Raw genomic sequence first — 144179 nt, forward strand, 5'->3', positions numbered from 1 at the left:
CAGTGCACCACTAATTAACAGCTCTGGACAGTTTGTAAATATTTACTTAAAGAAATTACCATACTAACATTTTGAAACAATGCTTACCTTCTACAGGTTCTTTATTGTGTGGGAACAAAGTGGAAAAGTCAGTGTCTTTAGGCTTAAACAAGATTTACATGATGTTAATTCAAGTTTGTTTGAACAGTGTAACTTACATTAGCAAACTTAAGAATTTTTTTACAAAATTTGTATTTCATGTGCACAAGTTTTGTCAGACAATTTACAATGCTTAACTTAACTTTTGAAGAAAAAAAAGAAGAAAAGAAAAAAACCATTAGGATTTGAACCTGAATGTCTGATAACAGAAAAAAATTGAGAGGCCATCACTGTAACCACTAGGCTACAGATTCTACTGTTACTATTTGTCACTTTAAGCTTATATATTACACTTTGCAACAATGTGTCACTTGACGTCTGCTTGCATTTCATAATCTGCTAGACCTTGATACAATGTTCTTATTCTAACAATATTAAATGTAGCCTGATATATCCTAGAAAACATCAAGGTACATTATTTTTGTTAAAATGTGTATGTTTATACACAGTTACATCCAGTGGAATGCCAGTGTTATTTGACAGTGACAGGTGACACAGAGGGGTTTGCTAAACAGATGATAGAACAAATATGATAAAATTCTAGCATAATTACAAAGATTCTCACCTTTAGAATGCTGCCTGATCATATTTTGAAAAATCTTCTGATGTCTTCTTATTTTTTCAGCAGTGATCAACAGGGTCTCCAAAAAACTACCTTTGTTTACCTCAAAGTAATCAGCCTTGAGAGTCCCTTACGATATTGAAATTTTTAATAAACATGTTTGATAAGTTCATTTTAGTGCTCTAAAACATTCAAAATAGTAATGAATCATGGTATAGTTGTGTAAATGTGACGGATAGTTTTCAGAGATATTACATTACGCCAATGTTTATTTTGAGATGTTGTATGGGGCAATTTCATACAACAGAAAAATGTACTTTTTAAACATTTTGATATGAGCAAAAGCGTGACCCACCACAATATTTTAGGAGTGCATTCTAATTTACTCTCTTCATGTGTGGTGAAAAAATTGGAATGGGTCAAGCTTTTGCTCACACTTTTTTATCACTCTGAAAATATGAAAATGCAGGTTTTTCGAAGATATTGTAAAATAGGTTAACTTTGAGGTCTTCAAAGAGGAGAAAAACAGCACTAAAACATATAAAAACCATATGGAGGTAATTTCAACAATTTATTTAGCATTTTTATGCTAAAATTATCATGTTGTAGAACTTTGAATATCATGAAATTTTGTGGGCCAATAAGGGCCTTTATCATACCTTGTCCCTGTACATGTTCTCTTACAGAATTGCCGTATCAGTAAAACACACGGTCTTTACTCCGCGGAGTGTAACGCGGATCAGAGCAAGGTGAGTCGTTTTCCTACACGTGACCTTAGAACACAACAGGAGGTTGGGTTTGATGTTTTAGTTAGTAGTATTCCATCAACATCCGTTCGTTTCCTATTTCACACTGCAACCAGATCTGCGTGCATTGAGGTGTCCCATCGGAGTAAATATCTGCTTGCAATAAATCGGAATGGCCCGTGAAGATACTGGTTAGAATTGATCTTAAGTAACCCATGCTTGTCGTAAGAGGCGACTAACGCGATTGGGTGGTCAGGCTCGTTGACATGATTGACACAAGTCATCGTATCCCAGTTACGTAGATCGATGCTCATGCTGTTGATCACTGGATTGTCTGGTCCAGACTCGGTTATTTACAGACCGCCGCCATATAACTGGGCCTAGATTTTCGAAGCTCTCTTAGCTCTAAGAATGTATGGCACTTACGACTATCTTAGCACTAAGAGAGCTTCGAAAATCTAGGCCCTGGAGTATTGCTGAGTGCGGCGTAAAACAAAACTTACTCACTCGAGATCGGAATAATTAGTCAAATGATAATACCGTCGATGCATGCTATGTGACAAGCATCCGCTTAATGTCCCTTACAGTGTAGTGCCGGTAGCCCGGTGACCGACTGTCCGGATAACAGCACCCAGCCGTGTCAGTCCTGCTGCCTCACTGGAGACTGTGTCATTCAGTCGTTATGTAAGTAGTATACCGTAACACACAGTCGTTAGGAAGGTAGTATACCGTAACACAGTCGTAGGGTGGACAAGGTGTCCGACTGCAGATCAGAAGGTCCGTGGATGGCGGGACATTAAAATGCGGTGGCCACTACCTTGCAATTGGCGCCCAATGAAGGACTGACCGTGTTCATATCAAGTTTGAGCACAAACGGTCTGAGTACCCTTCTATGTTCCTGCTGTTGACGGGGAAGAATCTGGCAGGGAATTCAGGTTCAACATGATTTTGTTCCTAGATATATACTACCCATCAAAAGCTTAGACTCACTTAAAGCACTCACTATATGTTATGTATATATATGTGGTTACATCGAATATGAATTTCTCCACTAACTTGGGGGAACCAACCGTAAACCTTATGCAGATGAATTGCACCAGAATCATGCATCAAACTGCTGAAAAGCATGTGCAAATATCGTCCATGTAAAAAGCTGTGTTTTGGTGTAAAGTTTTGTTAAGAATTCGCCAATTTTCATTGAGTTTCATCATTTATTGAACTCATGACAATAGGCTTTTCAAGGTTACGAATTTCTTTTACCATACATCAGTTCATGTGTAAACAATACCTTTAAATAGTACGGGATATTTTGCAAAATCTAGTTGAGAACAGTTGACTAAAGTAAGTGGCTACATTTACACTAGTGAGTCTAAAGTTTTGATGGGTAGTATATTATTCTCCGGTGTGGTTGACATACGAGACTGAAGGCCTAGTTACCAGTTTTCCAGTAATTATAAACTGCGTTATGACTGAAATATTTTCCAAGTCGCGAAGGTGCGTCATATATTATTTAATGGTATCATTTATAGCCAAGCCGCCGACAACAGCCCCACCCATGACAGTCGGGACGGACTGCCGAGATGACCCCAGCTTCCCGTGTGCCCAGTCAGCTGGGTCAATCTGTAGTGACCCTGACTTTTCGCTCCAGACCTGCCCCAAAACGTGCGGACACTGCGGGGGATCCACCGTGGACTTCACGACAGGTGCGTATCCCCAGGGCGGTAGGTGTTCGTGACACCTAGGTTGCATTTACAAACCATCTCTTGATTCATCAAATATTACTTGAAAGGGAGTGACAGAGTCCAAATAGTCAGCACGCATCTAGTCGACCTCAAATACATATCGCACGTGCAACACGAAGAGCGAGTGAGTGAGTTTGGTTTTACGCCGCTTTTAGCAATGTTCCAGTAACATCACGACGGGGCACACCAGAAATGGGCTTCACACATCGTACGCATGTGGGGAATCGAACTGCAGCACAAAGAGTTTTATAAGTATTCGCAGCAGCTGCGATAGTCAACATTGCAAATACCAATGCTTCACAAGGATCTTTCATGATGAGGTCTAGTTTTTACCTACGTTGTCTGATGTGTTACGTGAATGGGGATTAGATTAGAACTGTTCATTTCGCCGATATCGTGTGCTGGGCTTATACAACAGTATCTGTAGTGGTAAAGTTCCAATGTGTCAAAAAGGCTGACGTAAGAGGTTTCATGGAACATGTTTTCCTTTCTAACAGGTGTACAGAGTCAGCCGTTTACCCAGTGTAAATGAAAACTGTACAAGCACGTGATACAAAGTTCATTTTGGGTCAAAGATGTCTCCGAAATTCGGCACTCCTCACTCGCTTGTTTATTGTAGGAAATCGTCAACTTGAGTGAGTGAGTGAGTATAGTCTTACGCCACTTTTAGCATTATTCCAGCAAAATCACGGCGGGGGACACCAGAAATGGGCTTCACACATAGTACCCATGTGGGGAATCGAACTCGGAACTTAGGCGTGACGAGCGAACGCCTTAACCACTAGGCTACCCCACCGCCCTTCGTCAACTTGAGTGAGTGAGTGAGAGAGAGATGGGTGAACGCTGATGTGAATGCTATTCAGTTACATCACTGGATGTCAGGTTACTGTTGTAAGAAAGCCCGACTGATGCAGGTGTCCGACGTTCACCACAGTCGAGAGACACACGAGCACGGGTGTGGTGCTCACAGACCCAGGGTGGTGGTTCACGCTCTGTGTCGCCGAAACACTAGGGGTCCTTACATTTTAGCGGAAACATTTCAGACCATTGAAAGTTAATTGTCGGTCACGAAAAGTAAACTGGACTACAAAATATCAGCTAGATGTCTGGTTCGGGCAGTTTAAAAAATCTCGGGTCTCCATACAAATTCCGAAGGTTGTGTGACCAGCGTTCAAAACAGCCACTGGCCCGCTCGCCAAATGCTAGCTGATTGTGAATGGAGTCAGCAATATATTGTATCCCGAGTGGTTAGCTGAAGACCTCAGATAAATTTGTTTAATGCACATAAATACATGTATGATGAAGTCAATTATTGAGGTGTTAAAGGTCCATTTATTATCTCTTGTCACACGAATATCGCTACATAAAAATGTTAATAGCGTTGCGCAAAAGAGACTAGTCAGACAATAACTTGCCATCTTCAGTTACCAAACATCACACCAATTCTGACCGATGTTCATTTTGATATTGATATTTTGCAGGGCCAGAGAAGTATGTTCTGGGCTGGCAACATTTATACTTAACTTGCCATCCTGGCCAGTGACTTTTCTCAATTAATTCATACACTGGGTGTGGCCCTAAGTTGAATATGTGTTACAGATATAGACATGACCACCCCCGATTACTCTACGACCCCGCCCCTCACGATCAAGGTCGACTGCCAAGACGACCCCACGTTCCCCTGCACCACCCCTCACATCTGCGACGATACGGACTTCGCCACACAGACCTGCCCCAAGACATGTGGACATTGCTAAACAAGGATTGGTGTCAACTTGGATAAAATAAAAGTGTATTAAATGCAACATAATTTTGTACACGCCGCTTTTTGTCCTATGTATCATTAATTCAGATTCACCGGGTCTTCAGCTCCAATAGCTTGTACCGCCTCCGTGGTGTAGTGGTTAGAGTCCGCCTGGAGAGCGGAAGATCGCGGGTTCGATTCCCGGCCGCGTCATACCAAAAGACCTTAAAATATGGTACTTGTTGGTCCCTGCCTGGCGCTCGGCATTAATGGGTACAACAGGGACTGGTCGGCTCGGAGTCAGTATAATGTGTCTGAGTGGGGTATCCATGCTTCACTGCTGCATGGTATCTCAGTGGGCTGGCACTATAAAACCAGCTTCAGTCTGGGCTAGTACAAGCAGCCGCACATACGCATACACACGCATGCACGTCGTCATATGAGCGAAATATTCTCAAGCACGACGTTAAACCCAATTTCACCTCACCTCCAATAGCTTGTCTACGAACTGATAGACGTGGGTGCCAACAACGTGTGACCTGATAAAGTGTGTGTCATTGTAGCCTGACCAACTGTCCATGCTGTGGTTACAACAGGTGTGCCCTATCTTGTGATTATTCAATTCAATTCAATTTGTTTATTCAGCATGTGTGACCTCCGGCCCATATACAGATGATACAACCAGCTGCTTGGAACTTGCATGTTACAAACTTTGACTGACTGACTGACTGCCTGAGTTTAGTTTTACGCCGCTTTTAGCAATATTCCAGCAATATCACGGCGGGGGACACCAGAAATGAGCTTCACACATTGTGCCCATGTGGGGATTCGAACCCGGGTCTTCGGCGTGACGAGCCAACGCTTTAACCACTAGACTACCCAACCGCCCTACAAACTTTGACGTCTCAGACGTTATGCATAGTGAACATAAAGTTGTAGCTTAATAATAACGTTTGTATCATTAGATGCCATTAGGTTGATGAACCTAGTTTTATATTATGGGAGGTACAGACAAACGGTAGGTATTTAGATCTTAAGCTTTCATAAGCTCGACATATCATAACAAAATGAAATTCGTCTTCAATCATGTCTAACTTACACACTTTACACAGTCGCAGTTTCTTATTACATTATGATTTCGCCCAAGTTCAACTTGTAATCTGGCAATGCCAGTACCCAGTTTCGTCAAGTCACGACGATATAAGGAACAGTCCCCGTGAGTTAAATACAATTCCGGTTGTAAATTCAATTTGAATGAAGAATAAGAGTGATATCTGCCACTACATTGCATGCTCTATAATTATCTGGATAATCACGAGATCCACCTTTGTGCAACGGGCAATAATACCTTCTGACCACTGCGAAGGGAAAACACCTGAATCATTAATAGTGTTGAACAGCTTAACCATATAATCAATGAGAAATGGATTGCCATACAAAAAACATTTCCGCCAAAAGTTTATCAATACCTGCTGATTTACCCAACTTCAATCGCCTCAATGACTGAATGACCTCGTCCTTAACTACCACCTCTGTCTTATTGAATGTCTGCTTTTCACCTCTAACAGTTGACTTATACTTAATATACAAAACCTGTTTATACTGACGTGCTTTACATTTCCTATGACGTGTAAGCAGCCTTCTACTATCCAATTTTCAATCATAACATTCTTTATCATACCATACATTTTAACACCTTGAGATGTACAATGGGATGGTTTGACAAATCATTTAGATGCATCGTGTAGGATAATATTAAACACAGAAATAGACACATCAACATCAGCATGAAGAATATCAGTGGCATTGCTTATAGCTAACTTAGTTTCCTCACAGGACAGATTGTTCACATATACATCCACCTTTGACTCATCCCAAACATATTTATCAGTCCCTGTACAACTTTCAGTGACAAGCAAATCGGTTCCTGTTGAAAAGGTCTCTGGCAGATGTTTAGATTCAGATCTATTTCCAAGTTCAAAGTCCGTTATATAGGAACACAGTTCAGAGGATGCAGTACAATAATCTATTGAACTTGCACCATCATCACAGAAGAAAGTAAAGTTACCAGTTGAAGTAGACACCCGACTGTTGAGGATGGATATATTTAGAGATTGGCACAGCTCCAAAAGAGAACTACCAAACTGATTGCCATTATTGTCCTCCTCAGTTCTCGGTGTTGATAGTCCATCATAGAAAATATCATCTTCATCCACATCTCTGTTTGGTTCAATATAATCAGGTAGTTGACCACTCCTTGAGTTGAAGTCACCTCATAATATAATTAAGGGGCCTGATTTAAGCTGTTGTAAAATATCCAAACGAGTATTTTCCAAAACAATTATGCCGTTATTATTAGCATTGTCATCGTAAACGGATGCATACCTTGGTGGGATTATTCACTAACCACCATTTAAAGTGATTTACTATTAATTTCCTATTTACTAAGAGCAATAGTTGAAAAAATATTTTAAAATGCATAAGTATTAATATCTAAAACCCAATCAAACGTCAGCTTTCTAAAACGATCCGGTCTCATTTCGTTACCACCTCCATACTGAAATTATGATCTCTACAAAGAAAACCTCCACAGAAAATCAAATATACCCTCGATAATATTAAAATACGACTTTATTTCTTTGCATTCGGAACCCACCTGTTATAGTCGTTATCAAGGTACAGGATTGTCTCAGTATTCCGAACATTTGTACCATGCATATTACTGGCCAGTTATTCATTACTCACTCATTCGATAGAAGATATTAACATTCTCACTCTTAAATATCTGTTCACAGCACTTATTATAGTTCTTAAAACTTTAAAGATTAAGTCAGTACCGCTCAATCATTTCGTGCAGGATGGGTAGAGTTAGCTCCCTTGCGTCTCATCATCGATTCAGGTAAGGAGTTTGATTTAATATTTACCTGGAGTAAAAATATATCAAATATACTATTTTCATGTACTGTATTTATTTAAACTTTCGAGTCTGGATCAATTTTAACGTGGGGCAAAAGTGAACTTCATTTACTTTCCTTTCTATGTGTGTTATGTTTACACATATACCCCGTGTAAGTCTCACTGATAGAAGCGTCGTACAATCCACAACAACCTCTCACATCTGGTATTTATAAGAGACCACATTATGATTGCGTCACGAAGTGACCAAATATGGTAAGGGGCCGTCATGTTCATTTCAGGTAATGACACGTGTCATTTTCATCACGCACCTTATAAAAACCTTCATATCCTGCCTGATATGCAAATTAAAGAGATTGTGCAGTTTGCGCACACGAACTTGCGTATACATGTACTACATATAAAAGAGGTAGAGAATTACACTCTGTCTGCACCTGTTTGTGTGAAGCGTTCTTATTATGTCGGAAGAAATGATATGTTTTTAATGAGATCCTTTATCATTAAATCTTAATGTTTGGTAATGAACGCTGTACATGTACGCACTCAATTTATTGCTGCGTTACTAGGCAACAGTAGTATTACTGTGAAAGAGGAATATTGACAGCAACTTGAAATTACTCCTTAAGCTTAGGCATGACATTAGAACGAACAGTAACGGAAATATCCGAAACAGACCGAAGTAATAAATAAGCAGACACAGTCTGACGTGTCATAAATATGACACATTGTGACCCAATATGTCCACAGAAAGAACAATGTACGTATTTTGTTTCCCACTCAAGTTCACAGGAATCCATTCAGATGCAAATACAGCATAAACGCATAGGAGGCCTTGAGATCCACAGAATATATTGCATCTGTCACAGTTAGCCAGTAAGGGGATTGTACACGGACTGGTATACCGTGTCTGTGCTGGTAGTTATGTCAAACTTCGACATGACATAACAATGGGCTAGCACTGTACAACTCTCTCTCCCCTCTCTCTCTCTCTCTCTCTCTCTCTCTCTCTCTCTCTCTCTCTCTCTCTCTCTCTCTCTCTCTCTCTCTCTCTCTCTCTCTCTCTCTCTCTCTCTCTCTCTCTCTCTCTCTCTCTCTCTCTCTCTCTCTCTCTCTCTCTCTCTCTCTCTCTCGTTAAATGTTTAATTTCTAAACACCGGTGATTTTGATATGGAATAAAAACGCAAATTCCTTTCAATCAAATTCTTTTAACTTGGCGATAATGAATTAAATGACGTTTCCGGTGGTTTTCCGGAGCATATCTCATAAAATATTCAGTATGTCTTGATGAAACCTATACAAGCACGTGCAGGTTATATAACCCTGTTGAGATTTACCGCTACAATATCACCCCATGTGCCTGGTAGCGCACTGAATGGGTCCGGTGGTCTTGCCTTCTTAGTGTGGACCTTATATGGCAGAAAATGCAGTGTTTTTTTTAGAGATTTGAAAATATTGTATGCATGGCACATCGCTATCAAAGTTCACAGTGTCACACAAACCCCATTATAAAGCGATTGTATCCTCAATACATGGTGCATATTAGCAGGCATTATCAGCAGTAACGAGAGATATGTCAGCGGTGTTCTCATGTCGTTAATAAAGCTTTATACACTTGTAACAAAACCTGTCGATACGTTTATATCCAACAGGCTGTCAGTGTGTTACAACTGCCGGAGATAATGGTGTGGTTTGCTGTGTTGCCGACAGACAAGCGAGGCTGGTAACAATGGCTGAATTATCACGCATGTCGCCCATGCAGTAACGTCCCGGACTAATAGACTGTCGCTGTCGACGCCGTTCAGGTGAAACGCTTGTTGAATCTGATCATGCGAAATATTTAAATCCGATGGTCTTTTGTACATCTGCGTTATTAGACTGGGTAGTTTGGCAATATTCATTTTATTGAACGCTAAACGTGTTTTAGACAGACGAAAGAAAATTTAGAAAATCCGTGTACAGTGTATAGTCCGTTTGGCTCACCGATGAATTGCAATCTAACTCAAAAAATTAAAAAACATATAATACTCAATGAAACGCTGATCATAATTAAAACGTCAGACCAACTCTGTGAGGTTTTTGCAGAATTTATATCCTAAATATAAAAAAGTTGTTTAACAAACTATCATTAAAATTTTGACACAGTTCACTATTTCTTACGAGGGAGGAGTGCAGAGAAAGGGACAGCCAGGTGTAGGAGACGGATGGAGACGGCACAGCACAGGTTAATGAATCTCTAACACCTGGTTGTCCCTTTCTCTGCACTCCTCCCTCGTAACAAATAGTGAACTGTGTCAAACTTGTAATGATAGTTTGTTAAATATCTTTTTTAATTTTAGGACATAAATTCTGGAAACAAATCACAGAGTTGGTCTGATGTTTTGATTATGATCAGCGTTTCATTGAGTATTATATGTTTATTAGTTTTCGAGTTACATTGCAATTCATCGGTCCGCTTTTGATCCAAACGGACTATAGTATTATTCAAGAGTATGAATGCCAAGTAATGTTTATCGGGTACGCAGATGCCAATATTTCAGTGTTGAAATCTATTTTCGCCTTTTTGTTTATGTGTTCGCATGATCTTGCTTTCCATATGAATAGTTACTTGTGCTACTGCATGTCTCATGCATTTATAGATGTGTACATATTACTGACAAGTTTTTTAAACTGGATACCAAGATACATTAAGTGGCATTCCGGATTGCAGCCCTCATGTAGTGAGCAGTGCAGTGCTACTTATTGTCCAGAGCCGTGATATATATTGTCTAGAGTCGTGTTATATAGTCCAGAGCCGTGATATATATTGTCCAGAGCCGTATTATATATTGTCCAGACCCGTGTTATATATTGTCTAGAGACGTGATACATATTGTCCAGGGCCGTGTTATATATTGTCCAGACCCGTGTTATATATTGTCCAGAGACGTGATATATATTGTCCAGGGCCGTGTTATATATTGTCCAGAGCCGTGAAATATATGTATATTGTCCAGAGTCGTGTTATATTGTCCAGAGCCGTGATATATATTGTTCAGAGCCATGTTATATATTGTCCAGAGACGTGATATATATTGTCCAGGGCCGTGTTATATATTGTCCAGAGCCGTGATAAATATTGTCCAGTTGCCGTCACATTAAGTGAACCGTCCCGTGCCGTCCATCAAACTCACTTTCTTACGTGTATCACTCCTATATCAAAGACCAGGTCTTGGTTAGGCACCCTCCTAAAACTTCTTCATCTCCAAACGGCTACGGAAAGTTCCGAGAGGAAAATGATATTACCTATTTTGATAACTGATAATTTGGAATTGCCCGGGCGAGGATTAGGAGATGGGTGGAAAAATTATTAGGAATCTAAAAAGCTACATCAAGTAGTAAAACATGATGCAGACGTTTGTGAAAACACGAATTGCTTTTTCAAAGTAATTTGTTTATGTAAGTACAAGTTTGTTGTTTATATGAAGATTAGTTAGTAGTTGACTGGGTTAGGTGGCTGACTTTGTGTGCTGGTGATTAGGTGCCTGACTCTGATGATGTGGGTTCGAATTCGGATTGGTCTCAACCCAACAAAAGTACTAGAATCTGTACTTTACTGAAAACGTGTAATCCCAAATATAACATATGTTACATTTGATCACTTTCAAAATAGCATGGTGTATTTTCATAGTTAAATGATATAAGTTCTTTTATGCCACAATGAGAATACCACGAATGTGGTTGTAACTAAATTGTTCGTGAAAGTAAGAAAGTGGTTGATAAAATATTAGTTTAAATGGTATTTCTCAATTACATATGCGAAAACTCAACTCGAAGTTCTAGATACTGTTGGGGCGATGGGGTAGCCTAGTAGTTAAGGCGGTTGCTCGTCACGACGATGACCCGGGTTCGATTCCCCACATGGGTACAATGTGCGAAGCCCATTTCTGGTGTCCCCCGCCGTGATATTGCTGGAATATTTCTAAAAGCGGCGTAAGCCCAACTCACTCACTCACTGACTAGATACTGTTGGTGACCTGTTAAAGCTTAGATGAACAATTTAGTACAAGATATGTGACACTGTTTATGTTGTCACTGTGCTGTTAATGTGTGTTGTGTTATTACATGTGCTACCAGTCATCGCAATATCATGTGCTGTCAGACGTAATAATGCAATGACTTAAGTGTGCTGTCAAGCATAATAGAATTGTATCATATTTGACCCAAAATAAATTAAAAATTCTGGCCTGGGATATCCCATTCCTAATTTATGATGTGCTGTTGCATGTTTGGGAGAAGTACTTCAGGTTTAGTTGGGTTGTTCCGTGAGGGATGAGGCAGCAGATTAGGTGTGCACTGGACCGTATACTTTGTTGTTTTAGTCTGTAGAAGTTTTGGCATGTAGAAGTTGTGGGAGGACACCCTTGGTTATCGATCAGACTGTATACACCGGCGCCCGCATTTCGTGAGAATCAAATGATTGTAAAATGATATGTGGATTTGATTTTGGCCGGTCGGAAGGACTTAGAAGGGATATAAATCGTGTAGCCAATGGTGGCATGTAGAAGTTACATCTTAGTTCACCACAGGAACACTCCGTTTAGTGTATTGGCAATATTTACCTTGTCAACATTCCGAAACTACGTATGTTAATAAACCCCGGAGATTGTCCAGCTGTCTACCACAGACTGGAATGCTGTGTAGAAACTGTGTTCAACCTGTCTTGGCAGGTTGTGCTGGAAACGTTTCTTTCAATTATTACTCACAGCAAAGGAAACAAACGTGTCAGGTTTTTTTATCATCGTCCCGAGTTGCTCCTGTGAAGAGGTAAAGGTAAAACATCCTGAAACCATGATAGAAAGCCACTCTGAAAACCTTAGGCATTCATAACAAGTTCACCGTTCACAATGGCGGCTATTATTGCGATAGCGTCGATTCTGTAGTAGCGTGTTGATAAGGATATACAGAATACTTAAATCAGGTGAGATACAGCAGACATAAGTCATGAGATAATTGAATAAATCTCATTAAGGGAATCCTACACGTGGAATTAGCTGTAAATACTTCTCATCACGAGACATTAGCGTGTTACTGGGATCACGATAGACACGTGACATATTGTGTGTCGGCCACTCCATAGTGGGCCTGCAAGGTCCAAACAGCTGTGTCTTCACTCATGGACTAGGGTTTAGTAAAATTACTGAGAGTGCCAGGCCTTGTGTTGATCCCTATTTGTGAGCGTACCGCTACAGTGATGAGTATGTAGGTAAGAAGGAGTAATAGTCCTCGGACCCCTCAATCCTGGGCTCAGACAAACCCTAACCACCATGGGGGTTCCAGAGTAATGCCCTAAAGAGGTCAAGGCAACACGAAATGGCAGTATGTTTATATAATTAGGTAACGGTAACTGTAGGCGCCCTGAACCAGTTACACCATAGAAGTGACATTATCGGAAACACAGTTATGACAGTAAGTGAATATATACCAGAAATGGGTTTCACACGTTCTCATGTTGGGAATCGAACCCGTGTCTTCAACGGACTCTTTAAGCATTAGGCTACCACCACCCCAGGGTGCATGGTGTTCGAAGTGTCCCAGTAATGATCAGTGAGAACTGGGCCTCCTTTCACAAAGCACTAAGATGATCGTAAGTCACTAAGTTAACTTTAGTTCAATGTTAAAGAATGGGAGTTATGGTTAACCTTAGTAAAGGTTGCTTCGTGAAAGGAGCGCCTGGCTCGCAGATACAAGACATGCGCGATAGCCAGCATGACCACTACGAATACCAGTGCTCCGTCCCTCAGTGCAGCTCTAATCTGTGGTGACAACCCAGATGATCCCACAGCTGGGGTTCAAGTCTGCTGAGCGAGTCACCGTGGCACAATAGACACGTTGCCCGCAGCCAAGACATCATGGGCGTCCCTCGTGGAGTACGACCGAGCGTTATACTGGCGTTCTCTGTGTGCTGTTGGCGAAGGAATGGTAACACCACGGATTGAAGAACGTCGTAACTGTACATCTGGCCGTTGAGGTTGCCACGGATGATGTTCAAATCACTGGTTGGCACAATCTCCTCCTAAAACATCATCTCTCTGTTGTAGCATTCTGTTGTCTGACATTGTTGGGATTAGAGACAGACAAGACAGAGCTACAGGATCCCCGTTGTCATATAGACTTAGGCAATGACGTATTTGTGACGGCCAAGATGTGGAATGGAGAAATAGGAATTCATGTAAGGAAGTACGATGTATATCCTAGTGGGAGAAGTTATCCTACCAAACGTGGTATTGTCCTGAGTTTGAAACATTGGCTGGAACTTAGTGGAGTCCATTTCAAGCTTCATGAGGCCATCAATCAAGGAAGGACCCATGATTATGCTCATGTTGGAGCCAATATGTATGCTACTTTGGATCCATATGGTGGTGTGGATCTACGACAGTGGGAGAATGACCAGAAAAGTGGTAGAGTGATACTTACCAACAAATGTATTCTGTTGTCCATAGATCAGTGGGAAAAGCTGGTAGATTGTGTAAGAGTCATGTTTGACTTTGTGCCAGAACTGAAAGATATGGTTCCCTGTCTCCTTCAGGAAGATCATCAAAACCAGATGGGAGCTTTAATGTGTTCCCTCTGTAACCCTAGTGACTACAGTCACTGGGTGTAAAGCCATTCTTGGTTTAGACACTGTACTGTGCGGACGTGTTACCACTGCTCTGGGATATCATGGATGTGTGTGGACATTACCCACTCGACAAGACACTCGATTGCTGTGCAATCAGTACTGAATGGACTTCATTCCAGAAAATACTCGATTCGTTTAAGGACTGCCCAGTGCAGATGAAACAGAGTCCTAGTCGCATGGCCCAGGCAGGATATGTGTACTTAATCAGAGGGGATACTTGCAAGTGTTTTCAATGTGGTCTCGTTCTCAAGAACTGGGAAATAGATGACGATCCCTGGGTCGAACATGAAAAATGCTCTCCAGACTGTCCGTATTTGGCCCTGGTGGGAGTACCTCAGAAAAATATGGCCGCTGGGGTAGTCACGTGGATTTGCAACCAAGAGTGTGATGTAAAATGTGTGAATATTCGAAATAAATCAATGTTAAGAGTACATCTGCATTAGTTGTCTATGTATAGTCTTTTGTCGATGTATAAATAGAGGTTTACTCAAATACTAATCTCATTGAGATCTCAACCATGATAAGAGCTTGTTTGCTAGAATTATATGGCTAGGTACGTGTTGAAACATTATGAATTTTTAAGGTTCATGTTAATGTTTCAAGACATTGAGGAGATTCGACAAGACATCTTAGAAATGAACAGAGAACAGATTCTTGCCGTCAATGGTATTATCAATAGGTTATTAAAGGGAAGATTACCAGTGACTCGATATGAAAGGCGTTGTTTCCTGTATGTGGAAGAGTCTTTTTGCCAGTTACATACCTATCGTCGCATTTGTTTTGAAACCACAGTTTGTCAATGCACTTAGAGATGAGGCCATTCAAAATGCCTGGTTGTTTGATAGAGCATTGGCTTAGTACATCTGGTACACCCGTCTTAGGTTTAGTTTGTCAATCCGGGGAAAGAGCATGTATGACCATTCTGGCAGTGATGTTGAAATCTACACCAAGCCATGAAAGGTCAATTCAAACCGTGGATATCTATATATAACAGGCCACGAGGGCTATCTAGCTTCATTTAGCCGTGGACCAGTGACAATGACACATTACCACAAGTCTCTCCCGTTTTCATCATGAATAATCCACAATACTAACTCTTCGTACCCGATGCCGATAAATGGACACGGTTTTACATGCTAAGGGCTGAAGGGAAAGGAGATCCTTATCATTCTATAATGCGTGGAGGAGAAAACTCTGTCCTGATGTCTGTTGATCGATATTTGGAACTGTATGACCCAGAGTGGAAGAAACAAAAAGAACCAGAGCAACCTAAGATTAATTTTGTTACCCCTACTCAACAAGTGGTCGAACAGGCCAAGGCTCTCATTCAGATACAGAATAAAGGGGGATCTAAAACTGGATGTCCCTCCCAGATTCCCATGAAGAAACGGAAGACGACTTTTTAGATAAAAGCAGCCTGTATACATGGTTCCCTACCATTTAGACTCGGACCACCATGCAGTCAACAACGTGTCCCGTGTGCAATCAGACTTTTTCCAGAAGGGATGCCATGCTTAGACATCTCAGGAATCAACACAGACGATCAACGCAGCCACCACCACCACCACAGGCACCACCACCACCACCACCACCGCCACCATAACTTACAAAGACATTTACACGATAAACAATGTCCTGAAATGGAAAATGAGTATGATGATGATGCTGTATCGTTAAGCGATGTCACACACGGCAACAGGAAAAATAAGATAGCTGATCTTGAAGAGCAAGGTATAAGACAAATGTATTCACGTACGCGTGAGCTGAATAAAGACTTTTGGATGAGAAACGACAGCTGTACATGAAAAGAGGGTTATACGAAGACATGATACAAGCCAACTGAAGAAATTCGTCTGGAGCACGTTTCAAGAGACATATGCCCGATTTATTACTTATCTGTATCATATGCAGTTGGGTCCAAAGACACAAGGAATACTGAAACGAGTACAAGACACGAATAATCTGTATCATGACGTGTTTTTCAAACTGTACCAATATAAATCTTGGGCAGAGGACTTAATTGATGATGATAATGAAGACATGACATCTGATGTAGAGAGTGAAGGACAGGACGATGAGGAAGGGCAACAAGACAATTAGCACAACATGTAAAGTAGACATTTGGGAGAGCTCCTATCCTAAAGCCTACTCATTTGAAACGGAGCTAATAAACAATGAAATCTGTATATCTTGTTTGTTTCTTAATGTGTTGTACCCGTGAAGGTCCGGGTTAGAATGAACCTTCAGTAACCCATGCTTGTCGTAAGAGGCGACTAACGGGATCGGGTGGTGAGGCTCGCTGGCATGGTTGACACATCTCATCATCATATCCCAATTGGGTAGATCAATGCTCATGCTGTTGATCACTGGATTGTCTGGTCCAGACTCGATTATTTACAGACCATATAGCTGTGATATTACTGAGTGCAAGATAAAACTAAACTCACTCACTCGCTTAATGCATTGCTGGAGGATTGACATGAGACAACTGTTCGTTGTACAAATCTTTGTTTTACAACTGATAAATAATCCTCCCTATGTCACTGAATACATTTAACCTACAATACAATTCTTAACACCAGGAGGTCCTAACCTCTTCATACCCCACACAATACAGTCACAAGTTACACCAGTATTCCATTGTACTGTCTGTGGAATAAGAGCGGCTAACGGCATGTGAGTAACCTATGTGTCACATGATGTCAAATAAGTGTCATATATAGTATTCATGGACATAAGATGGTTTTTTTATGTTTGCAGTTTGAGAGTAAAGTTCAGCTTTAAAATGTTAAGTAAAAGCACTGGAAAGTTTTACAGGAGAACACATGTAGGTTTGTTTTTATTCAGTAATATATATGACAAATGCTAAATCATTTCATCACTGTACAACCACTTGACACCCTACTTGAGATATTCAGTGACCATCATTCGTCAACTGCTTACTATTATTTCCTGTCTTTAATTCCGGTCAGACACTTCTCTCCCTACATAACGGAAGCTGACCACTTGTGACTGTACATTCATTGTAGGCTGTGCGCCATCATGCTGAACATTTTCAACAACCATTCCATGTACACATGATTACAGTCTGACCTTTAAATTACAATAAAACAATTTCTGGTCAACTTGAACCAGCTAACTTTGCGAGCACAGGAAGCCACACACAGGAAGCTAAACACATCAACCCCCTCAGGTCCGCACCTACTTGAACATATCTGTACACGCATAAGCATAAGTGATACAAATGACAGCATTAAATACTTAAAATGGTGGTGAGTTTTAATAACTGGAGGGAAGTGCTTTTAACAAACATAACACCTTACACTATTTCATTCAATCACAGCTGTCACATGTCTCTTCAGTTACGGCTCAGCGAGCAAGCGATTCTGCTGTTAGTGCATAGACAGCGCCCCATTCACGCATATCATATACAGGGGCCCACATGGCGCATGAATTTTAACAGCTACAATCGTTTATTGTTGACAGATATGGAAACATTCAGAGTTTTTCGTTGTGTACCAAATGACAGCGTATTTTAAACTGGCTAGAGATACCTTTGATATAACAAAATGCGCTCTGATCTAACTTTTGACCTAATAAATAGCAGCTGAATTCCCCCTCATAGTGTGATATTAATTCTACGTTGAACACGTTTGCTGTGTGAACACTCGAGTCGGCAAACTCATACCGCTCATAAAATAATTAAATAATAATCACAGACCACTAAGGTGAACCTGAAGGTCACACACACCTGGGCTGGAAAAGGGGACTCCCAAAGGAGGGTGGGGATTAAGGGTTCAACAGTCGATTAGGTCACACAAAGGTCACACCTATGTGACGTCATAAAACAATGGCGGATATTCTGCTCATCCCCCCTGTATACAACAGGTCGCAAAACATTGTCTTGTCCAGATTAATCAGTGGTTGATCTGTCTGTATTTTGAATGGGAACTCGTTAACTATGTAGGATGTACATCTATGGGGCAGTGGTACCAGTCACGGCCTTGGCCGACTGGGCTGTACAGTGTCCTGTCAAAAGGTAACCCAGGTGACGTATGGCGACTCAGTGAGGACGGAAACCTTGCGTTGTGCATGAGGAGGACAAACGCTTGCTTGATAAACAGCTACTGTGTTTCGGTCGGGTGCAGCGGGACTTTTTTCTAAAAGTTTAGATTATGTAACTTCACTGTCATTCATACGCTTACGTAAGTCAAGGTCACAGAGTGTGTGGCGGTGACAAGGAGGTAGGCTATGAAGGGGCATACAAGATGTGTGGCGTCCAAGAACAGGGATTATAATGGTATGCAGCGTCCAAGGAAGGGGGGAGGGTGCTGTCAAGGGTTATGCGGTGTCTTGGGAAGCGAGGGTGTCAAGGGGTATGTGGCGTGGGGTTGGTATGTGTGTGTATTATGGGGGGGAGGGGCTGTGTACATAGAGTTAATGGAAATGGAAAAACAAATTAATGATGTCATCCTGGTGATGTTTGAAAACTTTGATTAGCTTGATCCCTCCACACGCCACCCGTTTACTCACTCACTCACCCTTCTTTCAGCAGGGGGCGGTGGGGTAGCCTAAGGGTTAAAGCGTTGGCTCGTCACGCCGAGGACCCGTGTTCGAATCCTCACATGGGTACAATGTGTGAAGCCCATTTCTGGTGTCCCCTGCCGTGATGTTGTTGGAATATTGCTAAAAGCGGCGTAAAACCAAACTCAGTCAGTCAGTCTTTCAGCAATGTGAAGCACGTACACATACATACATACATACATACACATACACACAAACACACACGCATACACGCACAAGCGCGTACAACGCACACACTGATACGCGCACACTCGGGCGCACAACACACACACACACACACATAAAGGAGGGGAGAGGGGTGAGTATACTGTTGGTCTAACCGCCCTATTGCCTGCAGGATGAGATCAGTACGAGTGGCAGGATGCAGTATATATTTAGAACTGTCATCTATTCATACGCACTCAGGGCTAATGTTCAGGTGAATGTGAGGCCTTCTGTCTGAGAGTGTCAGGTGACATATGGGGACATTACGTATTTATCAAGGTCAGAACGTCGGATATGTAGCTGGAATTAGGTTAAATGCAACAGAATATCTACAATAAAGTGAGGCCAGTGCTGGCCAGGGGTACTTGCAAGGTTGATGTTAGCGCGTACGCGCAAGGACGCACACACACGCACACAGACGCACGCACGCACGCACGCACGCACGCACACACACACACACACACACACAAGACCGCACGTCATTATGATCCGCGCAGTTTGAGAACAATAACATTCAATCAACGAGCCTGCCCACCATGCGGATCCATGTAGCTGGAGACCTATATTCTAACCTTGCACGGGATTTATGTTTGTATGTGTTCATATGTTTGGGTAATCCGGACATATGTTGTTCTGTTCACGGTCTCGTCATGTCACTCACTCCCACGATGGACGCAACCCTCCCCGGCGCCCGACATGCAGCGGAGGAAACAAGGTCCCGATCGTCCTGGGTTCAGTATGCTGTATCTGCCTATGAAAACCTGTGTTATGGTGTCTCAGTGGGCAAAACTGTAACACTGGCATTTGTCCTGATCGGTATTTACCAGGACACACACACGCGTACACACATGCAAGCACACGCACGTGCACACACAGATAAATGGGTTTTACTGATTTTAGCCATTAGAGGAATCGACTGTAGGTTGGTTGGTTGGTTTGTTGTTTTACGCCGCACTCAGCAATATTCCAGCTATATGGCGGCGGTCTGGAAATAATCGAGCCCGGACCAGACAATCCAGTGATCAACAGCATGAGCATCGATCTACGCAACTGGGATATGATGACATGTGTCAACCAGATCCCGTTAGTCGCCTCTTACGACAAGCATGGGTTACTGAAGATCTTCACGGGTCTGACCCTGGCACTTGACCAGCGAACACTCTTACCACACGGCCAAAAATGAATCGGTTGTTGAGGTTCGGTGCCTTTGGTCTGCATGCCACCACACCCCCACAGTGTGCTCATTATGCCAGTCGGGGCGGTGGGGTAGCCTCGTGGGTGAAGAGCCGCTCGTCACGCCGAAGACCCGGGTTCGATTCCCCACATGGGTACAATGTGTGAAGCCCATTTCTGGTGTCCCCCGTCTTGATATTGCTGGAATATTGCTAAAAGCGGCGTTAAACAAAACTCACTCACTCATTAGGCAAGTCACTCGTTTGTCGGATCCGGACTCGAATATTTACAGTCCTCGTGATAAAGCAAAAATAGTATTGTGCGTGACGTAAAACAGCCATCACTTAAATATTTTTTACATTGTATACAAAACACCACATTTATTTGCGAAACTATTAACACAAACCGGATAGTTTCTGATTCATGTATCATAAGACTCAGCCAGCATGTAGACGTCACGAACATCCAATTAACCTGGGATTGACACTCATTATGGGCCCATATTACGGTGACGTCGCTTAGCCTTCACGCCACAGTGACTCGCGCTGTTTATATAAGGCGACATGACACCGAGTGGGCCGGTGAGAATGGGTAGACGTCTCAGTGTACTTTACATGCTTTATTGTTTTGTTGTTTTACACACAGATCAGTTCACTATGCTACCTGACTGTACAGTCCGTTTGTCTTCACATGAGAACACAGAATTGAAAAATATATATGTTAAAAATGTGAATACGGTTCATTGAATACATTGCACCAAACAATATCTGCTTTGTTATTTAAACCCATATTTATAAACCCATCTCTTTCTAAACAGTTGTTAAGAAACTATCATGTTGTTATGGTGACGTGTTTACCGGAGGGGCGCACAGCGATAGGAGGAACAGCGTAAAATGCACGAACTACCCAGCGATACAGGGAAGGAAGGCTTGTCTCATGATAAAATTAATCGCAATCACTCGCTTATGCCACATCAATCGTTGGAATGGCTTGTTTCCTTCCTGATGATTACAACCACTGGGGTTCGAATCACTGTTTGGCCAATAATTTTTTTTTAAATAAAAATCTAAATTTGTGCAACCGTATATAGTTTTTATATGTTATGAGTAACTTATATTTCAAATTTGAACGAAATCGGTGAAGAAATGGATTTTTAAAGAAAATTCTCCCGCTACATTCATTACATTAATAAAAATTCTCCCGCTACATTCATTACATAAAATATTTTATGTAATGAATGTAGCGGGAGAATGTTCCTAAAAATCCATTTCTTCACCGATTTCGTTATTTTATGTAATGAGTGATTCGAACCCCTGTGATTACAACTATACCTGGGGCTGTTGATGCTGAGGTTCTCCAAGTGACCAGTGTCTGGACGACATTGGTAACACAACGCTGCCATGTGTCCAAATGGATTCATTTACATCCGGCTATTTGTACGTTGTGTTCAATGTAAGCTCACTTTAAGCTTCAAGACGACGATTTCGGAGACAAACGTTTTCAGATCGTTCAGTTAAGACAGCCCTATTCTTACCACTCATGGTGTTGTTCTATCTTTATCCAGTTGCAGGGAAAGTTGCCATAATTTGTATTTTGTAAGATATAAATCATTTTCAAGGTATTTCTTCAAGTCTTAGTGACATGTACTTACTTTCTGAATGCACTTTAACAATTGCACGCCGATGTGATTTTTCTGAAAATGTTATTAATCAACCCTTCTTGGTTTTGATATGTTCCCCACCTGTTTGGCATGGTTGTTGGAGACCCGTCGATGGTCAACTTTTTTCGGCTAAGGTACTTTAGAAGCTCGTTTCAAGTATTCATTGAAGGCATAAAATAGTCTTCCTCTTTCTGCTTCACATTGATAGAAATCAAACGTGTCAGAAATCAACTGTTTCTCAACAGTTAAGTCTGGCATCTTGTCAGTCAACGGCATTTGGCACGTGCAAGACATGTTTACGATGTTCCTCTAAGGTTGTCCCCCCTCCGTGATGTCCACTTGTTAGCACGTAACTACATGGTAGTTTCATAAACAACTTTTCCAGTGATGGGTCTGAAAATAACAAACAGCAGATGTTTTTGGGTACAGGGCATTCATTGCCGAGTAATGTACTGACATCCCAATATTGAGTTATTTTGCAATTCATCCTTCTCGTTTGGAGACACACGGACTACAACGCTCATGTCAGGCCACTATCCCACCACTACCAACCAACACACACAGGTCACTGACTATCAGCGGACAGCGGAACACCTCCAAATCTATCGAGTTGTGAGTATGTTTATCAAACATGACCGCTGTACTGGATAAGGTGTACATAGGTTTTGTCACGGGTAGAGGAGTGATCTATCATACAGTCAAAGAACTATTATATTTTCCGTTACGCCCTGACCGGACTATTATGCTATGAAGAGATATCCCCAGATCCTCCCATCTCACCGGGCACCTGTCAATATGTACTCATCAGCAGCAATGAAGCACCCCCTACTTTATACTGAACCGCAAAAGAAACGCCACACCGATAGAGGTTTCTTGAACCACACACTTTAATTCGCTCTCATTAACAGTCAAAACGGAGGATTGCGTTCAAACGTGACAATTATGGTTAACACATTTTCGGAAATCACATTTAGAGTTCACACAAACAAATTCACAAAAAAATGGTACCACTAAGATACCCCAAAGCCAGTGTCGTGTGTGGCGTCGTCTATACATGGAATGAATTAGCCGGTTGATGAAGGCGATAGGTACTTGGGCCCATACTCTTCGAAATGCCTGATCGAGTCCAGTCGCGGTTTTCGGCCTTGGTTGAAGGTCATTCAGTCTTCTTTGAATCTCGTCCCAAAGGTGTTCTATTGGACGTAAATCCAGACTGAGTGCAGGTCATTGTAGGGTTTGGATGCCATGTTGTCTTAGGAAGTCCAGTGTTGCTCTGGCAGTGTGGGCACTGGGTGTTGTCTTGCTGGAATATGTAATTTCTGTACGTCCAAAATGTGGTACAAAGTAGTGTCTTATTATTTGGTCAATATAGCGAGCACCTGTTACGTCATGTCCTCATCCTGTACCAACATTCTGGAATACCACGGTGCCAACTATCTGGTTCAGACCGATTGCACCGATTGGTTAATATATGCTTTTTCATCAGAAAACACACTGATGTTGATAATAACTGTCAATTTGGATGACAAAACATGTTAACAAAACGGTGCAACCATAATAGAAACACCACATTGTAAGAACAAAATTTTGAATTTGATTTTGAAAAGTCGCGTTTCTTTTTGCGGTTCAGTATATATGATAAGTACGAAAACACTACTTGTTGTTGTACAAGCTTTGAGAAACCAACTTCCGCGTATTTTAAAACATTAACTGTAGCATATTTTACTCTGATTAAAGCAAAAACAAAACTGAAACTGAAATGTGGTAACAAGTAAATAAGGAATACACAAAAACGTGATTATCAACAATGGCGGAAAGCATGGCCGCCACAGGTACCCTATCAATCTGATTGTCACACAGTTCTCTTATAATGACTGTTGTGATTGCATGAACCACCACTGGCGACCACACCAGTACCTGGTCTCGCCTCCCCACGCATGGATAACATCTGGTCAGTCTCACCAGTAACACTCATACCAGCAATCCAGCGTCGAATTCTCAGCATCGGAATCCTCTGCCTCACGGAGTGATTGAGTCAATTCCTGCAGAGTTTGAACGGGAGGATCTGTAGCACGAACTTGGCGTCCGCGATAGTCCCAAAGATGTTGGACTGGGTTCATACCCGGGCTCCCTGCGGGCCATAGTTATGTTTCGATGGCGTTGTTCTACACATTGGACACAACCAAAGGGTTCAGGTGCATGGATCATGGCCTGGTGATATGCCTATAGCGAACCTTATCTGACCAATGAATGTTTCCTACATCAGGTCTTCACGTTGCGGTCTTCTCGGGGCGAGCGCAGCACCAGACATTCCTGGCAGCGTCTATCTGTGAGGAAATCATGTCTCATCCAACGACGTTCTCTCAGACCAGACGCCCGCAGCCTCCTTCTGATGGTTCTGGTGGAGCGTCGAACTTACACTTCCGCTGCAAATAGTAACATCAAACTGCATGATCACACATCTCCTCTCCACACTCTGAGGATTATGTACAAATATTATAACACAACATTCATGCTGGCACAAGTGTTATTCTCTGCTGACACAGGGGCGGTGGGGTAGCCTAGTGGTTAAAGCGTTCGTTCGTCATTCCGAAAATCCGGGTTCGATTCCCCACATGGCTACAATGAGTGAAGCCTATTTCTGGTGTCCCCCGCCGTGATATTGCTGGAATATTGCTAAAATCGGCGTAAAAACAAACTGACTCACTCACTCTTCTGACACAGCTCAGTGTACCCAGACACAGGGGCACAGGAGAGTCGGACCGCCACTAGGGGTGACTATTGAGGGGGAAACAACTATTGCGATAGTGATAGTCTATTGCAACATCCTATTGCTATAGCAATAGTCTATTGCGACCAACTATTGCAATACTGTTACAATAGTTTTTTTCTCTCCTTGAATTGTCTCATTTGAAGTCATTTCCCAAATTAATGTATAGTTTATATGAAATAAAAACAAGTTGAAGTAGTTTCAGTCTCTTTTAATAACTGACAAGAAACTTGAAAACCAGATCAAGAAAACAGTTAAAACATAAACTCAATGAAGCTGCAAGTCTGCACCCAAACATCCTGTATTTTGCGCTGCGCATTTATCAACGGAAGTCAATTACTAAACTATCGATAGTCACACATACTATCCATTCATCGATAGTTTTTCGTTTCTACCATCGATTAATTGCTATCGGAGACCCAACAATTGCAATCCATCGATAGTTCGATGCATCGTTAATGCTTATGAGTATAGATGTAGAATGTAGTACTTAGCTTACTTCAAGCAAACCTAAATATTTCTCAGACGGCGTTAGTCAAGTGAGTAATAGCTAGAGCTTATTTAAACAGAAATAAATGTGTTCGGATGATACTGGAGATTGGAGGGCTTTGACTCGGATTTTACCGAACATATATTCAGCACATGGCTCTGGCCATAAGGGCTTGAACAAATTTATAGTTGCCCCACTAACGTTGTTTTTATTCTGGAAAGATAGAAGATGTATGTTTTTTTTATGAAACAGCGATATGAAAATATATGTTATGTCTCTATTAACAAGTCTATGTCTGTAGCTTTCTTGTAATTTTTAAGAATTCTGGTCAGGGTAACATTTGTTGGTGGTATTGATAACAGTGATCAACATACATGATTATAAGCCCCGTGGATCGTCATACTGATATCGACAGAGGCGACTAACGGGATACTGTGGTAAAGCGAGCTTGATCCGGATAGGGGGCGGTGGGGTAGCCTAGTGGCTAAAGCATTCGCTCATCAAGCCGAAAACCCGTGAAAATAAGGAATAAAGGCAAGAAAACTTGTATGTGGTTCGATAGGCTTCATTCATCTCTTGGGTATCAGAATATACGGTTCAAAGACAGGCATCAAAACACATGCCTCGTGCCTTCACTATTCCCTACCGGCCAAGGGGGATAACTCCCATACTCTTTTCTACACATCCAACCGCAAAAACCAAAAATTACTTCTCAACAACCTTGGTTCGATTCCCCACATTTGTGCAATATGTGAAGCTCCTTTCCGGTGTCCCCCGTCGTGATATTGCTGGAATTTTGCTAAAAGCAGCGTGAAACTAAACTCGCTCATTCACTATTATGATGCACTATTTGTGTTTCCCTGCTGCGTAAAACTAAAGTTATTTACTCACTGATCCGGACAAGTATGGATCTACACGGGTACGTCTAACCTGTATTACACCACTCAACAGTATACTGCCGAGCAGTCCTTGGTGTATCCCCTTGTTGACCATGTAGTCTAACAACAAGTACCGCCTTGTAACTTCCTGGTATGACATATTGGTATGACATATTGGTATGACATTTTGGTATGAAATACTGGTATGACATTTGGTATGAAATATTGGTATGACATATTGGTATGACATTTTGGTATGAAATATTGGTATGACATTTGGTATGACATTTTGGTATGAAATATTGGTATGACATTTGGTATGAAATACTGGTATGACATATTGGTATGACATTTTGGTATGACATATAAGTATGACATATTTGGTATGACATTTTGGTATGACATATTGGTATGACATTTCGCACTCTCCGAGTAGACAATATGTGAGGAGTGAACTGCATCCCTGCATGCCGTTTGTGTGTTGTTTAACGCCGCACTCGGCAATATTCCATCTATTGCGGCGGTCTGGACTAGACAATCCAGTGATCAACAGCATGAGCATCGATTTACGTAATTGAGATATGATGACATGTGTCAACCAAGTCAGCGAGTCAGACCACCTGTTCCCGATGGTCGCCTCTTATCAATTCTAACCCGGATCTTCACGTGTGCTCAACACATTGATCTTGTATTGTACAGCCTTGTTCGTCACAGATGCCCCAGGCATGTCCGGAATAACAGGGTCTCGACTGACGAAGTTTAGCCTGCTGACACGAATTCTCAGACAAAATACATTTATGGATGTAAACGTGTTTCATATTATTCCAAGTCATACCGACCTTCCCACTGGCTTCATAAAGGTAGTCTGTACCTGTAGATGTCGGCATGACGGTTGGAGATACTGGCATCCATGCACAGGTCAGCCCTGTCTCTATTGATACTACAGATGTTTAACACGGTTTTGAGACGTCAGAACAGTATGCAAAACGTAGGACATGGGAAATATAATGTTTCTGGAGTCATTAGGGAAGATCTAAGTTAAAAGGCCGGAGTGTAATTTTCAGTCTCCGACTGGCTACTCCTCAGCAGTGTAGAATTTATCTGCCCATGATCAGTGACAGGACTGTAACGCAATGCCTGGCGATGTCAAAGGTTAAGCTTGGAATTTACTACTAGAATAAACATGTGCCTCATAGTAAATGTCCAACAACCCTTTCTCTACATATTTTGAAAACAAAGACAGACTTATCGATAAGCACATGTGACATTTCAAATTTTACTTATTCAAGAATGTATATATATTTTCTGAAAAAATATTTATAATGATAGGTAATTTACGAAACAAAATATCACCCCCTCTGAGAGTGGGGAGGGGGTAATTTTCACTGCCTGCCTGGGGAAAAAGTGGAACATAAAACCCTGAATGAAACTTTGGCTCCACTAGCAGACTTGGTGCCATGGAATGCATCTCCTCTGGCCATCAGACTGATACAGTGGGGCGTTATAAAGAGACATTTTCAAAATGTGTGTTTTGTAGACTGTCCGCATCCATACATTTTGCCGTGAGTCTTCATAACATTATATTATTATATATATACTTCTTTATACCATGGCTTAATATCATCCTGAACCGGTTAGTCAGTTTTGTGATACTTCATGGAATGTACTTGAATGTTGCTTTGCTTTGCATCGAAAGTAAGCTTTGACAGGACAACGTGGCCACACCCTATTTGTGTATCTAGGTTTGAATCTCGGCCTTTACGTATACAGGCCAGAAGCAAGGTAAGATAGATTTGTCACTGTTGTTGTTGTTATTATTGTTGTTATTGTTATTGTTTGTTGTTTGTTGTTGCTCTCTACAAATTTCCAGCCATATCACGGCGGCCGTTATATGACTGCGTAAATCAATGGCTTGGTTATTCACTGGCATCGATCTGTACAAATGAGAACGGAAGACATGCATTAACTATGTCGGCGAGCCTGACAACCGGATCCCGTTAATGGCATCTTACGAAAACACGGGCTGCTGATGAACAATAATTCTAACCCGGATCCCCACATGTGGATTTATTAATCGTTAACTGTCAATCTAGGCCACTGGTATACATGGACACAGAGACTGAATCACCCATCCGTGAAGTCGTCTCAGGCCGGAGTAAGCATGGGGTGTAGTGTTTTATGTGAGGGGTTAAAAACTGGGCGTGGTGCGACGGGTGCAAGACACGGGTATGTGGAATGATATGACTGGCCAATATATAGGTGGTGGAGTGATATAACTGGCCAAGACACAGGTATATGGTCCAAGGGTGGCGTGACTCACATACCTTCCCTCACACCCGGTCTGTATGTCATGGTTATAGTGACAGGTACGAGGGGGATTGCGAAACATATCGTTTACAGCAGGGCACGTGTAGTTACGAATCGATAGTCAGAACAATGCAAAGTCCTTCAGATAAGTTTATAGGTAGAGCATAAGAGCCCATGTCATACACACTCTTAAATGTTGAGAAAAGTGGCGGATCTCCTCTGCACTCAAATTCAGCTCTCATTTACTCAACTCGACCTCGTTTATCCACTAACAACATATATACACACGCACACACACACAACACACACACACACACACACACACACACACACACACACACACACACACACACACACACGGAGGTGCATCACGGTATACTAGTGTCTCTGCCGAAGTGACAGCACTGAATAAACGGATATCTAGTGCTGTGACCCCGGGTGTGAAGTATTTCAAGATATGAACATGAAATCATCCTCTCCGACAAAATAGTCTTTGTAAATATTTGCTTAGCAGCAATACATTAATTGTATATAACGTTTATAACTGCAATACTTCAATATGAATTCATTGAAATTATGCACTCAAGATGTAACGATTGTTACGTCATGATAATGTATATGTTTACGTTTTCTGACGGAATTATTATTATGAAAAATGAAACAACATTTTTTATAGCAATCTGGTCCCTTTTCATATGATTTTATTTGCAGAGAGAAATGTCAAACTTTTTGCCTACTTTCGATATCCATAAATAGCTCGCTTGTTTACAATATATTTGTGAAGGTGTCGACTCGTGTGTGGAGTGAGCCCCGCCCACTGACACCTCGCCCGCTGATTGGCTGATCCGACTCCGATAACTGCCTCTGTGAACACCGTCTTGACAGTCACTCGTGTGTCGACAAACAGGACGATGGCGGACCACACAGTACTACACGGAGGGTACCATCACCCCATACTGAGGAGCTGGAACTCAGCGAATACTACCATTACACCGGAGAACTTGATATATCCCCTGTTCATCGTGTGAGTACAGCTAGTATGTCATATATCTCAACTCCACACGTGTAGCGCTGACAGAGATTTGGACTTTGATTTTGATGGTCACGATCAGCAATTTTTGTGTAAAGTTCCTTTACAGCCTAGTTGTCTGATGACGTGTCTGATACTGTATTACACTCATACGAATGTCGAAAGGCAAATGTTCAGCAGATCTAGATTCAGGGGTCTTGCAGTTGTCGTGCCGAACAGACATTCTTTACCGGTGTCGACGCAGATTGTAGCCTGTGAGATCTTGTCTACACGTCCGCGTTTCTGAACCTTGATTGCAAAGTTTAGTAAACTCCATGTTCAGCATATGTTACAGTTTTACAGGTCAACTTCAATTTAATCTAACTATGCCTTACAATAACAATATACTATAAAATGAGCTTAAACCTGCATGGATCTGCATTAAGTTGCCATTATGTTATGTAATATATAGTTTGTACCTGTATATACCTGGTACTTACATTAGCATGACGCAATAAGGGACCGTTCATAACATAACAACATATAGTATGGATTTGCTGACCCCACCTAGTACATGTGTACAACCGAAATGAATGTAAAATATGCAGAATAATTTGTATAGCACCACTTAACAGAAGTCCAGCTACATGACAGCATGTTTAATATTGCCCCTGGATTCTCACCTAGTCTGTATTGGCCTTTCTGTAGAGGGAAGGCCATAAATGAAGCAAGTGTAGATTTTCCCATTTCACTGTGGCTCAAACAGGCGGCTCACATAGGATGAACCAGAGTTTGGGTGGGGGTGGGGGTGGCATGCCTTTTGACCTGAAAGTTTATTACATGACCATGGAAACTCTCGTGAAAATGAAGTGTGCCCCACCCCTTTCAGCCTAAATGTTATGCCAGTCTTAACCTGACATCCCACTTGGGACCAGAGTTAGTGAGTGACTGTTGCCAGCACTATTCCTGCTGTATCACAGTAATCTATCAATAATCAACATCAAAACCTGGGGTTGATATCATGATTCACACCATCAAGCTATTAATAGTATTATGATGCGGGGCACTGGGGTAGCCTAGTGGTTAAAGCGTTCACTCATCTTGCCGAAGACACGGGTTTGAGTCCCCACATGCGTACAATGTGTGAAACCAAGTTCTGGTGTCCCCTGCTATGATATTGCTGGAATATTGCTAAAAGTGGTGTAAAACTAAACTCACTCACTCACTATTATGATGCACTATTCGTGTTTCCTTTTGTCCCACACATAAACCAAGGTACAGTAGCTCACTTACTGAGGTATATACTTCACTTCATGTAATCAGAGTCAGCATGCATGTGAGCTGAGTTAAATAAATCATCGTCCTTATTTTCGTTGCTATAGTGTATGGATCTGTCCAGGCCATGAGGTTTTGAAACTGTCAATATGATTTCATGCTCAACTGAGAACTCAGACTCAGTAAACAGAGGTTATTAGAAATCCACACAGTGTTCCTCGTGTTACTGCATTTGTAAACCTGAGATAGGCCACAGAGTTAGAAGGGGTTGTAATGCTGGGAATGCTTTGATGATCAGGACCCAGGACTTTCAAGGATATTTTCCAACTCTAGTTTAACATTGCTCGACAATATTTCATTGTGGAAGTTGCAGTGGCTGAGCGGGTTAGGCGGCTGACTTGTTGTGCTGGCAGTTAGGTGCCTGACTCTGAAGGGGTGGGTTTGAATCCCCGATGGGACTCAACCCAACAAAAGTACTAGAATCTGTACTTCACTTGGAAAGTGTAATCCCAAATATAACATTATGTTAAATATTTCACAAGACAGAAGTTTTCATTTGATGTATTATTAACAGTTACTAATCATGTTTGTTCCACAGAAACTGTTATGTAAAATTCTTCTCTTTAGTTTTTATCATTTCTAAATCTTCACTCCCTGTTCTGGCTATCACTCACAACATGCTGATTGATAATCAGAGCACAGTAATCGGTCAAAAAAGAGATTGTAATCGTAAAGCCCGCTACAAAGTCATGTAGGCAATCAGGGTTTTACATAGACTAAGGCTTAGTGTCTGAATATATATACTTTTGATAGTAACAAACAAGCCCATTTATATTGAAAAGGAGCCCTAGGGAGACCAGAGATTCAGAACCTGAGGAAATCTAGACTTGCTTTATTTAGGGCTTTAGCACTGCAGAGAAGGCTTGGCAGTAGGGAAAATAATGTGCTTCAGGGACTGTGAGACAGACTAGGTTTTACATAGCTCTTCGAAACTGGGAGTCCTGGGGACTCAGGACATATGTATTCTGAGAGTCCATTTCCAAAATTGGGAGTCCATCAATTTGCATGAGATCAATGATCATGGATGCTTCCAATTTGATAATGATTATGTTATAATATGCGTTACTTTAAGTGTCATTAGAACTGGTGTTCCCCCGCTGTGATATTGCTGGAATATTGCTAAAAGTGGCGTAAAACCATACTCACTCGCTGATCACTCACTCAATGTCATTAGAATAATGACTGACTGACTGAGTTTGGTTTTACGCCGCTTTTAGCAATATTCCAGCAACATCATGGCGGGGTACACCAGAAATGGGCTTCACACATTGTACCCATGTGGGGATTCGAACCCGGGTCTTCGGCGTGACGAGCGAACGCTTTAACCACTAGGCTACCCCATCGGCCCCATTAGAATAACGATTGTAGACAGAATGTTTATATCTTAATATGGGACATCATTACAAACTCAGATAGTACGTTCCCTGAAAACAATTATATTGCGTCCACAAGGACGTACAGGATTTTAGTTTGGGGTATTTGATCAATTTTCTGCGACCAATACACATGAATCACACGTCCCGTAAAACCCTGGGCAATAAGGAGACACAATCATAACATTGTGCAAACGAAACAGGCACCGTAATACTACGATCAAGATGAGGGATGATACTATTTGTTGAGACACGCATGCGAGTATGTTGTTCATATTTTAGTTTTACAAGTCAGGAAAATGCATCAGTTGTTTTTGTCTTGATTTAGCAAACATAACAGAAAGAAACATTATTTTAATGTTTCATTTGTTTATGGATATAGATTAGTTTCCCTAGGCCATCAGTAATGGCTGATGCAACTGATCGATTGATTTACTGATTAATCAATCAATGATTTATTCAGTCTATGTGACCTGATTGATAGCTTGTCCTTGTATCCAAATGGAGTGGGTCAATGCTCATGATATTGATCACTGGATTGTCAACTCCAGAGTCCATTATTTATAGGCATCAGGGGCAGATACAGCTTTTGAAAAGGGGTGCACACTCTTGAGAAAGGAGGGGTGCACACTTCATTTTCACAAGAGTTTTAATGGTCATTTAGGACCAAAAGGGTGGGTGCACACCCCCCCCCCCGCCCCCCCTGATCCGCCTATGGGCATCATATCTCTGTAATAATGTTAGAGCGGTGAACAAACAAACAAATAATCTTTATTGTTATTAACGTTTCCAGCGATGAAGAAGATGCACTCCAGGAGATTACCAGCATGCCTGGCCAGTTTCGGTATGGGATCCATCGACTGAAGGAGGCACTTGAACCCCTGGTGGAGAAAGGGTTAAAGACAGTGTTATTGTTTGGTGTGCCAGGGAAGATATACAAGGTAGGTGGCCATGATTCAGTTTCATGTTGCTCATCAGAACTGAAAATATAATGGTAGTCAGAGGCCCAGATAAGCTGCGTATCCGGTTAAAATATGCATAGAAAATTTCCAATTACGCATTGAAAAATAATTGTCGTGTACCAATCACGCATTTAAAATGTTAGATACGCAAAAAGTTTAAAACAAATGGGTACGGAATTTATAAAAATCGCTTGCGTAGTGAAAAAGACATCGATTGCTATCAAGTTGTACTGTATATAGTATAGGACTAGTGTGGTAATGTCAGTATAGGAGGAGTGATTTTTTATGAAATCATTTCCATTATATTTAAGTTGGTTTTGATTAGGTATGACATAAGGCAGAACATACCTGCTTAGTAAACTTACTCAATGACATAATACTTAGGTGAGTAATATGACTGAAATACGCACATATTTGAAAGCAGTGGGTAACGGAAAATGAAATACCCACTCAACATTCATAATACCCACTCCAAAAAAATACAGTGGGTACAGTACCCACATTAGCTAAATCTTATCTGGAGCTCTGGTAGTCAATATCTTGCACCAAAATCAGTATTCTGGTAAGTAAAGATGTATTAAAATGTCACATGTGAGTTAGCTCCTGCTTTGCTGATAAAGCAACTTTCACTCACTCACTCTCGCCTTGTCTTGCATCACTACCTGTGATGTTCCAACGTTGTCACCATGTATCTTCTGATGAAGAAACATCACTGCATGTGTTTCCTTGTTTCTTTACTCCATGAAGTACACTTACCAAAAATCCTTGCTTCATGTGGGGCGGTGGGGTAGCCTAGTGGTTAAAGCATTCGCTTGTCACGCCGAAGACCCGGGTTCGATTCTCCACATGAGTACAATGTGTGAAGCATATTTGAGGTGTCCCCCACCATGATATTGCTGGAATATTGCTAAAAGCGGCGTAAAACTATACTCACTGACTTACTCCATGCTTCATGTGAATCACACCAGTCAGAGTTTATGCATACAGATATATGTCATGACATTTTATGAAGTAAGATAAAATGATCTCATCGGACCAGTTAAATTTTGTTATAATGGTGTGTGGTCCTGTGCACAGAGCTCAGGTCACGAATCATTTGAAGTTAAGCAACGTCGAGCTCGGAGAGTCCTTGGATGGGTGACCATGTTTGGCAGCTTGACTCCTGAGAGTTTCTAGGACTTCAGTCCTGCCCCACAACGAAGCACATGTGATACATGTGGTCTCACCTTAGGCAAGTGAGTTTGTTCCAAATTGCCTCTGTCCACCCAGCACAATATGGGTACCCGGTTGGATAAAGTCATGTGACTTTAACCTTCTAGCGCCTAACTGGCAGCTTGGGTTATCCAGGGTAATAAGAATCAGATTCTGATTTAGCGCCACGAATAATCACTTGGTGTTTGGAGACTGTGTGCTATAGAAGATGACTTAGTATTATCATCATTCTCAATCATCAGTACCAAAACTCATGTGTTATATATATTAATATATTGAACGACAGGTGCAACCTGTTTTTGTTTGTGCAATAAGGTTATTACCTGAGGTTGCACTGGGTGCAAACAGGTTTCATATCTGTAAATGAAGCCTAAATATAATAATACAGTGGACTCTGTCAATACCGGCCTCTCTTAACACCGGCACTCTGTCTACATCGGCACAAAGTTTCAGTCCCGGCAGAAATGCACGTTATTATCATTTAGAAACTTCTGTAAACATCGGCATCTGTCTATTCAGGATATCGGCATTGTTTTTCAGTCCCAACGAACAAGTTGTTATGAAAACGAATCTGTAAAAACCGGCACATGAAAGACGGCGTAACCCTTTGATGCAATTAGGTCCAAATGATGTAACAACACAATTCGCTGTGACTCCCGAGATTATTCAGAAACAGAAACTGTTAATCAGTATCTTGTTAATCAGTGAGTGGTACGTAACACTTACCTAGAGTAATTAATACATGTAGTGGGGCATTCAGTCACTGCCTTGTTTCTTATTCAAACATTTTGTTAATGCTAAAGTGACAGTACGACAGCGAACTTCCGTGTGCGCAGGCGTCATAAGCGAACCTAGCTAAACCGGCACTCTGTCAAAACCGGCATTTTTACTTGGTCCCGACTGATGCCGGTATTGACAGAGTACACTGTAATTTCATATCATCAAAGAGTGGAGGATTGATGCCACAATTATAATGTCTACAGTTGGGAAAACGAACAATCATTCACTTGGATAACTCTGATTGTATATTGGGCGCCTCAATCAAATCCAGGTGTATATATCGTGATATATGTTCAGCAGTTGTTGTACCCTTGTCCATCAGTAGTCTCACAGTTATGTATGGTGTGCACGGTTTTTGCTCGGTCAATCTGAAATTGTGTGGGGGGTGTTACGATTGTCTGGATTGAATTTTCTGTGAATGGATAATGTGAATTGATGTGGTTTGTAGTTACAATCAGTGTTTTTCTGTACACAATTTTGTGCCTTTGTGGCAAGTAGATTTCTGATTGGTTAAAATACAGTTTTGTTTTTTTGAAATAACAGTTAGTTCTGTGCCGTTGAGGTTTGTATTTCCACACTCAGGTGCAAGGTACCCATAAATACATAGCTGGGGTTGTTTCTGTAATTATAGTTGAGATAGTGTATGTTGTGTACATAAGGCCAAATAAAAGAAATGTGGTTCCGATTACAACTCTTTAAAATTTAGGGTAGGTAGGTAGGAAGGGATTTCTTTTTACATTTTATTAAAGTACGAACTGTAAAGTACGAACTAATAACACATTTATCAATGTGTAATTGTTTATTCAATCAAGCTTGCAGCCATCATGTTGTCTTTCTTATCAGAATGTGTGGGTGCCTAATGGTTATTCGGTGAAGACCGGGTTCGATTCCAAATGGGTACAAGCCTGGTGTCCCCCCGTGATATTGCTGGAATATTGCTAAAAGCGGCGTAAAACCATGCTCACTCACTCACTCTGTCAGAATGACTGATGTCCGTTGGTGCTTGGGAAAAACAATGGTATCTGAAAGCTTATTTTATTCATACCTCATAAAAAACTAGGGTTGGCACCAGAAATCAAGGGTCGGTCGGGTAATCGGAACTACAGCATTTTTTTTTAGGCCTAAAGAAGTTGTGTATTTAAATGTCCATTTCTGTACAACTTATCATGCATATTCTTGATACTAGTACACACTAAGAATACTGTATGTAATGGAAATGTACAGAAACCACCTGGAGATTATGAGGGTTTGTATTAAATTCATTCAGAACGGTTTATAAACATAATTGAAATGAAACCACATTTGTTCCAGTCAGAACTAGTTCCTTCTATGTATCCAAGAGACTGTAACCATGGTAATTTCTGAATATGTTTTCAATTTAATGTGTCAACTGAATTTCAGATTACAAATGTGTACATATATTTAGAGAATTCACCCAATGTGTGCTGATCAGTTATTTAATTCATACTTAACTAAATCCAGAAATATGTGAAGTCACAATTTTCATATCAATAATCATTCATCATTTTTCTCATCGACAATATTTACAGTTTTTATTGACCCTTTTAGCCAGTCCTGAGTTGTCAGGATTCCAGTAGTGGGCGTAGTGGTCTAGTCCTATATGAAGTAATAAGTCTCTTTATCCTTATTTTTGGTGTTGGTTACAGCGTCTGGGTAGCCTAATGGTTTCCCGACAGCCATACCAAAAGTTATGGCTCGTCATACCGCCCAGACCGGGTTCGATTCCCCACATGGGCACAATCTGTGAAGCCCATTTCTGGTGTCCCCCGTCATGATATTGCTGGAATATTGCTAAAAGCAACGTAAAACCCAACTCACTCACTCACTCACTTATTTTGGGGTTGTTCAGTGTGACTTGCACCTAGAAGCCAACTAATCACAGGAAGTGTTGCTGTACCATGTTTACTTCCTGATGATGCCGACCATCTGGGGTCGAACCGACCGAACTGAAAATAGTCCCAGTCATTAACATCCCTGACAGAAACTGTGTAATTATTTACAGGTATACTAAACAAACCCTTCTCAACAGAGCACAGACCATGAATCAGCTGCACTCTATACATACAGGGTCTGATGCAATCATGCCCGCTCTACTGTCGGGTATATGTCAACAGTTTCTGTAATGTAAACATCGGACACGCAGTACAGGTAGATGGGTTACCTGTAGTATGTCAGGTGACATGCCTTTGTGAATTATTTAATTAACCCTTACATAATGCTATGACATGCCATTAAAGAGTACCATTCCTTATGGTAATTTCAATGGCATTTGATGAACTTGCATAAATCACAGTCCGGGTGATCTACTGTTTGAACCACGTGGCGACACATCAAAATGAGGCCACAGTCAGTGAATTGACAGATTCCCCTCCATAGGTTTACTCCCCTGCTTGTAATTCTGGAGAGCTTACTGTCACTCTGTCTCTCATGGGTATGAACTGAATCCCACATAATATTTCTTAATAAAACATGACACAGAAATCATTTGAAATTGCTCACAAAAAGTTTATTTGATTCCCGACATTATTGACCAAGACAAGAGGATCAGGCAAATTTGTGCTGAAATATTGGATATCTTCTAACAGTGAGTGATACATGTGCCTAAGTTGTATGAGAATCAAGAATAAAGTGAGTCAGTTTAGTTTTATACTGCTGTTAGCAATATTCAAGCAATTTCACGGCGAGAAACACCAGAAATGGGCTTCACACATTTTACCCATGTTGGGAATCAAACCCAGGTATTCAGCGTGATGAGCGAACACTTTAACCACTAGGCTACCCCACCGCCCTCTTTCTGGAATATTGCTTAGATGATGAAGGCTGGCATAACAATGAAAGTACATCTCCTTTATCAAGCATTCCAAACAGAAGTGATTAGAAATATGTATACACATGCTTGCACGTACGCACACACACACACACACACTGGTAAGATGGACAGATGTGAGACACTGTTTTCCATCCACAGTGTGGTTGCTGAAAACTCACCCCATGATGAATATGGCAAAACTCAGGAGCAGTGTTTGTGAAAGAGATGAGTTTTCAGCTTAGACTTGAACACATAGGGTTAGAGTCCCACTGTAAAGGATCACAGTATGCTACAGATGTTCCAGCGGTCCAGAGATGGACACAGACATGTTAAGTTGTCCATTAGGGCTGCGCAATATAACCGGTTTACCGGTATTTACCGGTTCAGACATGAAAACGATAGGTATTGCGATACGCTGATCGAATATATTACCCATATGGTGAAACATAACCAGTGTCATAAATATCATATGTGCACATGCACATATCACATATTTGCCTAGCAACCATTGTTTCTGTATTTTGTCGTCTGTGACATCATTAAACAGTTGAACGTGACGTCAATGAACATGCTTAACCTGTATAATAAAGAAATTATTACACTCGCAAGTGTGCCACACAAATTTATACCAAGCTCATGCAAAATGCTTTATGTGCAGCTACTTGATGTTTCAGGACAACGAGGGTTCAGGGGCGGACCTGCCGACAACACCGGTGCTGCTTGCTATCGGACTGCTGCGGAAGTGGTTCCCCCATCTCTTGATAGCCTGCGATGTCTGTCTGTGCCCCTACACATGCCACGGCCATTGTGGTGAGTAGGACCAAGACACACCAGAGGTTCAAAATTCCTAGCAGATTAGTGCTGATGACTGAGTTAAACGTGAATCAGCACAAGTAAAATCTGTCCCTAGTGCCTGGGGCTGTCTTACACATCACATCTACTCACACAACTCTGTGACAAAGTTTATGATGAAAATGGATTTATTTTGAAAAATATCCGAAAAAAGTAATCTTGTACAACCAGGCTATTTGACCCAAGCTGGGTCTATACACAAATTTATATTTTCGTCTATTCAGGTGTATTTTGACATGTCATAATGACTGAGTTTGTTTCATACGACATATAGCATGCTTGGCTGGTCAGACCTATCTATCAACAATGTAGTGTATACAACACACAGTGTATTGATGACAGCCAGCTGTTGTCTGGCGGTAGAACCACCAGCTGCTGCCTACACTGTCACGCTTAACTCGAGGAATTAGCTGTTGATGAGATAAAGCACAATTTATGTAGACATTCTTCCAGCGTGTGGCAGATGTTTCCAGTTTATGATCATGTGATGCTGTCCACTAACTGTTTCTGTGATTTCCTACAAGCAGAACATTTGATTTGGTACACACATCTCCCATTACAATCCAGTAAACACAAGCAATGATTTTTTGGGTCTGTTTTTTATGTAAAGGATCAAAAATGACTCTGACGTTTTGTTCGAAAAAGTAAGCCTGCGGCAGAGGGGAATTGGGGAGGGCCTCGGATTCGGTTTTGATCCAACTTATGAACCGACCGCAGGTATACTTATATAGATATAAGTTCAACATTTGATATTTACTGTTGAAATCAACTGGGATGCCATTGGCAGCTGACACCTTGCCATACACACGCAATGCACGTGCTCTGCACGCACTACCCGTGTCATGCACGTGCACTGCCCACACTACCCGTCTTGTGAGGAACACATGGTTCATACTGACAATCTCATTCTTCATAGCGATCCTTTGTAGTCTAGTGGTTAGAGCATCTGCCGGGGAGACCGGAAGGTCACGGGTTCAATCCCCGACAACGTCATACCAAAAGACGTTAAAATATGGTACTTGTTGGTCCCTGCCTGGCGCTCGGCATTAATGGCTACAACAAGGACTGGTCGGCTCGGAGTCAGTATAATGTGTCTGAGTGGGGTATTCATGCTTCACTGCGGCATGGTATCTCAGTGAGCTAGCATTATAAAACCAGCTTCAGTCTGGGCTAGTACAAGCAGCCGCACATACACACGCAAGCACATCGTCATATGAACGAAATATACTTAAGCACGACGTTAAACCCAATTTCACCTCACCTCACCTCACCTCGTAGCCTAGTGGATAAAACCGCCAAGGTAGTAAGCGAAGGGGTGCAGGTTCGAAACCAGGTATCAGCACTATATATTGGAAGGTTTCAATAATGTGATATTTTACAATCGTATGTCAGTGATAGCAAGGCGAAGTTGTATCAATCTTCAAAACAAGTAATAATTCAAAGTCATGGGCTCTTCCTCAGAAAATCCCTGGGATGCGGGCAATTCTGTCAAAAATACCCGGGATGCAGGAAATTCTGTAGAAAATTCCCAGGATGCGGGCAATTCTGTAGAAAATCCACAGGATTTCATGGAGAATGCCCGCAAATCTGCCTGTAGAGGTTTACTCTGATAAGCCCCCGTTCACATGCACCTGTTTGCACACATATGTATAATACACACATGAGCAACTTTAGATGCATGTGTTAATGTGTCATGTGAACGCATTTACACACATATGTAAATATACACTAGGAGCAAATTTACATGTGGTCGACCAGGTGCAAAAGTATATTTACACATGTGCAAATTTGCACTGGGAGTAAATAGTGTCATGTCATCTTCATTTAGGGGAAAAGTTACATATTCCGGAAGCAAAACATCACATATGGTCTGACAAACTTCATGAATGCATTTACAAACGGTGAACTTCCCTACACCAAACAAATTCCCCACAGTTCTATATTCTGAAGTTGAAGCCATCAAGTATATTGCAATTGCAACTTTCATTCGTACATACCAAGTTTGGCGAACAGCTTGGTCGCTAGCTTTTAAGTAATCCTGCAGTTGTGTGCAGATAAGATCGAAAACCCCTTTGTTCATCCGAAAATTATCGTACCAGTCTTTGTCGTCACTAGTTATATTCACGTAGTTCCAGCAAACAGACGGTCTTTCTTGTGACAGACTTATTGCAAGAGCAGTACATATCTAATACTGTTTGTCTGATAAAGCGAAGTGATAAGAGAACATCTTTCTCTGTTGAAGTTAGAGAAAAAATAAGACATTTTAAGGCATTTATTATTTACACTTTCAAGTTTACTGACTCTACATAAATTCCATGTGAATGCAAAGTAAATTTACTATTACACACATATGTATATTTACACATGTGCAAATTTACTTACATGAGTAAATTTTGTGCATATGAATGGGGCTTAAGAGAAGAACCTGGCGAGACAATAGTGACGTCACTATAGTTGTTTTTCAGTTAGTATACCCCTGCTACGAAGTAACAGGGTTATACAGTGTCATTATGTCCGTCCGTCCGTCCGTCCCGAATCTTTGTCCGGAGCATATCTCTTAAAGTTTACATGCTAGGTTCACCAAACTTCACACACATGTTAATCATTACCCATTGATGTGCCTTTTGCTATTTTAAAGTTTTTTCAGAATTTTGTTTTTTTGCTGTTTCCATGGAAACACGACTTAGTGCCAAATGTGTTTGATGGTTTTGTCTGGAGCATATCTCTTAAAGTTTACATGCTAGGTTCACCAAACTTCACACACATGTTAATCATTACCCATTGATGTGCCTTTTGCTATTTTAATATTTTTCAGAAAGCTGTTTCATGGAAACACGACTTAGTGCCAAATGTGTTTGATGGTTTTGTCCGGAGCATATCTCTTAAAGTTTACATGCTAGGTTCACCAAACTTCACACACATGTTAATCATTACCCATTGATGTGCCTTTTGCTATTTTAAAGTTTTTTCAGAATTTGTCTTGTTGTTGTTTCCATGGAAACATGACTTGGTGCAAAATGTGTTTGATGGTTACCTGGCCACAGCATATCATCGAAACTATACATGCTAGGTTCACCCAACTTAATACACAAGTTAATCATGACCCACAGATATGCCATGTGCTAAAAAATAACAATCTTCATCTACGTCATCTTCATTGTGTGCAACATGAGACAGTCAAGTTCAATTGTATATCAGGTTTCCACGGAAAACACAAAAAAATATTGTTTCCATAAATTATCACTGTAATCAGACCATGGCAAAACTATTATCTAACATGTATATAAAGTTTAGTAGAGTCAAGGAGAAAGTCTTGTGAGCTGCTGATCCTTGTCACATTATATATATCAATATCTGTCATTTCCATGTCCCGAATTGGGAAGCGGGGGTATGTGAGCTGTTTTCATCATTTGTAGCTCAACTAACTTCAAGTCAAGTTATCTGCCATTATTTTTTGTTCTATATTTGTGGGAATTTTTTACATTTCTGAAACATTACCCGGCTCATCCCATGCAATGTTTCCATGGCAACCGTGATGAAATTGTCACTTACCAGTTTCTGTATCACTTCCGCTTGTATGGTTACAGAAATATGTTGCATACAAAATAACATGTAATATGCTTTGGAGTATTATTTTATATAAGGGCCGCCAGCAAGACACTATCAGGTGATTATGATATATTGTACGAATATATAGTAATGAATATGAATATTTATTCATGAATACTTTCTGGACATTATTGAGTATGTGATGGGCAGAAATTTGAACATTAAGAAATTGTTGTCAAATGAAAATTTCAGGGTATCTGTACTGTGTGCAACTGTATGTCTCCAGTTCGCATTTAAGCCCACTTCCAATAGCACCAATTAAACACTCAAGACACGAGGCGGGTTGTTTGCTGCTTCTCCACATCACGAGTAGACCTTTTTATTTTCAAAACAGTTTCAGCGTACAGACTGCGAATGTCCAGTTGTATGCAAATTGGGTGAACACAAAACCATATAACCCAAAACGGAATCCGATTGATCATTACAAACACTACAGTATCAATTAACCAAAAACACTGAATAATACTGAATATTTAATAGCACTCAGTGACACAGAATACTCAGTAGTAAGAAGACATTTGAAGCATGGACAGATAGTTGAAGCAGACAGCTTAAATGCGACTTGCTTCACGGAAGCACAATGACTTTGTGTGTATGACTTTTCGTGTGCTGTCCGATCACATACAATAGATATCGATTTTCCCTGTACATGTTTCAAAGAGATTCACTTTTAATCCCCATTTTTATAACCTGAATTACTTTATCAGTTTACTGAGAGGTACACGTATACTTCCCATTTAGTTAATTCATTTTCTTATCCTCTGCATAACACTCAGTGACACCAAATGCAAAAATAATGATTAAAAAATAATGAGATTAAAAAAATAATGATTAAAAAATAATGATGAAAAAAATAATGATGAAAAAAATAATGATGAAAAAATAATGATTAAAAAATAATGATTAAAAAATAATGAGATTAAAAAATAATGATGAAAAAAATAATGATTAAAAAATAATGATTAAAAAAATAATGATTAAAAAATAATGATTAAAAAATAATGAGATTAAAAAATAATGATTAAAAAAATAATGATTAAAAAATAATGATTAAAAAAATAATGATTAAAAAATAATGGTTAAAAAATAATGAATAATCAATGAAACAGAAAACTCAATGACTGAATACTGAATGCACATCAATACTGGGAACCTCAGTTACACCTACTGGCAAACAAGGATAAGTTGACCACCGACCTGACAATTGACCCGTATTAGCATGTATGAGTGCCGCCCACTGGCACTTGCCATTGTCAGCAAAGGGGCCCCAGGTTGTCCGCGATCAAGTGTAGTGCGACTTGCTACACCGACTTGAGAGTCTTATGAGCAAGGCATGTGCAGCTACTCGTGGAATCAATGTCATCGTCATGCAATGCACGTGCAGTAGCCTACATCTGTTCTACCGTTCATCATGCAGGTATTCTGAGGGAGGATGGTAGTCTGGATAACACCGCCAGTATTGCCCGCCTGGCCGCCATTGCTGTCAACTATGCCAAAGCAGGTATGTTGAAATTGGTTGGTCTTTAGAAGTTTTTGGTTTTGTTTGATGTTTTATGACGCAGTTAGTAATTTTCCAGCTATGCGGCAGCGGTCTGTAAATAACTGAGTCTGGACCAGACAATCCATTGATCAACTTTATAAGTTGAGGTGTAATCAGGGATCAAACAACTTGTGTGTTGCAATTGTTCATGACACAGGAGATGTCAATGAGGCTTCAAGATATACGTGATGAAGGGACGAGAAGCAGCCAAGAAATGTTGTTCCATAGTTAAAGAAGTTGTTTCCTGTAAGAAAGAAGGCAATGGTTAACATCAGTGTCATACTTCACCTTCACCGACCACAACCTTGTAGGGGTAGAAATGGTCCCCAGTAACTTATTCAATAATTTCAAGAGCTGACCGAGTGAATCAGGAAATGTATTTACATTTCAATAGCATAATTCTGACTGTGACATTAATTTTATCTCACATACGTGTGGATTTTCATTCAGAATTGATTCATAATAACAGCATATGTCAGACCAGAGTGAGTGAATGAGTTTAGTTTTACGCTGCACTCAACATTATTCCAGCTATATAGCGGCGATCTGTAAATAATCGAGTCTGGACCAGACAATCCGGTGATCAACAGCATGAGCATCGATCTGCGCAATTGGGAACCGATGACATGCATCAACCAAGTCAGCAAGCCTGCTGATACCATTAGTCGCCTCTTACGACAAGCATGGGTTACTGAAGATCAATATTCTAACCCCGACCTTCACGGGTATCAGACCAGAGTGTCCTCCATTACAAAACCACACCTACCTCCTTCACAAGCAGCCTGCTGAATATAGGACTTGCTGAAGTGTTAGACTGGGTGAAATGCTGCAGACAAATGTAGGGTGCGGGAAGGTACAAGTACTGTCTAACCATCACAATACCAAAACTGCACCATGGAAAAACAGAGAAAAGAACAAGCAAACAGTTTGGAAGTAAAATATTTGAATGAAGTCTTTTTGAGAATTTTTTATCATTAAACCAGTTAGATTGGTAGGTGTATTGATAACAAACTATATCGGAGGCGGAATGGTGGGGTAGCCTAGTGGTTAAAGCATCCTGGGTTCAATTCCCCATATGGGTACAATGTGTGAAGCCCATTTGTGTTGTCCCCTGCCGTGATATTGCTGGAATATAGCTGAAAGCGGCGTAAAACTAAACTCACTCACTCACTATATCAGAGGCATGTTGGCTTATAGCCAATAACCCACATAATATATGGGTGTAACTTTACATAGGTAACTTTTAGGAGTTCCTGTCTATGACAAATGAGATGAGAGATTATAAAGTGTAGAAATGATATTTCAGAGTCAATATAACCTATTTTAGTGAGTACTATACGGCTATTGATCACAGTGTGCACTGACACGAACCTGTACACAAACAATAGTAGCGTATGTAATGAGGCTGGCACTTTGTATTTCACCGAAAATGAACTTGACTAAAAATTCTAGCATGACATTGTGTGATACTCGATTCTGATTGGCTGGGAGCTCATCATAACCGTACTTAAATGGCAGTTTAAGACCGCTAATGAAAGTGACCGATTAACTGCGTATGAATGCAATGAACTCGTTGACCCTATTGTTTGTAAACAAACATGTCGGACATCGGCAATTTCTACCTCGGCAACATCTTTGATGTTTTTGAAGTAAAAAGCGAATGGTTTGAAGAAGAATTTCTTGATCCTAATCCCAGTGAAGAAACTACGAAGCTGAAAAATCTGTCAGCAGCGCAAAAGCGGCAGTATATTCAAACCGGGTCCAGATCTATCGGGCATGACGTCGACAACACACATCGGCCCACTCGTCCTAACCTGACCGCTTCCGTCAGGGCCATAGTGCCCAGTCCTTCCACTTCCACTGTCCATGTATCCCACATAAAACGTGGCATGTCAGGTCTTTTCCAGATTGGGAATAGCAGGGTGGTTGTCAACAATTATTTCCATGAATAAAGTTAGTTATTTTGTTCATTACACAACCCGTCCCTCAACACGACGATTCCAAACGATTTCCTGGAAAAAGGGCTCTTCACGCCTTGTGTTCTTGCACGTCAAACCGTTCGGTTTTAAAACGCATATCAGTCGTGCTAACGCATTCGGTTTTTAAATTACATTTAGCGGCCTTAAATCAATGATAAAGGACCGCAAAATTGAAAACAGAATAGCTTTATCTTCTAAATCATGGAAAACAATACTGGTGCAGGCTATGAAAAACAAAATGGCTGACACCATCTCGTCACTAACATGCTATTGCAACCAGATATTTTGCGACAGACTTCTAAATAGGGATATATTTTTTTAAATGATAATTTGATGTTCAACAGCCAATCCATTAACATGGATACATAGCCAGACCTTTAAACTACAATTAAATCACAAAATGTGGCAAGCCTAACTTGCTTGATTTTTCAGTACATGGAACTAAACAAGACGCTATTCTACATAAAAAGGCACGAACTTCAAAATAACTATTGACTCTTTCATCATAAGGAATTAAGTATAAAAATACGGAACTAAATATAAAAAAACTTGATCAAGTGGATGTAGGTTTTTAAGCATCATAATTGCACACAATCTCAATCAATCAATGCTGACAGCTATGTTGTGCACTCAATCTTCTCCTTGTCATTTAGTCCAGTGGAATTGTTACTGTTCTTCAGCAATCTCTGTGTACCAGGAATACTTACTGCTCTTCTTGTACTGCCAGGGTGCCAAGTCATAGCTCCCTCCGACATGATGGATGGAAGGATTGGCGCCATTAAGAAGGGTCTGAGAGAGGCGGGTCTTGACAACAGGGTGGCTGTCATGAGCTACAGCGCGCCAAGTTTGCCTCCAGCTTCTATGGTCCATTCAGGTGAAGATCATCTTCATTTTAAATCTTAGCCATGTTAGTTTCTTGGTATTATAGTAATACTGCAGTATTTGAAGGTCAAATCATTATTTGTTTAGCTCTTGAAGTTGAGGTAAGGTATCTTAGGGTCTTAGATGGTTGCTGGTCTGTGTTCACTCGGATATAATAATAATAAAAGTGCATTTGTCATGCGCATTTCTCCATGCACAATGCATGCTCTAAGTGCCCAAATGATCTGTTTATTACTATTACCCTGGATAACCTTACCTGCCTGTTAGGCGCTAAAAGGTTAAAGTCACTTGACTTTATCCCACCCGGGTACCCATTTTCTACTTGGTGAACAGAGGCAATTTTGAACAAGCTCACGTGCCTGAGGTGAGACCACAGTTGATATATTTTATATTACTGAGAAGTTGACATTTTACATTTTGTTAGTTTCAATATTTAGCACTTTTTGAAAACTTCTTTTGTACTATAACGTATGTTATATTTGGGATTACACTTTTTAGTAAAGTAAAGATTCTAGTACTCTGAGGGTGTGGGTTCAAATCCCACATGGGGCTCAACCCCCAAAAGTACTATAATCTGTACTTTACTAAGAAAGTGTAATCCCAAACATACATACGTTACATTTGACCACTTTCTAAAATGGCATTGTGTATTTCATTCTTTTGTACTGTTGTAATTCCTTTCTATCACCGAAGAACGGAAGGTCGCGGGTTCGATCCCCCGACGCATCATACCAAAAGACGTTAAAAATATGGTACTTGTTGGTCCCTGCCTGGCGTTCGGCATTAATGGGTACAAGGACTGGTCGGCTCGGAGTCAGTATAATGTGTCTGAGTGGGGTATTCATGCTTCACTGCGGCGTGGTATCTCAGTGGGCTAGCACTATAAAACCAGCTTAAGTCTGGGCTAGTACAAGCAGCCACACATACACATACACACGCATGCACATCGTCATATGAGCAAAATATTCTCAAGTACGACATTAAACCCAATTTCACCTCACCTTTCTATCACAGAGATGCTGCAAAGAGTGCACCCACCTTCGGAGACAGGAAGTGCTACCAGCTGCCCCCGGGATCCATTGGACTGGCGGAGCGGGCTGTGGTGGGTAGTCTAGGCTCTGATGCTCACCTTCATTCACAATAATATTCATAAGATCTGCTCAAAGTCTTACCTTCCAGACTTTCTCCAGAAGACCCACTATACCCTCTTGATAGAACTTTGACATCCAGAGAAGCATGTGTTAGTTTTAGGGGTGTCACGATTCGGTTCGGTTCATCGAAAATCGAATCGATAGATGTACGTTTCGATCTCGATTTCAAATGCATGCATTTCGATTCGATTCATAAAGTACTTACTTTCTAATACTGTGAGTTTATTTCACCTGAAATCGTAAGAAATCATGTTGAAAATTCTCTGCTACAATTTTTTTTTTTTTTTTTTTTTTTCAATATATTTTACAGGCATACATTATAGGATCCTACAGGTAGGCAGCAAACAGTACATGGTGAATCATCTGTGGTACATAATATGTAAAACATGTACACGGTATTTCAGACTAATATAGATCTATCCTAACAACAAGTGTAACGTTGACCAGAATTGAAAAAAACATTTGTTCAGTACCATTTGATAAATGGAGATATTTGGTGGCATCATAATACTTAATAACATCTTTTTTAATATAATTGATATTAGGCAAGTAGTTTCCAGAAGCACATTTGAAATATTTTGTTTGACTAGAAGGATGATTACATTTATAGGATTATTATTTTCACCTTGAATGCCAAACAAAACCTTTTCAAGCATAAAGTTTACTGATAGTTGAACAGCATGAAGCCATTTTGTTACTTCGATCCATATTTTCTTTACATGCTCACATTTCCAAAAGAGGTGGTCAGTAGTTTCTAGATATTTTTGACAAAAGGAGCAAAGTGGTGATTCTATGTATTTTATTATATAAAGAAAAGATTTTGTTGGTAAACTGTTGAGGATAATCCTATATTGTAACCACCTAAGTTCAGTACTTACAGTACATTTGTTTGGGATAATGTTGTAAATCATTCATTCTTTGTCAGTGAAATATCTGTCTCAAACACGGTCCCATTTGGAATAGCATGGTAGCACGATGAAGGATGAATTCAAAAGAGAATTATATAAATGCTTATTTCCCGCAGAATTATTCAATGATTGGTAATTAATGGGAAAGATAGGATTTTGCAGCGGTTCTGAAAATTTGTAAATTTTATGTTTGTGTGCGTATGACCTTACTGCTGCTTTGATTCCTTCAAATGTTAGAAAATTGGTTTTTATTTGATATCTTTTCGAAAATCTATGAAAGTTAATAACCTACCTTCCTCATGTATAATATCATTAACAAAGATTACACCTTTAGTCTTCCAGTTTTCATACATTATCAGTTTGTCATCAATAGTTATGTTGGAGTTACCCCAGATAGTTTGACTTTTAATTTGGTTTTCTGATAATATACTTGATTCATATTTTGCAAGAAAGTCTTCCCATACAGTAAAAACATCTTTCCAAAATCTATTGGATAAATTTGGAATACATATTTCTTTAATTTGCTTTGAATTACCAGACCAGATGGAATATGGACTAGGTATTTTGTTTAGAATAATATGACACCATTTATTATTTGAAGTAATAAGTCTACTTATCCATTTAAGTTTTTGAGCATAAATTACATTTTGTACATCTGGCATCCTGATCCCACCGTGTTCTGGGTTTAAAGTGATTATGTTTCTTTTTACTTTATCCCGCTTATTTTTCCATATAAATCTGAAACATGCTTTTTATAATTTATCGAGTAGTGCTTTTGGTGGATTGGGAAGGGCTGAGAATAGATGATTTAACTGTGAAAGTAGAAGGGATTTTAAAATAGTATTTCTCCCAAAAGGAGATAACAAGGCGTTGACCAAATATTCATTTGTTTTTCGATTTTTGCAATTTTGTCCCTATTATTATCTTCAATCATGGTTTCAAGATCAATATTAAAGTTAATTCCCAGAAGACTAAAATCTGTTTGAGACCAATCAAAGTTGTATTCTTTACATAGTTTGTAACGTGATCTCTTTTTTGAACCAATCCAAATGAGTTTTGTCTTGTCAACGTTTACCTTTAAACCAGAAAAGCGAGCAAATATTTGCAAGACGTTCAGAACTGCACAGAGGCATTTTTCGGATCCATCTAATGTAAGAGTAGTGTCATCAGCAAATTGCGACAGATTATATTCTATGTTACCGATACTAAGTCCTTTAATTTTATCATTGTTACGTAGCATTATACTGAATATTTCCACACATAGAATAAACAAGTATGGTGCAACAGGATCTCCTTGGCGACACCCACGTTCAATCGTAAAAGGTTGTGTAGCAAAACCATTGACCATAATCCTAGATTCTATAACATTATAAAAAGTCTGAATCCATCAATTAATACTTGAACCAAAGTTAAAAAACGATAGTACATGTATCAAATAATTTCTATCAACTGAGTCGAATGCTTTTTCAAAGTCTCTGCTACAAGTGTGTGACTTACAGTACTTACAGTGACATTACAGTCACAATGAACACTTGACACTTTCAGTTCGTGACTGAAACTTAATTTCATGTTCAGTGAGTATTTGTTGACAAGTTGTCTTGACAGTGTTCTAATTGAGCATTGTGCCAATTTTCCAAAGTTTGCCAAATTAAACTGATATTACAACAAATTTGACTTTGTCCTCAGCTTTGGTGAATCAAATTGAAATGAATCGAATCGAACGAATTGAATCGATAATCGCATCGAATTGAAGTAAGAGTGAATCGTGACACCCCTAGTTAGTTTTGAGTCAATCCAGCTAGGCAGTTTGCCCTTTTGGATGTCAGAAATGATCTGGTGTAATATATCCTGAAATTAATGTGTGCCTTGACTATCTCCACTACAACTGTGTTTTTTATTTTTGCTTTTGAGGTATAGAAGTCACAATACTAATTTGTCAGCCTGATTTTATAATGAAAAACTCTGTTGATTTTCTTCAATGTTTATGAAAGTATTTCTTGAACACATGTTAAGAAAGTCAATGTGGTGAATGTGTTGACCTTTATCTTGAATATTGTGACCAAAAGATTTTTGCTTTGTTTGTCTGTTGTTAGTGGAATATATGCAGGTTTAAATGTTCACATCATAGTGATGAAAAGTGGTGAAAAGGTCTGTTTGAGGGCTCTGCTAACCATCATTCAATTGTGGTAATATTGGTCTTATTTTCTAGGTCACAGATGGCTTGGGGGATTTGAATTTTTATAACTTCACTGATCTCTTGATCGCATGGGAGGAGGGGCAGTTGGGTAGCCTAGTGTGTTCGCTCATCACAACAAAGACCCGGGTTTGATTCCCCACATGGGTATAATGTGTGGAGCCCATTTCTGGTGTCCCCTGCCATGATATTACTAAATGAGTAATAAAATCAAACTCACTTACTCATCTGGAAGGAAGCCCCCTTCTGGCCCTCAAACAGGATGCAGATAATGATGTCCCCATTGTTTCAGGATCGAGATGTGGCAGAGGGTGCAGACATGTTGATGGTCAAGCCAGGGATACCTTACCTGGATGTCGTCAGGATGACCAAACAGAAGGTATGGACACAAATTGAGACATATCAGAGTTGGGACATACAGGTATCACAAGTCCTCTTGTCCAAGACTGATTTATTTCAGGTGTTAGGCAGATGGCACCTCAGTTGAAAATCAGTTTTGCAGACAAGTGAAACTTATGTTGTGGTGCAAGGTTCATTTAATGATGCAGAGTTATACAGCTGGCTTTCTTCTTATTGTATTCCATATGTATGTTGAAGGACAAAATTTGTCCTCACTGAATGAACTAAGGCTGTCATGATTCACTGAAATACCGATTCACTACTGTATCCTTGCGTCATGATTCACTGAAATACCGATTCACTACTGTATCCTTGCATCATGATTCACTGAAATACCGATTCACTACTGTATCCTTGCGTCAGGATTCACTAAGATACCGATTCACTACTGTATCCTCGCATCAGGATTCACTAAGATACCGATTCACTACTGTATCCTTGCGTCATGATTCACTGAAATACCGATTCACTACTGTATCCTTGCATCATGATTCACTAAAATACCGATTCACTACTGTATCCTTGCATCAGGATTCACTAAAATACCGATTCACTACTGTATCCTTGCGTTAGGATTCACTGAAATACCGATTCACTACTGTATCCTCGCATCAGGATTCACTAAGATACCGATTCACTACTGTATCCTTGCATGAGGATTCACTGAAATACCGATTCACTACTGTATCCTTGCGCCATGATTCACTGAAATACCGATTCACTACTGTATCCTTGCGTCATGATTCACTGAAATACCGATTCACTACTGTATCCTTGCGTCATGATTCACTGAAATACCGATTCACTACTGTATCATGATTCACTGAAATACCGATTCACTACTGTATCCTTTAAGGCCATGATTCACTGAAATACCGATTCACTACTGTATCCTTAAGGTCATGATTCACTGAAATACCGATACCTGTATTCAGGATTCACTGTATACCGATTCACTACTGTATCCTTGCGTTAGGATTCACTGAAATACCGATTCACTACTGTATCCTCGCATCAGGATTCACTAAGATACCGATTCACTACTGTATCCTCGCATCAGGATTCACTAAGATACCGATTCACTACTGTATCCTTGCATCATGATTCACTAAAATACCGATTCACTACTGTATCCTTGCATCAGGATTCACTAAAATACCGATTCACTACTGTATCCTTGCGTTAGGATTCACTGAAATACCGATTCACTACTGTATCCTCGCATCAGGATTCACTAAGATACCGATTCACTACTGTATCCTTGCATGAGGATTCACTGAAATACCGATTCACTACTGTATCCTTGCGCCATGATTCACTGAAATACTGATTCACTACTGTATCCTTGCCAGGATTCACAGATGTATTAAAGATTCGATGGCACACTCCAATATTTTCACATGTCATTCCCTGTTTTCACTCAACATTCATTTCCATGATGATATAAAATTCATGTTTTGCAATAACCCTGCCAAGTATTACAGAGGCTAACATTACCTTATCACCAATCAAGGAACACAATACAAGGCTGACTACATAATACTTTCAGAAAGCTCAATAACATGAGTTAAGATGCACTGGTTGACCTCATGTCAGATTGGCAACATGGAAAACAGAAATATTTCACACACACTTGATGTAAAGCATCACACCATCTGCCGTGTATCAGAAGATGGCTGTTTGTTTCAGTACCCCACACATCCACTGGCTATCTACCACGTGTCTGGGGAGTACGCAATGTTATATCACGGGGCAGCTGCTGGAGCGTTTGATCTGAAGGCCATCGTCCTGGAATCTCTCCAGAGCATGAGACGAGCAGGTATTTGTATACAATACTTCCGGAATTGGTCATTTGGCTACAGATTGTTTAAAAAAAATTGTAAACAGGAGAACAAGAACTCTCTTCCGAAGTTTGTTAATTTATTTTGTGGATGACCTAAATGCTTGTCCATTTTTCCAGTATACAAAATCCCAACTGGAAATAAGACTTGTATATTTGTATTTTTGAAAAGAAAGTCTTGAGAAAACTTTTAATTGAAAGTTAATGAGTCCAATAAAGAAATACTTTAACTTAATACTCCCCATTTTAAGTGTATTTAATGCCCCTGAGTTGTATTAATGAAAAAACCCCGATAAGTACCACCCAAGTACGTAATATTTTCATGAGGGTGTTGGATTGCCCAGGGTGTTGGTTTGCCCATGGTTTGGGATTGCCCAGAGTGTTGGATTGCCCAGGGTTTGGGATTGCCCAGAGTGTTGGTTTGCCCAGGGTTTGGGATTGCCCAGGGTGTGGGATTGCCCAGGGTGTTGGTTTGCCCAGGGTTTGGGATTGCCCAGGGTGTTGGTTTGCCCAGGGTTTGGGATTGCCCAGGGTGTTGGTTTGCCCAGGGTTTGGGATTGCCCAGGGTGTTGGTTTGCCCAGGGTTTGGGATTGCCCAGGGTGTTGGTTTGCCCAGGGTTTGGGATTGCCCAGGGTGTTGGTTTGCCCAGGGTTTGGGATTGCCAACAGTTATGCTGCATCTTATGTTTGTACAAAATGTGAATGAGTCCTCAGGTTTGCTAAAAAATTGTCCACATCGGTAAACATTAGATTCCATGTGCCATATAGCTGGTGATTCTTGTGTCATTATCAGTCAATGCTTGGAAATCAAATAAAATGAGTTACATCATTGGCATTCATGTCCCCAGAAGAATTATACCCGAGTGACTGATAGGCTTGAAAACATGACCCATGCTAACCACTGAGCATCCAATTCCCTGCACAGTTAGCTGACTGTGATTCAACTGTATGAGATAAAACGGAGATTTCATCTGCAGGGGCCGACATCATCATCACGTACTATGTGCCGCAACTTCTTGACTGGCTGAAGTAACCGGCACCGAGGGACGACACGGCACAACATTAATCCAAACAGTGAGGCGGAACAGACACATTTCCTCAAATCTCACGCTCACAGTCCATAATCGGCTGCTGGAGCACGGTGTCACAGAATTTTTGTTTGTTTTGTTACCGGTACTTAGATACATATTTTATAAAAAATGCTTCTGGAGGCTTTTGCAGATTATATTTTCACTTGAGACAATGTCTGAACTTGAATGAAGGTGAATAAATGTCATCATCATCATATTTTTATATAATGAGCTGAGTGAGAAAACAGTCTACTGGACATGATTGACAGCTCATGGCAGCAGCTTTTGTAGATGTTTCAGTAACTCAGGTTGATATATTTTGACTTAAAATGGCTTTCTGTCAACAGATAGGGTATATGTACTATTTTAGTACAAACTGTTTTAACATTTGATAGTTTCCTCTGCAGCAATTCTGTACATATGTATGTTCCTAGTTACCTCCCTTTGTACTGGTGGCAACAGATCACGGAAATTAGGACAAATTCCTGGTTATGTTTGACTTGTTTTACATTTTTCTGGACGAATGCAGGTAAAAACAACAGTACACAAGTTAACCTGTAAAGGATTTTTGCAAAACGTGCATGCAATTTTTTTTTACGTCGATACCTCCAGAAGTGCAGATGTATATTGAAGTCACATCTGACAGATACATATACATTCGTATATGATCACCTCAAAGACTGCTTGTTTAATCCTATAAATACAAGAATGTCTAATCGATACTTAATCAGTGACATCGTTCAGGGAAATTACACAACAAAAGCCAGGTCTTTTCAGCCAATAAGGAAGCAGAAGGCCACTAGTGGGCGTGGCCTAATTGTTTTATGTTTGGTTAAACAAAACAACAGTGTTTGAAATATCTGACGTGTTATAGGTCTGACAAGGTTGTGTTGTGTGCCTGTTTCTATACTGACTGAGCCCCGTGCTGAAGCTCCGTCCAAACAGTGGCCATGTTTAATAGTGTTTGGATAGGTGTTTCTGATCTCATTAAAATTAGATTGTTCCTATGATATGATACCTGTTTGAGGGAAGATTTGACAGATCCTTCATATGAGGTATCAGGTGAACTTTGTAATATGTTCATCAGGCTATTTACTGAGATGACCTCGACATCAAACATCCTGGGATCTGCATCATTCTCACAGATGTTGTTTGATAAGATTTATCGTTAGCAGAGATGTCGTTGCTGTAAGATTCAACATCACCACCCCCATCCCACTCACTTTCTACATCTTGCGGACTTAGTGCTGTTCCTTCTTGCTGATCAACCCCGCACACAATCATCTGCCTTACGAGGAGTTTATGCAAGCAATATGCTCCTCTCCCTGAGCTTTGGTTTGTGTGTGATCTGATTCACATCATCGCAAACCCTGTCCATCGGTCTGCGATAATTGCTGAGCTTCCGTTAATGTGTGTTCAGATTTTATGTTATTGCTAGAAGTGTCCCTTGGTCAGCAGTAATTGCTATGCTTCCGTTAATGTGTGATCTCATTTACATCATTGCTAACCCTGTCCCTGTAATCGCTGTGCTTCCGCTCACGTGTCCCCTGATAACAAATTAGTAACATTTACGGCCATTGTTTCCTTTCCTTCTCTCCTGGTTTTACATTTTCAACTGCTACCCAAGAGTGGTGTTTGATCCTGCACAAAATAGCCCTGCACCTAATTCTAAATTCTAACCCAGTCTCAGTTTCCTTACCAATGCTCTTCCTGTGTGATCTTTCTTAATTCAGAATACACTGTTCGACAGTTCCTAGTAACACCTTCCTTCAGAGATCAGGACCAAGATCTTGGTTTGGTTTGAGTGTAGCCAATTCTGTCTATATGTGTTAGAGAGAGTTCCTGGGCCTAGATTTTCAAAGCTCTCTTAGCGATAAGATAAGTCGTAAGCGTCATACATTAACATTAACTTACGACAATCGTAGTGCTAAGAGCGCTTTGAAAATCTAGGCCCTGGTGCGGCAAGAGCTCTGCCCGTAACCCCCGCTTGAAATGTATTCTATTTATTACGATTATTTCAAGGGATTAAGGTTTAGAGTTTAGATTTAGCATTATGTTAGGTTAGGCTTTCTATAAAAAACATCTATTCTTACTATAAATCTTAGGCATAGAGTGAAAAGAAAGAACTGGGGTTATGGGCGGAAATCTTCCCCCTTGTGTTTCAACAGTAGGATTACTTACACTGGAGTACTGTGTTTGTTTGGGCTGAGGATGTAGGACATGTCTGCCACTGCAGCAGTGAAGAACACTGTTGGGACGCTGTTGTACTACAGATAGACGTGCTCCTGCTGTATCGCTATCGCTAACATCAACCGTGGCATTGATATTTTCTGTTGAGTGAGTGAGTTTAAGTTTTACGCCGCACTCAGCAATATTCCAGCTATATGGCAGCGGTCTATAAATAATCGAGTCTGGACCGGGCAATCCAGGGATCAACACCATGACGTGTCAACCCAGTCAGCGAGCCTGACCACCCGATCCCGTTAGTCACCTCTTACGACAAGCATGGATTACTAAAGATCAATTCAAACCTGGACCTTCACGGGTTGTACTACTGTGAAAGTGAAATGAGTGTTAGAGGCATTGTGATTAGTTGAGAAGTAGCATAATATGGGATTCAAGTCCCAGATGAATCCTGGACTGTGTTCAAAACTCTTCATAATTCATTCCTGCAATCAAAAGTCAGAAAAACAATTTCCTTGGGTATATGTGTACAAAGTTTGACATGATTAATCAAAGTAATTAGTTAACATCAGTGGGTTTTGCCCACATTCTATTGGCCAGTTGGCATGGAAGAATGTGACTCTGTGTCAATTTCAGGTGACTTCATGACCTCTGAAAGTGATGTCATATCTGTGTCACTAGTGGGAGAGTTCACATTTGAAACCTTTAGCTAATATCATGGTTCAAGACTTCAATGACTACATGGTGACGACATGGGTTGACGATGACGCCCGTTTTCCTCTACCCCTATGGAATCATCACCACACAGTTGGACCGAGGACAAACAACAATTTGGAGGGATTTCATGCTCGTGTGAACAGAAGTCTCCCACATCAGCACCCAAACCTGTACCGATTTGTGGACCTGATCAAAGGCATAGAGAAATCGGAAGGCGCTAAGCTAACACAGATTGACTTTGGTGCCGCTCCCCCACCCAGGAAGGTGTACATAGAGTCTGAGGGGAGACTGCTCCGGTTGTAAGAGAAGCTGACAAGTGGCCAGAAGACATCTGTTCCGTTCCAGGAGGCTGTTGGACACCTATTGAAACTGGGCTGACAATATTGAACTCTACTCTAATATGATCTGTTCTGGCTGATTTCATACTGATTTGCTTCCTTGTACTGGATGTGATCATTATTTTGATTGTTATTATTATTAGTAGTAAATAGTCTTCCCTGGTTTCTTACATTTCTGATTTCTGTTATTTGTTTTATGGGCCATTCCTATTTCATTAAGAGGTAACAGGCAGGGGATCAATATTTAAAATTGTTTTTATCATTATTATTAAAAAGTCTTTCCTGATTTCTTACATTTCTGATTTCTGTTATTTGTTTTATGGGCCATTCCTATTTCATTAAGAGGTAACAGGTTGGGGGATTAGCTGTGCACTCAACCAGATAGTTTGTTGTTTTAACCTGTCTGACAAATGGATTGTCTGACAAATGGGAGGATACCAATATCATTGATTCCAAATAACATTTTCAGGCTATAAAACATATAAAAAACATGAAAACTTAATCAAAATGAAAAAATATTTTTATCATTTTGACATCAACAGTAGTTGTCATGTGATCTCACATTCATGTCAGTTACAGAAGAATGAGGTCAGATGGGAACTGTTAATGTCATTGATGCCATTGTGCAAAGTGATCTTAGCGCTAAGCTGATCGTAACATAAACTTAGGACCATCATAGTGCTAAGGATATTTTGTAAAATGGCACCCTGGGCCCCATTCCTCAAAGCGATCGTAGCGCTACGACATTCGTAAGTCTATGTTAAAGTGTGGGAGTTACGATCATCTTAGCGCTACGATCGCTTTGTGGAACGGGGCCCAGGTTTTGTGATCAAAACCAAAGTTTCAGAGTATTTATTCAAAGATGAACATATCAGATGTGTGTTATTTTGTGTGACTATTTTGTTATACAAATGTCTGTATATAACCTGTATGGGTGATGTTAAATTGTGACATGAGGTAGGAAATTACAATCCAGAAATAAATCAAATGAACTTTAATGTGTTCACATTATGTTGTCTTTATGGATGAGTGAAAAAGCAGCCATGTAACAGAAAGTAGTAAATAATAGAGTGTGAACCAGACATATCAATGGTTTATATCGTTGACGACTTCCAAGCTGTCCAGAGCATAGTGAGGTGAGGTGAGGTGAAATTGGGTTTAACGTTGTGCTGGAGAATATTTCGCTCATATGAACGTACATGCGTGTGTATGTGTATGTGCGGCTGCTTGTACTAGCCCAGACTGAAGCTGGTGTTATAGTGCTAGCTCACTGAGATGCCATGCCGCAGTGAAGCATGAATACCCCACTCAGACACATTATACTGACTCCGAGCCGACCAGTCGTTGTTGTACCCATTAATGCCAAGCGCCAGGCAGGGACCAACAAGTACCATATTTTAACGTCTTTTGGTATGACACGGTTGGGGATCGAACCCGCGACCTTCTGCTCTCCGGGCGGATGCTCTAACCACTACACCACGGAGGCGGTCCAGAGCATAGTGACCACCCTTAGGTCAACTGTTGCCAGCAGGAAGACCTATTCCTTTCAGATCATGAATGATACTGCTGATAGTTACACTGATTTTCATGGTTAATGTGGAACCAATGACAGCCTAAAGACAGTGTATGAAACAAGGCCCCGTCCGACCGCCCGAGACGGGCTAGATTTACAGGTAGCCAGCCCGATTGTCTGGTAAAATTTGTAGATGTTTCATACATCGGAGTAAATTCACCATATGTTGGTGTCTGGTCTGGTTAAATCCATTTTGGGCTGGTAACATTCTGAAGTTACCAGCCCTGATATCGGCCTGGGTTTTTGGCTCACACTAACAAAGTGAGTGAGTGAGTGAGTTTAGTTTTATGCCGCACTCAGCAATATTCCAGCTATATAGCGGCAATCTGTAAATAATCGAGTCTGGACCATACAATCCAGTGATCAAAAGAATAAACATCGATCTGCACAATTGGGAACCGATGACAAGTGTCAACCATGTCAGCGAGCCTGACCACCTGATCCCGTTAGTCGCATCTTACGACAAGCATGGGTTACTGAAGATCAATGTTCTAACCCGGGACCTTCACGGGTCTACACTGCATGAAGTCCACAAACAGCTAGTCATTCCCCTAACATTCTCATGGGTTATCAGCATTGGTTTACAACAGCAACCTTGTCACCACGTACCTGCACAACGATGGATCACAACTATCGATGTGAAGACAGTCAGTGAGCCTTTGCAACAATTGATGCAAAGACAGTCAGTGATGGTTGTTCCCATTGTTGTAAAGACAGTCAGTGAAGGTTGTTCCTATTGTTGTTAAGAAAGACAGTGATGGTTGTTCCCATTGTTGTAAAGTGAGTGAGTGAGTGAGTTTAGTTTTACGCCGCTTTCAGCAATATTCCAGCAAGAAATGGGCTTCACTCATTGTACCCATGTAGGGAATCGAACCCGGGCCTTCAGCGTGACGAGCGGAACGCTTTAACCATTAGGCTACCCCACCGCCCCCATTGTTGTAAAGTCAGTGACGGTTGTTCCCATTGTTGTAAAGACAGTCAGTAATGGTTGTTCCTATTGATGTAAAGACAGTCAGTGATGGGTTGTTCCTATTGATGTAAAGACAGTGATGGTTGTTCCTATTGATGTAAAGACAGTCAGTGATGGTTGTTCCCACTGTTGTAAAGACAGTCAGTGATGGTTGTTCCCATTGTTGTAAAGACAGTCAGTGACGGTTGTTCCCATTGATGTAAAGACAGTGATGGTTGTTCCCATTGTTGTAAAGACAGTCAGTGATGGTTGTTCCCATTGTTGTAAAGATAGTCAGTAATGGTTGTTCCTATTGATGTAAAGACAGTCAGTGATGGTTGTTCCTATTGATGTAAAGACAGTGATGGTTGTTCCCATTGATGTAAAGACAGTCAGTGATGGTTGTTCCCACTGTTGTAAAGACAGTCAATGATGGTTGTTCCCATTGTTGTAAAGACAGTCAGTGACGGTTGTTCCCATTGATGTAAAGACAGTGATGGTTGTTCCCATTGTTGTAAAGACAGTCAGTGATGGTTGTTCCCATTGTTGTAAAGACAGTCAGTGATGGTTGTTCCCATTGATGTAAAGACAGTCAGTGACGGTTGTTCCCATTGATGTAAAGACAGTGATGGTTATTCCCATTGTTGTAAAGACAGTCAGTGATGGTTGTTCCCATTGTTGTAAAGACAGTCAGTGATGGTTGTTCCCATTGTTGTAAAGACAGTCAGTGATGGTTGTTCCCATTGATGTAAAGACAGTCGGTGATGGTTGTTCCCATTGTAAAGACGGTGTGGAATGTTTTCATTGCTATGAAGGCACTTTGAGACATGTTATCATTGTGAAGACCCGTTCTAACCTGATGTGTTTCAGAACAATGGTAATACCATTTGCACAGTGCCTTTACAACCATGGCAACAATCTGACACACTGCCTTTACAACCATGTCCTTATACTGTGGATTGCCAATGGACACTTTAATCAAAGAAAACAAATTCCAGTTACAAATGCATATTTATTGCATGGTTTTTTTTGTTCTGTACAGTGTTTGATATCAATGTATCACTGCAAAACGGCAGATGTTCTATCAAACGTGGAACAGCAAACAGAGCACTGGTTCATTTAGACCTTATTCCTATAGTTGTACAAAACATCTTCACATGATTGTGCTGAAATACTCAACTCTGTACTATGTACATATATACACAAGTATTATGTAGCAATATGGTGAATTCCAATGCATCTCAGTTAAGGGGAATGTGGTTCCCCATCTGCCAGTTTCTGAAGGATTTAGAGTGAGTGAGGACAATATTTCAGCCATAACGTGATGAGGATATATTTAGAGAAATTGCCTGTGAGTAAATTATTTTTTGACTACTTTGCTAAGTTTTTTCAGTTTGACCAGTGAGAGTCTGAAGCAATGTAGGTCTTAAAACGATTTTCAATTCGGTAAGGCATTGTGATGACAAATCTAGAAACATAATCCATGCAAATTTTGGTTTTGATCATGGTGACAGGTTTCTGGCACAAGGGACAAAAGAATGGCAGTACCTCCTACAACTGTACATATCTTGCTTCCTTGACAAAATAGCCTTATTACTTTGAGATATAGTTTTTGTTTTGTGATAAACCCAACCATCTGTGGAGGGACAACATGGAGGACCACACAACCATCAATCATACAGAAGCTTTCAATGAAGAATGATGAACACGACACTTTGTACACAGGGTAACTTAACGACTCACTTGCAAATCTTTACAAAAATGTACTATTTACATTATAAACAATGACAAACAGTGAACACAAGCATTGTCTTCGGCTGTCAAAGAAAAAATATATGATAAAAAGCAATTACTTTTCATAGCAAACCTTGTGGGCCAAACCATCCACAGTGATCATCTTCATAGTGCCAACAGGACCATATTAGCCTGGTTATTGGAGGTCATCAAGACAAGAACTCCCTCAGCAACAACAAAATTATTCAGTCCACAATGAACACTGGTCATCTCCATGATGACAACAGCCATATCAGGGCCCCGTTCATCAAAGCGATCGTAGTGCTAAGTTGATTGTAACTCCCATACTTTAACATAGACTTACGAATGTCGTAGCGCTACGATTGCATTGAGGAAGGGGGCCCAGGTCGGTTCCTGGATGTCATTCAGATTAGTATTCCCACAGAGGACATAGAGCTATTCAGTCCACAGTGAGCACTGACCATCTCCATGGTAACAACAGGCCATATCAGGCCAGTTGCTGGAGGTCATTAAGACAACTCCTGTAGCAGTCACACAGCTATTCCGTCCACAGTGAGTACTGATAATCTCCATGGTGACAACACAGTCAATAAGTTTCTTTTATCATTGGCATCTAGTGAAGCATAAAGAATAATTAACCCTATTTTTGTTGTATTTGTGATAAAAAAAACAATTCTAAAGATGACTTCTTTGGAAGATATTTCCCAAGTTCTCATACCAAAGGATCTGAAACAGTGAGTGAGTGAGTGAGTTTAGTTTTACGCCACACTCAGCAATATTCCAGCTATATGGCGACGGTCTGTAAATACTCGAGTCTGAACAAGACAATCCAGGGATCAACAGCATGAGCATCAATCTGTGCATGGGGAACTGATGACATGTGTCAACCAAGTCAGCGAGCCTGACCACCCGATCCCGATAGTCGCCTCTTATGACAAGCATGGGTTACGGAAGATCAATATTCTAACCCAGACCTTCACGGGTCGGATCTGAAACAAATCACACTTTACTAATCCACAATATGGACGTAATGTCATCATTTTCAAACCTAAAATAACTTAAACAAGAATCTCACTCTCAGTGTAATTTGACTGAAGACCTTTCCGCAAGTCATTCATCTCAAAATGGGCCTAAATAAAAGAATGGGTTCAACAACATATTTATTGTAATTCAATGGAAATATAATACAACGGATAATTAGGAATGCTGTACAATGTGTCTTTGTGGTAGAGATGATGACGGAAATGGCACCATTGCCATATGGTAAGCATTGAATTTACTGTCTGTTTAAATGTCAGAATATCACCACAACTATACCTCTACCCCTGGAGTGTTTCACTGACAGGCTCACTGTTATGAAGGTCCCAGAGACACTCCAGCCAAAATTAGAAACCAGGACCTAGATTTTCGAAGCCCTCTTAGCGCTAAGATAGTCGTAACTGCCATACATTAACATTAACTTATGACTATCTTAGCGCTAAGAGAGCTTCGAAAATCTAGGCCCTGGACTAAAAATGTTCCACAGATAATCAACAGGGTTCCTGTACACAAAAATTAGTTTCACCCACAGCTTATCGACAATGATAAGCTATTATTAGAGACTCTAGTATGGGCTGTCATCCAGGTTATGGTGCTTGTACCTAGAGCACATCCTCCCTAGATTCTCCCCCCTTACTACCACCAGTTGGTTGCAGAAACAAGAGGCTATGACTTTAATCAAAACAGAAACAGAAAGGCAGCATTTAAAATTAAAGGTGATCCTAGAATCAATGAAGCTAGCTCTTGCAACACCTGAATCAATATTCACCTTCAACATTACAGCCACTGCAAAAGACCTTTGCTATCATTCCTAATCTTGAACACTGAAATGTAATGGCTGTGGTGCTGTGGGACAATACTGATGGTATAAGACTGAATGCCTCCACTGTGAACCTTCTCTGACATTTGTCCTTCTGTGTCAGCTTCTGGTCAGGGAAGTCCAAACAGATGAAGGTCTTTGATGAAAGAGGACTTGAATCCATGATGATCGGGTCCTGATATGACTAAGGGAGACCACTCTGCATAGCAAATGGCAATGCCATTGATGACAGGGCTGACTGTGCCCCCTCCTGTTGAAGCTGGAGGGTGACAACATGTTGCAGGATTTGTTGCGTTCACAGCAGGTGAATATATTCCTCCACAGACAATGCTGGCCCATCATGCAAGTCATGATGAGGCTAGAGATCCTAGAGATTAGAATCGCAAGTGGGCTTTGTTCTTGATCAGGTATCTGAAATGATAAATGGTTGCATGGTTCAGTGTAAAAATGGATATAATCAAGTGCTCAAAACAAACCTCATCCCCGCAATAAATTGTAAATGGCAAATACTAGGCAGTGTTTTGTTCATCATTTAATGCTGAACTCAATATTCCAGCCATGACATAAAAGCCTGGAAATACTTAAGACTGTACCAGCCACCAGTTATTGACACTGTAAACAAGATCAACACATCGGGGAACACTGACATGCTGCCAATAAAGCCACCTGATCCTTCATATCACCTCTGATGTATAGGATATACTTACTTGTCAAGACGCTCCCAAAATTGCTGCAAGTTAGCACGGTCAAGATGCCGCTTGTTTCGGTCCAGATTAATAACGTGCACATTCCACTTCGCTACATTGTTGTCCAAGGGCAGCTCAGACCACTTCAGATGATAGGCCTTGACTGAAAACAGATGCAGTAGCTAACATGGGGTATGTTTTGTCATGTTTAGTTTTATCTTTGTTACTCAGAGATACTCAATATTCCAGCTAGAGTGAGTGAGTGAGTTGGGTTTTATGTCTCTTTTAGGAATGCAACGCTTTTAGCAATATTCCAGCAATATCACGACAGGGGACACCAGAAATGGGCTTCACACATTGTGCCCATTAGGCTACCCCACCGCCAGCTAGATAACAACTAGATGGCCTGTATGTTATCAGGGATAATGTTGAAGGGATATGTTATTATCACTAGAGGTGAAACGGTATACAGCGGTATTAGTAGAACCGCCATATTTTGCCTTCGGTTCGGTATAATAGAAATGCAATAAAAAAATTGTTATTTTTTGGTTTTTGTACTGTCATTTCTATCCAATCGTAAAATGACAGTTTTGTTAATTGAAAATAACAAAGATTATGGTTATTTGTTTCCATGTTATCAAACAATGTAAGCTTTGGCTCACAGGGGCTTGTAATGCTGAAAATGATATGTAATTTTATCCAACACTCGTTCACTCATGTATTATTTTCAGCAATACAAGCCCCTGTGGTTTGGCTTTTGTTGTCGATTTTCTGCAGTTATGATCATATCTTATATACCGAACCGAAGGCCTTGTACCACAATACAAACCGTACCATGGTAAGAGCTTACCGTTTCACCCCTAATTATCACACACAATCAACTGGATCAGTGAGTGGTTTTATGCCGCTTTTAGCAATATTCCAGCAATATCACAATATCATGGCGGGGGACACCAGAAATGGGTTTCACACATTGTACCCATGTGGGAAATCACACCGAGGTCATCAGCATGATGAGACGATGCTTCAACCACTAGGCTACCCCACCGGTCCTGGATCACTATGTAGGACCACCAGATTCACTCAGTCACCTTGTACAATGAGGGGAGGTGAAATTGGGTTTAACGCCGTGCTGGAGAATATTTCACTCATATGACACTGATGACATGTACAACTATGAATTGTTTAATCAGATAAAAGTATGCATAATCACTACCCAAAAGTAAACATGTTACAAAGTTCTACTGCATTTAGGTTTTCAGACTTACTACAAGTGTCCACCATGGTCAAGAGATACAAACAAGAGACTCACTTTTTGAGAATATTTCGACAGGGTTGCCATTCCATGGCCATCCCTTGAACTGCCAGGCTGGACCCTGCACAAACACAGCTACCACGCGGTCCCTGAAACATAAGTATACAAGATCCCTGAAATACAGGTATACACGATCCCTGAAACACAGGTATACTGTATACATGACCCCTGAAACACAGGTATACTGTATACATGACCCCTGAAACACAGGTATACTGTATACATGACTCCTGAAACACAGGTATGCTGTATACATGACCCCTGAAACACAGGTATACTGTATACATGACCCTTGAAACACAGGTATAGTGTATACATGACCCCTGAAACACAGGTATAGTGTATACATGACCCTGAAACACAGGTATAGTGTATACATGATCCCTGAAACACAGGTATACTGTATACATGACCCCTGAAACACAGGTATACTGTATACATGATCCCTGAAACACAGGTATACTGTATACATGACCCCTGAAACACAGATACACTGTATACACGATCCCTGAAACACAGGTACACTGTATGTACATGACCCTTGAAACACAGATACACTGTATACATGACCCCTGAAACACAGGTATACTGTATACACGACCCCTGAAACACAGGTATACTGTATACATGACCCCTGAAACACAGGTATACTGTATACACGGCCCCTGAAACACAGGTATACTTTATACATGACCCCTGAAACACAGGTACACTGAATACATGACCCCTGAAACATTGCAGCAGTACTGGTCAACAGATAGCACAATTAATGCATCATGCTCTGAGGCTAAAAATGTAAAAAAAATTATGATAAAATTGATATTTTATACTTATCCTGACTCATGCTTATTGCTTATCTCATTTCTCCTTTCAACAGTTAAGTGGAAACTGGAATCCCTTTCAATTCCCTGAAGCAATCGTAATATCACTCACCCATGAGTCGCCTCCTTTTCCTGCCAAAACGGTCCCTAGCTCTCATCACTCTCTCCTTCATTGCCCTAGCAGACTGTTTGGCGGTCGTATGGGTCCCTTTTGCATCATATATCCTTTGTTGTTTGGCCCTTTAGTCTAAATTTCTGGCCGTGAATTGCATTTACCGTGGCCATGATACTATTTAGATTCATCACAATGTATTTTATTATTTAATTTTCTACTAAATTCGTACAAACCTGTAGAGATTACTGATTCTCTGATGAAAGTCCTCCTTGGGGTACATATAAGCACCAAAATGTCCATTTTGAGGGATTAACGAGAAGCCCGACAGACTTCCGTATTCCTTGAAATAGTCCGAGGCATCATAGGCCCAAAATGCACTCATCATTTGGCTGGCACAGCAGTCCCTAGCCAAATGAGAGTGGACCTCCGTCAGATGCCGTCCAGAGTCGCCGATGAATCACCAGCGCTCATTCCCCTTTCCACCAGCTCCCTCTGCAGAGCAGAGAGATGCGCCGAATGGAGCATACAGCATAGAGCTGTTAAGGGGAAAGGACAGCAGACTGACGGTAGAACATTGAGGCCGTGACCCGGATGGCTTGCTGGAAGCAGGCTTCCCCCCGGAAGGTGAACTCCAATGGTCCTGGCCCTCGTCGTGGACAACACCCGAGGCAACACAGCCGCGATTTTATCTTGCACTTGCCTCAGGGATGAACCTAATCATTGTAAAGTTCAAAGTAGTGAAAAGAACCAAATCAACCTGTCCACTGCTCAAGCCTGAACCCCGGTTCCGAGGCACATGGGAGTAGCATGATAAATCAGGGTACCCCAAGCACTCAGACAGACCTCGGAGTGTCGAGGTGACCAGTATATCCGGCACACTTGATGGCCTCTTGGTCAAGGCATCGATAGACATCAGGCCGAGACCTAAACTACCGGCGCTGGGGATCTGAGCCCTACCGTTACTGAAGCCCAGGTCGGTGCTACTCATGGAGTTCAGAGTATCGGTAGAGCTGAAGCTCGGCGATTCGAGTCCGAACCCGAACCCGATACACGTAGGAGTTGCCTGATAAATCAGGGTTCCCCCGATACTTTTACCACAAGCGCACCGAGCATACAGTCATACATTGCCTTCAGCGCTATGTAAACACCCATATATATACATACATACATACATACATACATACATACATACATACATACATACATACATACATACATACATACATACATACATACATACATACATACATATATATATATATACATTATACACACATATGTACTCGGGTCGGTGGTTCGAGTTCGAAACCCCAGTCCCGAGACACATGAGAGTAGCCTGACAATGCAGGGTTCCCCTGGTGTACACGCGGCTAGACCTCGGAGTGTCGAGGTGAATGGTAGCTCCCTCACACTCAACAGCGTCTTGGCCAGGGCATCGATAGACCTCAGGCCGAGACTTGAGCTACCAGCGCCGGGGATCTGCGACTGAATTTAGTAGAAATTTACATAATACAAGTGTTTGCCACTAATATGGCAATGTCACCCGCCGCTAAAGAATGGAATATTTATACAGGGATTGGGATAGAGAACTTTGACAATGGGCCATTTTCAGGATTATTAGCCATTTTCTGAATTTAGAGAGTGCCACTGACATTGGGTGCAATGTTTTATGAGATATCGCGTTTACATAAGTTTCAAAAGTGGTCAAAGTGTTGTGGTGACCTTGAATATAAGGTCAAGGTCACCCAAGACGACTGGTGTCTGCGTAATCCTCCAATGTAGGCTGTCACCAAATTTGAAGACATTGGGTACAACAGTCCATGAGATATCGCGTTAACAAGAGTTTGAAAAGTGGTTAAAGTATCGTGGTGACCTTGAAAATAAGGCCACGGTCACAAAAATCTAATGGTGTCTGGGTAATTCCCCAATGTAGGCTGTCACCTACTTTGAAGTCATTGGGTGCAACTGTTCATGAGATATCGCGTTAACAAGAATCGGGACGTACAGAGTACGTATGTACGGACGCCGCTGAATACACAGTACCCCATTCTGCTGAGCGGCAGGGAATAAAAATACATTGTGATGAATCTAAAAAGTATCACGGCCACGGTAAATACAATTCACGGCCACAAATTTAGACTAAAGGGCCAAACAACAAAGGATATATGATGCAAAAGAGACCCATACAGTCTGCTTGGGCGATGAAGGAGAGAGTGATGAGAGCTAGGGTCAGGTCACGTGGGACCGTTTTGGCAGGTAAAATGAGGCTACTCATGGGTGAGTGATATTATGATCGCTTCAAGGAATTGAAAGGGATTCAAGTTTCCACTTAACCGTCGAAAGGAGAATTAAGATAAGCAATAAGCACGAGTCAGGATAAGGAAAAATTGATGCTCGTAGCAGTTTAACCATGTAGTTCTCTTGGATTTCAAAACAAATACCCTTGGAAGTCATATTGAAGGGAACAATATCAGTTTGAGTCTATGGTGGCAATCTTACCAGTCATCTGGGGAAAGTTTAAGTGGATTGTCAATGATCCTGTAGGGCACTGTTAGTCCACCTTCCTTCCGTCTCTGGATAAGCACCTCATTGTCTCGTTTGGCTCCTTGGGACTTTTTCTGCTCTGTGCTCATAAACCTGGCAACACACGGAATGTTGTTTAACAAAGTACAATCAGAGGTTTTGTGATTATCTCTATGGTTTACGTAAAAATCTTCACAGACTTTTATTCACAACTGATGCTTCCCTTTGAAATTAATTGACAAAATAGCATAATTTAGTAGCATTAATTGTATAAAAATGAAAACACAATTCCTAACTATCCAACTTTCGGGATTGCTGTTATTGGGACCATAACATGTATTTTTAGCGTTGTAGGTTGTAGAAAATAGGATCTGCTTGAACAATCAGTTTCACTCACTGTGAAACAGTTTAGCTACTAATATATTGATATATGTATTTGCATAACAATAATTGCAAACATATTGAAAATCAAATTTGAACATCTTGTACAAATTGAGGTGTCATCACTTGCATGTAAAGTTTCTGTTTCGTTGGCTAAAATGGCTGATACCAAAACTACATGCTACTCTGGCCCTGCAAGTGCTGGCCACCATGTATCACTCTCCTGTACTACAAATAACAGCAACTAGGCCCCGATTTCTCGAAACAAACTTAAGTTTTTACTCAAATTTCAAATTGAATTTGACAAGTTGAAACAGCTGACTTTGTGACTCAACTGCATTTTTACATTTAAATAAGGGAAAACAACTTAAGTAATCTATCCACCAAACTCAAATTGTTTACTATGTTTGAGTTTAATATCGATTTCAGTCCATTCTGGGAAATGCATTTTCCTGTGGTTTCTCAAATTTGAATAAAAAGTCTAACTTAAGTCAATACTCAGACTTCAGTTTGTTTCGAGAAATCGGGGCCTGGTCCAAGGTACATAAAACTTCCAATAGCCATAGCTGAAGCTGATCTGACTCACCGAAGATCTTGAAGGATATCTTTGGAGTTAAGCATTGTGATGAGTGAGGTTGCTGCTGCTGGGATGATGATGATTGGTGTGCGAGAACCTGGTAAATACGTAACGTATTTAACAAGGATTGATAACAACAAATATTGCGCATACTCTTCCATGTGTCCACAGGATATGCATTTAACAGGCTCAACCTCAAAACATCAATATATCGAACATTTCAACAAAAATGCATGTGCATACAGGGTCTATGATGATGAATTGTCACAGCAGTAGAATGTAGATCACTGCTAATCAAACTGATTAACACTAGCAATGTTGCAGGCATATCATTATAGAAGATATTCTGTATGACCCTCAAATTTGTAGGTACAGTCAAATCCCGATGAGTCGAATGCCGGTGTCTCGAACATTATGCATAACTCGAAGTATCTGTCGGTCCCGACCATTCCCTGTTATAGTTGTCATCATTTGATTTCCGGTTACACGAATTTGTCTCATAAATACACACGATGACTCGAGAAGAAAATTTGGTCCCATTAGATTCAAACAACAGCAATCTTGTATACATAAGCCGAAGTCAGTCAATGAGAACTTGATTGGTGTAGCAAGCTGATCCAATTAACAAACCAGCGCGGCTCACACCTTTCCGCCATTGACGGGTGAATTCAAAAGGCGGATTAGTGATTTTACGGAAATCACTGTCTGTGCTAATCAGACTGGAACTGATAAGGTGCCCCTATTAGTGATATGGAAATCATTAGATAAACAAATGCTTAGGCGGAGGAATTAGGACTGGATCATCTTTTTTTCTACCTTCATAGACATACCTATGTCTCGAATACATTGATAAGTCGAATTTATTACTTGATCCTCAGCGATTCGACTCATCGGGATTTGACTGTATATCCATTATTAAGGGCACTGAGAACTAGCAATATTCCTGAAATATCATTAAACTATCAAAGCCAGTGTTTTTATCTAACATCGTACCTTTCTTCTGGTTAGGTGGTGGCCGTGCCTGTGAGATGGGTCGAGACATTGGTTGCGGTTGCGGTGTTGGTTGAGGTGTATGTGTTTTCCGTGATGATGCTCCCTCTGTTACAGACTTCAGGGTCAGACCGTGGAAGGTTCTCATTGTGTCAATCTTGAAGCCCTCCGTTTCTGAAAAAGGCAAATTAAAAATGACCATCAGTCAGACATCTCATCTCAGATATTTTAAGAGTGACACACACCGAAAAGGTGTAGTCAACTTTAAATTGAAATGACAAGAGTACAATTTTGGCTGTACATCTTGAATCAAATCAAATAGGAACCAAACTCATGCAATGACATTTTTGTGTTTGCTTATCTCAAGCCTAAATACCCGGACCAATTTAATTTCATTTTCATCGCAATTTTGGCAAATGGTATGATAATTTGAATATTCATTTTTATAGTATGACAAAAGATGTTACTAAGATAGGCATTGCCAAGAATCATGTGAGGCTTACCATCTTTAGGTCTGAATCTCTCCTGGTCGTCTGCTGTAGCCGCTGGTGGGGACAGGCTTAGCTGCCTCCTGAGGAGAAATCAAAGACACATGTCTATAGTACATTGTATATATGTCAGCAAAATATTATTAAAATCTAAATATTTTAGATATTTAAATATTTAACTTACCTCATGGTAATGTGCATATTACCTTTGCTCATCCGATACAAAGACTGTAAATGTGATCGATAAGTATCCTTGTTGAATGCTATCATGAAACCAGTGACGTGTCGATCCCATCCGGCGAGCGGAAGCATGTCCCCTCAATCCCGTCATATGACAACGAGACCACGTCACTTTATCCGAATCCTGACGTCCGAGCGGAGGTCAAAGCTGGGAGGAGACGATCCATCGTAGAGAGGGCGTAAAACGCCATGAGGTAGGGTAAGTATTTAAATATCTAAAATATTTAGATTCTTATATATTTTTTAACTTACGTTACCTCATGGCAATGGGCATGTTGATCTGACAGTAAGGCAGGAGGGTCGGACACCGGCGAGGACCAGCCAAAACTATCAGGCCCATGAAGAGCCATGGTAGACACTAAGGCCTGGCTTTCATGCGGGTTGTTGGCGGTAGGGTGAGCCAAACCAGCAGAGTTGTAGGCTGCAAGGATGGTCGAGCGAAGCCACAAAGCGAGGGTGTTCCTATTGACCTCACCCTTTGACGCAGAAGAAAACGGAATGAAAAGGCGTTTCCTCGCGTGTCTCCTGACTGTCGACTTCTTGATGTACTCTTTAAGGGCCCTGATGGGACACAATGCAAGTTCATCCGACTCGTCACTGGTCACTGTAGAAGACAAAGGAGGGATGACAAACAAATGATCCGGTTGGCCGGCAACTGGTTCTTGGCAATAAAGTCTCAGAGAAGACACAAGTGGAAGGAGCTGTGACGATTCTGTTCAAACCAAATCCTGGTGACGTCTATGGCATGAAGCTCACTAACTCTGGCCGCAGTAGCAAGCACCAGGAGAAAGACTGTTTTCCTGGACAAGTCCTTGAAAGAGGCCTCAGACAAGGGCTCATAAGGACGGTCATGAAGGTGTTGTAAAACCACGTTGGGGTCCCAAGCTGCAGGGGGGACCTTGCACTTCTGATCCTCCAACTTAAAAGCTTTCAGCATGGCCAGAAGTTCAGAAATCTTGGAGACCTTCCTATCAGACTTGACAACCAGCACTGAATTAGACGGCCAAATAAGTAGAAAACGTACCACCCTTCAGATGATGAGTGTTGCGTAGGGAGAGGAGGAATTCCGCAATAAATTGAGGAGAAGCTTTAACCGGATTCTTTGAGCGCTCAGCACAAAACTTCTCAAACAAAGACCATTTGTGTAACATGTGTTATATTTGGGATTACACTTTCTTAGTAAAGTACAAATTCTAGTACTTTTTGATTTGAGCCCCATCCGGGATTCAAACTCAGCCAGGGTTAGGCGATTAGGTGCCTGACTCTGAGGGTGTGAGTTCGAATCCCGGATGGGGCTCAACTCAAAAAGTACTAGAATTTGTACTTTACTAAGAAAGTGTAATCCCAAATAAAACACGTTACATTTGACCACTTTCTAAATGGCATTGGGTAATCAAAGACCATTTGTCATCGTACAGGCTTCGAGTGGACACTCTGGGGGCTCCATGAACCGACATCCTCCTGGACTGATAGAGGTTCAGAGAAGACATCTAGGATCTTGTCCGCGATCAAGGTGGGAGCCGAAAACGGGGCATGCATAAGTCTCTTTATAAATTCCTCCTGCCAGGTACATGGAGAAAGCAACCCAGTCCTCCGAGTCACATTGGTGGTAGCAAGTGCTGAACGGATGTGATCTACCACGCCGGAAATTACTCTGGCCTGCCACCGGAACATAGTAGTTAGATGATCTCAACAGGAAGGATTGTCTTCAGAAAGCCTCTGTGGCCGAGGCAAGAATGGAAAGGGGCTTCAAAGTCCTGCAGAGTTCCGTGGCAATCGCCATCAATTTGGCATCCGGGACCTTGTATTGAGCCTGAGAGGTGTCTGAGAGACATTTGGCAGCTTCATCCTCGGTAGCACCAAAATCCACAAAGTCTAAAGTGTGCACCTTGTAATCCTGACGGCGGTGTTTAGCAGGCTTGATGGAGGGATTGACAGATAACTTTTGGAAATCCTCATCAAGTGAAGCAATGGCATCAGCAACCATGGGGTGTGGAGGCAAAAGGAGCTCTGGTTCATCCCAAATGGAAGTAGCACGAGGAATGTCCGACCCTGGAGACGGGCAACTGATAAGTGTCAGCTATCCAGGCGTAGACACTCTCCATGCCCAAGTGTGTCAGACCCTGGTTGTCGTCCTCTTCATAATCTGGTACAAACTGCCCATCTGACAAAAGAGATGAGGAATCCTGAGATCTAAAAAGTGGGGATCGGGAACGCGATCAGGTGCAGACGCGTTGTTAGAAGACATGAGGCGGCTGCGTTGCATAAAGCGTTTTTTTCTGAGCAGCTAGGGACGCTTTAAACACAATGGAAGGTAGGTCCCGGCAAAACTAAAACCAAGAGGTCCAGGTACATCCTAAATTGATCAGACAGTCCGGGCAATCAGGGTTGGGAAAACGCGACAATTATGACATAAAAAGAGAGAAACAAGATACATACAATGGTCAAGCAAGGACAAGAAACCCCAGGCTGACTAAGGAAGTACCTAAATTCACCGAAGCAGAGCTGGAAAAGGCGAGAACAAAGTAAACAACACACCGCGAAGACAGTAAGAAATAACAGCCAGCTGTGAGTAGAATTTTTCCGTTATATCACGGTTGAAGGATACAATAGGAAAACCTTACCCAAACAAAACACAAAGAATACAGTAAGCAGGGGTAGAAATAACTTTAAAATTGCTAGTGTACTCCGGTACAGTGGCACATGTAAAATCACTTCCCCTGATAATTATTCCACTATACCGGCCATTTTCTTGTTGATTTTTAAATAAACAACATAATTAACATTGGAATATCAACTGGACACCGGTACAGTGTGATATACAAATTTGTTTGCCCGACAGAAAAAAACACTGGACTCGGGCGTCGGGCAATGGGTTATTCCCACCCCCGCAGTAAGTAAGAAAAATCAGAAATATCCCAAACACTCGAAACACGTCCAACTCGCAGTGCGGTAAAGGATAAAGTGACGTTGTAACATGACGGGATTGAGGGGGCGTGTTTCTGCTCGCCGGACGAGATCGACACATCACTGGTTTCATGATAGCATTCAACAAGGATATGATCGATTGATCACGTTTCCAATCTATGTATCGGATGAGCAAAGGTAATATGCACATTACCATGAGGTAAGGTAAGTTAAAAATTCGTAATCTTGTAACATCTTGTGTGTGAACCGAACGAGGACCCTGAGATCACTGAGAGTTGACGAGTGATCTGAGGGCCACCTCTTTATCACTCATATAATGGGATATCACCAAAATCCGTTCACTTAAACCCAGACACCACACAGGGCCATACTACCACAGCTACTTACCACAGCTGGAGCATGTTGCCTGACAACCAGCACTGCTTGTAGGGGACAGTTCTATGTTCTAACCCAGACGACCACCTCCATGGTGTAGTGGTTACAGCATCCACCTTGAGTGTGGAAGGTCGCCGGTTCGATCCCCGGCCGAGTCATACCAAAAGACGTTAAAATATGGTACTTGTTGTTCCCTGCCTTGCGCTTGGCATTAATGGGTAAAACAAGGACTGGTCGGCTCAGAGTCAGTATACTGTGTCTGTGTCGGGGTATTCATGCTTAACTGCGGCATGGTATCTCCGCGGGCTAGCACTATAAAACCAGCTTCAGTCTGGGCTAGTACAAGCAGCCACACATACACACTCATGCACGTATTCATATGTGTGAAATATTCTTAAGTACAACGTTAAACCCCATTTCACCTCTAACCTAGACTCAGAGCCATAATACAACAGCTACTTACCACGGCTGGTGTGTGCTGCACGACTGTGTTGTTCTGCTGCCTCTGGGACCCTTCCTCCCGAGCCTTGATAGATTGGAGAATGCTGAAGATGTTTTTAGCAAAATGCTGAAACATAAACATATGTCAATGGTAAGTGTATCAACCAAAAGTGCTCAATAGGATTTCTGATCTATATGTATTGCCTTGAACATATAATCATATGACTCAAAGGTGATATGTGTCCGGATTTTCACAAGCTAATACAGTGAGTGAGTGAGTGAGTGAGTGAGTGAGTGAGTGAGTGAGTGAGTGAGTGAGTGAGTGAGTGAGTGAGTGAGTGAGTGAGTGAGTGAGAGTGAGTGAGTGAGTGAGTGAGTGAGTGAGTGAGTGAGTGAGTGAGTGAGTGAGTGAGTGAGTGAGTGAGTGAGTGAGTGAGTGAGATTTTATGGAGCTTTTAGGAATATTCCAAAAATATTACGGCGGGGACACCAGAAATGGGCTTCACACATTGTACCCATGTGGGGAATTGAACCCGGGTCTTCGTTGTGACGAGCGAACGCTTTAACCACTAGGCTACCCCACCGCCCTTCAAGCTACAGAGCTCCCTTGTGGTTGGTAACAGTATTAGTCAGCTAAGTCATGACAAACTATTTACATGCATGCCTCGTGAATATACCATGAAAGCACTTTTACTAACTTCTCTGTGTAATGTAAACATTGCAACTGCATGCATATCAAACTGAATAAGGATCAACTGCATGCATGCCAACCCAATAGGCCCAGCTGCAAGCACAACCAACATTACTAATTAATATGCATGAATTGTCACCAGCTGCATGTATGCCAAGCAATACAACCAACTAACAATATGCATGCATGCCAACCCCAAAACAACCCAATACACCATTATACAATAGCATGATTGTCACCAGCTGCACTGCCAACCCCAAAACGAATTACTTGCACTATTACTAGCTGTGACATGATGATTGAGTGAGTGATTTATGGTTTTACGCTGCTGTTAACAACATTCCAGCAATATCACAGTGGGCATACAAGATGGTTAACTATGCACGGCGACGAACTGCACGCGTGCCAACCCCATATATCATGACTAACTATATATGCATGCATTGTCACAAACTGCATGCAAGACACTTGCATGCATAATGACCACATTGTACCTGTGTTGAGAAATGTATGACTAACTGGACACCAAATCAGCTACTGCATCAGCAACAAACCCAGACAGGGAGAGCACCTCCCTTTTTTTAGGCACCTCACAAGTTAACTGCTCATCTGACCATGTCGCTTCATGACAGGCACTGTGTGCAACCCCACCTCCTGCCCCAATTTTAAAATTCTGGTTATGCCTTTGTGCATGCCTTATGATTTAATGGGATACACACTACCAGTAACTGCATCAGCGACGAACCCAGACTGGAAGACCATCTCCTTTTTGTCAGGCACCTTACGTGTTACCTTCACACCTGTCCATGTCGCTATATGACTTTAGCATTGTGTGCTACCCAGCCTCCTGCCTGCCCCTTTTAAAAATTCTGGATATGCCTCTGCGCATGCTTTATGAATTAATGCATGCATGCATGCTGACTAACTGCCCACCTTGCGGCACTCTGCAGAATGGTGGTCCTGGTCCTCCACAGCCTCTCCCTGTTGACGATGTCGCGGGTCACGTCCACCTCAGCATCCACAAAGCTCCTCTGCTCTAGCGCCCCGACCTGTATGTCATCGTCTCCTTTGATCTTGGTTCTCTTGATGGCCAAACGTTTGGCTTTGATGGCAGCAATCTTCTCTAGGGGCATGGCCTCATGGAGAGAGGATGTGCTGGGGAGGACATCACACAGTACACACACATGACACATCAATACTTGATACAGGCATGATGTTAAACATTCATTTGGTGGTGAGTGAGTTTTGTTTAATACAGTGAGTTTGGTTTTATATCACTTTTGGCAATGTTTATTATAGGATATTTATAAAGGACTTCACACATTATACCTATGTGGGGAATCTTACCCGGGCCTTTGGCATGACAAGCAAATGCTTAAACCACCAGGCTACCCTACCGCCCCAGGTTTAATACAGCTTTAACAAAGGCCAGCTTAAGTTTGGAGGAAAACCTAAAGTTGTGCAGGTTGTGTATGTTCATGGTTTGGAGGAAAATACACAAGCACAGGAATTATGTTGAAGAGACAAATTTGGAAATTTTAAATATAAATTGTATATTTATATACTTATCCTATCTCACGGTATGCACTTCTCTCTCTTGATTCGACACTGAGTGGAACGATGTAAACTTTTTAACTTGGCCTCTCTTGTCCATCCACCCAAACACTCCATGCTACCCTCATTATAAGACAGCTTCCTAGTTGTCATGAATCATCATTCTCATTCTTGGAGCCACTGGAATATCAATCTTGGAGAATCTGCATAGCGGGGAGGATGGGCGGGAATCTGTCGCTTGAGATAGGATAAGTATATAAATATACAATTTATATTTAAAATTTCCCAATTTTTAAACTTATCCTATCTCACGACTTGCACTTATCCCATGGTTGGATGGTGGGCCGCAGATTACCCTTCTGTCTGGACAGTGCGAACAGCTGGTCTTGGAGCTGTGTGGACTGATGACAACCGTAGATAGCGATGTACAAGGGAGGCCTGTTACGCATGCACGCAACTCCTATGCTTGTAGTGGGTTCTCCGGAACCCCTTGGCTTACTAAGCACAAACGACTCCCAGGGAGATGGGTGCTCCCGAGCAATGTGGTGTTCGGCCGAAACCTTGTACAAGACAAGGGATGCATTTGGCAAGTAGGCCTCGCCTCGCCACGATTTACAAGGCACCCCCGTAATTAAAGTCTTGCGACTAGAATCGGGCCAGCCCATGCTTCAAGAAGACCCCCCAGACACCGACCGAGGCGGGTGAAAGAGAAACACAACTTGGCATATCCAAGGTTTAATGTTCAGTTCCGGGCAGCATCAAATTGACCCTCACTCCTTTGCCTAAGCTTAGTCAAAGGATGTGCCCGACAACTTTGGAGGCAGAACACAACGAAATCCACTGGAATTCGGGAGTGTCGGACTTCACTGATGTAATTGCTCCGTGGAGTAGAGGTCAGTAAGCGTGAATGTCGAACACCTCTGCATCGTCATACTGATTGTGCCTCAGGTCGGTAGGGCCACGCTAGGTGGCCGTATTCCGATGCCTTGGTATGGAGGCCAAGTGAAGTAGTTCTTAAACCCATATAATGATAAAAAAAGGTTGAGATCCAGTTCAACTTTTATTAAGTATATACAAGGAAGCAGTAACACGAATGCGGAACTGTCCCTCATCTGCGTTGTTGGGCCGATGTAAGCTGCTGAGCCAGTACAAGAGGTCCAAACTGCTGTAGTCCCTGGACATCCGTGACAGACAGGTCTCGCAGGTAATGTGAAGAGAAGACTGTATCAGAACACCAGAAGCAACCATCCATGATAGCGGTCAAGGAGCAGTTGCTATGGAGGGCCATCGTCGAGGCTAGTGCACAAGTCTCATGAGGATTGGAAGCGGCTGGAGGAGGCAGCCCTGCAAAGGTGTAGGCTCGCAGGATCGTGGCACGCATCCAGAAGGCCAATGTGGTCCGGGAAACCTCAGTTCTTGAAGCGGTCGACAAGGGTATGAAGAGGCGCTTCCGTAGCCGTAGACGATCCTTGGAGGCAGCAAGGTAAATGTGTAGAGCCCTAACAGGGCAGAGTGTCAAATCTTCATTATCATCGGGGCCAAGAATGGTGGACAACGGGGGAATGGTAAACATCCGGTCCAGTTGCCATGGCAGTTGGTTTTTCGCAATGAAGTCCCAGCGGAGACCCAGGAAAGCCTTGCCATGCTTCTTCCGCTCGAACCGCACCCGATTGACATCAAGAGCATGCAGTTCAGATATACGAGCAGCAGTAGCCAAAGCTACCAGGAAGAATGTCTTGAATGTCACTTGTTCGAAGTTCTTGTCTTCTAAAGGTTCATAATCTGTAGAAATCATATGACGAAGGACGACGGACAGATCCCAGGCCGGAGGTCTGAACTTCCTGAACTGGTCAGAGAGTCTATAGGAGCATAGTAGACTCTGCAACTCAGCAACAGTGGAAATCTTCGTGCCCGTGGTGACAGCCAAAACCAAGTTGATGGCGGCTAAGTAGGTAGCTAGCGTAGTACCCTTGAGTTTCCTAGTAGTGCGGAGATGCTGGAGAAACTCAGCAACGACCTGAGCCGAGGTGGAAGTGAGAGATGCAATTCCCCTAACCTTGCAATAGTCTTCAAACTTCTTCCACTTGTTGTCGTACAAGGAACGGGTCGAAGTACGATGCGCTGAAGTGATAGCTGTGGCTACTGGGCGAGAGTAGCCCTTAGCTATGAGAGACCTCTGAAGATGCGCCAAATGTGTAGATTGAGGGTCTGAGGTGACCCGTGGCGCAGTTGAGTGAGGGTGAAGAAGTAGGTCGTCCTGGTTGGGAAGCGGTACTGGGTTTGGCTCTGCCAGGCTTCTTGGGTTGACGAACCTTGTGGCGAACAGATCTATTTGAAGCCGTGATAATGGGTAGATCATCGACTGAAAAATCTGGGGCAGTAACTTCCACTCTGTTGGTGACGGTCGGTTGGATCAGGACAAGGCATCGGCGAACACATTTTTTACTCCGAGAATGTGTCCGGCTACGATGTTGAGTGAGTCGATGAGATGGAAGAACCTGATCGCCCATTGTAGCAGATTCGCCGAGCCTGTCGAGCCTAGAACCAAACCAATGTCGAATGGTCTGATTGGATCAACAGACTGGTTGATTGAAGCTCTGTTGCCCAATGTGAGATGGCTTGAATTACCGCCTTGAATTCCAGCTCGTTTATATGAAGTACCCGTTCATCGGATGACCACAGCCCGGCCACTTGGTGGTTGAGGAAGTGAGCTCCCCAACCCATGAGGGATGCATCGATGAATAGGTGATGAGTCGGTGCAAAGGGCATCATAGAGACTCCGGCGCAAACATTCCATTCGTCCATGGATTGATCAGGTGATGTGGATCGTAGTTGTGCTCTGGATCGTGACTGTGATCTGGATCGATCCAGTGATCTTGATCGGCAGAGTGATCTAGATCGGGTTTGTGATGGTGATCTGGATCGTGAAGGTGATCTAGATCGTTGTGGTGATCTGGATCGGCGATTAGGTGACGAAACCTGAAGTGTTGATTCATGATGAACGTACCCCGGCCAGCTCCGTCCGGTTCCATGAACTGTGGGGGAACACTTGGCTGGTTGAACGCAGTTGGCCAGGCTCCAAGCAAACTGAGACAGTCGAGGGGATATGTACCGATGATCTGGATGATGAAAAGGTCCCCTGGTAGTGTAGATGGGACAGGCAACGATGAATTATCGATCACAACCACCTGCGAGTGATCTGACGCTATGGAAGGAGGTGATTGATTCATACGCAATAGGTGCCGAACGTCCTCAGATAAGTAAGAATCTGATGAAGCGTCCATAAAATCCTCTTGAACCACAGACGTCGCTCTCTTGCGTGTAGGTACAATTTTCTGTAGCTGTAACTTGATACGCTTGGCGGGAGTGGGATAAATTCTGTTGATTTCCTGTCCCTATCGGTGATTCTCCGGGAGCAAACACGAAGGTAGGCCTTAAAATCCTCATCTTTTAGTGAATTACACTTGCCACATCGTTTGTTCCAGTTACATTGTCCAATACAGTCACTGCAAGACGAGTGAAGGTCGAGGGACGAATAATTCGTCTTGCATTTGGCACAAACTTTCCTTTTACTTGACTGATTATCTGTTTTCCCCATGATGTTAGGATGAAATAATGTCCCTAATATACAGCACGTCCACACAGTTGTGCGACAAGAAAGAGAATGATCATTCAAGGTAGTCACGTGGGCTATTAGTGGAGCATGCTGCAAGCTTTATTAGGAACTAGGAAGCTAATTAAGGAGAGCAGCATGGAGTGCACGGGCGAATGGACAAGGAGGCCTATGGATAAAAGTTTACAGTCGTTCCACTAAAAGTCGAAGCAAGAGAGAGAGCTGCAAGTCGTGAGATAGGATAAGTTTAACAATTTTCTATTTATGCCAGTTAAAATAATTCATTATTCATATGTTTTGACTATGATATTGCTATCTGTCAAGTTTATATTGGTCATGTTTAATGAGTACATCAAGAATAAAAATGTTTGAAAAGGATGAGTGTGTTTGTTGTTTATGTTATGATATTTAGGAGTGATCTTTGTATGAATTCCTGGGTTGTAGACAGTGTACTTCACATGGAGTCATGGTCCATATTACTTGGCACTCACTATTCATTCAATTTTTTTGCTTGCATCTCTGGAATAACTCTTAATCCATTTGATTTATGTGAATTCTGATGCCAAAAATGAAATCAGGGGTATCTAATTACCCTATGTACCAAATTTTGTTTAAAAACACCAAAAAACAGCAATGTTGTGGGACAATTAAGATATTTTCTGCGAAAACAGCGGTCCGCGAGTTTCGAGTATTACATGTACAAAATTGATCCAAACCTGGACCCCGAATTTTGACACTTTATTTGCCTCTAAAATATTTATTTATGGTCCGATTTTCAAAAGGAAAAGTGATCTGAATTCAGTAGAATGCTAGTTATCAGACAATGTTATCTGTAATATGAAAAAAATCATGTGGTATAGCTACTCATATGTAAATCAATTTGCACACAGTGCATGTTAATATTGTGTTCACAGAACACAGACTTCAGCTGGAAAACAGAATGAGGAGGAACTGACTTGGAACAGTGACTCTGATTATTGTAGGACAGTGACTGAAGGACTTACTGTTCATGAAAGTTTAGGAAGTAAGACAACTACAAATTTCTTTTGTTATAATACTGTTCTTACCATAACTCTAGCATTATATAAGATTTTATATTAAGCAGCAGCTGCAACCTGTTTATATTTGGTGCAACAAGGTGATTACCTTAGGTTGCACTGGGTGCAAGTGTGTTTCATTTCCTTAAATTGACCCCTGATCAATACTGAAGGCAAACCCACTGCCTCCTGGAATGTCCAACATACATAACACAGCAGAAAATAGTGGTTCATTAGAGCAGAGGGTCATCAGTAACCTGTGACATGTTTAAAACCATGCCCAGTTTTAAAAGAAACCTCTTAATTTATAGTTTCAAATTGTTTACGGATATTTGCATAGATACTCCTGCACAGATCTACATTATAACCAAAACAGGAGATCAACTCCAACTCAAAATTCCCTACAGGGTAAAATGACTCTTATCTAGCTGATGGTATTATGAGACAGTTTTCCTACCCAAGGCGGTTGGCAGCACTGATGTGTCTCTTGGCCCATCAATCTTTGTGATCCAGTTCTTCTTGGCCTGTTGAACTTGTTCTTCCTGAAAGAAGCAATTTTACTGACTGAATGGACATCAGACCTCCAGCAACATTAGGAGATAATGGTTAGAATTGGTCTTTGCCGACCCAAGCTTGTGATAAAAGGAAACTCCCTGGGTGGTCAGGCTCACTGACTTGGTTGATGCATGTCATTGTATCCTCAAAGAGTGATGCTCATGATATCAATCACTGGATTGTCTAAACCACCACTACATTACATAGCTGTCGAATTGCTTGGTGCAGTGTTAATGAACAGACCAAAGTTTTGTTACTAAATCAAACAAGTGAACAAATGTTGCTTTAGCCTAATCTAAATACAGAGCACACAAAGGAAAGACACTTCACCTCTAATCTTGCTTTCTTTCGTTTTTCGGGGTCATCACCTGTATCATCCGCTGTTCGCTTGACTGCAACACACAAACATAGTGTCACAATTATTTTGACTGACTGACTGACTGAGTTTGGTTTTACACCGCTTTTAGCAATATTCCAGCAACATCACGGCGGGGAACACCAGAAATGGGCTTCACACATTGTACCCATGTGGGGATTCGAACCCGGGTCTTCAGCGTGACGAGCCAATGCTTTAACCAATCGGCTACCCCACCGCCCCCAATTATTTTGAAGATACACTAAGTGACCAACACTCCTGATAAAAGCCTGAGCTATATCACAGCAACCAGTGCCAAGCATACACAGGTCGTCACCCCACGCGAAAACTTAATCACTGAGCTGCTAATAGGTGTCCTGATCCGCACGTTTGCAATAGCTAGCACTAGCAGAGGCAGTCTATATCTGTGCCTAGTACAGATGTGATAAACAGAGGTCAGTGTGTTTGCAGCTGACAGGGAATCAGAGATTGAAACTGATCATATCAGTGCACAAATCGCTTGCTTGTGTTATGGTGTATCGTCATCCCACAATGACACATATTGTATTGTGACATTGCATATTATCACAGCACCTGTCCCATTCATACAATTATAACCATGTAATACATCACTGAACAAGCAAGGTGCCCAAAACTGAGTGTGTTTGTGTTATATAGAAACATTTTATGACCATAATCTTGAAAAGTGGGTCAGTAACAGTAAATGAACCAGTGATATAGGATATGATCTATGAACACATTTCCCTTACCTTGTGTAGGTCGTTGAGATATTTCTAGAGGAGCACTTTTGTCAATACTGGCTGAAGCTGTAGTTTCTCCATTGAGATATGCCAGGAGATCCTTCCTGTCTGGACGTCGGACGACATGAACGCTGTGAGCCTGGAATAACCGGGTGATAATTGTGCAGGGAAAATGCTTCATAGCTATATGTCTTTCTTGAAGCTAGGCAGCTCTAGCTAAACATAAAGGACATGTGATGACAATTCCAAATTTTTGGAGAAATTAATCGGTCAGGTTACCATGGTTACGAGAACACCAACATTTGTACAATTCATGTGAATACCTAAACAGTATTGCCATGGTCAATGAAAGAATACAGAAAATAGAAATGAGTACAGGCTGCTAGAGCAGAGATGGGGATGTCAGTGGAAAAGGTGATTGCTGAAATGAATATGTATGTCTGTAAATTAAGTGTGCTATAACTGGCCAGTTTGCCTCCTTACAACAGAAGTAGATTTCACTAACCACAGGTTGAGAGGCATTTATTTCAAGTGCTTCAGTGAAGGCAACAGAATTTGCATATCAGATGTGGCCCTTCTAAGTTCAGGTATGTGTGACCAGGGACCTGGGTGAACACCTGAGTAAAGCTACTTACCACAGCTTCTCTGACATACAAGGGATGCTGCAGGTGGACATTTTTGAGGAGGAACAGGATGGAGTCCAGAGTGTAATACTCCTTTGTGATGCCATCCTTCCCAGTACTGAAATTAAAGATATGATTACGGTGAGAATTTGAGACTGCAATGATTACACTTGACACTAATTCTTTACACTTAGTCTGCACTGATTTGTAGCACTACCTGATACTTAAACAAACAACCCATAATCTTTTCTTCATGCCTTTACCATATTACTTCAATGGATTAGAATGATTATCATGGATATGCTGCTACTGGAGACACTCAAGTGACAAAAGTTATTCAGTTATATAACCAGTCTGTTAAGGGAAATCCAACTCACACTGTTCCCCAAGTGGGGTACCCTAACGGTTAACATGGTTAAAGCATTCACTCTTAACTAGGTTTGGGTATTGCCAAAATGTGTTGGGGTATTGCAATATGTATTGCAATATACTGTGAAAGCGTAACACACAATAGTTTTACACTGTACTCAGCAATATTCCAGCTATATGGCAGCGGTCTGTAAATAATAGAGTCTGGACCAGACAATCTCCACAAGACTTACTCCTAGTATGTTAAAGTTGCAAAACTAGACTGAAGATTCCCCAGATCTACTGCACATCACAACATAAACATGATGAACGACTCTTTAACTTGTTAGGTTCTAAAGCACATGAACATAGGACCAACCTTACAACATGATGAATATGAGTACAGGATATCCATGACACTGACAGCAGCCATTACATGTGCACATGGGTAGAAATTTACAAACACTATCTGCTACAATTTTCTACTTTTACATGTTTTTCGGAGTTTGTTTATTTTCAAACCACGTTTATGCAAGTTAAGCGAAAAGGAAACATATTTCACCAACTACAACTGAACATAATATTAGCTTCTACTTACCCCCAAACTGTATAATTTGTTTTGACATTCTTTGGCCATGCAAATTCTCCAAAGATAATCTGGTCATCCTTTTCAATGATCTCCTTTTTCTGTATGTTGTATTGTCGAAGAAGACTAAGCACGTCCGCCATTTTGAGTTACAATTGCAGACCGGAAGCCATGAAATATCCTAAATGAATAGTAACCAGAAAGCGAAGTGGGTTATTTTGAATTAAACAGCTATATCTTGGTTTAATAGTACTTGGTATAGGCCATTTCTATGTTTCTAAAGCTACAAATTACATATTCATATCTTTCCTTGCGATCAGATAGCCATGTCGGGGCTTGAAGCGTTTAGAGAGTACTGAAAATGGCTGCCCCCACAGTGTTAGTGTTCGAGAATGATTCTTCCGTGTCTGAAAATTTGTGCAAGTTTGTGATAGATAAAGCCAATGACGCAATCAAACGGAAGAATGTATTTACAGTGGGAGTTTCAGGTAGAAACTATTTTAATACATCCTGACATGCTGATTCTCTCATGATACTAGTAGGTAATTATGCCTCAATATCCGGTGGTCCCAAGGGAAAAATATGAATGGAAGCAAAAGTTTAAAGTGATGATGTGTATGTATTTGATATACCATATTATCATCTTCGGGAGTAATAACCTGGTCTGTTAGCTCCTTGAAGGTTAGAGTGTGAGACACTGATAGTTACTGCCTTCTTAAAATGTTTGAGTGTTTTGGTATATAATCTGAGTTTTTTTGCTAGTCAGAAGATTGTAAGGATATTTCCTTCCAAGATTTGTAGATTTAGATCTAAGTGCCACTTTTCTTTGTAGGTGCTGGAAGCTGAGGTTTGAAATGTGAAATGATTTTTTTTGTGAATGTTGTGATGATGATGATTATGCGTAATGTCGGCTTCTGGCTGTGACTCAGCATTTTTTTCAGGTAAACTGCTGCATCCTTTCAAATGCCATTTCCTAACTACAAATACTCAGTATTTCACCCAAACTGTTGGAATGTAAAGAAGAAAGATTGTGTAATTTCACAAAATATTACCCTTACCATCTTTTTATTAGATAAAACACTACCCTTGAGTGACACATGTATTTTATTGATATATTTGAATTCATTGCACATTTTTACATTCGTAAAAAGCCTTAAATACTGTATATTTTTCCTTATCCTGACTCATGCTTATTATGCTTGTCTCCTCCTTCTATGTGAATGAAAGTGGAACACTTAAAACCCCTTGTAGGTCCCTTTAAAGTGGACGTATAAGTACACTCACCCACGAGTTGCTTCCCTTGCATAGTTTTCCGTCAAAACAGTCACATGACTAACCATGTTTGTCACTCTCTCCTCCATCGCCCTGGCGGATGGTTGTGGATACTTGGGAGTCCCTATACGGCACTATGACTATATCCTTTTATATTTCGACCCCTTAGCCCAAATTTAGCTGTATACGGTTTTTGGTCTGTTTTATTATTCAGTGTATATAGGAATTATGTCCAAATTTACGTAAATATTGTTGTTTTTCATCACTTGTATTTGTTGTTTACATTTGATGAAATCGTGTTCTTTTTGCAGGCACCGACTGTCTGTGGCTGATCCCCACCCCCTTTGTCCTTCTTGTACTAATCAATGCTATTCCAGCTTTCGCTGTCAATATTGTATAAATTTATCTTCGTTCCAATTTAATAACTATTTGTTGGCCTGTTTAGACGTTCTAAGGACAAGGTGTGGAGGTTATCACGAGGCATGGTGGATAGAACGAGAGATAACGTCAGTAACCGTGTGTTGTCATCTGCGAATGAAACTAATGTTTCTAGTGATTTGCCGGGTTCGTCACAGGGGCAGACTCCTGTTACGAGGAAGAGGGCAGCGTCATCCTTACGCTTTTCCACCACCGGTTTTAATCCCGCAAGTACTCGAGAAAATCAGGCAGACTACAGTCCTCCAACTGATTTTGGTCGCGTCCTTTTGGCCAGCGAGAGCGTGGTTTCCAGATCTCATTCAAGAACTAGGAAAGCCAAACCTGAAACTACCAGAATGGCCGAACCTACTGGTTCATCCGCACACCAAGCAAGTACACAGGAATCCGGCAGTGTTCCAACTTCACGCATGGACAGTATCAAAACTTGCTTGAGGAAGAGAGGTTATTCTGCAAGAGCAGCGAAAGCGGTCACTCTAGCTCTTCACAGATCTACTCGCAACCTGTATGATGATAAATTGCAGAGGTTTCAACAATACGCTCGGCACCAAAGGTTTCACAGCAACGAAAGCATCTCATCCTCAAGTGGCGGATTACTTATGTCATCTACAGACTAAGAGATTGAAAGGTTTGACCATATCCACGTACTTGGCGGCTATTAGCTCAGTTTTGACCATGAAGACAGGCAGCAAATTGACAAAAGTACCAGAACTACTGGCCTTATTACATTCCTTTCAGCTGGAGGATCAGCAAATGAAATTTAAGGCACCTGCGTGGGATCTCAATGTAGTACTACAACATCTCACCAATGATACCTATGAGCCGTTTGAGCAAACGTCACTCGAACTACTTACGCAGAAAACATTGTTTCTACTCGCCTTAGCCTTGACAGCCTGAGTATCAGAAATACAGGCACTGGATTTTGGACGAACCCGGTTCGACACAGGACATCGTGCGGCAGCACATTTAGGACTTAGATGGGATTTTGTGGCAAAGAATCAGCTACCTGGTCAACCAGATAGACAGTTCCATGTACCAGCCTTATCAACAATCCTCGGACAGGAGGATGTACAGGATTTATCTCTATGTCCGGTTAGAGCATTGAAAATTTACCTTAACCGGACAAGAACAAGGAGACAAAAGTTCAAGCGCCTGTTTATACCGTTGTCTACAGAGACATCCACAGAAGTCTCCCGAACAACAATATCAGTATGGATGAGAGCCGTTATACTAAGGGCCTACAAAGCAGCAGGATTGCCACCTCTGAGTGCATCTAACCCACACGAAGTTAGAGCTTTGGCGTCTTCTCTCACACTGCATGGGAATTGCTCGATAGCATCAGTAATGGAAGGCTGCTTTTGGAAATCAGATACGATGTTTGCCAACCACTACCTGAGAGACATTGCCACCGAAGACGTCTCCGGCATTCACCAGTTTGGGCCACTTGTTGTTGCACAACAACTAACGGTTCCACAGAGGCGTTGAATTGAAAATCTCACCCTCTTATCACGTGACTTGCTGATAACCTTCGCTCTGGAGATTCTTGTTTGAGAGTCCATGTTTACGTCTAAAACAGACCAACATGAGTGATTTAGACCTTGTACTTGTACGTGAGAAGGGTCGTAACTCTTACGATAAGAAGATATTTCTTACATGAGTTATTATAGATATCTAGCAAGGATACACTAATATATCTTAAATCCACATGAATCGTAGATTCACTTCTCTTAAAGAAGTCTGACAAGATGTGGTACCCCTGAATTGGCAGATGGAAGTTGGAAGGACAGGATTATCAAGAAGTGCCATATGATAGTTCCCATGGGGGTAGATGCAGGACGCATCTAGGACAGCCAATAAATCTGACCTGACCCACCACCAATCCGTCGGATTCTGGAAGCATAACAAGCATGAGTCAGGATAAAGAAAAATATGTAATTTTCTGAATAAAATTGATATTATGTACTTATCCTGACTCATGATGTCAAGCCCTCCCAACCTCCCCACTAATGGCACTGCGGATTTCACGGTAAATCCACGTGTCGGGCATATTACGGAGAGAGTGACAAGCATGGTTAGTCATGTGACTGTTTTGGCGGGAAACTATGCAAGGGAGGCAACTCGTGGGTGAGTGTACTTATACGTCCGCTTTAAAGGGAACTACAAGGGATTTAAAGTGTTCCACTATCATTCGCATAGAAGGAGGAGACAAGCATAATAAGCATGAGTCAGGATACGTATAAAATATCAATTTTCTCAGAAAATTACATTGTATTATACTTTACTTTCATTACAATGAACTTCAGGTGGTAAAATGACAAAAAATTGTAAATCTACGAAGAAAAACAATGTGTCATTACTCTACATACTACACTGTTAAACATTTTCCCTTAAGGGGAGATAACTCTGTAAATGACATTCTAAAAAGTTATCATACACCTCAGTGTGGGGCCACATACATTATTTTTTTATAATTATTTGCTGTTCCTTTTCGATGATAACATGTTTCATTTTTGTATTTGAATAATAAATTTTGTACATTCTGTGATATATATCGTCAAAAAAGATCTACAAAATCATTCATTTGCTCATTCCAACAGTCTCTGGTAAACACACTTAGAATCAACTTACTGCCAACAGTCTTTGGTAAACACACTTAGAATCAACTTACTGCCAACAGTCTGTAGTAAACCTACTTAGAATCAACTTACTGCCAACAGTCTCTGGTAAACACACTTAGAATCAACTTACTGCCAACAGTCTGTAGTAAACCTACTTAGAATCAACTTACTGCCAACAGTCTCTGGTAAACCTACTTAGAATCAACTTACTGCCAACAGTCTCTGGTAAACATTCTTAGAATCAACTTACTGCCAACAGTCTCTAGTAAACACACATAGAATCAACTTACTGCCAACAGTCTCTGGTAAACACACTTAGAATCAACTTACTGCCAACAGTCTGTGGTAAACACACTTAGAATCAACTTACTGCCAACAGTCTCTGGTAAACACACTTAGAATCAACTTACTGCCAACAGTCTCTGGTAAACACACTTAGAATCAACTTACTGCCAACAGTCTCTGGTAAACACACTTAGAATCAACTTACTGCCAACAGTCTCTGGTAAACACACTTAGAATCAACTTGCTGCCAACAATGGTAAAACTTAGAATCAACTTACTGCCAACAGTCTCTGGTAAACATACTTAGAATCAACTTACTGCCAACAGTCTCTAGTAAACACACTTAGAATCAACTTATTGCCAACAGTCTCTGGTAAACATACTTAGAATCAACTTACTGCCATCAGTCTCTGGTAAACACACTTAGAATCAACTTACTGCCAACAGTCTCTGGTAAACACACTTAGAATCAACTTACTGCCAACAGTCTCTTGTAAACATACATAGAATCAACTTACTGCCAACAGTCTCTTGTAAACACACTTAGAATCAACTTACTGCCAACAGTCTCTTGTAAACACACTTAGAATCAACTTACTGCCAACAGTCTCTGGTAAACATACTTAGAATCAACTTACTGCCATCAGTCTCTGGTAAACACACTTAGAATCAACTTACTGCCAACAGTTCCTGGTAAACACACTTAGAATCAACTTATTGCCAACAGTCTCTGGTAAACATACTTAGAATCAACTTACTGCCAACAGTCTCTGGTAAACACACTTAGAATCAACTTACTGCCAACAGTCTCTTGTAAACATACATAGAATCAACTTACTGCCAACAGTCTCTGGTAAACCTACTTAGAATCAACTTACTGCCAACAGTCTCTGGTAAACATACTTAGAATCAACTTACTGCCAACAGTCTCTAGTAAACACACTTAGAATCAACTTATTGCCAACAGTCTCTGGTAAACCTACTTAGAATCAACTTACTGCCATCCGTCTCTGGTAAACACACTTAGAATCAACTTACTGCCAACAGTCTCTGGTAAACACACTTAGAATCAACTTACTGCCAACAGTCTCTTGTAAACATACATAGAATCAACTTACTGCCAACAGTCTCTTGTAAACACACTTAGAATCAACTTATTGCCAACAGTCTCTGGTAAACACACTTAGAATCAACTTACTGCCAACAGTCTCTGGTAAACACACTTAGAATCAACTTACTGCCATCAGTCTCTGGTAAACACACTTAGAATCAACTTACTGCCAACAGTCTCTGGTAAACACACTTAGAATCAACTTACTGCCAACAGTCTCTGGTAAACCTACTTAGAATCAACTTACTGCCAACAGTCTCTGGTAAACCTACTTAGAATCAACTTACTGCCAACAGTCTCTTGGTAAACACACTTAGAATCAACTTACTGCCAACAGTCTCTGGTAAACATACTTAGAATCAACTTACTGCCAACAGTCTCTGGTAAACACACTTAGAATCAACTTACTGCCAACAGTCTCTTGTAAACATACATAGAATCAACTTACTGCCAACAGTCTCTGGTAAACATACTTAGAATCAACTTACTGCCAACAGTCTCTTGTAAACATACATAGAATCAACTTACTGCCAACAGTCTCTGGTAAACATACTCAGAATCAACTTACTGCCAACAGTCTCTGGTAAACACACTTAGAATCAACTTACTGCCAACAGTCTCTGGTAAACATACTTAGAATCAACTTACTGCCAACAGTCTCTGGTAAACATACATAGAATCAACTTACTGCCAACAGTCTCTGGTAAACATACTTAGAATCAACTTACTGCCAACAGTCTCTAGTAAACCTACTTAGAATCAACTTACTGCCAACAGTCTCTGGTAAACATACTTAGAATCAACTTACTGCCAACAGTCTCTGGTAGAATCAACTTTAGCAATAGTCTTATTGCCAACGGCCTCTGGTAAACACACTTAGAATCAACTTACTGCCAACAGTCTCTGGTAAACACACTTAGAATCAACTTACTGCCAACAGTCTCTCTGGTAAACACAACATACTTAGAATCAACTTACTGCCAACAGTCTCTGGTAAACCTACTTAGAATCAACTTACTGCCAACAGTCTCTGGTAAACATACTTAGAATCAACTTACTGCCAACAGTCTCTGGTAAACACACTTAGAATCAACTTACTGCCAACAGTCTCTGGTAAACACACTTAGAATCAACTTACTGCCAACAGTCTCTGGTAAACACACTTAGAATCAACTTACTGCCAACAGTCTCTTGTAAACATACATAGAATCAACTTACTGCCAACAGTCTCTGGTAAACACACTTAGAATCAACTTACTGCCAACAGTCTCTGGTAAACACACTTAGAATCAACTTACTGCCAACAGTCTCTGGTAAACACACTTAGAATCAACTTACTGCCAACAGTCTCTGGTAAACACACTTAGAATCAACTTACTGCCAACAGTCTCTGGTAAACACTACAGCGGTCTCTTAGAATCAACTTACTGCCAACAGTCTCTGGTAAACCTACTTAGAATCAACTTACTGCCAACAGTCTCTGGTAAACATACTTAGAATCAACTTACTGCCAACAGTCTCTGGTAAACATACATAGAATCAACTTACTGCCAACAGTCTCTGGTAAACATACTTAGAATCAACTTACTGCCAACAGTCTCTGGTAAACATACTTAGAATCAACTTACTGCCAACAGTCTCTGGTAAACATACTTAGAATCAACTTACTGCCAACAGTCTCTGGTAAACCTACTTAGAATCAACTTACTGCCATCCGTCTCTGGTAAACACACTTAGAATCAACTTACTGCCAACAGTCTCTGGTAAACATACTTAGAATCAACTTACTGCCAACAGTCTCTGGTAAACACACTTAGAATCAACTTACTGCCAACAGTCTCTGGTAAACATACTCAGAATCAACTTACTGCCAACAGTCTCTGGTAAACACACTTAGAATCAACTTACTGCCAACAGTCTCTGGTAAACATACTTAGAATCAACTTACTGCCAACAGTCTCTGGTAAACATACTTAGAATCAACTTACTGCCAACAGTCTCTGGTACTTAGAATCAACTTACTTAGAATCAACTTAGAATCAACAACAACAGTCTCTGGTAAACATACTTAGAATCAACTTACTGCCAACAGTCTCTGGTAAACACACTTAGAATCAACTTACTGCCAACAGTCTCTGGTCTACTTAGAATCAAACTCTCCACACTTAGAATCAACTTACTGCCAACAGTCTCTGGTAAACACACTTAGAATCAACTTACTGCCAACAGTCTCTGGTAAACACACTTAGAATCAACTTACTGCCAACAGTCTGGTGCCAACAGTCTCTGGTAAACCTACTTAGAATCAACTTACTGCCAACAGTCTCTGGTAACTTAGAATCAACTTAGAATCAACTTTACTGCCAACAGTCTCTGGTAAACACACTTAGAATCAACTTACTGCCAACAGTCTCTGGTAAACACACTTAGAATCAACTTACTGCCAACAGTCTCTGGTAAACACACTTAGAATCAACTTACTGCCAACAGTCTCTGGTAAAAACACACTTAGAATCAACTTACTGCCAACAGTCTCTGGTAAACATACTTAGAATCAACTTACTGCCAACAGTCTCTGGTAAACACACTTAGAATCAACTTACTGCCAACAGTCTCTGGTAAACATACTTAGAATCAACTTACTGCCAACAGTCTCTGGTAAACACACTTAGAATCAACTTACTGCCAACAGTCTCTGGTAAACACACTTAGAATCAACTTACTGCCAACAGTCTCTGGTGGTAAACAACACTTAGAATCAACTTACTGCCAACAGTCTCTGGTAAACACACTTAGAATCAACTTTACAACAGTCTCCAACAGTCTCTGGTAAACATACTCTAGAATCAACTTACTGCCAACAGTCTCTGGTAAACACACTTAGAATCAACTTACTGCCAACAGTCTCTGGTAAACATACTTAGAATCAACTTACTGCCAACAGTCTCTGGTAAACACACTTAGAATCAACTTACTGCCAACAGTCTCTGGTAAACACACACTTAGAATCAACTTACTGCCAACAGTCTCTGGTAAACATACTTAGAATCAACTTACTGCCAACAGTCTCTGGTAAACATACTTAGAATCAACTTACTGCCAACAGTCTCTGGTAAACACACTTAGAATCAACTTACTGCCAACAGTCTCTTGTAAACATACATAGAATCAACTTACTGCCAACAGTCTCTGGTAAACATACATAGAATCAACTTACTGCCATCCGTCTCTGGTAAACATACTTAGAATCAAACTTACTGGTAAATCACACTGCCAACAGTCTCTGGTGCCAAACTGGTAAACCTACTTAGAATCAACTTACTGCCAACAGTCTCTGGTAAACACACTTAGAATCAACTTACTGCCAACAGTCTCTGGTAAACCTACTTAGAATCAACTTACTGCCAACAGTCTCTGGTAAACATACTTAGAATCAACTTACTGCCAACAGTCTCTGGTAAACATTCTTAGAATCAACTTACTGCCAACAGTCTCTGGTAAACACACTTAGAATCAACTTACTGCCAACAGTCTCTGGTAAACATACTTAGAATCAACTTACTGCCAACAGTCTCTGGTAAACACACTTAGAATCAACTTACTGCCAACAGTCTCTGGTAAACACAGTCAACTCTGCCAGCAGTAAACACACTTAGAATCAACTTACTGCCAACAGTCTCTGGTAAACATACTTAGAATCAACTTACTGCCAACAGTCTCTGGTAAACACACTTAGAATCAACTTACTGCCAACAGTCTCTGGTAAACATACTTAGAATCAACTTACTGCCAACAGTCTCTGGTAAACACACTTAGAATCAACTTATTGCCAACAGTCTCTGGTAAACACACTTAGAATCAACTTACTGCCAACAGTCTCTGGTAAACACACTTAGAATCAACTTACTGCCAACAGTCTCTGGTAAACACACTTAGAATCAACTTACTGCCAACAGTCTCTGGTAAACATACTTAGAATCAACTTACTGCCAACAGTCTCTGGTAAACACACTTAGAATCAACTTACTGCCAACAGTCTCTGGTAAACATACTTAGAATCAACTTACTGCCAACAGTCTCTGGTAAACACACTTAGAATCAACTTACTGCCAACAGTCTCTGGTAAACATACTTAGAATCAACTTACTGCCAACAGTCTCTGGTAAAACACACTTAGAATCAACTTACTGCCAACAGTCTCTGGTAAACATACTTAGAATCAACTTACTGCCATCAGTCTCTGGTAAACATACTTAGAATCAACTTACTGCCAACAGTCTCTGGTAAACACACTTAGAATCAACTTACTGCCAACAGTCTCTGGTAAACATACATAGAATCAACTTACTGCCAACAGTCTCTGGTAAACATACTTAGAATCAACTTACTGCCAACAGTCTCTGGTAAACATACTTAGAATCAACTTAGTCAGTCTGGTAAACATACTTAGAATCAACTTACTGCCAACAGTCTCTGGTAAAACACACAAATCAACTTACTGCCAACAGTCTCTGGTAAACACACTTAGAATCAACTTACTGCCAACAGTCTCTGGTAAACACACTTAGAATCAACTTACTGCCAACAGTCTCTGGTAAACACACTTAGAATCAACTTACTGCCAACAGTCTCTGGTAAACACACTTAGAATCAACTTACTGCCAACAGTCTCTGGTAAACATACTTAGAATCAACTTACTGCCATCAGTCTCTGGTAAACACACTTAGAATCAACTTACTGCCAACAGTCTGTAGTAAACACACTTAGAATCAACTTACTGCCAACAGTCTCTGGTAAACATACTTAGAATCAACTTACTGCCAACAGTCTCTGGTAAACATACTTAGAATCAACTTACTGCCAACAGTCTCTGGTCACACTTAGAATAAACACACACTAGAATCAACTTACTGCCAACAGTCTCTGGTAAACCTACTTAGAATCAACTTACTGCCAACAGTCTCTGGTAAACACACTTAGAATCAACTTACTGCCAACAGTCTCTGGTAAACACACTTAGAATCAACTTACTGCCAACAGTCTCTGGTAAACATACTTAGAATCAACTTACTGCCAACAGTCTCTGGTAAACACACTTAGAATCAACTTACTGCCAACAGTCTCTGGTAAACACACTTAGAATCAACTTACTGCCAACAGTCTCTGGTAAACACACTTAGAATCAACTTACTGCCAACCGTCTCTGGTAAACACACTTAGAATCAACTTACTGCCAACAGTCTCTGGTAAACATACTCAGAATCAACTTACTGCCAACAGTCTCTGGTAAACACACTTAGAATCAACTTACTGCCAACAGTCTCTGGTAAACATACATAGAATCAACTTACTGCCAACAGTCTCTGGTAAACATACATAGAATCAACTTACTGCCAACAGTCTCTGGTAAACATACTTAGAATCAACTTACTGCCAACAGTCTCTGGTAAACATACTTAGAATCAACTTACTGCCAACAGTCTCTGGTAAACATACTTAGAATCAACTTACTGCCAACAGTCTCTGGTAAACATACATAGAATCAACTTACTGCCAACAGTCTCTGGTAAACATACTTAGAATCAACTTACTGCCAACAGTCTCTGGTAAACACACTTAGAATCAACTTACTGCCAACAGTCTCTGGTAAACACACTTAGAATCAACTTACTGCCAACAGTCTCTGGTAAACATACATAGAATCAACTTACTGCCAACAGTCTCTGGTAAACATACTTAGAATCAACTTACTGCCAACAGTCTCTGGTAAACACACTTAGAATCAACTTACTGCCAACAGTCTCTGGTAAACCTACTTAGAATCAACTTACTGCCAACAGTCTCTGGTAAACATACTTAGAATCAACTTACTGCCAACAGTCTCTGGTAAACACACTTAGAATCAACTTACTGCCAACAGTCTCTGGTAAACACACTTAGAATCAACTTACTGCCAACAGTCTCTGGTAAACTTACGCCACACTTAGAATCAACTTACTGCCAACAGTCTCTGGTAAACATACTTAGAATCAACTTACTGCCAACAGTCTCTGGTAAACATACTTAGAATCAACTTACTGCCAACAGTCTCTGGTAAACACACTTAGAATCAACTTACTGCCAACAGTCTCTGGTAAACACACTTAGAATCAACTTACTGCCAACAGTCTCTGGTAAACACACTTAGAATCAACTTACTGCCAACAGTCTCTGGTAAACATACTTAGAATCAACTTACTGCCAACAGTCTCTGGTAAACACACTTAGAATCAACTTACTGCCAACAGTCTCTGGTAAACCTACTTAGAATCAACTTACTGCCAACAGTCTCTGGTAAACACACTTAGAATCAACTTACTGCCAACAGTCTCTGGTAAACATACTTAGAATCAACTTACTGCCAACAGTCTCTGGTAAACACACTTAGAATCAACTTACTGCCAACAGTCTCTGGTAAACACACTTAGAATCAACTTACTGCCAACAGTCTCTGGTAAACACACTTAGAATCAACTTACTGCCAACAGTCTCTGGTAAACACACTTAGAATCAACTTACTGCCAGTCAGTCTCTGGTAAACATACTTAGAATCAACTTACTGCCAACAGTCTCTGGTAAACATACTTAGAATCAACTTACTGCCAACAGTCTCTGGTAAACATACTTAGAATCAACTTACTGCCAACAGTCTCTGGTAAACATACTTAGAATCAACTTACTGCCAACAGTCTCTGGTAAACACACTTAGAATCAACTTACTGCCAACAGTCTCTGGTAAACATACTTAGAATCAACTTACTGCCAACAGTCTCTGGTAAACATACTTAGAATCAACTTACTGCCAACAGTCTCTGGTAAACATACTTAGAATCAACTTACTGCCAACAGTCTCTGGTAAACATACTTAGAATCAACTTACTGCCAACAGTCTCTGGTAAACATACATAGAATCAACTTACTGCCAACAGTCTCTGGTAAACACACTTAGAATCAACTTACTGCCAACAGTCTCTGGTAAACATACTTAGAATCAACTTACTGCCAACAGTCTCTGGTAAACACACTTAGAATCAACTTACTGCCAACAGTCTCTGGTAAACATACTTAGAATCAACTTACTGCCAACAGTCTCTGGTAAACACACTTAGAATCAACTTACTGCCAACAGTCTCTGGTAAACACACTTAGAATCAACTTACTGCCAACAGTCTCTGGTAAACAAACTTAGAATCAACTTACTGCCAACAGTCTCTGGTAAACACACTTAGAATCAACTTACTGCCAACAGTCTCTGGTAAACACACTTAGAATCAACTTACTGCCAACAGTCTCTGGTAAACACACTTAGAATCAACTTACTGCCAACAGTCTCTGGTAAACATACTTAGAATCAACTTACTGCTAACAGTCTCTGGTAAACACACTTAGAATCAACTTACTGCCAACAGTCTCTGGTAAACATACTTAGAATCAACTTACTGCCAACAGTCTCTGGTAAACACACTTAGAATCAACTTACTGCCAACAGTCTCTGGTAAACACACTTAGAATCAACTTACTGCCAACAGTCTCTGGTAAACACACTTAGAATCAACTTACTGCCAACAGTCTCTGGTAAACACACTTAGAATCAACTTACTGCCAACAGTCTCTGGTAAACACACTTAGAATCAACTTACTGCCAACAGTCTCTGGTAAACACACTTAGAATCAACTTACTGCCAACAGTCTCTGGTAAACACACTTAGAATCAACTTACTGCCAACAGTCTCTGGTAAACACACTTAGAATCAACTTACTGCCAACAGTCTCTGGTAAACACACTTAGAATCAACTTACTGCCAACAGTCTCTGGTAAACACACTTAGAATCAACTTACTGCCGACAGTCTCTGGTAAACACACTTAGAATCAACTTACTGCCGACAGTCTCTGGTAAACACACTTAGAAGTTAGAATCAACTTACTGCCCGACAGTCTCTGGTAAACACACTTAGAATCAACTTACTGCCGACAGTCTCTGGTAAACACACTTAGAATCAACTTACTGCCGACAGTCTCTGGTAAACACACTTAGAATCAACTTACTGCCAACAGTCTCTGGTAAACACACTTAGAATCAACTTACTGCCAACAGTCTCTGGTAAACATACTTAGAATCAACTTACTGCCAACAGTCTCTGGTAAACACACTTAGAATCAACTTACTGCCAACAGTCTCTGGTAAACATATGCATAAAGTGTCAAGATCTTAATAAACATTTTGATGTGTTGTAAAAGTAGTATCTGGAAATGGGTGATCTGCTGGAAACGTATGACTCACACCTCTCTGTTCATCTGTTTAAGGTGGGAGCCTAGCCAAATATTTATGCAACAATTTACCAAGCCTCAAAACTGACTGGTCTAAATGGCGGATGTTCTTCTGTGATGAACGCTACGTGGATTATAATGATCCTGATTGTACATACAAAGTTTACAAAGAAAATCTGCTGCCAAAGGTTCCCCTCAAGGAGGACAACATCTTTCCAATCAATCCTGATATTCCAGGTGAGTAGTTCTTAAGTTACCTGAACGTAAATCATGTCACAAACACATCAATTAAACAAGAATGTTCAGTGTTTCCCAACATTGTGAGTAATATATATGCTGTTGCAAATGGGTTGACATATGTTGACTTTTCTCACTCCCGTCTAATTCCTATCTACCACCTCATACTCACTCCTGACTAACCCTTCACTCTTCACTTAGTACCGTGTCATTCACCGCCTCCGTGGTGTAGTGGTTAGAGCATCCGCCCAGAGAGTGGAAGGTCGCGGGTTCGATCCCCAGCTGCGTCATACCAAAAGATGTTAAAACATGGTACTTGTTGGTCCCTGCCTTGCGCTCGGCATTAATGGATACAACAAGGACTGGTCGGCTTGGAGTCAGTATAATGTGTCTGAGTGGGGTATTCATGCTTCACTGCGGCATGGTATCTGAGTGGGCTAGCACTATAAAACCAGCTTCAGTCTGGGCTAGTACAAGCAGCCACACATACTCATGCATGCACGTCGTCATATGAGCGAAATATTCTCAAGCACGACGTTTAACCAAATTTCACCTCACCTCACCTCACCTCACCTCACCACCACCTCACCTCACCTCACCTCACCTCACCTCACCTCACCTCACCTCACCTCACCTCACCTCACCTCACCTCAGCAATATTCCAGCTATATGGCGGTGGTCTGTAACTAGTCGAGTCTGGACAAGACAATCCAGTGATCAACAGCATGAACATTGATCTACGCAATTGGGATACGTTGACATGGGTTAACCAAGTCAGCAAGCCTGACCACCCGATCGCTTTGGTCGCCTTATATGGCAGACATGTGTTGCTGAAGACTGATTCCTGGATTACAACACAATGTGTTTCATGTGAGTGTATTCATCACCTGTTTGTTTCAGTGGAAGAGGCTGCTGCTGACTATGTAAGAAAGATCCAGACCGTGTTGCCTGGCGATGGTTTCCCACGCTTTGATTTGCTTCTTCTTGGAATGGGACCTGATGGACACACGTGCTCCCTGTTCCCTAGTCACAAACTCCTGGATGTAAGTGTCAGAGAGCACCGGACCAGATACCCCAATATCTGCATCAGTTCTGTGTTTCTTCCTCTGTTATGCTCTCACGCCGTGAATACTTGTCAAATCTCTCACTCACTGGAGTATACACTTGTATGTTATCAAATTCTGCAGTGTGCGAAATAGCCACTGGCCCGCTAGCCCGTGGCTAGTAAAATTCCAGTCGGGTCAGTAAATCTCGACAGTCACGGGCCCGACTGGCTAGTGAATTTCCATGGGTCATTTTGTAAATATATTACTCTCTCCGACTTGTTAAGTTATAGTACACTTTGAAATCATGCAAGATTATGGCCTGATAAAAATGTTCATCATATTAGCAGCTTAATGATGAAACCCGTGTCATGCCGTCAATATCTTTTTCTCATCTACATGTATATTTCACATTTCGGGCTAGTGAATTAATTTGTGGGCTAGTAAATTTCAGGTATAGCTAGCCCGACTGGCTAGCAAAATTTGGAAACTATTTCGCACACTGATTCTGTAGATTGTGGGTGGCTACCTGTACTGTATAGACAATATATCAATGTATATCGCTGTGTATAAATTCATTTATGGAATGCCTACCCTGCATATAAGGCAATCCCCCTTTCATTCCCTTCTAATTCTAGATACAAAGACCTGTGAAGGTCTGGGTTAGAATATTGGCCTTCAGTAATCCATGCTTGTCGTAAGAGGCGACTAACGGGATCGGGTGACTTGGCTGACACATGTCATCGGTTCCCAATTGCGCAGATCGATTCTCATGTTGTTGATCACTGGATTTTCTGGTCCAGACTCGATTATTTACAGACCACCGCCATATAGCTGGAATATTGCTGAGAGTGGCTTCAAACTAAACTCACTCACTCATTCACTCACTAGATACAAAAAACCTGTCTTCTACATGGCGATATACAGTGTACAGACTAAATGGCAATGTACACAATAGTGAGTCTATGTACAAATGGATGATGACCGAATATACTACTGTACATTATGGACAATATTGTCTGTAGACAATACAGGGGGAAAAATCAATGTCTGATTGGGCCTCTTTCTATCAAAAGGTTGTTGGAATTTTAAACATTTTGAAGATGTTTCTATATATTATGACTTTTCAGGCTATTTTACTTTGTTGGTATATTGCTATTCTTGGAATATGTACCATGTGGACTATTAGGACTATGAAGACAATCTTGAGTGTGACCTATGGACCTATATTCTTTATGTGGACAATATGTACTCTATAGACGGAGTCGACTACATGGACAATATTGACTATATGGATGATATTACAAATTTATAGCTATGTATACAATATGTACTCTATGGACTATGGACTGTGGACTCTATGGACTATATGAACAATGTCGATGATATGGATGATATTAACAATTTATTACTATGTGGACAATTTGTACTCTATGGACTATGGACTCTATGGACTATATGAACAATGTCGATAATATGGATGATATGAACAATTTATTACTATGTGGACAATATGTACTCTATGGACTATGGACTCTATGGACTATATGAACAATGTCGATATGGACGATATTAACAATTTATTACTATGTGGACAATTTGTACTCTATGGACTATGGACACTATGGACTATATGAACAATGTCGATAATATGGATGATATGAACAATTTATTACTATGTGGACAATATGTACTCTATGGACTATGGACTCTGTGGACTATATGAACAATGTCGATATGGACGATATTAACAATTTATAACTATGTGGACAATATGTACTCTATGGACTATGGACTGTATGGACTATATGAACAATGTCGATGATATGGACGATATTAACAATTTATAACTATATGTATGTAGACAATATGTACTCTATGGACTATGGACTCTATGGACTATATGAACAATATCGATGATATGGACGATATTAACAATTTATAACTATGTGGGCAATATGTACTCTATGGACTATTGACTCTATGGACTATATGAACAATATCAATGATATGGATGATATTAATAATTTATAACCATGTGGACAATATGTACTCTATGGACTATATGAACAATATCGATGATATGGACGATATTAACAATTTATAACTATGTGGACAATATGTACTCTATGGACTATGGACTATGTGAACAATATCGATGATATGGATGATAATAACAATTTATAACCATGTGGACAATATGTACTCTATGGACTATTGACTCTATGGACTATATGAACAATATCGATGATATGGATGATATTAACAATTTATAACCATGTGGACAATATGTACTCTATGGACTATGGACTATATGAACAATATCGATGATATGGATGATATTAACAATTTATAACCATGTGGACAATATGTACTCTATGGACTATGGACTATGTGAACAATATCGATGATATGGATGATATTAACAATTTATAACTATGTGGACAATATTGAATATGGACAATGTGGAGTATGTAACTAAATCACTTGAACTGTGGTAAAAGCAGAGTATGGCATTTGTTACTGTAGGTGACACATTATCACGTTCTTCCTCCAGGAGACCAGCCTGATAATTGCACCCATCACTGACTCGCCCAAGCCTCCTCCTGCAAGAGTGACCATGACATATCCTGTTCTCAACAACGCTGCCTGTGCAGTGTTTGCATCATGTGGTGAAGGCAAGGCAGACATGGTACAGGTGAGCTATATGACAAGTCACAGCTCACCTGGAACAGTAGCTTCCACAAGTGTGAAGCATTTAAACAAATGCAGCAGTTCTATTAACAGTCAGGATTTGTAAACTTCCTTGTGTTAAAGTGCAAAAAATGTTACATTCATAACTGCATGGTTGAATATGATCCTGGTAGCTTAACAGCACTATTACCTAAATTATGTATTAATTCTAGACTGCCTCCGTGGTGTAGTGGTTAGAGCGTCCGCCCGGAGAGGGGAAGGTCGCGGGTTCGATCCCCGACCGCGTCTTACCAAAAGATGTTAAAATATGGTACTTGTTGGTCCCTGCCTGGCGCTCGGCATTAATGGGTACAACAAGAACTGGTCGGCTCGGAGTCAGAATAATGTGTCTGAGTGGGGTACTTATGCTTCACTGCGGCATGGTATCTCAGTGGGCTAGCACTATAAGACCAGCTTCAGTCTGGGCTAGTACAAGCGCCGCACTTACAAATAAACACGCATGCACGTCGTCATATGAGCGAAATATTCGCAAGCACGACGTTAAACCCAATTTCACCTCACCTCACATATTAATAATACTTTGCAAAGAGGTTTGTGTTGTAAAGACAGATTTAAATGAACTTTCACTCAAGTAGTCCAGCTGATTTTGTACCAAATGGGCAGTGGAGTAGACTAGGGGTTAAACCGTTTGCTCGTCACGCTGAAGATCGGGTTCGGTTCCCCACATGATTACAATGTGTGAAGCCCCTTTCTGTTGTTACCTGCTGTGATATTGCTGGAATATTGTTAAAAGTTAAAAGACGCATAAGACCAAACTCACTCACTCACTATAGCGCCAGGCACATGTGCTTGAGTATTATTAACATTTTACTGACGAGTCAAACTTTATAAGGAGAAGAAAAGATGAGTTAGGGAAGTGGACATGAAGACATCCTGTTCCATGGAAAGTAATTTTGAGAACTTTGCTTTTCACTGTCATTTTTATTGTTAAAATGTAAGCCCTAATGATATAGAGGGTGACATATAAGAATGAACAGTTGTCATTAAACCTAAGCAGCGTTAAATGCATATTGCTTATAGGTATAAACTCACTCACTCACTCACTCACTCCTCCTCCACTCCACTCCACTCACTCCTCCTCACTCACTCACTCACTCCTCCTCCTCACTCACTCACTCACTCACTCACTCACTCCTCCACTCACTCCTCCTCACCTCACCTCACTCACTCACCACCACCCACCTCACTCACTCACTCACTCACTCCTCCTCCTCACTCACTCACTCCTCCTCCACTCCTCCTCCTCCTCCTCACTCACTCCACTCACTCACTCACTCACTCACTCACTCCTCCTCACTCACTCCTCCACTCACTCACTCACTCACTCACTCACTCACTCACTCACTCTGCTCATATTACAGAAAGTCCTGGAGCCAGCCGCCGGCGACCTGCTACCAGCAGCCCGGGTCAAGCCCACCAATGGGGATGTCGTGTGGTTTCTGGATGCGGCAGCAGCCTCCAAGCTGCAGAATAGGCAATAATCTCACAGAAGGATGGGGTAGCCTAGAGGTCAAAGTGTTGGCTTGTCATGTCAAAAGTCCGGGTTCGATGCCCTGCTCAGTAAACATGTAAAGCCCATTTGTGGTATTCCCTATCGGTTTCTTGCTTCAGTCTTACCAAGAGTAGGGATTTATCGGACGGAAACTACAGCAACCCCCCCACACACACACACACAAAACTGAAATTGAGCACAAAAACTACAGAGTGTTTGCACGCCAGAAATCTATATTGCACGTTAGAAATTCTTTAGATAATCATTTAAAGATTCCACATATATCTGAAAGCTTCAGGATCTGCTAGAGCTATAACTTTGTTGATCCGTTTTTTTTCAATGGATCCTCGTTTATTAACCTTGGGTGCCATCAGTTAGACTCCCTCAGATCTCAGAATTTATTATCCTGGTAAAAGTAGCATTAACCTCTACTTACTCACTCACTCACAGCCATATATAGACAAAAATACTACCGAGGCAAAAAAAAGAACAGAATGTAGTATTTAGCTGTGAAACACTGTGGTGATGGTGGAAATCAGAGGTGCGATATGAGAACCAAATCAACCTGAGAGAAGAACTATTGAATGTTTTTACTTTGTTTATTTTTATTTTATGTTGGGTAGATTGCCTCTATTTTTTTATACCATGGATGCATCTGTGACTGTGCCAGTACATGAGGGTTGTACTATATAGTGTATGTGGTTGTATGATGTACAACAAGACTGGTTGTATGATGTATAGTTTGAGACAATGTGTAACAAGAATACTGAAGGACTGGGGCATAAGTTGGCGATGGTGCCAAAATGTCAGGTACAAATTTGACTGGTTTAAATGTCAAGGTAGGTGGACCTTTTTGGGGCATTCCTGCCACATTAAGTTGTTTTGCTAATGTATAACTTACTGTTGAAGGCACAACTCACTCACTAACATCTGATCTATCACTCAAGAGTGTATGGATATGTATCATTTACATGTATAGGACGATTTGGGGGGGGGTTGCGAGGAGGTTCGGGCAGGATTCTTTTCACCTTGAGGGAAAACAGTATTATATTTGTTCTCTCAAGGCTACCAGACGTACTATTGCGATATTTGAAAAAGTAGCAAAAACATTTCAGGATGCCCTGTTATCAATTTTTGGTGTGTAAAACCCCAAGTAAATTAATATTACAGAGGATTTATGGGATTATGCTTATGTGGGATTATTTCATATTATGACATTCAAGTTTAACACAGCTGATGCTGTTGCTCCCTGGATTGTCTGGTCCGGACTTGATTATTTACAGACCACCACCATATAGCTAGAATATTGCTGAGTGCAGCGTAAAACTAAACTCACTGACTCAGTACTGTGTTAAAGGTTGTCAGGTATATCTGCAGGTTTCATTTCTCCAAGTACATTTGGAGTTATGATACAATGCTGTGTGAAAGCTAAAATTAGTGCTATATTTTTATATTTTGGATATTGATTTGTTTTAAATTTTATGGCAAATTTTATTATTCAGTTATTATTCACTGATTAGTTGCTAGTTTTGTGCACACATTATTTTGTCATGTATTGGGATATTGTAGGCAGATATAAGTCAAGTAGTGTTTAGTGGCATTTACTGTAGATGGGAACTCTGGGATCAGAGAGGATGTATCAGGGATATATATACCAGATGTGTTTATTTAAATACCAAATTTTTTACCATAAAAAATAAGTTGTATGAAATGTAATGTTTTAGATGTTGATAGCATGCAATGAGGGTATCAGTATCAAAGTCTAAAGATGTTGCACAGAGTTGCTTCCCTTAGAGGTTCCAGGATGATAGGTTTTCCAAAATGGTAAATGCTACCTACCTTCAACAGTTCAGGCTTTCCTCGCACATCACTCTGACATCCCAGATATGCCCAGTCAAAGTTGTACTATGACAGCTGTATTTGCCAAAACTGTGTGTTAAATATTTTAAATTATCCAATGCCAACACACCTGAAATTTTATTTGCTTGTTGTCATGATGCCATGTCTAAGGCCCAACAGGGGTGGGTTTCTTTGTTTATCCAAAATCCATTGAACCTGGGTAATATCCCAGATTCACATTCATTGTTTTGTGAGCTCCACACCCTCAAGGGTTTGACCAGCCGGTGAACTGTGGCATTCTGCACCACTTGGAATGTTAATTGTCAAACCAATCTCACTCTTATTGATTTTCTGATAACTATGTTATCTTGCAGGAACAGTTTGTAATTCCTGATATGGCCATGTGCTTGTTAATGTACTTTATTCTTGTTGGTTTGTTTTTGGATTATTTTCTATCACATTATTCTTGATTATTTCAAAATAAATATGAAGTAGTCATATGCCTTGTTTGGAATCATTAATACAGCCTGGATGTGAAACATGTGTGTCTCTTTTCATGTTTAGGTGAGAACCATTTATGAACAGGGTGAGGGTGTTGCCTCATTGTTTAAGAAGTGTTCACACCCAGCAGGTAAAAAACAGTTTCACTCTCCACATAGACACACCTGTATTTAACTACTACCATGCAACTTGCCTACAGTCACTTTGCCTGTAGAAATGATGATATGTTATGTCAGTTCAGCTCATACTTGTGTCAGTACACCTTATTGGTGGTACACGTGAAGATCGGTGTTAGAATTGGCCTTCAGTAAAGATGCTTGTCGTGGGAGGCGACTAACTGGATCGTGGGTCAGGCTCTGCTTTATACATTTCATCTTATCCCAATTGCGTAGATCGATTCTCATGCTGTTGATCACTGTATTGTTAGGTCCAGGATTATTTTCATGAGAATCAATCAATGCAATTGGGATATGATGAACAGTAATCAACCAAGTCAAGGAGCCTGAACATCAATCCTGTTAGTTGCCTCTTCACGACAAGCATGGGTTGCTGAAGACCAATTATAACCCGATCTTCAGGTCTAAAAAGACACCAGGTGGTCTGACTTGCTGACATGGTCCCAAGTCCAAAGATTTATGCTCATGATGTCAATCACTGGATTATTTGGACTGGGCGACTCCATTTTTCACAAACCACCTGAATATTACCCAGTCTGATCTTAAACAGGGACCAAAATCACTTTTCCAGAAAAATATATAATGTATGGCATATTAGCCATGTATTACATGCATTGCATTAATCTGCCATATCAAACTTTGGGTGTCAAGCTGGCTGTGTCCCAGTGAGTGGGCGACAGTTGCTGTTTTGGTTTAGATATAGATGACCTCCCTCCGTGTTGTAGTGGTTAGAGCGTCTGCCCGGAGAGCGGAAGGTCGCGGGTTCGATCCCCGACCGCGTCATACCAAAAGACGTTAAAATGTGGTACTTGTTGGCCCCTGCCTGGTGCTAGGCATTAATGAGTACAACAAGGACTGGTCGGCTCGGAGTCAGTATAATGTGTCTGAGTGGGGTATTCATGCTTCACTGCGGCATGGTATCTCAGTGGGCTAGCACTATAAAACCAGCTTCAGTCTGGGCTAGTACAAGCAGCCGCACATACACATACACACATGCACGTCGTCATATGAGCGAAATATTCTCAAGCACGACGTTAAACCCAATTTCACCTCACCTTAGATATAGATTATACACTAAACATCCATCAGGTACCTTGGAAATATGTAGGCCCACGTTAACAACTGAATGGTGGGACTTGTCAGTCATTCTTTGTATCACCATCACGAGGACGAATATAAAATATATGGCTGAAGGTGAAATCGTAGACGAAACCCTACATTATCACATGATTATTATCAAAACAATTATGAATACAAATACATTTATACAAATAAACGAGTGTAGACAAGATACGGGAAAATATTCGTTTACTCTTCAATCACTTTTTTTCCCTTAGCTGTCCTTAGTTTCGTATCACTGAAAACAAAGCATAACAACTTCGTTATACACAATCCAAGTGATTATCAAAATTAATATGTTTACAAAATACTATTATTAGTTATTCATACACGTCTACGAAAACACCGCCTACGAACCAGTCTGCGCTACGAATCCACCGCGTCTACGAACTGGTTCAGCCTATACGAAAACACATCTCCCAAACATGTGCCTCTTATGCCAATATACAAACATCGCTGTTTTGTATATTATGAAAACATGAAGGGGAGACAAATAAATGGTCGGTATCTTATGTGTCAACACGTCTGATGTTAAAGATGTGTTTACTTGTGCACCAATGTTTGAGATTAGTTCAGCTAGTGAATGTCTGATGTTGCGTGTTCATTCCCAAGTTGAAACTGAAAAGTTCACCGGGAACCAGTCAGTAAAAGAATTATGTGTAAAACCAACAAACAAATAGCAATATGGTGTAATTAGCAGCTAGGTGTATTCTGAAACTAACTAAAAGTTCACAAATCAATACAAAAGTATCACCATGGAAGTGCAAAATAGCGCGGCAGTACATGTTCAAACGTAATATACGACAATTCTCAGCAACAGAAATTCAACTTTGCAACTGTAAACCCAAGCAGGGTAAAGAAAACCAACCATTACGCTGGTCCTCTGTGACACATAGACTTCGTCTCTCACTTTAACCACACGTCTCAAAACCATAGGCCCCCTGACCTGCGGGTTTTCTGCGGGTCAGAAAATCGATATAACTGTAGTCCGTTTGGCTCAAAATCCGACCGATGAATTGCAGTCTAACTCGTAAACTACTAAACATATAATACTCGATGAACACTGATCGTAATCATAACATCAGACCAGCTCTGTGATTTGTTTTTTCAGAATTTGTGTACTAAAAATTTAAAGTTGTTTGATTAGCAAACTATCATTAAAAAGTTTGATAAAGTTCACTATTTGTTACGAGAGAGGAGCTGCAAGAGAGAACAATCCAGGTGTGCGAGAAAGTATAGTGTCGACAGCACAGCACAGTTGATTCAATAACTTTCTCGGCACTTGTGCACGTGCTCCGTACACAATCTGACTGTTCCTCTCTTTGCAGCCTCCTTCATAACAAATAGTGAACTTTGTCAAACTTTTAAATGATAGTTTGTTAAACAGCTTTTTATTTTTAGTAGGCTACATAAATTTGCAAATAATCACAGAGTTGGTCTGATGTTTTGATTATGATCAGTCTTTCATGGAGCATTATATGTCTAGTAGTTTTCGAGTTAGATTACAATTCATCGGTCCGATTTGAGCCAAACGGACTATAATCTCCGGATTAGTTATCCAGCCCCCAAACTATATCTTATCGTATATCATATAGTAGGGGGCTGGATAGCAAAACCGGGGCGAAGCTTATTGACTTTCACACCCGCAGTGGGAGCTTATGGTTTGAAACGTAATGTTTGATGAAGCAAGGGTTATCTCCCTTTATATTTCTAATCCAGACTTCACAGATTCTCCAATTCATAGTCTAAATTTAGCCCACCACTGCCCCTCACTGACTATCTACAGAAGCAAGATTAGCAAGTGTGTTGTGTAACGCTGCGCTCAGCATTATACCAGCTGTATGGCGGTGGTCTATAAATAATGAAGCCAATCCTCTCCATCCAGTGATCAACAGCATGGAGCATCGTTCTACTCAATTGGGATACGTTGACATGTGTCTCACATTATTGTTTTTTCTCTGGTCGTTCGGTTAAGCACACAGATTAAACCGGTTCTTTGTCTGGCTGATTGTGGCATGTATGGCTGGCCCGTTCAAGTTTCCTAACTGAAAATGAAAATATTGTCGCCTAGGTTTAAAAGGGACATGATCTAGAGCAAAATGTTACCCGGGACTGGCAGTTGCTTTGTTATTGTTTTCTCCCGCGACTACCCGGATGATATCCCAGAATTTTTGACTGGGTTTGCGATCTCTGCTGCGCTACCAGCAAGCGCAATTGGTAGTAAAAGGGCGTATCCTTACTTTGACCACCAAAGGTGAAATTGTTTCGTCTTGGAATTAACTGGAAAATGTAGCTATCTTTTACCTATTAATATTTGCGTCTTAATTGTCATGACAACAAATGAAAACATTTCGAAGTTTAATTCTTGTCTGCCAGTGATAAAAGAAGAAGTTAAGCTTGAAGAAAACGAGAAGTCAATATACGTCTTTATATATTTGCCTTATACCTAGCATAAATAAGTTATTATTATTATACTAATATGTAATACCTAGACCTTGTGCATGTTTTTGTCTCGCATCGAAGAACTTAACGGCGAATAAAAAGAGGTGGAAATGATTCGGATGAATGCTGCAATCCTATAATCCTAGCATAATTCATATATTTTTCTGCACTTTGGATCTGTATTAACAGTACACAATGTGTTTTAGTGAATTTATAAATGACTGTAATATCGAAGAAGTGTAATATCGAAAATGAAGTGAATGATTCTGTTGAATGCTACAACAAATGAATAAAATGAAAATACAAATTTCAAAATTAAAACTGACTAAAGTTATACCAATGATATCACTGCTATTTATTACCTTGTTCGAAGAGTGTATCCATCAATATCACATAAAGGAACGATATGCCATTCATCTGCAGTCAGTCTAAGTAAAGTTAGTCTCAGGATCATTCGTTACACCTTTAGCTAAACGTAGGCACAGTATCATTTTCGATATGCTATAGCAGTGTAACGAATAATACTGAACCTAACTTTACTTAAACTGGCCTTGCAGGCTGACAAAGAATCCTGTTCCATGGCATGTGTCATTTAACAGTCTAATATGGACCAAATGTATATAACGTTATAACTGGAGTGCTAGTTTCTCAACTAGTATAATCTCACATAGTGTGTCCTCCCGATCTGTTAGACAGTCGGAGAAGTGTTTAGACAGCTTTAAGCAACAAACTTTTAAGCTGAATGCACAACGAAGTAATTACATGTTACCTTGGATTATGGAATAATCCTTACAGCATGATAAAAACTTTAAATATTTAAATTATTTATTGATATCTAGCAGGATACACTAATATATGCTTAAATCCCTTGAATCATTAGATTCACTTCTCTTAAAGAAGTCCTGACAAGATGTGGTACCCACAATTGGCAGATGGAAGTTGGAAGGACAGGATTATCAAGTGCCATATGATAGTTCCCATGGGGGTAGATGCAGGGCGCATCTGGGACTGACCAATAAATCTGACCTGACCACCGCAATCCGTCCAGTTCATGGAAGCATAACAAGCATGAGTCGGGATAAAGAAAAAATATGTAATTTTTCTGAATAAAATTGATATTATGTACTTATCCTGACTCATGATAATCAACCTCCCAACCTCCCCACTAATAGCGCCCGGTTCCGCGGTAAATCCGTGTATGAACAATGCGGAGAGAGTGACAGAAACATGGTTAGTCATGTGATTGTTTTGGCTGGGAAACTATGCAAGGAGCCTTTCGTGGAGTAGTGTACTTATCGATCCGCTTTAAAGGGAACTACAAAGGGATTTAAAGTGTTCCACTATCGTCGCGCAGAGGAGACAAACATAATAACGCCAAGTCGGAACAAGTGCAAAAGTATCGGTACTCTCAATTACATTATATTATCACTTTGAGTTTCGCGTACAACAGAACTTCAGGTGGTAAAATGACAAAAATTATAAATCTACGAGAAAAACAATGTCATTGCTCACACTACACTATTAAGCAATTTCCCTTTAGGGAGATAACTCTGTAAATGACATCTTTAAAAGTTATCATACACCTCAGTGTGGGGCCATACATTGCTTTTTCTCCAATTGGCGCCATTTCGCTTTGATGATAACATGTTTCATTTTTGTATCATTTGAATAATAGAATTTTGTGGCTATCTCTGTGAAGTATATATCGTCAAAAGATCTACAAAATCATTCATTTTGCTCATTCCAACAGTCTCACGGTAAACACACTTAGATCAACTTACTGCAGCAGTCTCTTTGGTAAACACGCTTTAGAATCAACTTAATACTGCCAACAGTCCAAAACGTAGTAAACCTACTTAGAGTCAAGCAGCAGTCTCGGTAAAACTAACACACTTTCTAGAATCAACTTACTGCCAACAGTCTCGTAGTAAACCTACATAGAATCAACTTACTGCCAACGGTCTCTGGTAAAACCTACATAGAATCAACTTATACTGCCAACTGTCTCTGGTAAACGCATGCCAGAATCAACTTACTGCCAACAGTCTCTCTGTAGTAAACCCTGCTTAGAATCAACTTTACTGCCAACAGTCTCACAGTAAACACTGCTTAGAATCAATACTGCCAACAGTCTCTGGTAAACATTCTTAGAATCAACTTACTGCCAAAAGTCTCTAAGGTAAACACTTAGAATGAACTTACTGCCAACAGTCTTTAGGTAGAAACACACTTAGAATGAACTTACTGCCATCCGTAGAAAACTGCCTGGTAAACACATTCTTAGAATCAACTTACTGCCAACAGTCTCTGGTAAATGCATAGAATAGACTTAGCATCTGTCTCTGGGTAGAATCAAGATTACTGCCAACAGTCTCACCAGTAAACATACTTAGAATCAACTTACGCAACAGTCTCTTGTAAACCACATAGAATCAACTTACTGCAGACAGTCTCTAGTAAACACACTTAGAATCAACTTATTGCCAACAGTCTCACCAAAGTTATAAACCTACTTAGAATCAACTTACTGCCATCCCGTCTCTGGTAAAACACACTTAGAATCAACTTGCTGCCAACTGGTCTCTGGTAAAACACACTTAGAATCAACTTACTGCCAACAGTCTCTTGTAAACAAACTTGGAATCAACTTACTGCCAAATAGCCAGTCTTTGGTAAACTACTTAGAATCAACTTACTGCCAACAGTCTGTAGTAAACCTACTTCCGGAATCAACTTACCGCCCAGCAGTCTCGCGGTAAACATTAACTTAGAATCAACTTACTGCCAACAGTCTGGTAGTAAACCTACTCCAGAATCAACTTACCGCCAGCGTCAGTCCTCTGGTCAACTTACTGCCAACGGGAATCAGCTTACTGCACAACTGTCTCTGGTAAACATGCTTAGAATCAGCTTACTGCCATCCAGTCTCTGAAGTAAACCTACGCTGCAGAATCAACTTACTGCCAGCAGTCTCTGGTAAACATTCTTAGAATCAACTTACTGCCAACAGTCTCTGGTAAACGTTCTTAGAATGAACTTACTGCCAAAGTCTCTGGTAAACACACTTAGAATGAACTTACTGCCAACAGTCTCTTGTAAACATCCAACTTACTGAATCTTGTAACATACTAGAATCAGCCATCCGTCTCTCTGGTAAACTGCATAGAATCAACTTGCTGCCAACAGTCTGGTATGGTAAACCTGCCCAGAATCAACTTACTGCCAACAGTCTGGTAAAACATGCTTAGAATCCAACTTACTGCCAACAGTCTGTAGTAACGGCTTACGCTTGAATCAATCAACGCCAGCAGTCTCTGGTAAACCTCGCTTAGAATCAACTTACTGCCAACAGTCTGCGTAGTAAACACACTTAGAATCAACTTGGTATTGCCAACAGTCTCTGGTAAACTCCTCGCATAGAATCAACTTACTGCCATCGTCTGGAAAACACACTTAGAATCAACTAACTGCCAGCAGTCTCTGGTAAACACACTTAGAATCAACTTACTGACAACAGTCTCTGGTAAACATACATAGAATCAACTTACTGCCATCCGTCTCTTTGTGTAAACGCACTTAGAATGAACTTACTGCCATCCGTCTCTAGTAAACACACTTAGAATCAACTTACTGCCAGCAGTCTCTGGTAAACATACTCAGAATCAACTTACTGCCAACAGTCTCTGGTAAACACGCCTGTAAATCAACTTATCGCAGCAGTCTCTTTGTAAAAGCATACATAGAATCAACTTACTGCCAGCAGTCTCTGGTAAACACACTTAGAATCAACTTACTGCCAACAGTCTCTTTGAAACACTTAGACTCAAGAATCAACTTACCCGCCATCAGCTTAGCAGTCTCTTGTAAACACTTAGAATCAACTTACTGCCAACAGTCTCTGGTAAACATGCACCAGAATCAACTTACTGCCAGCAGTCTGTAGTAAACACACTTTAGAATCAACTTATTGCCAGCAGTCTCTTGTAAACCTACTTAGAATCAACTTACTGCCATCCGTCTCTGGTAAACATTACTTAGAATCAACTTACTGCCAACAGTCTGTAGTAAACATACTCAGAATCAACTTATTGCCAACAGTCTCTGGTAAAACATACCCAGAATCAACTTACTGCCATCCGTCTCTGGTAAACACTTAGCATCTTACTTACGGTCTCTGCCAACAGTCTCTGGTAAACAGTCTCTTAAGAATCAACTTACTGCCAACAGTCTCTTGTAAACATGCATAGAATCAACTCTACTGCCATCCGTCTCTTAGTAGAAACACACTTAGAATCTAAACTTGCCATCCGTCTCTAAGTAAACACTACTTAGAATCAACTTACTTGCCATCCAACAGTCTCTAGTAAACATACTCAGGAATCAACTTTACTGCCAACAGTCTCTGGTAAATTGCACTTAGAATCAACTTACTGCCAACAGTCTCTTGTAAACATGCATACAGAATCAGCTTACTGCTAACAGTCTGCTGGTAAACATACATAGGATCAACTTACTGCCAACAGTCTCTTGTAAACATGCTTAGAATCAGCTTACTGCCAACAGTCTCTAGTAAACGGCTTGCTTAGAATCAATCTGCTAACTGACAACAGTCTCTGGTAAACATCAGAGATCAACTTACTTATAACAGTCTCTGGTAAACACACTTAGAATCAACTTACTGCCAGCAATCTCTTGTAAACATATAGAATCAACTTACTGCCAACGTCTCTGGTAAACATACATAAGAATCAACTTACTGCCAACAGTCTCTGGTAAACAAACTTAGAATCAACTTACTGACAACAGTCTCTGGTAAACACACTTAGAATCATCTTACTGCCAACAAGTCTCTTGTAAACAAACTTAGAATCAACTTACTGACAACTGATCTCTGCAGTAAACATACATAGAGATCAACTTACTGCCAACAGTCTCTTGTAAACATACATAGAATCAACTTACTGCCATCCGTCTCTGGTAAACATAACTTAGAATCAACTTACTGCCAACAGTCTCTTTGTAAACAAACTTGGAATCAACTTGTATCCAGCAGTCTGCCTGTAAACATGCCATAGAGATCAACTTACTGCCGTAGCTGTCTCTAATAAACCGTTTAGACTCAACTTACTGCCAACAGTCTCTGGTAAAACATTCTTAGAATCAACTTACTGCCAACAGTCTCTGGTAAAAACACTTAGAATCAACTTAACGCCAACAGTCTCTGGTAAAACACACTTAGAATCAACTTACTGCCAGCAGTCTCTGGTAAACATCTCCAGAATCAACTTACTGCCAACAGTCTCTGGTAAACATTCTTTAGAGATCAACTTAGTCGTGCCAACAGTCTCTGGTAAACGCCACATAGAATCAACTTACTGCCAAAAGTCTCTGGTAAACATACTTAGAATGAACTTACTGCCAGCAGTCTTTGGTAAACATGCTTGAATGAACTTACTGCCATCCGTCTCTGGTAAACTGCCTTAGAATCAACTTGCTGCCAACAGTCTCTGGTAAACCCTACTTAGAATCAACTTACTGCCAACAGTCTCTGGTAAACATGCCAGAATCAACTTACTGCCAACAGTCTGCGGTAAACTTAACTTAGAATCAACTTATTGCCAACAGTCTCTCTATAAACCTGCTTAAAAATCAACTTACGCCATCCGTCTCTGGTAAACATTTCATCCGTCTCTGGTAAACACACTTAGAATCAACTTACTGCCAACAGTCTCTGGTAAACACATTAACTTAGAATCAACTTACTGCCAACAGTCTCTTGTAAAACATACATAGAATCAACTTACTGCCAACAGTCTCTTGTAAACACACTTAGAATCAACTTACTGCCAACAGTCTCTGGTAAACATACTTAGAATCAACTTACTGCCAACAGTCTGTAGTAAACACACTTAGAATCAACTTATTGCCAACAGTCTCTGGTAAACCTACTTAGAATCAACTTACTGCCATCCGTCTCTGGTAAACACACTTAGAATCAACTTACTGCCAACAGTCTCTGGTAAACACACTTAGAATCAACTTACTGCCAACAGTCTCTTGTAAACATACATAGAATCAACTTACTGCCATCCGTCTCTTGTAAACATACTTAGAATGAACTTACTGCCATCCGTCTCTAGTAAACACACTTAGAATCAACTTACTGCCAACAGTCTCTGGTAAACATACTCAGAATCAACTTACTGCCAACAGTCTCTGGTAAACACACTTAGAATCAACTTACTGCCAACAGTCTCTTGTAAACATACATAGAATCAACTTACTGCCAACAGTCTCTGGTAAACACACTTAGAATCAACTTACTGCCAACAGTCTCTTGTAAACATACTCAGAATCAACTTACTGCCAACAGTCTCTGGTAAACACACTTAGAATCAACTTACTGCCAACAGTCTCTGGTAAACATACTTAGAATCAACTTACTGCCAACAGTCTGTAGTAAACACACTTAGAATCAACTTATTGCCAACAGTCTCTGGTAAACCTACTTAGAATCAACTTACTGCCATCCGTCTCTGGTAAACATACTTAGAATCAACTTACTGCCAACAGTCTGTAGTAAACACACTTAGAATCAACTTATTGCCAACAGTCTCTGGTAAACATACTTAGAATCAACTTACTGCCATCCGTCTCTGGTAAACACACTTAGAATCAACTTACTGCCAACAGTCTCTGGTAAACACACTTAGAATCAACTTACTGCCAACAGTCTCTTGTAAACATACATAGAATCAACTTACTGCCATCCGTCTCTTGTAAACCTACTTAGAATGAACTTACTGCCATCCGTCTCTAGTAAACACACTTAGAATCAACTTACTGCCAACAGTCTCTGGTAAACATACTCAGAATCAACTTACTGCCAACAGTCTCTGGTAAACACACTTAGAATCAACTTACTGCCAACAGTCTCTTGTAAACATACATAGAATCAACTTACTGCCAACAGTCTCTTGTAAACATACATAGAATCAACTTACTGCCAACAGTCTCTTGTAAACATACTTAGAATCAACTTACTGCCAACAGTCTCTAGTAAACACACTTAGAATCAACTTACTGCCAACAGTCTCTGGTAAACATACTCAGAATCAACTTACTGCCAACAGTCTCTGGTAAACATACTTAGAATCAACTTACTGCCAACAGTCTCTTGTAAACATACATAGAATCAACTTACTGCCAACAGTCTCTGGTAAACATACATAGAATCAACTTACTGCCAACAGTCTCTTGTAAACAAACTTAGAATCAACTTACTGACAACAGTCTCTGGTAAACACACTTAGGATCAACTTACTGCCAACAGTCTCTTGTAAACAAACTTAGAATCAACTTACTGACAACAGTCTCTGGTAAACATACATAGAATCAACTTACTGCCAACAGTCTCTTGTAAACATACATAGAATCAACTTACTGCCAACAGTCTCTGGTAAACACACTTAGAATCAACTTACTGCCAACAGTCTCTGGTAAACAAACTTGGAATCAACTTACTGCCAACAGTCTCTTGTAAACATACATAGAATCAACTTACTGCCAGCAGTCTCTAATAAACCGTTTAGACTCAACTTACCTTAACCGTCTCTGGTAAACATTCTTAGAATCAACTTACTGCCAACAGTCTCTGGTAAACACACTTAGAATCAACTTACTGCCAACAGTCTCTGGTAAACACACTTAGAATCAACTTACTGCCAACAGTCTCTGGTAAAACCTACTTAGAATCAACTTACTGCCAACAGTCTCTGGTAAACATTCTTAGAATCAACTTACTGCCAACAGTCTCTGGTAAACATTCTTAGAATCAGCTTACTGCAAAAAGTCTCTGGTAAAACACACTTAGAATGAACTTACTGCCAACAGTCTTTGGTAAACACACTTAGAATGAACTTACTGCCATCCGTCTCTGGTAAACACACTTAGAATCAACTTGCTGCCAACAGTCTCTGGTAAACCTACTTAGAATCAACTTACTGCCAACAGTCTCTGGTAAACACGCTTAGAATCAACTTACTGCCATCCGTCTATGGTAAACCTGCTTAGAATCAACTTACTGCCAACAGTCTCTGGTAAACCTACTTAGAATCAACTTACTTCCAACAGTCTCTGGTAAACATACTTAGAATCAACTTACTGCCAACAGTCTCTGGGAAACACACTTAGAATCAACTTCTAATTTTGTTTATTATACCTGCCACCACGTTTACTATTTTTGCATATTTCATGCACTATCACATTCATGTCAAGGTCAAAGTGAGTGTTGAGTCTTGTGTGTTTTAGAAACAACTTCAGAGCAAGATATCAAGAGAGGTTGACTGGGGCATGTTTTGTTGACATTTAACTTCTTCTTAAACTACAACCTTCACTTTCATTACTTTAAAGTTGATAATTTGGCGGTGGAGCATTATGTCACCATTAGTGACAACTGCTTGTTCAAACAAAATTGTGTTGTTTGATGGCTAACTTAGCAATACTCCATGATGCATGCGTGAACATGGTCAAGACTAATGCTCGTGTAACAATCAATGCCATCAGGTATAATGAAACAAAACCAACTCAGTCACCAAGCCTAATATACTGATCCATCAAGATGATTCCTTACAACAAGCTAATGTGAGAAACTATTGGTAAAATTTAAAACAAATGTAAACATACTGCCTCCATTTCAATTGGTTCAGTGCAGTTAATATTCCATGTTAATAGTAGGTGAAGACAGTTTGCAATCAAGTGTTTGAAACATTGGTACTAAGGTACCGGGTATTATGAAGTTGACACATTAGTACGCATAAAGTGTCAAGATCTTAATAAACATTTTGATGTGTTGTAAAAGTAGTATCTGGAAATGGGTGATCTGCTGGAAACGTATGACTCACACCTCTCTGTTCATCTGTTTAAGGTGGGAGCCTAGCCAAATATTTATGCAACAATTTACCAAGCCTCAAAACTGACTGGTCTAAATGGCGGATGTTCTTCTGTGATGAACGCTACGTGGATTATAATGATCCTGATTGTACATACAGAGTTTACAAAGATAATCTGCTGCCTAAGGTTCCCCTCAAAGGAGGGACAACATCTTTCAATCAATCCTGATATTCCAGGTGGGTAGTTCTTAAGTTACCTAAACGTAAATTATGTCTCAAACACATCAATTAAGCAAGAATGGTTAGTGTTTCCCCAACATTGTGAGGTAGTATGTGCTAGTGGTGGTCCGATTACTTGAAATAATCGAAAGATTTGTCGCAGTGACTAAACGACCAAGCAAATCGATCATGTTTTCTCATTCTCGATCACAAACAATTCTGGAACACTTGTTTTCATAAACAATATTTTTCACATGGTTGGTTTTGTCTGTTACATTTCATAAGCACTACAAGCTCGTTTCAAGTCATGATTGAATTTATCTTAAAGACTCCAAGAAATTTATGTTCCTGACATACTAGTCATCCTTTAAAGATGTGAAATTTTGCCAAAACCCCAAAAGAACTACATGTTTTTTCCTTATTTTTTATGTGCATTAACAAATTTCATTAATGGCCTTAACCAATTTTTTCGATGATTGATCGGTTGTAATAAACCAATCATCAATTATGAGATTACAACCAATTCCCAACACTAATATATATGCTGTTGCAAATGGGTTGACATATGTTGACTTTCTCACTCCGTCTAATTCCTATCTACCACCTCATACTCACTCCTGACTCACCCTTCACTCTTCACTTAGTACCGTGTCATTTCACTGCTTGGGTGGTGTAGTGGTTAGAGCATCCGCCAGAGAGTGGAAGGTCGCGGGTTCGATCCCAGCTCGTCATACCAAAAGATGTTAAAATATGGTACTTGTTGGTCCCTGTCTGGTATTTCGGCATTAATGGGAACAAAAAGGACTGGTCAAACTTCGGAGTCAGTATAATGTGTCTGAGTGGGGTATCCATGCTTCACTGTGGCATGGTATCTCAGTGGAGCTAGCACTATAAAACCAGCTTCAGTCTGGGCTAGTACAAGCAGCCGCACATACTCATGCATGCGATAAGTCATATGAGCGAAATATTCTCAACTCCGACGTGAAAACCCACCTTTCACCTCACCTCACCTCACCTCACCCTTTACAACACAATGGTTTGGTTGTTTCCGCCAGATTCAGCAATATTCCAGCTATATGGCGGCGGTCTGGAAATAATCGAATTTTGACCAAGACAATCCAGTGATGAACAGCATGAACATTGATCTCACGAATTGGGATCACGTTGACATGGGTCAACCAAGTCAGCATGCCTGACCACCCGATCGCTTTGGTGCGCCTTATATGGCAGACATGTGTTGCTGAAGACTGATTCCTGGATTACAACACAATGTGTTTCCTGTGAGTGTATTCATCACCTGTTTGTTTCAGTGGAAGAGGCTGCTGCAGACTATGTAAGAAAGATCAGACCGTGTTGCCTGGCGATGGTTTCCCAGCTTTGATTTGCTTCTTCTTGGAATGGGACCTGAGTGGACACCTGCGTGCTCCCTGTTCCTAATCACAAACTCCTGGATGTAAGTGTCAGAGCACGGTACAGATACCCTGATATCTGCATCAGTTCTGTGTTTCTTCCTCTGTTATGCTCTCACGCCGTGAATACTTGTCAAATCTCTCACTCACTGGAGTATACACTTGTATGTTATCAAATTCTGCAGTGTCTTGAAATAGCCACTGGCCAGCTAGCCCGTGGCTAGTAAAATTCCAAGTCGGGTCAGTAAATCTCGACAGTCCACCAGGCCCGACTGGCTAGTGAATTTCCATGGGTCATTTTGTACATATATTACTCTCTCCGACTTGTTAAGTTATAGTACACTTTGAAATCATGCAAGATTATGGCCTGATAAAATGTTCATCATATTAGCAGCTTTAATGATGAAACCGTGTCATGCCGTCCAATATCTTTTCTCATCTACATGTATATTTCACATTTCCGGGCTAGTGAATTATTTTGTCGGCTAGTAAATTTCAGGTATAGCTAAGCCCTACTGGCTAGCAAAATTTGGAAACTATTTACGCACACTGATTCTGTAGATTGTGGGTGGCTACCTGTACTGTATTGACAATATATCAATGTATATCGCTGTGTTCATTTATGGAATGCCTACCCTGCATATAAGGCAATCCCCTTTCATATTCTAATTCTAGATGGGCGGTGGGGTAGCCTAGTGGTTAAAGCGTTATTTCGTCTGAAGACCGGGTTCGATTCCCCACATGGGCACAATATGTGTTAAAGCCATTTCTGGTGTCCCCCGCCGTGATATTGCTGGAATATTGCTAAAAGCTAAAACTAAACTCAGTCAGTCAGTCAGTCAGTCTAATTCTAGATACAAAGACCTGTGAAGGTCTGGGTTAGAATATTGGCCTTCAGTAATCCATGCTTGTCGTAAGAGGCAACTAACGGGATGGGTTACTTGGTTGACACATGTCATCGGTTCCCAATTGCGCAGATGGATGCTCATGTTGTTGATCACTGGATTGCCTGGTCAGAGTCTATTAATTACGTGCAGCATGCCATATAGCTGGAATATTGCTGAGAGTGGCCTCGAACTAAACTCACTGACTCATTCACTCACTAGATACAAAAAGCCTGTCTTCTACATGGCGATATACAGTATACAGACTAAATGGGAATGTACACAATAGTGAGTCTATGTACAAATGGATGATGACTGAATATACTACTGTGCATTATGGACAATTTTGTCTGTGGACAATACATGGGGAAAAATCAATGTCTGATTGGGCCTTTTTTCTGCGAAGGTTGTTGGAATTTTAAACATTTTGAAGATGTTTCTATATATTATGACTTTTCAGGCTATTTTACTTTGTTGGTATATTGCTATTCTTGGAATATGTATACAATATGCACTCTATGGACTATGGACTGTGGACTCTTGGGAACAAGTAGTCTAGTGGTTGAAAAGTGTTGGATGATATAGACAATTTATTACTATGTGGACAATATGCTCTGCCCTATGGACCTATGGTTGAACAGAATCCCACATGGAAGATATAGCGTGTGAAGCCCATTTCTGGGAACAATCCCCATATGATGTTGCTGGAATATTACTAAATGGCGGCCTATATGAACAATGTGGAAAGGGCCAAACTCAATATGTACTCTATGGACTGTTAGGACTATGAGAGACAATCTTGAGTGTGACTCCTATGGACTCTATATTCTTTATGTGGACAATATGTACTCTATAGGCCGAATTCGACTATATGGACAATATTGACTTTATGGATGATTTACAAATTTATAGCTATGTGGACCAATAATATGTACTCTATGGACTATGGACTGTGGACTCTCTATTGACTATATGAACAATATCGATGATATGGATGATATTAACAATTTATAACTATGTGGACAATATGTACTCTATGGACTATGTGAACAATATCGATGATATGGATGATATTAACAATTTATGACTATGTGGACAATATGTACTCAATGGACTATGGACTATGTGAACAATACAATATCGATGATATGAACAATTTATTACTATGTGGACTATATTGAATATGGACAATGGAGTATGTAACTAAATCAGTTGAACTGTGGTAACAGCAGAGTATGGCATGTGTTGCTGTAGGTGACACATTATCACGTTCTTCCTCCAGGAGACCAGCCTGATAATTGCACCCATCACTGACTTCGCCCAAAGCCTCCTCCTGCAAAGGTGACCATGACATATCCCTGTTCTCAACAAAGCTGCTTGTGCGGTGTTTGCATCATGTGGTGAAGGCAAGGCAGACATGGTACAGGTGAGCTATATCACAAGTCACGGCTCACCTGGAACAGTAGCTTCCACAAGTGTGAAGCATTTAAACAAATGCAGCAGTTCTATTAACAGTCAGGATTTGTAAAATTCCTTGTGTTAAAGTGCAAAATGTTACATTCATAACTGCATGGTTGAAAAGATCCTGGTACCTTAACAGCACTGTTACCTAAATTACATATTAATTATAGACCTGCCTCCGTGGTGTAGTGGTTAAGCGTCCGCCCGGAGAGGCGGAAGGTCGCGAGTTCGATCCCGACAGCGTCTTACCAAAAGATGTTAAAATATGGTACTTGTTGGTCCTGCCTGGCTCGGCATTAATGGGTACAACAAGAACTGGTCGGCTCGAGTCGACTTATAATGTGTCTGAGTGGGGTACTTATGCTTCACTGCGGCATGAGTATCTCAGTGGGCTAGCACTATAAGACCAGCTTCAGTCTGGGCTAGTACAAGCAGACGCACGTACAAATACACACGCATGCACGTCGTCATATGAGCGAAATATTCTCAAGCACGACGTTAAACCCAATTTCACCTCACCTCACATATTAATAATACTTTGCAAAGAGGTTTGTGTTGTAAAGACAGATTTAAATGAACTTTCCTCAAGTAGTCCAGCTGATTTTGTATCAAATGGGCTTTGGAGTAGACTAGAGGGTTAAACCGTTTGCTTTCGTCCACGCTGAAGAGCCGGGTTCGGTTCCCACATGATTACAATGTGTGAAGCCCCTTTCTGTTGTTACCCACTGTGATATTGCTGGAATATTGTTAAAAGTTAAAAGAGGCATAAGACCAAACTCACTCACTCACTATAAGCGCCAGGCACGCGTGCCTGAGTATTATTAAAATTTTACTGGCGAGAGTCAAACTTTATAAGGAGAAAAAAGATGGGTTAGGGAAGTGGACATAAAACACCTGTTCCATGGAAAGTTATTTTGAGAACTTTGCTTTTCACTGTCATTTTTATTGTTAAAATGTAAGCCCTAATGATATAGAGGGTGACATATAAGTACTCACTCACTCACTCGCTCACTCCTCCTCCTCACTCACTCACTCCTCTCACTCACTCCTCCACTCACTCACTCACTCACTCACTCACTCACTCACTCACTCCTCACTCCTCCTCCTCACTCCTCCTCACTCACTCACTCACTCACTCACTCCTCCTCCTCCTCACTCACTCACTCACTCACTCCTCACTCACTCACTCACTCCTCACTCCACTCACTCCTCTCTCCTCTCACTCACTCACTCACTCACTCACTCACTCCTCCTCACTCACTCACTCACTCACTCCAAGGATGGGGTAGCCTAGAGGTCAAAGTGTTGGCTTGTCATGTCAAAAGTCGGGTTCGATGCTCTGCTGAGTAAACATGTAAAGCCCATTTGTGGTATTCCCTATCGGTTTTATTGCTTCAGTCTTACCAAGAGTAGGGATTTATCGGATGAGGAAACTACAGCAACCCCCACACACACACAAAACTGAAATTGAGCACAAAAATACAGAGTGTTTGCCGCCAGAAATCTATATTACACGTTAGAAATTCTTTAGATAATCTTTTTAAAGATTCCACATATATTTGAAAGCTTCAGGATCTGCTAGAGCTATAACTTTGTTGATAAGTTTTTTGCAATGGATCCTCGTTTATTAACCTTAGGTGCCATCAGTAAGACTCCCTCAGATCTCAGAATTTATTATCCTGGTAAAAAGTAGCATTAACCTCTACTTACTCACTCACTCACAGCCATATATAGACATACATACTACCGAGGCAAAAAGAAAAGAACAGAATGTAGTATTTAGCTGTGAAGCGCTGTGGTGGTGGTGGAAATCAGGGTGCGATATGAGAACCAAATCAACCTGAGGAAGAACTATTGAATGTTTTACTTTGTTTATTTTTATTTTATGTTGGGTAGATTGCCTCTATTTTTTTTTATACCATGGATGCATCTGTGACTGTGCCAGTACATGAGGGTTGTACTATATAGTGTATGTGGTTGTATGATGTACAACTAGACTGGTTGTATGATGTATAGTTTGAGACAGTGTGTAACAAGAATACTGAAGGACTGGGGCATAAGTTGGCGATGGTGCCAAAATGTCAGGTACAAATTTGACTTGGTTTAAATGTCAAGGTCGTGGACCTTTTGGGGGCATTCCTGCCACATTAAGTTGTTTGCTAATGTATAACTTACTGTTGAAGGCACAACTCACTCACTAACATCTGATCTATCACTCAAGAGTGTATGGATATGTATCATTAACATGTATAGGACGATTTGGAGTGTGAGGAGGTTGGGTGGGATTCTTTTCACCTTGAGGAAAACAGTATTATATTTGTTCTCTCAAGGCTACCAGGCGATACTATTGCGATATTTGAAAAAGTAGCAAAAACATTTCAGGATGCCCTGTTATCAATTTTTGGTGTGTAAAACCCCAAGTGAAATTAATATTACAGAGGATTTATGGGATTATGCTTATCTTGGGATTATTTCATATTATGACATTCAAGTTTAACACAGCTGATGCTGTTGCTCCTGGATTGTCTGGTCGGACTCGATTATTTATAGACCACCACCATATAGCTAGAATATTGCTGAGTGCAGCGTAAAACTAAACTCACTGACTCAGTACTGTGTTAAAGGTTGTCAGGTATATCTGCATGTTTCATTTCTCCAAGTACATTTGGAGTTATGATACAATACTGTGTGAAAGCTAAAATTAGTGCTATATTTTTTATATTTTGGATATTGATTTGTTTTAAATTTTATGGCAAATTTTATTATTCAGTTATTATTCACTGCTTAGTTGCTTGTTTTGTGCCCACATTATTTTGTCATGTATTGGGATATTGTAGGCAGATATAAGTCATGTAGTGTTTAGTGGCATTTACTGTAGATGGGAACTCTGGGATCAGAGAGGATGTATCAGGGATATATATACCAGATGTGTTTATTTAAATACCAAATTTTTTACCATAAAAAATAAGTTGTATGAAATGTAATGTTTAAGATGTTGATAGCATGCCATGGGGGTATCAGTATCAAAGTCTAAAGATGTTGCACAGAGTTGCTTCCCTTAGAGTTTCAGGATGATAGGTTTTCCAAAATGGTAAAATGCTACCTACCTTCAACAGTTCAGGCTTTCCTCACACATCACTCTGACATCCCAGATATGCCCAGTCAAAGTTGTACTATGACAGCTGTATTTGCCAAAACTTTGTGTTAAATATTTTAAATTATCCAATGCCAACACACCTGAAATTTTATTTGCTTGTTGTCATGATGCCATGTCTAAAAGGCCCACAGGGGTGGGTTTCTTTGTTTATCAAAATCCATTGAACCTGGGTAATATCCAGATTCACATTCTTTGTTTTGTGAGCTCGACACCCTCAAGGGTTTGACCAGCCCGGTGAACTGTGGCATTCTGCACCACTTGGAATGTTAATTGTCAAACCAATCTCACTCTTATTGTTTTTCTGATAACTATGTTATCATGCAGGAACAGTTTGTAATTCCTGATATGGCCATGTGCTTGTTAATGTACTTTATTCTTGTTGGTTTGTTTTTGGATTATTTTCTATCACATTATTCTTGATTATTTCAAAATAAATATAGAAGTAGTCATATGCCTTGTTTGGAATCATTAATACAGCCTGGATGTAAAACAGGTGTGTCTCTTTTCATGTTTAGGTGAGAACCATTTATGAACAGGGTGAGGTGTTGCCTCATTGTTTAAGAAGTGTTCACACCCAGCAGGTAAAAAACAGTTTCACTCTCCACATAGACACACCTGTATTTAACTACTACCATGCAACTTGCCTACAGTCACTTTGCCTGTAGAAATGATGATATGTTATGTCAGTTCGCTCATACTTGTGTCAGTACACCCCTTATTGGTGGTACACGTGAAGATCGGTGTTAGAATTGGCCTTCAGTAAAGATGCTTGTCGTGGGAGGCTGACTAACTGGATCGTAGGTCAGGCTCGCTTTATACATTTCATCTTATCCCAATTCGTAGATCGATTCTCATGCTGTTGATCACTGTATTGTTAGGTCCAGACTCGATTATTTTCATGAGAATCAATCAATGCAATTGGGATATGATGACAGTGTCAACCAAGTCAAGGAGCCTGAACATCCAATCCTGTTAGTTGCCTCTTCGACAAGCATGGGGTTGCTGAAGACCAATTATAACCGGATCTTCAGGTCTAAAGACACCAGGTGGTCTGACTTGTTGACATGGTCCCAAGTCCAAAGATTTATGCTCATGATTAAACAGGGACCAAAATCACTTTTCAGAAAAATATATAATGTATGGCATATTAGCCATGTATTACATGCATTGCATTAATCTGCCATATCAAACTTTGGGTGTCAAGCTGGCTATGTCCCAGTTAGTGGGTGACAGTTGCTGTTTTGGTTTAGATATAGATGACCGCCTCGGTGGTGTAGTGGTTAGAGCGTCTGCCCGGAGAGCGGAAGGTCGCGGGTTCGATAGTTCGATCCCCGACCGCGTCATACCAAAAGACGTTAAAATGTGGTACTTGTTGGCCCCTGCCTGGTGCTCGGCATTAATGGGTACAACAAGGACTTGTCGGCTCGGAGTCAGTATAATGTGTCTGGGTGGGGTATTCATGCTTCACTGCGGCATGGTATCTCAGTGGGCTAGCACTATAAAACCAGCTTCAGTCTGGGCTAGTACAAGCAGCCGCACATACACATACACACGCATGCACGTCGTCATATGAGCGAAATATTCTCAAGCACGACGTTAAACCCAATTTCACCTCACCTTAGATATAGATTATACACTAAACATCCATCAGGTACCTTGGAAATATGTAGGCCCACGTTTAACAACTGAATGGTGGGACTTGTCAGTCATTGTTTGTATACCATCACGAGGACGAATATAAAATATATGGCTGAAGGTGAGTTCGTAGACGAAACCCTACATTATCACATGATTATTATCAAAACAATTATGAATACAAATACATTTATACAAATAAACGAGTGTAGACAAGATACGGGAAAATATTCGTTTACTCTTCAATCACTTTTTTTCCCTTAGCTGTCCTTAGTTTCGTATCACTGAAAACAAAGCATAACAACTTCGTTATACACAATCCAAGTGATTATCAAAATTAATATGTTTACAAAATACTATTATTAGTTATTCATACACGTCTACGAAAACACCGCCTACGAACCAGTCTGCGCTACGAATCCACCGCGTCTACGAACTGGTTCAGCCTATACGAAAACACATCTCCCAAATATGTGCCTCTTATGCCAATATACAAACATCGCTGTTTTGTATATTATGAAAACATGAAGGTGAGACAAATAAATGGTCGGTATCTTATGTCAACACGTTTGATGTTAAAGACGTGTTTACTTGTGCACCAATGTTTGAGATTAGTTCAGCTAGTGAATGTCTGATGTTGCGTGTTCATTCCCAAGTTGAAACTGTAAAGTTCACCGGGAACCAGTCAGTAAAAGAATTATGTGTAAAACCAACAAACAAATAGCAGTATGGTGGAATTAGCAGCTAGGTGTATTCTGAAACTGACTAAAAGTTCACAAATCAATACAAAAGTGTCAGCATGGAAGTGCAAAATAGTGTGGCAGTACATGTTCAAACGTAATATACGACAATTCTCAGCAACAGAAATTCAACTTGCAACTGTAAACCCAAGCAGGGTAAGAAAACCGACCATTACGCTGGTCCTCTGTGACACATAGACTTCTCATCTCACTGTAGCCTACGTCTCAAACCATAGGCCCCCTGACCTGCGGGTTTTTCTACGGGTCAGAAAATCGATATGTAACTGTAGTCCGTTTGGCTCAAAATCCGACCGATGAATTGCAATCTAACTCGTAAACTACTAAACATATAATACTCGATGAAACACTGATCGTAATCATAACATCAGACCAGCTCTGTGAGCTTTTGCAGAATTTATGTACTAAAACTAAAAAAAGTTGTTTGACAAACTATCATTAAAAGTTTGATAAAGTTCACTATTTGTTACGAGGGAGGACTGCAAAGAGAGGAACAGCCAGGTGTGCGAGAAAGGATAGTGTCGACAGCACAGCACAGTTGATTCAATAACTTTGTCGGCACTTGTGCACGTGCTCCGCGTTTTTATTTTTAGGACATAAATTCTGCAAAAACCTCACAGAGTTGGTCTGATGTTTTGATTATGATCAGTCTTTCATGGAGTATGATATGTTAAGTAGTTTTCGAGTTAGATTGCAATTCATCGGTCCGATTTTGAGCCAAACGGACTATAATCCCCGGTACCGGGGCTTAGTTTATTGACTTTCACACCCGCAGTGGGGGCTTATGGTTTGAAACGTAATGTTTGATGAAGCAAGGGTTATCTCCCTTTATATTTCTAAACCAGACTTCACAGATTCTCCAATTCATAGTGTAAATTTAGCCCACCACTGCCCCTCACTGACTATCTACAGAAGCAAGAATAGTAAGTGTGTTGTGTAACGCTGCGCTCAGCATTATACCAGCTGTATGGCGGTGGTCTATAAATAATGAAGCCAATCCTCTCCATCCAGTGATCAACAGCATGAGCATCGTTCTACTCAATTGGGATACGTTGACATGTGTCTCACATTATTGTTTTTTCTCTGGTCGTTCGGTTAAGCACACAGATTAAACCGGTTCTTTGTCTGGCTGATTGTGGCATATGGCTGGGCCCGTTCAAGTTTCCTAACTGAAAATGAAAATATTGTCGCCTAGATTTAAAGGGACATGATCTAGAGCAAAATGTTACCCGGGACTGGCAGTTGCTTTTGTTATTGTTTTTCTCCCGCGACTACCCGGATGATCTCCCAGAATTTTTGACTGGGTTGCGATTTCTGCTGCGCTACCAGCAAGCGCAATAGGTAGTAAAAAGGGCGTATCCTTACTTTGACCACCAAAGATGAAATTGTTTCGTCTTGGAATTAACTGGAAAATGTAGCTATCTTTTTTACCTATTAATATTTGCGTCTTAATTGTCATGACAACAAATGAAAACATTTCGAAGTTTAATTTTGTCTGCCAGTGATAAAAGAAGTTAAGCTTGGAAGAAAACGAAGTCAATATACGTCTTTATATATTTGCCTTATACCCCTAGCATAAATAAGTTATTATTATTATACTAATATGTAATACCTAGACCTTGTGCATGTTTTTTGTCTCGCATCGAAGAACTTCACGGCGAAATAAAATGAGGTGGAATGATTCGGATGAATGCTGCAATCCTATAATCCTAGCATAATTAATATATTTTTCTGCACTTTGGATCTGTATTAACAGTACACGATCTGTTTTAGTGAATTTATAAAATGACCATAATATCGAAGAAGTTCACGGCGAAAAAATGAAGTGGAATGATTCTGTTGAATGCTACAACAAATGAATAAAATGAAAATACAAATTTCAAAATTAAAACTGACTAAAGTTATACCAATGATATCAGGCTATTTATTACCTTGTTCGAAGAGTGTATCCATCAATATCCACATAAAGGAACGATAGGCTCAGGATCATTCGTTACACTGCTTACAGCTAAACGTAGGCACAGTATCATTCGATATGCTATAGCAGTGTAACGAATAATACTGAACCTAACTTTACTTAAACTGGCCTCCAGCTGACAAAGAATCCTGTTCCATGGCATGTGTCATTTAACAGTCTAATATGGACCAAATGTATATAACGTTATAACTAGTGCTAGTTTCTCAACTAGTATAATTTCACTAGTGTCCTCCCATCTGTTAGACAGCCAGTGTTTAGACAGCTTTAAGCAACAAACTTTTAAGCTGAATGCACAACGAAGTAATTACATGTTACCTTGGATTATGGAATAATCCTTACAGCATGATAAAAAAACTTTAAATATTTTAATTATTTATTGATATCAGTAAGATATTAAAACAGTCTATTAATCACATTACTAAAGTCATAAATACCACAAGGGTGTTTCAAAGTTCATCATCACATTAGGTCACTATGCAAGTCTAATGAGATCGCCCACGGTATCGAGGAACTGCAGTGGATTCCTTTGTCTCTGACGAATCTGATCTTTCAGTCTGACTATCCTACTGTCTATCTCCCGATACAACCTCTTCCTGCATGGTGGTGCACCTCCAAAGTCGAGCTGTGCAAGCTTGGTCCTGTTCAATTTTCTTCACTTCAAGGAACCGAAAGATGTTGGGATAACGGTGTGGCCAAGCCCTGTTCAGTCTGATGTGGAATCCTTCCAAGTTCCTGGTCCTTCTGCCTCGTTGTGGTTCTACAGAGGTAACGGAGACTCACGCGCTGAGAATCAGGGGAAGAGTCCATCACATCCAGTCATGCGTCCTGGACTTGATCTTCGGGAAGTAAAGCCAGTCCAGTTGCTCTTCTGATACGAGTACAGGATCCTCCTTGTATGCACTTGAAAGTCCAAGATCTTGTGACTTCTTCCACAAGGCTTGTGAGTAGTGAAAATAGCAGCCCTTGATGATGGCATCAGGAAATTCCCTCTCAATGGTAGCTATATCACAAAGTCAGTCTGTTGAAGCCAAGGGACGATTCACGTTCTCCAACACCGTTGCCTTGAGGAGTGAGTTTAGTTCTACGCCGCGTTTAGCAATATTCGAGCAATATCACGGCGGGGGACACCAGAAACGAGCTTCACACATTGTACCCACGTGGTTGCCTTGAGGAAATGAGTGAGGGCCTGTCTGTCTAACTCTGTTTCTCCAGTGACAAAGTGTCTAAGATTGATCTACATGAGAGAGAGAGAGAGAGAGAGAGAGAGAGAGAGAGAGAGAGAGAGAGAGAGATTATTTATTTAAGTCTCGCCCAATACAACACATAGTTAAAATACATAAAATAAAAGCTTTTTGTTGTATTAGCCACCCACATGGGTTATGGGAGACATTTCCCCTAATTTGTACCTAAGCCAAATAGAACTGAACCAGACAAACAGACAACACTTTCTTCTCACATCCAGGTAATAATCACACTTCTAACAACCAATATATACAACCCAAGCCCACCCCTCCCAGACACACACACACACACACACACACACACACACACACACACACACACACACACACACACACACACACACACACACACACACACACACACGCCGTATTATCCCTATCTCCCAGTAGCTAATACACACACAAGGTCATTCCGCCTGTAAACACATCTCAGTGCTCCCTATCTCACTCGTACATGATACTAAACTCAACCCACTCACACCTTTATCTCAGCAGGCAAATGCTGAATACTAACATGTACTATCTACCACACACACACCGTGGTATCCCTATCTCCCAGTAGCTAATACACACACTAGATCATTCCGCCTGTAAACACATCTCAGTGCTCCCTATCTCACTCGTACATGATACTAAACTCAACCCACTCACACCTTTATCTCAGCAGGCAAATGCTGAATACTAACATGTACTATCTACCACACACACACCGTGGTATCCCTATCTCCCAGTAGCTAATACACACACTAGATCATTCCGCCTGTAAACACATCTCAGTGCTCCCTATCTCACTCGTACATGATACTAAACTCAACCCACTCACAGCTTTATCTCAGCAGGCAAATGCTGAATACTAACATGTACTATCTACCACACACACACCGTGGTATCCCTATCTCCCAGTAGCTAATACACACACTAGATCATTCCGCCTGTAAACACATCTCAGTGCTCCCTATCTCACGCGTACATGATACTAAACTCAACCCACTCACACCTTTATCTCAGCAGGCAAATGCTGAATACTAACATGTACTATCTACCACACACACACCGTGGTATCCCTATCTCCCAGTAGCTAATACACACACTAGATCATTCCGCCTGTAAACACATCTCAGTGCTCCCTATCTCACGCGTACATGATACTAAACTCAACCCACTACACCTTTATCTCAGCAGGCAAATGCTGAATACTAACATGTACTATCTACCACACACACACCGTGGTATCCCTATCTCCCAGTAGCTAATACACACACTAGATCATTCCGCCTGTAAACACATCTCAGTGCTCCCTATCTCACGCGTACATGATACTAAACTCAACCCACTCACACCTTTATCTCAGCAGGCAAATGCTGAATACTAACATGTACTATCTACCACACACACCGTGGTATCCCTATCTCCCAGTAGCTAATACACACACTAGATCATTCCGCCTGTAAACACATCTCAGTGCTCCCTATCTCACGCGTACATGATACTAAACTCAACCCACTCACACCTTTATCTCAGCAGGCAAATGCTGAATACTAACATGTACTATCTACCACACACACACACAACTCTCACAAATGTATGTATAATGGAATCGAACTCTTGATAACATATCAACGTCACGGCTACGTCAGTGGGTTCACTAAATTTTAACTCCAGGCCAACATTCCCCTTACACTTTTTGTACGAATCCAGGACAAAATCAACCCGGACAAAATCCACCCCAAAATTGCAACCTAGGACAAAATCAACCCAGACAAAATCCACCCCTAATAAATTCCACCCTAAGGAAAAAAAAAACTAATGACATGTTTAGTCACAGAAATGAATTTTATTCATATCAGTCATTCATAATCGATAACAAAAACAACCAAAATACATATGTAAGCACATTTTTGCATTTATAATGATGTATGGTGAAGTTGCATTTTTGACACAAACTATATATATACTATAGAAGCCTTTATCTTAAGTAGATGATCTCAAACTCATTTAAAATAAACAGGATGATCTCAAACTCATTAAAAAGTATGTTCTATCAAAATATGAGTATAAAGGGCTCCTTGCAAAATCATCTTAATTCTTTAAGGGGATTACGTAATGATCAAAGTGTGAGACTACTTAATGATACATGAAAGAGGATTAAGTAGTGATCAAAGTGTGACAAATGGAGAAACCTTTAACACTTTTAACAATAGCAATTTGAGAAGGGTGGATTTTATCCATTTTTTTTGTTAAGAAGAGGTGGATTTTGTCCGGGGTGGCAATTTTGGGGTGGATTTTGTCCGGTCACCTTTTTGTACTCATCGGCGCCAAGATCTGCCGTTAAATCGCATACAAATAAAGTATAACCAGCTTTAAATTCACTAGGTGTTACGGTATGCACGGTTTAATGTCACTGTGCCCGCTCCCTGAATGTTGAACAACCAACTTGTAAATGACACTCAAACAAGTCCCTGAATGTTGTCTTAAGGATTTAACAAGGGATTAACGGTCGCCCATGAATAGTTTTCAGTTATAATCTGTTCTCGGTAAAGATGAGTTGTGATCCAAGCTCTGCTGTAAATCATAATTGATAAGAGATCACTTTTCATGTCAGTGTTTATAACTGAATATAACCTATGAGTGAGTTGTGTCACATGTTTAAGGTACATATATATATATATATATTTACACCTGAAAGTATGCAGTCCATACATTCGATTTTCATTGAAATGACCAATGTTCAATTTAATATGAGATTTGTTGTCCATTCCTTTTCACTCCTCCCGTATGTCTAAATAAATCTAAATAGGTTTCCGCTAATTGACCCGTACCCTCATCAAAATTCATATAATAAGATTTCTTATTCATCTACGTCCATTTACTTTCACTGTTAGCTGAGTTAAATGCTTGTGTTTAAACTCAAGAGGGTTTCGTTCTACAGATCCAGCATATGTTCTATACTCATGCCAATAATGGTTGTCACCCTTTCAAATTTTTAATTGGAGGGCGGGGAGTGGAGGTGTGTGGGGGTGGGGGTGGGGAGGGGGTGACAACCATTATTGGCATGAGTATATTATCAACCATGCCTAAAACTAATCGCTTAGGTATATCACCACTTACTAAGTGTTCACTATGAAAATCCCTCACACCCTGTGGTATGAGGTGCGATAATTACCTGGCGTACATAAAATTCGGCCGTCTGTATATGTGCTCTGTACTGTCTATGGTCAGCTGTCGTTTCATGCATGAAATAGAACTCGGGCGGAGTCCGTATTAGTTCTAATTTTAAAGGTACACCACCCAATAAGTATCTATGCTGTCAAAACAAATCGCTGTGTAATCTTCCTACCAATTCTACAGGCTTGGTGGGCACTACCATTGTATACCTATCTACAAATCCTGTATTACCAGTAGCGCGGGCTCTGTCTGTCAAATCAAATTTACCCGCACTGTCCTTTTAAAAAACCCTCCGTCTGTAACGTCGTAGCTACCTGCGACCTATCGCAGCTTAAAATATTTTCATTGTACGCTTTATAAGTATAAGTGCCTAACGAGTCTGTTAATTCTACCTGATTAGCACCAGCTATTACCCTAACCTCCCGAAATAAAGAATGTAAAGCGTTGTTAACGGGGGCCACAACATCTCTACGTTCCGCTACTTGATTATTTACATCCATCCTATTGTCCAGTAATGTGTTTGAACCGTCCACTCCTTTCACTTGATAAACCACCCACAAATAACATTCGGCCAAATCTATGTAACTTTTTATCGGATTAGTAATATCAAAACGTATGGTGTTATCTAAGGGTCCCATCCCTGCCACGGGGTGTATTTAACCCACGTACTATCCGACCATGCCTGGTAGTAAAAATAAATCTAGCTCGCTCTTGGTACAGTATGCTCGGACATCATCAAGGTTACACTCTCTCCTATACGTTTATTCGATCGTTTACGCTTGCGTCGTTTAACCACGTCTGTCCCCTTACTACTTCCAACTCCAAATGACCCTAACATATTTTTAGCCGTATTTTTAAACGTTCTCTGGAACCTTTCAACCACACCACATTTAACATCATCATTTTGGCTCGTGTACACGTGTTTACCTGGACATTTTGTTACATATTTTTTAAAGATCCTATTTACAAACTCACCACCCTTATCCGTCATTATACTATCAAATAATCTTGTTGAGCCCGTGCCACTATCCTCTTAAACCCATCCGTTACCGCCTCGGCAGTTTTATTTTTCCAAGGTTCGACCCAAGCAAACTTACTAAATACGTCTATAATACATAAAAGATACCTATAACCGTTGTTATTCTTACTTAAATGAGCTACTACGGATAAATCGGCTTGCCATAGCTGGTCTTTACGACATACCGTTGAAATATATGGAGTTCTGTTAATAGCCCTGGTGCGGACGGGTCTATGTAATGTGTAGACAAACGCATATGTCCCCTATGCAGTAACCCCTGTATAGAAGACGAGCGACACGTCCTACTACAGTGCCCTGCATACGACGATCTAAGATATGATCTGATACAAGAAGCCAGCTCCTTCTTTACCGACTTCCATCTGTGGCCAGAGAGTGTGAAGTTCACAGCGATTCTAAGTCATAACTATTTAATGGTTAAATGTGCCAAAGCATGTTTTAATATACTTAAAGAACAATTAAACTTTGTTTTATTTGTACTCTTTTAACTATTACATATGAAAGATTTGTGGTTAGACTTATGCGGAACACCAAATTCATTCCTAAAAAACTTGTGCTTAATTAATACCGAGCGATTAAAAGTTGCCAAAAAGTCGCCTGCTTCACTCTCGCCCGCCAACGAAACCACAGACAGGTTAGGTAACTCTTTCGCCAGAGCACTGCAGTGACGTCATATGACGAACGATTTTCAGCTATAGTCCGTTTGGCTCAAAAGCGGGCCGATGAATTGCAATCTAACTCGAAAACTAATGAACATAAAATACTCAATGAACGCTGATCATAATCGAAACATCAGACCAACTCTGTGAGGTGTTTGCAGAATTTATGTCCTAAAAATAAAAAAGTTGTTTAACAATCTATCATTAAAATCTTGACACCGTTCACTGTTTGTTACGAGGGAGGAGTGCAGAGAGAGGGACAGCCAGGTGTTCGAGAACGGATGGAGACGGTACAGCACAGGTTAATGAATAAATAACTTTGTCTGTGAACGTGCTTCTCGAACACCTGGCTGTCCCTTTCTCTGCACTCCTCCCTCGTAACAAACAGTGAACTGTGTCAATATTTTAATGATAGTTTGTTAAACAACTTTTTGGGACAAAAATTCTGCAAATATATCTCAGAGTTGGTATAATGTTTTGAATACGATCAGCGTTTCATTGAGTATTTTATGTTAATTAGTTTTTGAGTTAGATTGCAATTCATCGGTCCGCTTTTGAGCCAAACGGACTATAGTTGTAGAGAGAGTGTGTAGCACCCTCATCATTTTGATGATTTCTCGACATCAACAACGACATGCCGAATCGTTGCTCTGTCGTCAATTGCTCCTAGGGGTCGGGCGATGGTGTCACCATGCACAGATTTCCACAGGACCCCGCAGTTCGTGCTAAATGGGTTATGTTTGTGAGTGCGAAGTGACCGTTGTGGAAGCCTGAAACGATATCTTACTTGTGTTCAGATCGCTTCACGGAAGTTAAAGAATCAAAACTACTTACTAGTTGTAGTAAAATATGTATATGATTGATGACCATAAAGATTTTCCATGACACAACTTGTAACATAACGATTTCTTCCTCGGAAGCGAGGTTGTGGTCGAAGTAACAATAATATTGTAAGTAGTATTATATTGACACCCACCTCGCTGCCACGAGAGAAATTGTTATGTTATAAGCTATGTCGTGCAAAATCCTATTGGCCATCAATCAAATACATATTTTACTACCAGTAGAAAGTAGTTTTGATTTTGTAACTCGATGAAAACAAACCTAAATAGCATTTATCCTCAGACTGGCGGATGTTCGCGACAGGGCGCCGCCATTTTTGAAAATCGCGATGTGACGGGCTTAAGTCTGTTAGAATTAATGAGATTATGGTTTGTTTTCATCAAGTTAGAAAATCAAAACTACTTTCTACTCGTAGTTAAATATGTATTGGAATCATAACCAAAAGGATTTTGCATGACACAACTTATAACATAACGATTCCTTCCACGGAAGCGAGGTGGGGGTCGAAGTCACAATACTGCGCGATGAATGTCTTGCTACATTCACATGGTTAATGTCCACTCACCAGTATGTAGATACTAGTCAATGTGCGTCTTTATATTTGGTCTTATAATCCTAATTAGTTTATTATCATACTTGTATGCATTTTGAAACTAAATAAAAAGCAGACGATCTGCTGAAACTTATAGTGAATTTATAACAGGACTGTAATATCTAGACATTTTATATATAGTTTGCCAATGTGAATCATAATTCGCACACACACCCTAGTGTATGTTGTCTGTCTCATTACACTTCACGGCGAAAGCAATGAGTCTGTTGAATGCTACGACAAATGAATAAAAACAAAATGCAAATATTAAAATTAAAACAAATTAAAGTTATAGGAACAATGTCAGGGTATTACCTTGTTCGAGGAATGTATCCATTAATATCCACAAAAACGAGTGATATGCCGTTCATCTGCAGCTGTTCCAACTGATGTGTCTTTTAACAGTTTAATATACGAAAAAGTGATAAATCTTCTCAGGTATTTCACATTGGTGTATAGTCTCATTGGCCACCCAAGATAGCACACCTGGCAACTAATTGCATAATGTCCGCCTTTCTTTAAAAACAGTAATTTAGTTAGCCAATAATGGGCAATCAATCAATGTATTGCCGGTTAATCCTTTGAAAGAAGGACGTTGTTTTTACGCAGACACCGACACGACAGAGTGTATTCAGTATAGATTAGTAATAATTTAAGTCTTTTATTTCCCATTTTCATATATTACAGAAGTAGGTATACAGTAATGTGTTTAAATCTGGATAACATCATTTTTGGGGGCATGGTAGTATATGATATTTTAGTGAGATTTTAAGTTATGATGTACATAAAGCACTAAGTTTCTAACAGGTATGATAATGTACAGCAGATGACACTTAGAAGTGTTTTACAAATCATAGAATGTTGTACCTATTATATTGACTTGCAATGACGTACATAGTATATCGATGTTTGTATAGAGTATTTGACAGTTTCAAACAGGTGAAAAGATAGCATTAGATACATATCACATGGATGATAATATAGTGGATGTACATAGTATATCAATAGTTGTATAGAGTATTTGACAGTTTCAGCTATATTCCTATTTTCGTATATTACAAAAGTAGGTATACAGTAATGTGTATAAATCTGGATAACATTTTTTGGGGCATGGTAGTATATGATATTTTAGTGAGATTTTAAGTTATGATGTACATAAAGCACTAAGTTTCTACAGGTATGTTAATGTACAGCAGATGTCACTTAGAAGTGTTTTACAAATCGTAGAATGTTGTACCTATTATCTTGACCTATTTTCTTGACTTGCAATGATGTACATAGTATATCGATGTTTGTATAGTATATCAATAGTATAGAGTATTTGACAGTTTCAACAAGTGAAAAGATAGCATTAGATACATACCACATCGATGATACTATAGTACATGTACATAGTATATCAATAGTTGTATAGAGTATTTGACAGTTTCAGCAAGTGAAAAGATAGCATTAGATATGTACAACATGAATGATAATGTACTACGGATAGCACATAGAATGTATTATACATGTCATAATATATTATAATTATTCTTTTGACTTGTAATGATGTACAGAAAATCCAATAATTGTGGAGTATATGTTAGTTTGAATAGGTGAAACCAATTTTTTTTTTGAGTAGGTAACATTATATACCTACACCATACATGATAATGTACCACATGGCACATAAAAAAGTGTTATACAGTCATAATTTGTTTTTAGTAATTCTTTAGACTGATGTACAGAAAATGCTAATAACTGTGTAGAGTGTTTGCAATTTTCAAACATGTAAGGAGATTTTTGGGATAATTTTACCCCTAGGGAAGATTTGTCATGTCTGCAAACAGAGTATGAAAAGAAGACCAGAAACTGAAAAAGTTGGAGAATTGACAGCATTTATAGATATTTTGTTTGGTAATAATACTGATCACATTCAATGGATTGTTATGTTTCCCTTCAAAACCAAGAATAATGTTTTCGTTTGTGAAACAAATTCTTCCTGCGGCTACAGTATTTAACCAAGCTGACAAGTGACTCCATACTCTTTTTTGAATGTTCACATTCACTCAGCATATGAATCACTGTTTCAGGTTCTGCTTCGCAGAATGTACACAGTGGAGAGTCAACATATCCAATCTTATGTAAATTTGTGTTTGTAAACAGAATGTTGTGTACAAGTTTGAACTGAAACCACTTCAAATTAGCACTCTGTGTACACCGTTTCGACATCAAATATTTTCCTTCTTGTTCAGATTCCGTATATTCTTTATCAAATTCTTTTCCCCATTTACCTTGTCCAGAAGATTGGAAAGGCTTGTGTTCAATAAAGATTGATAGAAATATTTACTGCCAAGTTTTTGACAATTGTAAGGAAGAAAAGGACATTGCAATCTTTTCGGATTGTGTTTTTTATTGAACTTATTAATTGATAAGCGCAAGCCCTGATATTTTAAGAAATCTATTGTCATGTCATATTTTTCTTGAAATTCATCAAAATTATAGAGTCTGTCGTCATACATAAAATCGTTTATAAAGATAATACCTCTTTCAAATAATTCTAAGTAATATACCGGTTTTCCACCAATTTTTATATTGTCATTCCACCAGACGGACTGACAGAGTATCTCAGATGAGCATTCAACCTTTTCATAGTGTTTGGCTAGAAAATTGGACCATCCCTGCAATACATCCCTCCAGAAAGTATTTGTTACTACTGGTAAGACATTTGTTATTATGTATACAGGGTCTGCCAACCTAATAATATCTGCTAAATCTCTACTAATTACATACTTAAAGTTCCAGGGTTTTTGCAATATTCTTCTTATCCAATTCAATTTCTGTGCAAATATAGTGTTTTGTATATCTGGTACCCCAATTCCTCCACATTTAACTGTTATTTTTCATTATACTTCTCCTTACTTTATCTTTTTTTCCATTCCATATAAAGTTGAAACATTTCTTTTTAAATCTCTGAATGATTTCAATCGGTGGATTTGGTAGAGTATTAAATAAGTGATTTAGTTTGGGAAGTAGTAAAGCTTTTAGGATAACATTTCTCCCCATTGAAGTTAAATTTCTAATTGACCATATTTTCATTTCCGTTTCAATCGAAGTGAGTTTCTTTTCATAATTTAAGTTTTGCATATTTTCCAGATCTATATCGAAATCAATACCTAAAAGTTTAAATTTTGTCTGGTTCCAATCCAAATCCATATCTTTGCATAGTTTTATTCGAGATCTTTTTTTGGAACCAATCCAGATTAATTTTGTCTTTTCTGTATTGACTTTTAATCCTGAAAATCTTGCAAAGAAAATTAAAATGTTGAAAACAGCCCGTAATCCTCTTTCTGATCCGTCTAAAGTAAGAGTCGTTTTATCTATAAATTCATTATGTTTTAATTTGGTATGCCTATGTTTTACCTTTTAAGTATTCTGTATGTATTTATTTTCATATGATATGTTTATTTATTTATTTATTTATTTTTTTATGGTATATGCATATGTATGTGTGTGGGTAAACTTTTAGCATATATACAAGTCTCTCGTAACTCATACAGAGTGGCTCATATATTCCTTATCGGTCTAGAAGCCAGACCCCCCAAATGGTGAAATTGTGGTGCAGTTCTGGCGACCGAATGGAATGTGATCTTTCACAATCAGGAATGATTTGGCTTTGATTTAAAGCCGGTTGTCATCAGCTACCGTGCGTGACTACCGTACAGAGGCCCTTTTAAGGTGCAACATGTCATGTCAGTTATGGCAATATTTTAACCGATAACTGGGTGGTTTAATTTAATAACTCTGGTTTGGTTTGAACGATTTTCATAACAAAAATAGTTTTTGAATGATCAGATCATGATTGAAAATTGTGGACAATAATATTATATATATGTTTATCGCAAAAATATTTTGGTAAGGTCAAAGGTCAGTTTTAATAGAAAGGGCATTTGATGAGAAAATGTGAGTTGAACTTTACAAATTAAAGGTAGTTTTTCCAAAATTATGTTTTTCTGATTCAGCTATATCATTTGAAGATCATATAAACCTTTGGTTGGCATTGTATTCATGAAAAACCATTACAAGGAAATAAAGGTTGGTACTGTGTATTTAGATCAGCAAAACATAAGATAATTTCAGCTCCATGCTTTACAAAGTATCAACTATACTAAATATGTCGAAGATACTTTTGAACTATCATACAAATTTGCGTTTATTGACATTCTAGCAGAAACAACAATTCAGCTGATGTCAGAAGGAGATAAGTGTCAGTATTGCACTGACATGCCGTGAAACCCTTAAAGCTGATGTATAATAATATGACATCCTAATGGAAGGTTTACAATTGACATTATGGTGTTCCATTTTTTCTGTTTACAATGTGAAATATTACGACTTTGGTTTTATTTATTTATTTTACACCGGCAATCATTGATACATTGTAAAAGATATGACACTCATCAGAAAGGCGTTTTGGTATCTTACACACAGTCATGCCATCATAACACAAGCAACATTACCTTCATATCAATTCGTATTTATTGTTCTTAATAGTCATAGTGTTTTCCCAGTTGTCATGTTAGTCAATGTCAACATTGTCAAGATCACGGGAACATGTTTCATGTCCACATCCACATGCCGAAGCACACAACAGGTTCAACCTCTTGCAGCTACTCCTTCCTGTACATTGGCGTTTATATGCACAGATATGTTGTAGAAGGTCCACGGAAACGATTTAGTCTTAACTTATTTGCAACCTTATCA

At 40.4% G+C, this 144179-nt stretch overlaps 4 protein-coding genes across 4 annotated transcripts; 3 read left to right on the forward strand and 1 right to left on the reverse strand.

Moving 5' to 3' along the window:
* Positions 1–2959: 2959 nt before the first annotated feature.
* On the forward strand, positions 2960–4945 carry LOC124267453 (uncharacterized protein ZK673.1-like). Its single transcript, XM_046702375.1, has 2 exons — positions 2960–3149; positions 4788–4945. The coding sequence occupies exons 1-2, from the start codon at positions 2960–2962 to the stop codon at positions 4943–4945; spliced, it is 348 nt and encodes a 115-aa protein (XP_046558331.1).
* Positions 4946–29344: 24399 nt separating this feature from the next.
* On the forward strand, positions 29345–54691 carry LOC124267429 (delta-aminolevulinic acid dehydratase-like). Its single transcript, XM_046702346.1, is given in 10 exon segments — positions 29345–29596; positions 33083–33230; positions 38748–38883; positions 43952–44035; positions 46781–46890; positions 46893–46927; positions 47950–48037; positions 51481–51567; positions 53277–53406; positions 54405–54691. Coding segments are annotated over 10 exon segments (987 nt in total). The 5' UTR covers positions 29345–29483; the 3' UTR covers positions 54461–54691.
* Positions 54692–63052: 8361 nt separating this feature from the next.
* On the reverse strand, positions 63053–86029 carry LOC124267430 (parafibromin-like). The gene is given in 17 exon segments (XM_046702347.1): positions 63053–63412; positions 63523–64282; positions 64579–64720; positions 65870–65961; positions 69308–69445; positions 70299–70386; positions 71283–71453; positions 71783–71811; positions 71813–71850; positions 75774–75878; positions 77369–77597; positions 81345–81352; positions 83111–83188; positions 83532–83593; positions 84327–84456; positions 84953–85058; positions 85887–86029. Coding segments are annotated over 16 exon segments (1584 nt in total). The 5' UTR covers positions 86018–86029; the 3' UTR covers positions 63053–63412; positions 63523–64245.
* A 184-nt stretch (positions 86030–86213) lies between these two features.
* LOC124267431 (6-phosphogluconolactonase-like) lies at positions 86214–107770 on the forward strand. Its single transcript, XM_046702349.1, has 5 exons — positions 86214–86362; positions 99942–100142; positions 101043–101185; positions 103743–103883; positions 105301–107770. Exons 1-5 carry the CDS (start codon positions 86236–86238, stop codon positions 105418–105420), a joined length of 732 nt encoding a protein of 243 aa, XP_046558305.1. The 5' UTR covers positions 86214–86235; the 3' UTR covers positions 105421–107770.
* The last annotated feature ends 36409 nt before the right edge of the window (positions 107771–144179 follow it).

The sequence above is a fragment of the Haliotis rubra genome, unplaced genomic scaffold (genome assembly GCF_003918875.1).
Source record: "Haliotis rubra isolate DU_JTF1 unplaced genomic scaffold, ASM391887v1 Scf131, whole genome shotgun sequence".
In the NCBI taxonomy this organism is placed as follows: domain Eukaryota; kingdom Metazoa; phylum Mollusca; class Gastropoda; order Lepetellida; family Haliotidae; genus Haliotis; species Haliotis rubra.

Coding starts and splice junctions, on each gene's coding strand:
- LOC124267453 (XM_046702375.1), top strand. CDS start 2,960: ATGGTATCATTTATAGCCAAGCCGCCGACAACAGCCCCACCCATGACA. Junction 3,150..4,787: donor CACCGTGGACTTCACGACAG/GTGCGTATCCCC, acceptor TATGTGTTACAG/ATATAGACATGACCACCCCC.
- LOC124267431 (XM_046702349.1), top strand. CDS start 86,236: ATGGCTGCCCCCACAGTGTTAGTGTTCGAGAATGATTCTTCCGTGTCT. Junction 86,363..99,941: donor ATTTACAGTGGGAGTTTCAG/GTAGAAACTATT, acceptor CATCTGTTTAAG/GTGGGAGCCTAGCCAAATAT. Junction 103,884..105,300: donor GCAAGGCAGACATGGTACAG/GTGAGCTATATG, acceptor CTCATATTACAG/AAAGTCCTGGAGCCAGCCGC.